Source organism: Acipenser ruthenus, chromosome 44 (genome assembly GCF_902713425.1).
Source record: "Acipenser ruthenus chromosome 44, fAciRut3.2 maternal haplotype, whole genome shotgun sequence".
In the NCBI taxonomy this organism is placed as follows: Eukaryota; Metazoa; Chordata; class Actinopteri; order Acipenseriformes; family Acipenseridae; genus Acipenser; species Acipenser ruthenus.
Window position 1 is genome coordinate 6,374,349 of NC_081232.1, and position 144,179 is coordinate 6,518,527.

The window sequence follows — 144,179 nt, forward strand, 5'->3', positions numbered from 1 at the left end:
AGGGCGGAGGTGGTGTTTCTGAGCTGTGTTGGCAGGGCGGAGGTGGTGTTTCTGAGCTGTGTTGGCAGGGCGGAGGTGGTGTGTCTGAGCTGTGTTGGCAGGGCGGAGGTGGTGTTTCTGAGCTGTGTTGGCAGGGCGGAGGTGGTGTGTCTGGGCTGTGTTGGCAGTGCGGAGGTGGTGTTTCTGAGCTGTGTTTGCGGGCGGAGGTGGTGTTTCTGAGCTGTGTTTGTAGGGCGGAGGTGGTGTTTCTGAGCTGTGTTGGCAGTGCGGAGGTGGTGTTTCTGAGCTGTGTTGGCAGTGCGGAGGTGGTGTTTCTGAGCTGTGTTTGCAGTGCGGAGGTGGTGTTTCTGGGCTGTGTTGGCAGGGCGGAGGTGGTGTTTCTGAGCTGTGTTGGCAGGGCGGAGGTGGTGTTTCTGAGCTGTGTTGGCAGGGCGGAGGTGGTGTGTCTGGGCTGTGTTGGCAGTGCGGAGGTGGTGTTTCTGAGCTGTGTTGGCAGGGCGGAGGTGGTGTTTCTGAGCTGTGTTTGCAGTGCGGAGGTGGTGTTCCTGAGCTGTGTTTGTAGGGCGGAGGTGGTGTTCCTGAGCTGTGTTTGCAGTGCGGAGGTGGTGTTCCTGAGCTGTGTTTGCAGTGCGGAGGTGGTGTGTCTGAGCTGTGTTGGCAGGGCGGAGGTGGTGTTTCTGAGCTGTGTTGGCAGGGCGGAGGTGGTGTTTCTGAGCTGTGTTGGCAGGGCGGAGGTGGTGTGTCTGAGCTGTGTTGGCAGGGCGGAGGTGGTGTTTCTGAGCTGTGTTTGTAGGGCGGAGGTGGTGTTTCTGAGCTGTGTTTGTAGGGCGGAGGTGGTGTTTCTGAGCTGTGTTGGCAGTGCGGAGGTGGTGTTTCTGAGCTGTGTTTGCAGTGCGGAGGTGGTGTTTCTGAGCTGTGTTGGCAGGGCGGAGGTGGTGTTTCTGAGCTGTGTTGGCAGGGCGGAGGTGGTGTTTCTGAGCTGTGTTGGCAGTGCGGAGGTGGTGTTTCTGAGCTGTGTTTGTAGGGCGGAGGTGGTGTTTCTGAGCTGTGTTTGTAGGGCGGAGGTGGTGTTTCTGAGCTGTGTTGGCAGTGCGGAGGTGGTGTTTCTGAGCTGTGTTGGCAGTGCGGAGGTGGTGTTTCTGAGCTGTGTTTGTAGGGCGGAGGTGGTGTTTCTGAGCTGTGTTGGCAGTGCGGAGGTGGTGTTTCTGAGCTGTGTTTGCAGTGTGGAGGTGGTGTTTCTGAGCTGTGTTGGCAGTGCGGAGGTGGTGTTTCTGAGCTGTGTTGGCAGGGCGGAGGTGGTGTTTCTGAGCTGTGTTTGTAGGGCGGAGGTGGTGTTTCTGAGCTGTGTTGGCAGTGCGGAGGTGGTGTTTCTGAGCTGTGTTTGCAGTGTGGAGGTGGTGTTTCTGAGCTGTGTTGGCAGTGCGGAGGTGGTGTTTCTGAGCTGTGTTTGCAGTGTGGAGGTGGTGTTTCTGAGCTGTGTTGGCAGTGCGGAGGTGGTGTTTCTGAGCTGTGTTTGCAGTGCGGAGGTGGTGTTCCTGAGCTGTGTTTGCAGTGTGGAGGTCGGGTGTCTCTCACCTGCCCACAGGTATGGCGAAGTAGAAGACAGACAGCATCCTGGATCTGCGGTCAGCGATGTAGAGATCAGCGATGATTGTGGGGGCGATGGTGGAATAGCTTGCCTCCCCCACGCCGACCAAACCACGGGTCAGCAGCAGCAGCCAGAAGTGCTGGGGAGAGAGGGGAATGAGAAATAGGAAGCTATTCAATTTAAAAAGTAAATAATTACAATTAAGTTATTCCAAAAATGCTGGGAAAGAAAAAAAAAACAAAAAACTTAAATTACCGTATTCCTTCACATTTATCACTAGCACCGCCATAGCTGCTTTTTGAACAGCTTTTGCAATTCAAATTTAAATATCTCTGCGTATGTGAATATCTCGTGCATGTCCGTTCTTAAGTGTTACTAAATATTTGAATTAAATACCCATACTGTGTTTCAGCTGCAGAATTGTAAAAATGAATAAGTTATAAGCACTTGCTTCTTCAACTGCCAGACCCGCAATTTATACGGCATATTGTGGAGTAGTGGTTCGGGCGCTGGACTCTTGACCGGAAGATTGTGGGTTCAATCCCAGTACCCTTGAGCAAGGTACTATACCGAGATTGCTCCAGTTAATAAAACCCAACTGTATAAATGGTTAATTGTATGTAAAAAAAATAATAATAATAATAATGTGATATCTTGTACAATTGTAAGTCGCCCTGGATAAGGATGTCTGCTAAGAAGTAAATAATAATAATAATAATAATAATAATAATAATAATAATAATAATAATAATAATAATAATAATACTGAAATCAATACAATATAGCCAACAATTTAGTCTGGGCTTTGTAATAAAATCAAAGTAATTGTGAAATCACGTATTATAATCCTGTTGAGTGCTTGAAATACTGATGAAAGTCATTTTACACATATGTACTGTGACACTTGAAATGTATTTGTCTGCTAAGAAATAAATAAATAAATAAATAAATAATAATAATAATAATAATAATAATAATAATAATAATAATAATAATAATAATAATAATAATAATATATTATTATTATTTCCACTACATTTCTCAGGCAGAACGACTGTGCCACCCTGTGTGTGACGGTGCAAAAAAAAAAAAAAAATGGTGCGTATTCTAAGCTCTGGACAAATCAGTGACCATCGGGACTGATGCGAAACGAAAGCCAGAGACTGTTGCATTTTACAACACAATGAATTACGGTGTGGATATACTGGATCAATTGGCACGGCTGTATTCTGTCAAAGGTGGTACTCGCAGGTGGTCTGTGGCTGTTTTTTATAATGTTTTGAACCTGGAAGCCACCAACGCTTTGGTTTTGTACAAGGAGTGCACCGGCAATCTTCAGCCAGCGCTGCGTCCCCTGGCACACGGAATAAAAGACAATGCCAGGTTGCTAAATGCAATAAAAACAGAACTTTTGATGACTGCGCCCGTTGTGAAAAGGCAGTCTGTGACAAATGCACTGGTACAGTTGAAAAGTGTGTTTTCTACGTAGATTGTACTTAGAAAGCTGTAATAGAACTCTGAACAGACAGACAGAGCCTCTGTTTCACTCAAAGCGCTTTCACATTGCGTAAGTTATGTTATAGTTTTGTTTTATGCTATTTTTATAACTAGGTTATTTATATTTTATAATTTAATATGTGCATACAGCTTTCTACACCTGTTTACTGCGTAAAGTTTATGTTATTACAGTTTTTCATGTTTATGTATTTGTGCTCTTTTTGAAAAAAATAAGAAAAAAAGTTTAATTTTCAATGTAAATACGGTGTTTCTGCTCAGAAAATGTTATGTATGATGTTCATAAATAAAAATATTAAGTTGCATCTGATTGTTTTTCATTGACATATTGAAGGCGTTTAAAATGGAGCCGCACATTTTGCAGGTGCGGCGGTTGTATGTAGTCCGAAATCTGGTTCAGTGTTAGAAGCACTTTTTACAATTATGTGGGGGGGGGGGGGGGTGGAGGGCATGTTCAATGCGACGCTGCACTCGGGGAAAGTGTTTAAATGCAATGCAGCGCCTGGGGGGGGGTGGAGGGCGTGTTCAATACGACGCCGCACTCGGGGAAAGTGTTTAAATGCAATGCAGCGCCTGGGGGGGTGGAGGGCGTGTTCAATGCGACGCCGCACTCGGGGAAAGTGTTTAAATGCAATGCAGCGCCTGGGGTGGTGGAGGGCGTGTTCAATGCGACGCTGCACTCGGGGAAAGTGTTTAAATGCAATGCAGCGCCTGGGGGGGGGTGGAGGGCGTGTTCAATACGACGCCGCACTCGGGGAAAGTGTTTAAATGCAATGCAGCGCCTGGGGGGGGTGGAGGGCGTGTTCAATACGACGCCGCACTCGGGGAAAGTGTTTAAATGCAATGCAGCGCCTGGGGGGGGTGGAGGGAGTGTTCAATACGATGCCGCGCTTGGGGGAAGTGGTTCTATGCGACACCACTTGCTCACTCACCTCTTTGGGGATGAAGGAGCTGCACAGGGTCACTACAGACCAGAAAAAGATTCCAACGCTCATGATTAATTTCCTGTTGTAGCGGTCGCCAAGGTAACCGAAGATGGGCGCCAAAACCATGTAGCTGCAAATAAACACTGAGAGAGAGAGAGAGAGAGGGAGAGGGAGAGGGAGAGGGAGGGAGAGAGAGAGAGAGAGAGGGAGAGGGAGAGGGAGAGGGAGAGGGAGAGGGAGGGAGGGAGAGAGGGAGGGAGAGAGAGAGAGAGAGAGAGAGAGAGAGAGAGAGAGGGAGAGAGAGAGAGGAGAGGGAGAGGGAGAGGGAGAGGGAGAGGGAGAGGGAGAGGGAGAGGGAGAGGGAGAGGGAGAGGGAGAGGAGAGAGAGAGAGAGAGAGAGGGAGAGGGAGAGGGAGAGGAGAGGGAGAGGGAGAGGGAGAGGGAGAGGGAGAGAGAGAGAGAGAGGGAGAGAGGGAGAGGGGAGAGGGAGAGGGAGAGGGGAGAGGGAGAGGAGAGGGAGAGGGAGAGGGAGAGGGAGAGGAGAGAGAGAGAGAGAGAGAGAGGGAGAGGGAGAGGGAGAGGGAGAGGGAGAGGGAGAGGGAGAGAGAGAGAGAGAGAGGAGAGAGAGAGAGGGAGAGGGAGAGAGGGAGAGGGAGAGGGAGAGGGAGAGGGAGAGGGAGAGGGAGAGGGAGAGGAGAGAGAGAGAGAGAGAGAGGGAGAGGGAGAGGGAGAGGGAGAGGGAGAGGGAGAGGGAGAGGGAGAGAGAGAGAGAGAGAGGGAGAGAGGGAGAGGGAGAGGGAGAGGGAGAGAGAGAGAGAGAGAGAGAGAGAGAGAGAGAGAGAGGGAGGGAGGGAGAGAGAGTTGTGGGGAAACATTTGTCACTGAATTTACACCGAAGACACAGAGAAAGACTTCTAGTGGAAACTGTCATTAATTTATTGTGTATTTTAGTGTTTCTAAATAACACTATCTAGTAGCTATCTAGTGCATCCCCCAGGACTCCTCCCAGCACATCCCCTCACAGTATACCTGTCTGCAGCAGCCCAGAATTGCTGTCTCCGATGTCGAAAAAATTCTCAATCTCTGGGAGCACTCCTAAGATACAGACAGAGGGATGGAAAGAGGGGGAAGAGAGGGAGGGAGAGGGGGAGGGAGGTTAATAACAGTGATAAGACTGCAAGTGGAAAGAAATGGGTTTTAAAGAAGCCCAAGTTACCACTGCTGTAACAGACAAACACACTCACACAGACGCAGACTCACACACACACTCTCACTCAGACACAGACACACACTTAGACAGACTCACAGGTGTGTTTACCTGCTACAGTGAATCGGTCCATGTAGTTGAGCAGGTTGATGTAACACAGAACTGCAACTGTCAGCGCCGCTCTGCGATTGGACACCCCGCTGGCCGGCTCCTCCACGTGCCCCTCCTCCTCCCCTTGAGGCTCCTCCCTCACAGCTGTCTCCTCCGGGAGGCTTAGGAAAGGGGCGGAGTCACCCATGGGGTCAGGCTGAGTGCGGGAAAAACTCATTTCCAAGGAGCCTGGGAGAAAATATACAGGGATGGAAATAAGACTCCTATTGCAGAGCAGTTTCACCCATTCCAGGTTTTACTACCAGCTTGATTAGCCCCAGTGTGCATAGGTAACAAGCCCAGATGTGTCTTATTATTAAACTTGTAGTGAAACCAGGAATGGATCAAACTGCTATGCAGTGGGAGTCAGGGGGCAGACTCCCCAATACTTGGGGTTAGGACAAAAAATGGAAAATAATCTCTTTAAAAGCCTTGTTCTTAAACAACTAAATGTAACATTTTCAGTAAACCCAATATCTATTGGATAAAACGCCTACCTTATGTAAAATGATCGTCGCTGTGTGCTTACGATATCTTATTTCTGGGAGTATATATTGCTATTCTAGGGCACATTGTTTATACTATAAAACTGTGTAAATAGAGGATAAACGACAAAGCCCCATTGAATAGAAAGTGGATGAATCCATAATCCATGAAAGCAAAGCCTAACTGGATTATTTGATCTTTCTGCACTTTGTTGTGTATTTTCCGTATTCAATGTGGATTCGTCGTTCATTCTATATATATATATATATACCACAAGACATTTAATAATAATGACGAGATAGAGTAAATTTCATTGTATTCTATTTTCATACAATTTAGAATATGTAAACGAGCCGGCACTCACAGTCGTTCGTTGACCCTTTAAAGATGACCCAGCACACAGATTTGACTGACGTGCTATTTTTAAATAGAAAAAAAACACAACGAAAACAAAAACCTAGCTCTACTCGAGCAATAACTAAAACACAGGAACCTAAACTACCTTGCAGGGCGGCTAAGCCGTTTACCTGACAAATAAACAAAACAAACCACACAGGTTTAACACAGGGCAAAAAGGTTTTACACTGCCTTTTTTTCTTTACACTTGAACACACTATCAAGCAGGCTTCTATACACACCAGCAGCCCTGAACATACCCTGCACCTGGCTCGAATTTACAATGATCACCAGGTGCAGGGGATAATTACTAATAAAACAATTAACAAAGAGAACTAAACAATTAAACCAAACGTGCATACGCATATGTTTCATGCAGGGAGGATATTAACCCCCTCCCTGCTGTGCTACAAATATTAAAACAAAAACACGCTCTGCTTCTTCTGCGAGGCTGTGAACAGTTTCCAGGTACTCTATGAAAGTGCTCTATGTTGCTGCTCTGGCACTGGCTGTGAACACACAAACACGGAGCGTTTAAATTGAACTGGCTTTCATTTGTGAAACAGCCTGGAGATTCAAGCCACTCACAGCCTGACTGAGTAGAAACAATAACTCAGAGAGTCATTTATAAAGTAGCAGCACAGATAGAATTACTCAAATACAAGAAAAAGCTACACAGTAAAGCATCTCAATCACTGTGAATCAAATAAAAAATAATGAAAATGTGCAGAAATTACATCATTATGGTGGACTGCACATAGACAACTGTAGTAAAACTTTCAGGTCGTGTTTTGTAACTTGGACTATAAATGAAATAGTTTCCCAAACTATAAAGGATATTTGAAAAACTATTTAATAACCACGACCATCCTTTTTCTGTGGATGTTTTCTCTATTTTACTCCAATCTACTTCTGTTAGTCTCTGTTTCATACCTTCGTAGTTTGCTTTTCTAAAATTGTAAACCTTAGCTTTAGTCATTACTTTTGGGGATTTAAAAAACACTCCAAATGAGACCATGTTGTGGTCTGAGTTTGCCAATGGCTCTCTGACCTCTGTTTTAGTTATTCTGTCTTTGTTATTTGAAAAGACTAAGTCAAGGCGTGCCTCCCCTCTAGTCGGAGCCTTGACAAATTGCGACATGATTGGTGCAGTCATTATGTACCTTGATTTATGAAACTCCTTTGCTATATACGTTTTCAATGTTTTATTTTAGTGAAAATCCATTGCATATACTTTTAAAATATGCTGTTGCCGTTGGGTTTTGGACGTTACAATACCAGGATCAAAAACGTCCGTACAGCAGTTTGTGTTGAAAATGTCTACACTTTTTATAATTACTGTAATCCAGTGTTTTATACCAAACAGTTTTTTTTGAATTTTTAAATTACGTCGTCACTCTTTGCTCAAAGCGGGAATCTGTTAAACCAGCTCAGCATTTTTCATACTGGTTTCCAATGTAGTTACGGCGGTAGGTCTGAAACACCAGGTTCACAAAAACAAAGATGGGGGGAAAAAAGGAAAACGGGTATCTCTGAAATGGAATAATAATAGTATTTTAGAAATGTATCGTCTTTTGATTTACTATACGAAAGATAAAAAAGGATACCTTTGACACCAACTGGTACTGCGGCTTTTGTAACGTCAGTAATCAGGGTTCTCAGTTTAGTTGATACACATCAAATGTGGTTTTTCTTTGACTATTGCATTACTGTTAACACTACAATATTGATGTATTGTATTACTGTTAACACTGCAATATATGTATTTTGTTACTCTTAACACTACAATATTGTTTATATTTATTTTGTTCAGAAGCAGCTTCAGCTACTTGCTTGCTTTAAAATAAAAGTATCATGTAAAATACACAATAATAATAATAAATAAAATAAAATAAAAAGCTTTTTTGTTTCGTATCATTTTTTGTGGTTCATCTTCAGATAACTCACCTTAATTCATCATGTGTTGAATATATCCAACATTATAAATAATATATTCTATTTACAACTTAAGGCAGTGTTTTTCAACCTTTATTAATACTGTACCCCATCTGTCTGAAGCGTTTCAGCTGAAGTTCCCCTTTACAATTTTAATTCCGCTGAATGGTAGGGTATCACAGTTGCAAAAATAGGCAGAATAAGTTCATTTCTGGTTCTGATTTTCGTGTAAAAGATTTTTTCAAATTTGGGTGATTTTATTATTATTTTTTTAAATCAGGTATCATTTATTATTATTATTATTATTATTATTAGTTTATTTAGCAGTTGCCTTTATCCAAGGCGACAGAGACTAGGGTGTGTGAACTATGCATCTGCTGCAGAGTCACTTACAATTACTCACTCACTGAGTGAGTCAGTGAGTGAGCCGGGATTTGAACTGGGAACCTCCTGGTTACAAGCCCTTTTCTTAAACACCGGACCACACATCCTCCTATATTCATTTTTAATGAATACATCGTTTGAAAAATTGGGTATATTTTTCTAAATATAATCAAGAAAACAAACAAACAAACATTTGGGTAGAAATCAGGTTTTGTTCAGGCAGGAGATTAAAAAATCCTTAACCCCAACAAAGTATCACAGCTGACTATTCAACACAAAAAACAGTTCATTAGGCTACAGATGGCCATTAAAGTAAATAACCATTTGATGCTGTAGTTTGCAGACATTTTACGTTCTGGTCTTTGAACGTAGCGTCATTTACTGAAGGGACGCTGTACTACTGTGTTTTCTGCCCATTATGGAATGGAGTTAATATCAATTTAAGCTACATTAGCTGCTGTTTTCTAGCAATTTCCAGACACGACATTGATTTTTCCTGTGTAGCAGGTGCAATTAAATACCTTTTATTAACTTCTTGTTCCAGCTATATCAAAATGAATAACAAAACCTTAAAACATGCAACATGGTTTCTCAAATTATCTACCTATATCTTTCCTTGTCTCTGTCTTTCAGTTGCCCCTGTGCTATGCGCTCTCACTGTGGATTGTGCTCTCCAAGTCACAACATAGCATTTTAAGCCCCATTTAGTAGGGGAATTTAAAAAAATGACATTTCGCCGGACGGGGGTAGAAATCGAGGATCTATTGACAAAATAAATCTATCTATGACACTCACAAGTGTGGTATGCATGCATATATTTTTTGTGATAGATATTGCACACAAAACCGTGTACAAACATTTGGGAACAAATTGCATTTGGGAGCTATAAACATACGGGAATATAAGCAAAGTCTACATTCTAAAGAAAGTGTGTGATTCAAAACAGTAGAAGTATATTTAAGTAATCATTTTTATTTGCAGGTGAAATTTAAACTGAGAATGCAAGAACGCAAGATTGCTGTGAAAAAGGACTAATAGGTTTAACAACGCCAGTGTTTTACAAGGGTTTTGACATTGCATTTGGTAGTTGAAGTTAATACAGCTTTATAAGGTAATGAAATAATTGAGAAAGTTGGTCTGTCTGCACTTGTGTTCTCTTTTGTAGTTCTCACATGTGCAGTCTTGAAAGAAACAGAAGTTGTGGCAAGCATGTTTTTCATGAAAAAAAAATCTACCTGGTACCAGAAACCTCTAAGTTTGTGTGCACTTCCTAGGTCATTTTACCTGGAGACTGAAATTCGCTCTTCTTCCTTGACATTACCAAGTAGCTGCTTCCCCTAATGACTGACATGCTTTGCCACCAGTGTCTCCAGGTGGTGAGCTGGGAAGTGCACAGCATCACAGATACCCGAGTAATGCATGCAAACAGCTTTCTGGTATCAGATTTAAAAAAAAAAAAAGAAAATACATGCTTGCTATAATGTCTGCTTCTTTCAAGACTGTACACAAGACCTGCACAGAGAATGAGGGCATGATATGTAAGGATTTAAATGTACATGTTTTTAACTTCCATTTAAATTTAAATTATTTTTCTGCATGTTTGTTGTTAAAAAGCTACCGTACAGCCTGAGAATTTCTGGTTGTTTCTGGATGTCACAATAAATAACTGCAAATATATCAAAAAAACTGCAAAAAAACATCCCTTTCAAGGCAGGTAAATATTAGGACAATAAAATGACATTTAGAAAATGGTAGAATCATTACATGATGTCTTGGAACCACAAATGAGTACCAGGTGTACTTCTGTATAATAACACAATGTGGAATAAGGTCAATATTGAGACAGTTCCATGCATTGCATGTTTGAGGATGTGTGATCAAGTGGCTTGCAGTGGTGACGTCACGGACCAGAATCACAGACTCAGGAAGTAGGGGGTAAGGCTGAAACTCTATGGTGTTCAGCCTTTTATTAAATAATAACAAAAACAAACAGAGATTTAAACAAACAAACACCACAAAACAAAAAGGCGCGTTGGCCAAACAAACAGAAACTAACAATTATCGTGCTGGTTTTTAGCCAGCACGTATACAGCAATTGTTAACTCTCGTTGTTCGAGTAAACAGGCTTACGTCTCTCCTCTGACACCCTCCGCTTTAGCGCAGACAGCTGGAGGCTTTTATACTCTGGCCGAGGGGTTAACTAGCTGTTAATTATCTTATTACCCCTCGGCCACAGTCTGCACGAGTTTAGTAAGGATGCGTGACTGTCAGCTAGCTAAATAAATCAGTAGCTGATCAGCCACGCATCCTCACGAGGTTTTTAAATTATAAAAACAATAACAAATACGCAGCGGGCCAGGACACTCCGCCACAGGATGTAAAACATAATTTACATTATATTGAGAAATGTAAGTAAGCAATCCATAAAACTCTTCTAAAGGACATATTGTGCAGTGTTTTATAATTCTAAGTGCCATGCTAAATATAAAAAGCACCCACTTTTTGGTGTCAATGTTATATATGAATAGTAGGGTGGTCACTGAATAAAACAATGACAATTGAAAGTGTTTTTTTTTTTATCTTAAGGACTTACTTGTTATATAAATTCATACTTTGCACAGTTGATAACTAAAGAAATAAATGCAAGTCATTTATAAATTTTGACCTTGTTCCCACTTTTGGTACCAAGTATTGGAGACTGACCCATATATTACTTTGCTGCTTCTGAGATCCCAGAATCATCACTTCTGTTTTGTCTGAGTTTAGCATTAAAAAGTTTTCACGCATCCATCCTCTTCTTAATTAAAGGTTTCTCAATCGACAATGGGTTTTTTAAACCTTGTTTTTAGGTTTTTTTTATTTTCGTACAGTGGGGTAATTTTGAATAACTACTTTTAGTTTGTTTATATTATAATTGCATTATGAACTTTACTACTGTTACATGCAACAACCGATAGCCCAGCAGACAGTGAAACTCTCATAACTGTACATCTATGAGCAGATCACATACAGAATATGACTATTCTAATACATATTACCAATTCTGTATATATTTTCACTAAGGTGTCAAACTGTTAAATGAAAAACACTGACTAATCTGCAGACTAATCTGGTGGGTTCTGTGCTTTGCTACCTTCCAAAGAGAACTTGTCGGCATATCTTTTTAAACTTCTTTGTTGATTTTTGCAACAATTATTAAGGCATTTACCCTCAGTTAAAAATGTAAAGTACTGATTCAAAATGAAAGGTGACAGTTTTTTGGCAAAGATGGATGAAAAAATATTCTAAGCATGCGCAGATGAATTCGCTCGACTGCGCATGTGTTCTTACTACAAATTAGACGCTGTTCTTCCGATTACACTATTTGGCACAACACCGGGTCTTTTGTACCCCCCTCCACATGAAAGCTTCCTGCAGACGGCTGGAGATCACAGTTCTTGTTACAGCAGGCGGCGCTAGTGAGCATAGTAAACTGTGACAGACATTCCACTAGACATCACCGAGGATGAACCAATGGAGAGGCTGCTGCATGACCATGTGACCAAGCAAGGAATTGACGTGGCCGCTGTGAAGCGACAGGAAGAGGAAGTGATGTCACGGGACACGCAGCTGTGGCTGCTGGGACGGGTCTCCCCGAATGTTTGCCCGAGACCAACACAGAAGAGCCAGGGAGCGTCAGCTTGAAGAACCAGTGTTTAAAGCCTGGTTAATGAGGTTTTGTGTCTTCTACTACAGCTATGGCCAAAAGTTTGGCATCACTACTTTTGCTTCATAAAGTCGAATGCAACCTGCTGAATAATGTTACGTTAACTTATTGAATTACACAACACTCTGTACTTTTCCATATACTTTACAAAAAACTGACAAATTGAAAAATGTGACATTTCCACATCTAACATGAAATACTGTACTGCTATTACGGCTTCCAGTAGACTTTTGTGATACAATTATGTAGTTTGTTTGACTACATGATGTTAAATAAGATATATATTTCTGAATTCTCAATCCTAAAGTTCTAGATGCTGTTGAGGTTCCAGCTCAGTGTCTAAATCGGGGAGTTTTGACGCTCTCTAACTTTACTTTTTTTCTCTTTCCTGAGTTACTTCCTTTATTATTATGATCTATAAAACATCAAGCGTTCTAGTAAAACGGGGTACAATAATACAGGCCTATGAACAGCACACTGTGATGCAGATCGTCAGCGTTTCCCATTTGCTCAACACCTGATCAGGAGTACCCCGTGCTCTGTGTTAAAGAATGCCCGTCATAAATTACGAGACCGAACGTTGAGTAATTTATAAACTGTCACAGAAACCCTAGATGAAACTGTTTTCCTGTAACTCACTCAAGAGGCCCATCTGTTATTTTGTATAATACCTGTATACCCTTGTGATGCTAATATTTAAGAACATAAGAAAGTTTTTCAACGAGAGGAGGCCAATCGGCCCATCTTGCTCGTTTGGTTGTTAGTAGCTTATTGATCCCAGAATCTCATCAAGCAGCTTCTTGAAGGATCCCAGGGTGTCAGCTTCAACAACATTCCTGGGGAGTTGGTTCCAGGCTCCCACAATTCTCTGTGTAAAAAAGTGCCTCCTATTTTCTGTTCTGAATGCCCCTTTATCTAATCTCCATTTGTGACCCCTGGTCCTCGTTTCTTTTTTCAGATTGAAAACGTCCCCAGGGTCGACATTGTCTATAACTTTTAGAATTTTGAATGCTTCAATCACATCGCCTAGTAGTCAGTCTTCTTTGTTCAAGACTGAATAGATTCAATTCTTTTAGCCTGTCTGCATACAACATGCCTTTTAAACCCGGGATAATTCTGATTGCTCTTCTTTGCACTCTTTCTAGAGCAGCAATATCCTTTTTGTAATGAGGTGACCTGAATTGAACACAATATTCTACGTGAGGTCTTACAAATGCATTGTAAAGTTTTAACATTACTTCCCTTGATTTAAATTCAACACTTTTCACAATATATCCGAGCATCTTGTTGGCCTTTTTTATAGCTTCCCCACATTGTCTAGATGAAGACATTTCTGAGTCAACATAAACTCCTAGGTCTTTTTCATAGATTCCTTCTTCAATTTCAGTATATATATATATATATATATATATATATATATATATATATATTATTGTATGAACTGTATAAATGGGTAATTGTATGTAAAATAATGTGATATCTGTAAAATGTGAAATAATGTATAATGTGATAGATATCTTGTAACAATTGATAAGGGCGTCTGCTAAGAAATAAAATTATATATATATATATATATATATATATATATATATATATATATATATATATAAAGTGAGTGTGGTTACAACGGCATCAAAAGCCTATAAGTACCTCCCCTGTTTGTTTTTAAAACACATTTTGCCTTGATAAGGGCAGTTGAATAACTTTGGGAAGTTGGATCTTTTGAAAAAAAACGTGTGTCCCTCTCCCTATCTATCTATCTATCTATAAACTAAACACTGAACTGAGAAAGGAAATTGGAATTGAGAATTGGTTTTAAAAAGGAACTGGGATTGATATTTTAGAGACATTCATAATTGTGATTATTTAACTGCTTTCATTTGAAGCCAGTTTAACTGACTAACAAACAGCGATTTCAATTGAAGTCATTTGTTCCCACTGTTAGAACCTCCATCAGAATCCTGCTAACTATCATTTTTTGGAACTGATTTTTAAAAAGTTATTTCATCATTTTTAATGTACGGCTCTAAGCTTCGGAAACCCGACGAACCTCTGTTAACCCGCTACTGATGGTGATGATTGATAATAACAATAATAATATGAATTATTATTATTTGATTAATAATAATAATAATAATAATAATAATAATAAGAGCTGTACCATGATGTAAACTGTACTTACTCGCTTCGGGTCTCGGTACGCAGTACAAAATAAAATGCCCTCGCTCGAACTTCGCGTCTGCTTATCTTTAGTTTCCTCAGTCGCTCCTTCTTTCCATACTTTTTTCCATTTTTTAAATTTCAATTTGCTGTTTTATTCTCTTCTCTTTATTCTTTGCTTGTTTTCATCCGCTCACTTCACCGCCATCTTGGAAGCGTCTAGTTCAGCGTCACGTGAATAACTACCGCGTGATCCGCGCGTGACACCCTTCCCCCTCCCCCACCGCGCCATCTTGGTGAAGATTTCAGTTCTGAGCTGGCGTGTTGAGTGAGGCTTTCGGTGTCCATTTTAATAAAGAACTAATCGCAGTCCACAGACAGACAGACAGACAGACACACACACACAGACAGACAGACAGACACACACACACACACACACACAGACAGACATACAGACAGACAGACCCACAATCCTGTTCAGTTTGACACTACAAAATAAACCCTTCTTCTTTGTGTCTGTGTTAGTTTACTACATTCTTCCAAAGTTTAGTGTCATTGCAAGGCTTTGCATAGTCAAGGGCCCAGTTACATTGTGAACTTTCTCAGCCCTTACATCCCTGGAAGACAGCTGAGATCGTCAAACTCTGGATCTAAGGCCTTTGGTTCCAAGATGAGTTACTTTTGGTGGGTGTAGTTTTAGCTGTGTTGCCCCTTCTCTCTGGAACTCTCTGTGGCTGCATTCAGGCTCCACATCAGTGTTGAATTGTTAAATCCACTCTTAAGACACATTTGTTCTCGGCAGCCTTTTTTTTGACAGTGATCCTGTGGGTTTGTTATTAAAACTTTTCACGTTTTTGTAATTATTGTTTACATGGCTTAGGAATTGTTTTTTATTTGTATTTTACATGTTTTGAATGTATTTTTAAGTTGACTGTTTGTTTTACTATTACTGTTATTACTATGTGCCTGGTTGTTTTTTCATATTGTGCAGCACCCTGAGACACCCTGTTATGAAGGGTGCTATATCAAATTAAAGTTGTTATTATTATTATTAGTAGTAGTAGTCGTAGTAGTCCTATTTAAGGAACAGTATGTGGACTGCACCGACTGCCCAATGGCAGCCAGTGCACCGGATGCCCAAAGGCGGCCGGAGAAAAATTCAAATTAGCACCCCTAAACAAATAGGGGTGCCAACAAGGACTGAGCCTTAACTAATTAACGAAAAAACCAGTCAAAAAGGACTGTAAATTAAATAAGCAAATCCAAAGGGGAGGTGATACAGAGCACACCCCCTAGAGCCCACCGGTCGACAAAGGTGGCCATGTCGCCAGCGGACTCCGCGTGGGCGTGCTCCAACTTAACATGGGATTGGACAAGGGCCGAACATGGCCCCACAGTCAAAGAGACCCTCCCCAATCATCTTACGCTTCCTGGTCTTGTATTATTATTATTATTTATTTCTTAGCAGACGCCCTTATCCAGGGCGACTTACAATTGTTACAAGATATCACATTATACATTATTTCACATTATACAGATATCACATTATTTTACATACAATTACCCATTTAACAGTTGGGTTTTTACTGGAGCAATCTAGGTAAAGTACCTTGCTCAAGGGTACAACAGCAGTGTCCCCCACTGGGGATTGAACCCACAACCCTCCGGTCAAGAGTCCAGAGCCCTAACCACTACTCCACACTGCTGCCCTTGTAGATGGCGAGTCTAGCAAGAGCCACGAGCAGATTCACGAGGAGGTCTCTCCTTTTGGTGGAGCCACGGACAGGGTGCCCGAACTGCAGCAAAAGGTTTTTCAATAAAAGAAAAAACGGCTGCAGCCTGGCGCACAGAAAATAAATATGAACTACCGACTCGGACAGTCCGCAGAAAGGGCATGCGGCGTCCGAGTCGGTAAAGTGATGCAGGATCTCTCCTGACGCGAGCGCTCCATGCAGGACCCTCCATCCCAAGTCCCCAGCTCCCCTGGAGACCAGCGGGGAGTACAGGGCCTCGCCCTCCGGTGGTCGGAGGGTCTCCCGCCAAGCGGTGTCTCGGCGGGAGACGAGGGCGAGGAAGTGGAGGGTGTGGATCGTCATCGTGTACAGGAACTGCGAGATCCTGCTCAGGTTGTTCTCGAGGAGAGGCCGAGGGGGGGCTCGGGCCTTGGGTTTTGATCAGCAGGACCGGAGAGCCGGGGGTAGGGGGGGGATGGAAGATGGCTCCCCGGTCCTGAGAACTCCCTCGAGATACCTGACAGAGTCTGGGTGCAACGCAGCTTTGCACTCCCGGATCGCTCGGCTTGGCGACCAGCGACTCGGGCGTCAGCCACTCTGACCGCACGCGATCCAGGAGATCCCAGACTCTGGTCACCTTGGCTGAGATCAGCGCGCGCCGCACCGAGGGGGACTCCAACGCCTGCACACCCAGGTGGGGGTTGTGCAGCAGGGGCTCCAGCAGGAGTCCTTCGCCCTTGGTCGGAATGGCTTCTCGGCCGACGTTAAACATGCTCCGGGTCCTGAGCAGGTCCTGGTAAAAGACCGGCAGCTCGGGGAGACGGATTCCCCGGAGGTCGATCTAGAACAGCTGCCGGTCGTAGCCCAGGTCGTGCAGCTGGCGCAAGAGGAGGGACGCCAGCGTGCACCACTGCGGGGCCGGGTCTGCGTACAGGAATCTCTGCAGGGTCTGGAGGCGGAAGGTGTGCACCTGGCTCTTGATGCACACCAACCCTTGCCCTCCCTCGGCCAGAGGGAGGCTCAGAACCGCCGTAGAGACCCAGTGCTTTCCGGCCCAGAAGAAGTCCGTCAGCTTCCTCTGGACCCTGGACACAAACTCAGGGGGCGGGCTCAGGACGGTGAGTTGATGCCAGAGCATCGACGCCACCAGCTGGTTAATCACTAAAGCCCGTCCCCTGAAGGAAAGCAGTTTCAGCAGACCCGCCCACGACCTCAGCCTAGCAGCCACCTTGTCCTCCAACTCCACCCAGTTGGCTGCGACCGAGGTCTCCGCGGGGCTCAGGTGGACTCCCAGATATTTAAAACTGTCCGCGCTCCACTTGAACTGCTGGAGCATGACAGGGAGGGAGTCCACCCGCCAGGGACCCACCAGTAACCCAGGGCACTTGTCCCAGTTGATCCTGGCAGAGGAAGCGGCAGAGTAGATGATCTGGCAGCTCCGCATCCTCTCCAGGTCAGCCGGGTCGGAGGCCACCAGGAGCACGTCGTCGGCGTATGCCGACAGGGCCACCCTCGTGTCCGGCGCGCCGAGCGCCAACCCCGTGAGCCTCCTGCGAAGGAGGCAGAGGAAGGGCTCGATGCACAGCGCATACAGTTGTCCGGACAGAGGGCAGCCCTGATGTACTCCTCTCCTGAACACGAGGGGCGCGGTCAGGGACCAGTTGACCTTCAACAGGCACTCGGCAGAGGCGTAGAGCATCCGGAACAGGCCGACAAAGCGCGGCCCGAATCCGAATGCTCGCAGGGTTCCGAAGAGATATTCGTGATCCACCCGGTCGAACGCCTTCTCCTGATCCAGCGACAGGCGACCGAGCGACCGGTCCTCCTGCAGTAGTGCAGGAGGTCCCGAACCAGAAAGATGTTATCAAAAATCGTCCGGTTCGGGACCGTGTAGGACTGGTCGGGGTGGATCACGTCTGCCAGCACGGACTTGAGCCTCAGGGAGGTGGCCTTGGCCACGATTTTATAGTCCGTGCATAGCAGCGAGACCGGGCGCCAGTTCTTCAGGCAGCAGAGATCCCCTTTCTTGGGCAGAAGCGTGATCACCGCTCGCCTCATCGAAAGGGGCATCTCCCCGGTCTCGTAGGCTTCCGCCAGGACCCGCGCAAAGGCGGGCCCCAGCAAGTCCCAAAACGTTTTGAAGAACTCCACGGTCAGCCAGTCGATGCCCGGAGATTTGTTATAGGGCATCTGACTGAGGGCATCGGAGAGCGCGGCCAGGGTCAGCTGGCCCTCGAACTCGTCCCGCACGCCCTCGCCAACTGTGGGAAGCCCGTCCCACAGAACCCTGCAGTCGACGGGATCCGGAGAGAAGAGGGCAGAGTAGAAGGCCCTGGCCCTCTCGTTCACGCTCTCCGGATCCGTCAGAAGGGAGCCGTCGTCCGCCAGGAGGCAGGTGATGTTCTTGCGGTCTCCCTTCTTTTTCTCCAACGCTTAGAAGAAGTGTGTGCCACGGTCCATCTCCCGGAGGAACTGGACCCGCGAGTGCACAAACGCCCCCGGGACCGCTGGAGCTGCGGGTCCCGCAAGGTGCTCTTCTTCTCCTCGTACGCGCTCTGCTCGAGTAGGTCCCCGCAAGCCAGGCGGCTCTCCAGATCGAGCAGCTCCCTTTCCAGCCGCTCGATCCGCGAGTCCCTCCGCCTGCTCGCGCCCCTCGTGTACTCCTGACAGAGGATCTTGATCTGCGCTTTCCCCACGTCCCACCACTGACGCCAAGTGGGGAAGCGAGATCGCCTGCTGTGCCAGACCGTCCAAAAGTCCCGGAAAGACTGCCCCCCTCGCGATGGAGAAGCACAACGCACTCACGTTGGTGGGTGAGCGCGTTGCGTCTGATCTTTATTTTCACCGACTCTCCCAGCGCCCCACCCCCAGGGGACGTGGCGGGAGAGATCGGCGGAGGGACTCTGGCGGGGACCATCTGCACCCTTGATTTTGGGGGCACAGACGGACGCTCGAGGTACGAGCCAGATGGTCTCGTCCCCGCTCTGGGTCCCTCTTTTGAGGTCCGAGGCACGGTCTCAGGCCCGTCCTCTTTCCTCGAAGGAAGGGGATCCACCCTTTCGGGTCCTTCCCCTCCCTCCGCATCAGTCACCGGGACCGCCTCGGGCGATGTTTCCCCCCGACGGCCGCGCAAGGGCCGGAGCCCTGGTCGCCGCCGGAAAGGGAAGCCCGAGGCGGTTGTTCTTTCAGGGGCTCCTCCCGCGCCCCCTCGGTGACTGGAACCGGCCCCTCGATGCTGGGTCGGGGACCGGGTTCTTGGCCCCGTTGCACTTCGGGGAGGGGATCTACCTCGAAGGCACCACCTTTTGCCCTCTCTGGTTCTTCCCCTCCCTTCTGCGCTCCGGAGGCCATTATAGGCGCGGGCTCCGCAGAGCCCACGTCTGCCTCAGGGGGTGTTTTCTTATCCCCTTCCGCGGCAGCACGAAGGCCGGAACCCCTGTCGCCGCAAGAGAGGGACGCCTGAGGCAGCTCTTTTTCTGGGTGGGGGGGCTCTTCTCCCCCCTCCGGCCCCTCAGCCGGGGTCGCCTGCATGGGCTCCGTATTGTCCGCGGAGCCCACGCCTGCCTCGGGGACCGAGTCCGCCTCCTCCCCAGAGACGGGAGCCAGAGGCAGCTCTTGTTCTGGGAGGGGTGGTTCTTTCTCCCCCTCCCGCCCCTCAGCGGGGGTCGCCTGCATGGGCTCCACGTTGTATGCGGAGCCCACGCCTGCCTCAGGAGCCCGAGGCAGCTCTTTTTCTGGGAGGGGTGGTTCATCACCCCCCTCCGGCCCCTCGGTGGGGGTCGTCTGCATGGGCTCCGCTTTATCCGCGGAGCCCGCTTCTGCCTTGGGAGCTGGTTCCGCCGCCCCCTCCTCGGCAACACAGGGTTCCGGACCTGTGTCGCTGTCGGAGGAAGACGGTGCCCGAGGCAGCTGCTCTGTCGGGGGCCCCTCCTGCGCCCCCTCGGCGACCTCCTCTGTGGCCGGCCCCTCGATGGTAGAGCCGGGGCCGGTTTCCGAGGTCTGTTGTGTGACGGGGAGGGGATCTACCCGAAGGGCTCCATCTGCCCTCTCGGGTTCCTCCCTCCCCTTTGGCCTCTCGGCGGGGGCCTCTTCCATGGGCTCCGCTGCTTCTTCCGCGGTGCCCACGACCGCCTCGTGAGATGGATCCTTCTCCCCCTCCGTGGCAGTGCCGGTAGAGGGGGGGCACCGAGGCTTTCGTTTTTAGGGGCCCTCTTTCGCCCCCCCGGGGACCCTCACCAAGAGGCCAAGACGTGTGCCCCCTGCTTGGCCGCCCCGGTGGACCTGGCCGCCGCATTCTTCTTGCGGCGGGCGACCACGGTCCACTCGGCGGCCTTCTCCCCCCGCGCGCTTTCGGGAGGCGCGGTGGGTCCGGCCGCCTCGGGGGCCTTCTCTCCCTTACACCCCCCGGATGTTACTGGGAGGGGGGCCGGTACCTTTTTGCCCTCCTCTGCGGGCCTCTTGGAGGGCCCTGGGGGCGAGGTGGACTCGGAGGGGTGCGGTGCGGGCACGGGTGGCTTTGCGCCCTGCTGGAGCTTGGGGCACCTCTTTTTCTGGTGCCCCAGCTCCTTGCAGTGGTAGCACCGCACCTCCTCCAAGGAGAAAAAGATTACATAATTGGTCCCCTCAAAGGGGACCCCAAAGCTGTCCTCCACCGTCTCCCGGCCCGCCAGGTGGATGGTCACCTGGCGGCGGAAGGACAGGATATGGCGGAGGGCCTGGTCTCTGCAGCCCAAGGGGATGGGGTGGATGGCCGTCTTGATCTCCCCCAGGGCTTGCAGATGGGGCATTAGCAGGGCATCCTGAATAAAAGGTGGCACATTAGACAGGATGACCCTGCTGCCCAGCCCCGCGAGGGGCTCAATGGGGTCGAACATGCCCCCCACGCTGAGACCCCTCTCGATCGCGGTGTTCGCTGGTCCCACCGCCTTCACCATGGCCTTGACGAAGCCCATGTGCCTCCTGGTGATGTTCTTGAATGGGGGGGGTGCCTTGCTCGCAGCCGCCTTTGTCCATTTTATTTATTTTATTTATTTTGATTTATTTTAAGTGTTTGTTTTATCTATTTTTATTTTCTAAATAGAAAAACAAAAAACACACACACAGACAAGACAGACACACCCCTGCACTGCAAACAGTTACCAGCGCAGGGGTACACAAAAAGACAAACAAAAATTATTTATTTATTTTTTAACAAAAAAATAAAAATTCACACACACCCCCCTGCACTCCAATAGTGCAGGGGTAAAAGAAAAATTCAAAAATAAATCAAAGTTTAAAACCAAAAAATCGTTTTAAACTTGAAGAAAAAATCAAAAATCAAACTGAGGGCAAACAAAGGAGCACACGGCCTGTGCTCCCTGCCTGCCCTCCCCCCACTCTGCACACAGCAGAGAAGGGGGATTTTTAAAACAAAACGATTTTTAAATGAAAAACTAAAACAGTTTTATAAATGAAAGTAATATGAATAAAAAAGACAAAAATAAAACCTTTAAGGTAAAATTAATGAATTAATAAAATAAGTGTTTTAAAAAGAAAGAAAAGTTAAAGAACGAAGAATCTCTCCTGCACTTGCTTATGCGCGCAAGTGCAGGGAGAGAAAGGAAAAACTAAAAAAGTGTTTTCTATAAAAATAAAAACACTAAACCAAAATATTTTTTAAACCAAAATGGGCAGCAGTGTGGAGTAGTGGTTAGGGCTCTGGACTCTTGACCAGAGGGTTGTGGATTCAATCCCCAGTGGGGGACATTGCTGTTGTACCCTTGAGCAAGGTACTTTACCTAGATTGCTCCAGTAAAAACCCAACTGTATAAATGGGTAATTGTATGTAAAAATAATGTGATATCTGTATAATGTGAAATAATGTATAATGTGTTATCTTGTAACAATTGTAAGTCGCCCTGGATAAGGGCGTCTGCTAAGAAATAAATAATAATACTTTAGAAAACATAAATTATAGAAAGATTTTGAAAATAAAAAGTTTTAACAACTGTTTTAATTGCTTTTTAAGCACAACTGCAGGAGCTCCACAAATGTGTGACCTGCCATTAGTAGTCGTAGTAGTAGTATTATTAAAGCTGCAGACAGACAGCCAAGACAGACAGACACAATCACTGACACACAGAGAGAATACAGGAGGGTGGAGTTACTATTGAATTTACATTGCTATCAATAACAGTAAATCAGTACTTTAAAAAAGTGGTCCTGATAGTGGGGGGTCTAAACCCAGGATTGCACTGCAGTGTTTATTTTGGTAACCTTGGAAACGCCAGCTGCGTATCTGTATCATGTTGCCCTATTGAACCTGAGTTATTTTGTGGAGCTCTGTTGTCTGCTACTGTGTGTTCATAAGCTGTGTAAATATATTATATTGCCACTGTCTGTGTGAGATAGTATTGATGTCTATGGGCACTATTGTACTGGTTTCATTTATCTGAAGCACAGAGAGAGAGAGAGAGAGAGAGAGAGAGAGAGAGAGAGAGAGAGAGAGAGGGCAGGTGATAGACACTGAGATACAGAGGCAGTCACGCACACACTGAGGGAGAGAGGGAGGGGGGAGAGGAGTGGGGAGGAGGGGAGACAGGGAGGCAGGGGGAGGGGGGAGATAGGGGAGAGGAGTGGGGAGGAGGAGGGAGGGACAGGAGGGAGGGGGGAGAGGAGTGGGGAGGAGGGTGAGGGAGAGGAGAGAGGGGAGAGGAGTGGGGAGGAGGAGGGAGGGCCAGGAGGGAGGGGGGAGAGGAGCGGGGAGGAGGGCAAGTGATGGACACTGAGATACAGAGGCAGTCTTGCACACACTGAGGGAGAGGGAGATACACACAGACACATGCTCTTCTGAAACATCCTTAACTTCGATTTTAATCTTTTCAGCTTTGATAGATAGATAGACACATAGCAAGAGAGATAGATAGACAGGTAGATAGATAGATATGCAGCGAGGAAGGCTCCGTGGAGGGAGAGAGACAGACTACAGTAGTGATTCAAACCCGAGATCAAAGAAGATGAGGATCAAACAACAAACTACATACTGGAGCAAATATGAGGTGAGCCTCTGCGTGTGTCTGTCTGGAGTCGAACTGAACAACATTGTGGGGCTCTGTCTGTCTGTGTGTAGCTTTAATGAAACTAAATGCATAATTGTATTGTATTATTAAACTAAGCCTGTTCTCTCCCCTCTCTCTCTCCCAGATACTAGCAGTACTCCTTTCTCTCCTCTCTCTCCTCTACATCTGTCTTCACTCTCACAGTTTTCACCTGCATGTCACCAGACTGTACGCTGGACTGGGTCACCCCACTGCCCAGCACTTACTGGGACAGAGATACCTGACTGGTGAGTGAGCGAAGCTCCTAACATTAATGAGAAGAATAATGAGAGTGGTAATAATTATAACACTAGTGTTAATAGAAGAAGGAGACAAAGAAGAGTAATAATAATAATAATAATAATAATAATAATAATAATGATGCCAGTGTCTATCTGTCTGTCTTATTCTCAGGGGAGGGGGTGGAGCAGGACGGACAGACAGCCATGGAGTGGTTCAGGTGCGAAATACTGTCAGTGTGTGTGTTTGTGTTTGTGTGTGTGTGTGTGTGTAAACCTTACAAATATAGCAGTGTCTGTCTGTGAGTTTGAGTCTATGTGTGTCTGTCTGTATTAATCTCTCTCTCTCTCTTTCTCTATCAGACTGGCTGCTGATCAGGGACACCCACACTCCTCCTATAACCTGGCCGTGGGGATGATGAGGAACATCAGCGCAGCCAGAGAGAGAGGGTGAGACACACACAGCACTGCTACATTAACACTGAACAGAGAGAGAGAGAGAGAGAGAGAGAGAGAGAGAGAGAGAGAGAGAGAGAGAGAGAGAGAGAGAGAGAGAGAGAGAGAGGGTGAGACACACACAGCACTGCTACATTAACACTGAACACAGAGAGAGAGAGAGAGAGAGAGAGAGAGAGAGAGAGAGAGAGAGGGTGAGACACACAGCACTGCTACATTAACACTGAACACAGAGAGAGAGAGAGAGAGAGAGAGAGAGAGAGAGAGAGGGTGAGACACACAGCACTGCTACATTAACACTGAACACAGAGAGAGAGAGAGAGAGAGAGAGAGACACACACACAGCACTGCTACATTAACACTGAACACAGAGAGAGAGAGAGAGAGAGAGAGAGAGAGAGAGAGAGAGAGAGAGCGAGAGAGAGAGGGTGAGACACACACAGCACTGCTACATTAACACTGAACACAGAGAGAGAGAGAGAGGGTGAGACACACTGCACTGCTACATTAACACTGAACACACAGAGAGAGAGAGGGTGAGAGAGAGAGAGAGAGTGAGAGAGAGGGTGAGACACACTGCACTGCTACATTAACACTGAACACAGAGAGAGAGAGAGAGACACACACAGCACTGCTACATTAACACTGAACACAGAGAGAGAGGGTGAGACACACACAGCACTGCTACATTAACACTGAACACAGACAGAGAGAGAGAGAGTGAGACAAAACGTTTTAATTATGTTAATGTATAATTGTATGAATTTCCTTTAACCATATGAAATGCTCCGTTGAAATCGCAAGTCATTTTCCAAGTGTTACGTTTGAAATGTGTAATACTATAATTAACTAATTGTTGAAATGATTGTTGTGTAATAAAATTCTATTCACTTATCTGTTGAAATCAACAGTTTTGTGTGGATTTGTGGCACAAACTGATAATCAACAATATATCTGCCCCGCACTCCCCTGCTCTTCAAAGCCACGCAGCCACTTTGTTAGAAGATTCGTAAAATTAATCAATCAAAAGATCAAAGGGTGACGTCACAGATATGTTTTAACATGGTTTCCTGTCTGTGTGTCTCTGTCTGTCTGTATGTGTGTGTCCGTCTGTGTGTGTCTGTCTGTGTGTGTGTCTGTCTGTATGTCTGTCTGTGTGTGTGTGTGTCTGTCTATCTGTGTCTGTCTGTCTGTATGTGTGTGTGTGTGTGTCTGTCTGTATGTGTGTGTGTCTGTCTGTATGTGTGTCTGTCTGTGTGTGTGTCTCTGTGTGTCTGTCTGTATGTGTGTGTGTCTGTCTGTGTGTATGTGTGTATCTGTCTGTATATGTGTGTGTGTCTGTGTGTGTGTGTGTCTGTGTGTATGTGTGTGTGTCTATATGTGTGTGTCTGTGTGCATGTCTCTCTGTCTGCCTGTCTGTCTTTCTGCAGGGAGGTGGAAAGATTCCTGTCAAAAGCAGCATCTCAAGGGATTCTAGAAGCACAGACCCTTCTAGAGCATCTTAGAACCACAGACTGGGATCTAGAACCCGGAACCCAAGAGGAGTGAGAACCGAGAATAAAACTGAAACAGAATCAAAATCTGTAAAGCATTTTGCTGAGACTCTTCTAGCTGTACTGCAGCGCAGCAAATTAATACCATAAATAAAACCACCTTGAAAACAAATTACTGGTATGTGTTTCTTTATAATTGTTTATTATTCTTATCAGAAACTTGGTTGTCTGAGAGTGATGGAGACGAACATAATATTAGTGGGTATACACTGTATAGGAAAGACAGGCAGGACAGAAGAGGCGGAGGGGTAGCGCTATAGGGTCCTGCGTTTTACACGAGCTGTTTTTTTTTCAATTGTAATTCAACTGCTATCCCCTAGATGTCCCTGCAGCCACTCCCGTTATAGTAATCAAATTCACAATTAAGAAATCAACACATTACGCTTTGACTAACTAGAAAAATAAAAGCTAATTATGATGAGTATATATGGTAATTGAATAAACTGATGCGTTAAAAGAAAAATCGAGAGACCTAAACATGAAGTCAAAGACATCGCAATCAAAAAGCATTGGATTGAGCGAACGCACGCAGCAATATCCACCAGGTGTTCTGCACACCGATGGGTAGAATTTATTTTGCACAACTTGCAATTTATCTTTGGACCACCTCGAAAATCAACAATAGACATTTATCATCAGAAAAACACAGAAAACGAAAGGCTGAGATTGACAGCTATGAGACGGCGTCCTCCAGTAAAAAACGTAAGGGGAACGAACATTCTGAACGCCGACGAGATGTTATTTTGGATTTGACAGAGGCATCTGTTTGTGCTAATATTCCCCTGGAAAAAACTGATAATCCCAAACTACGTGCATTTCTGAACAAACATGTAATAAATGCGGGAGCAACTCCTACAGCAGGTCAACTGAGAAGGGAATATCTACCCCAAATTGCTGAGTTGCACAAGATGAACATTGTACAACTGGGAAAGATGTCTGACAGTGTACCTATAGTTACGGACGAGTCTACAAATGCAAAAGATCAGTATGTTTTGCACATTTTGTTTGTTCTCCAAGGACTATCGAATACCTTCGAACTGAAAGTAATATTAGCCGATACAGTTAATCTGCACTCTGTGAATTACTCATCGGTGGCACAGGGCGTTGTGAAATGTTTAAACGCATTTGAAGTTCATTTGAATAATGCGACTGGATTTGTCTCTGATAATGCCAGTTACATGATCAAGGCATACAATGACATTCTTCGAGGGTTACTGCCAAATTCAGTACATTTGACTCGTAATGCCCATATAATAGCCCTTGCCAGCAATATCTGCCCAAGCAGAAAACTACCTGACAGAAGCAATCCTCCAAGAAGGCTGTATTACCCACAAAGCTGCCACCAGAGCCATGCATAACACGATGGGGCACTTGGTATTCTGCTGCTGAATATCATTCCAAATACATCCCTTTTTACGCAGGTTTCGTGGAGAAGGAAATGCACACCAAACACTGTCAACTCTCCCTAATTGCGACACATGCCAGGGGATTGGTGGATCTGATTCAGTGGTTTGAAAACCGTGAAGTGAGAGTCCATCAAACATATAATAAAGTTGCAGAATTAATAAATACATACCGAGCAATGGCACAAGAGGTACGCAGCACAGACGCTGCAATAAACAAACTATGTGTAAAAACCTTCCATGACGTTTCTGAAAAACTGACTAATTACTACAACCCGGATCAATGCAAAAGAAACCACGTTTTTTCAACCAGCTCATAACTTTCTGATGGCAGTAAGGATATTCGACCCACAACAAGTGTGTTGTTTGGATCTGGAAGCCCTCCCATTATATTCTATTCCAGGATTGGATGCTGACTGTAAATCAGAAATGGACAAATACCTACCATATGCAAAAGAATATGGCAATAGAATGACTTTGAATGAATTTTGGATTAAAGCTGAAGAATTATTTCCCAATTTAAAACGAAAGGCTAAAATATATTTGTCAGTTGTTACCAATTCTGTAGATGCTGAAATAAGTGTTTCTTCTTATGGCCAAGTTTTTACAGAACAACGTCAATCTATGAAAGAAGACAGGGTTAACCAACTGTGATGCTTAAGTTTAATAGCAACATTTAATGCGTGGGACATTTTCTTTCATGAAACTGTGACACGTAATGTACCTGCATCACCCTTACACCTGCGCACTGCAAACCACACTTTCACAGGGAGATACTGAAATTGAAGAAGGAATCTATGAAAAAGACCTAGGAGTTTATGTTGACTCAGAAATGTCTTCATCTAGACAATGTGGGGAAGCTATAAAAAAAAAGGTCAACAAAATGCTCAGATATATAATGAAACGTGTTGAATTTAAATCAAGGGAAGTAATGTTAAAACTTTACAATGCATTAGTAAGACCTCACCTAGAATATTGTGTTCAGTTCTGGTCACCTCGTTACAAAAATGATATTGCTGCTCTAGAAAGAGTGCAAAGAAGAGCGACCAGAATTATTCCAGGTTTAAAAGGAATGTCTACACTGGCTTCCTGTCCAATTTAGGATAGATTTTAAGGTGTTGTTATTAACCTGTAAGGCTCTAACGGCTCCACCTTGCCTTAAAGACGGCTGAGTGGAAACAGGTGCAGGAGTGATGCAGCATTAATTGTAATCCGGTTTGGAAATGTTATTTTATTTTATTTTCCAGGTCTGGCGACCAAACAATAATCCCCCGGCAATACACACCAATGTGTAAAGCACAGGGCAAATAACAACTAGGATTGCAGTCCCAGATAATACACACCAATGTGTACTGCACAGGGTAAATAACAACTAGGATTGCAGTCCCAGATAATACACACCAATGTGTAGAGCACAGGGTAAATAACAACTAGGATTGCAGTCCCAGATAATACACACCAATGTGTAAAGCACAGGGCAAATAACAACTAGGATTGCAGTCCCAGATAATACACACCAATGTGTACTGCACAGGGTAAATAACAACTAGGATTGCAGACCCAGATAATACACACCAATGTGTACTGCACAGGGTAAATAACAACTAGGATTGCAGTCCCAGATAATACACACCAATGTGTACTGCACAGGGTAAATAACAACTAGGATTGCAGTCCCAGATAATACACACCAATATGTACTGCACAGGGTAAATAACAACTAGGATTGCAGTCCCAGATAATACACACCAATGTGTAAAGCACAGGGCAAATAACAACTAGGATTGCAGTCCCAGATAATACACACCAATGTGTAAAGCACAGGGTAAATAACAACTAGGATTGCAGTCCCAGATAATACACACCAATGTGTACTGCACAGGGTAAATAACAACTAGGATTGCAGTCCCAGATAATACACACCAATGTGTAGAGCACAGGGTAAATAACAACTAGGATTGCAGTCCCAGATAATACACACCAATGTGTAAAGCACAGGGTAAATAACAACTAGGATTGCAGTCCCAGATAATACACACCAATGTGTAAAGCACAGGGTAAATAACAACTAGGATTGCAGTCCCAGATAATACACACCAATGTGTAAAGCACAGGGTAAATAACAACTAGGATTGCAGTCCCAGATAATACACACCAATGTGTACTGCACAGGGTAAATAACAACTAGGATTGCAGTCCCAGATAATACACACCAATGTGTAAAGCACAGGGTAAATAACAACTAGGATTGCAGTCCCAGATAATACACACCAATGTGTACTGCACAGGGTAAATAACACCTAGGATTGCAGTCCCAGATAATACACACCAATGTGTAAAGCACAGGGTAAATAACAACTAGGATTGCAGTCCCTGATAATACACACCAATGTGTAAAGCACAGGGTAAATAACAACTAGGATTGCAGTCCCAGATAATACACACCAATGTGTAAAGCACAGGGTAAATAACAACTAGGATTGCAGTCCCAGATAATACACACCAATGTGTACTGCACAGGGTAAATAACAACTAGGATTGCAGTCCCAGATAATACACACCAATGTGTACTGCACAGGGTAAATAACAACTAGGATTGCAGTCCCAGATAATACACACCAATGTGTACTGCACAGGGTAAATAACAACTAGGATTGCAGTCCCAGATAATACACACCAATGTGTACTGCACAGGGTAAATAACAACTAGGACTGCAGTCCCAGATAATACACACCAATGTGTAAAGCACAGGGTAAATAACAACTAGGATTGCAGTCCCAGATAATACACACCAATGTGTACTGCACAGGGTAAATAACAACTAGGATTGCAGTCCCAGATAATACACACCAATGTGTACTGCACAGGGTAAATAACAACTAGGATTGCAGACCCAGATAATACACACCAATGTGTACTGCACAGGGTAAATAACAACTAGGATTGCAGTGCCAGATAATACACACCAATGTGTACTGCACAGGGTAAATAACAACTAGGATTGCAGTCCCAGATAATACACACCAATGTGTAAAGCACAGGGTAAATAACAACTAGGATTGCAGTCCCAGATAATACACACCAATGTGTAGAGCACAGGGTAAATAACAACTAGGATTGCAGTCCCAGATAATACACACCAATGTGTAAAGCACAGGGTAAATAACAACTAGGATTGCAGACCCAGATAATACACACCAATGTGTAAAGCACAGGGTAAATAACAACTAGGATTGCAGTCCCAGATAATACACACCAATGTGTAGAGCACAGGGTAAATAACAACTAGGATTGCAGTCCCAGATAATACACACCAATGTGTACTGCACAGGGTAAATAACAACTAGGATTGCAGTCCCAGATAATACAAACCAATGTGTACTGCACAGGGCAAATAACAACTAGGATTGCAGTCCCAGATAATACACACCAATGTGTAAAGCACAGGGTAAATAACAACTAGGATTGCAGTCCCAGATAATACACACCAATGTGTAGAGCACAGGGTAAATAACAACTAGGATTGCAGTCCCAGATAATACACACCAATGTGTACTGCACAGGGTAAATAACAACTAGGATTGCAGTCCCAGATAATACACACCAATGTGTAAAGCACAGGGTAAATAACAACTAGGATTGCAGTCCCAGATAATACACACCAATGTGTACTGCACAGGGTAAATAACAACTAGGATTGCAGTCCCAGATAATACACACCAATGTGTAAAGCACAGGGTAAATAACAACTAGGATTGCAGTCCCAGATAATACACACCAATGTGTACTGCACAGGGCAAATAACAACTAGGATTGCAGTCCCAGATAATACACACCAATGTGTAAAGCACAGGGTAAATAACAACTAGGATTGCAGTCCCAGATAATACACACCAATGTGTAGAGCACAGGGTAAATAACAACTAGGATTGCAGTCCCAGATAATACACACCAATGTGTACTGCACAGGGTAAATAACAACTAGGATTGCAGTCCCAGATAATACACACCAATGTGTAAAGCACAGGGTAAATAACAACTAGGATTGCAGTCCCAGATAATACACACCAATGTGTACTGCACAGGGTAAATAACAACTAGGATTGCAGTCCCAGATAATACACACCAATGTGTACTGCACAGGGTAAATAACAACTAGGATTGCAGTCCCAGATAATACACACCAATGTGTACTGCACAGGGTAAATAACAACTAGGATTGCAGTCCCAGATAATACACACCAATGTGTAAAGCACAGGGCAAATAACAACTAGGATTGCAGTCCCAGATAATACACACCAATGTGTACTGCACAGGGTAAATAACAACTAGGATTGCAGTCCCAGATAATACACACCAATGTGTACTGCACAGGGCAAATAACAACTAGGATTGCAGTGCCAGATAATACACACCAATGTGTAGAGCACAGGGTAAATAACAACTAGGATTGCAGTCCCAGATAATACACACCAATGTGTAGAGCACAGGGTAAATAACAACTAGGATTGCAGTCCCAGATAATACACACCAATGTGTAAAGCACAGGGTAAATAACAACTAGGATTGCAGTCCCAGATAATACACACCAATGTGTACTGCACAGGGCAAATAACAACTAGGATTCCAGTCCCAAATAATAAACAATACCCGCCCCACAATAATACAGACACGGTCACCAGTCCTGGGTGCGAGCAGTAGTGGGATCATCTCTCAGTCCTTCTCTGTTTATTTACACAAACTAATGCGAAGGAACAGATTACGATTATCTGTCCCTTTTTATGCCGTCAACACATGACCCCTTGGTAAATGAGTGCAACCACCTCTCCAATCTGCAGCTGCCACATTGTTTCCCTTCCGGGTCAATGCGTTATTGGAACAGTCTCGCCCCCTTCCTAGCTGGCTGACTTATTTTTAACCCTGGGAAAGAACCGTCAGGCCAGCCCATCCAAGGAACTCTATTCTCGCTGCTTAGCACGCTCACAGGTCTGGAGGGAGACTTACAACCAAGAATCATTGTATTTCACAGATCCCAACCATTCGCTCCGATCTGAGGATGCCAGGTTACTTTCTATAGCTATTATTCAGAAAAACACTCAGGTGGTATTGCACTGAAATTCTGGAATGAGCTGCCCAGTGCTGTAAGGGAAGCTCCCTCAAATGAGCTGCCCAGTGCTGTAAGGGAAGCTCCCTCAAATGAACTGCCCAGTGCTGTAAGGGAAGCTCCCTCGGTTGATTATTTTAAATCTCGATTAAAAACACATTTTTAAAGTCTGTCGCATCGTTATCTAAAATGATTTTCTCTTGTCTCTATATGGCATACTTTCTAGCATTATTTGACTGTTTTATTTATTTTATGGGTATTCTTGTTTTTATTACTTATTACTTTATTAGTTTTTTTTCATGCAAAGAGCTTTGTGGTGGCCCTCGTTAAAGGCGCTATACAAAAATAAAGATTGAATGATTGATTGATTGAGTGCTTGATTGATTGATTGAACCTAGTGTCGCTGTCTGTCTGCATTGCTATTGTACTACCACTGGATAACCTGAATATACATTAAAAAAAACAAAACAAAACATATTTTAAATAACTTTATTACTATTATTATTAATCATTCTGTACAATTTCAAAAGTGCTATATTATTAAAAATAAAAATATATAGTTATTTGAACAAGCAAAAAACACTGAAAAAGCCCAGTCCAACACTCCACCCAGCCATTCAAACTCTGCTGTCATTTACTAGTATTTGAAACAGGAAGGATGCATTTGTTAAGCACACAAGCATCTGGGCTCTAATGCCATCATCAGTGTAATGTGTGTGTGTGCGTATGTCTGTGTTTGTGTTTGTGTGTGTCTGTGTCTGTGCCTGTGAACACACACACTACACCGATAAAGGCACTAGAGCCCAAATGCTTGTCTGCTGTTTGACTCGCTCAGTTTCTGGTTTTGGGGTGCAGGGGTTCACAGCCACACCTCGATGACATCACCATCCTCCATGTCAAGGCTGGTAGGTGAGGCCCCCTCCAGAACCTTCTCTCCGTCAAACAGGAAGCGCACGTTGTGCTGGGGATCCAAACCGGCGCGTGTGCGATACTGCAGAAGGACTGAGCGCAGGGGGGCGTCCTGAGAGAGAGAGAGGGGGGGGTTAATACACACACAGACACACAGAGTTGGACAGACACATAGAGAGTTGGACAGACACACAGCGACAGTGCGCACCCTCTTGGCTGAGATGAGTTGAACAGACTCCTTTTCCTTTCCCTGCAGTCTCAGCGTGATGGTGTTCTCGTCCTCCTGTCCCTGTGCGCTGTCCCCCTGTCTGTCCCCCTCCGAGATCACAACACAGTCTGCAAAAGGATATATGTTAGAATTATTATTGTTTTATTTGTCATTATTTTTAGCTATATTATCGCAGGGTTAGAAACTCTGCAGGAAAGTCAATTTTCTAACGGGGTGTAGCAGTGGTGAATAAGCATTCATAATTGTATCTTTTGTAGGTTTTAAGATATTATCGTTTTTGTAAAGGAAATGCTGTTTGGCTTTTAGCATAAGTGTCGAGACGGGCCAAGACATTCTCACTGAAACAGGGATACCTTGTGTTTTACCCCGTAGCTCCACAACCCCTGGGGCAACGAACTCGAGGGGGTCTCGTTAGATGTCCAAGGGTCTCAGCTAAAAAAAGCGAGCCCCCTGGGGTTTGTATGCCCCCCGTCCGCCAAATGGCGGGCATTTTCCCCAATGGTGTTTTTGGCAAAGTTGTATAATAGGATTTTACATAGATGGCATAAAGCAGCATTTATTTAAAGTGACATACACCCCCAAACACTTTTTTTAAAGGATTGCTCTGACATTTGGTTTGCACACTGATGATTACTTTAATTAAACATTAAATAAACCTAGAAAGATAATATTTCAGAGCACTATAAAAGCCTAAAAACAGTGGTACTTGCACGTTCTGCATCCACTGAATTGGTGTAAGGAAACTCTTTGCCAAGTTTTACAGATGTAGAAATCGATTAGAAACAGTACCAAAACTCAGCTAAAGGGCATCTGGCATTCTTTAATAAAGCACATTCGTTGTCATGTTGTTTGTCTAAAACCCTTGCACAGCAGTGTACAACACTGATAACTATAATCACATTATTATTATTTTTTTTTACTTTGTAATTTTTTTTCTCACCAATGATGTCAGCGATGCCCAGTCCCAGATCGGTTGCTGTGGCGACCACTGGAAGCTCCGCCTCCTTCCGCAGCAGCAGTATCCTGGAGGCCGGGACCTTGAGTATGATTGACAGCTGTTCCACTGCGCTGCTCAGAGGGTCTGTCTGAGAGGGAGAGGGAGGAGTTAACAACTACAACACACCCCTCCCTGAATTCTAACCTCTCCCACCCATTCTAACCCCCTCCTGCTCATTCTAAATCCCTGCCACCCATTAACCCTTTGCGGTCCTATGTCGGACCAGGTCCAACATTACAATTTTCCCTTTCAGGTCCGACCCTGTCCAACATCATCAAAAAGACATAAAACACAGGTCTCTAGTCGCTTTTTCTCTGGAAAAAGCCGAGAAAACGAGTGAGACCGATAGGGGCCGAGAGAAGCCGAAAAAAAAGGTGCGGATCTGAGCAATACACATAGCCCCGGCACCACAGAGATAACACGGACATAAACAAACAAGATAGCTGCATCCGCATCCAGCGCTCAAAGAACATCACAGACATTTGCAGAGCTTTTTGAGATGTTATAGTAATAAAATAATGACTTGGAGCCAGGGTTTCCCCTGGGTTCTAGATTTTTGTAGTCACTAGTGACTAATACTTTCTAAAAACATTAGTCACTCCAGATATTCAGTAGTCACTACTGGCGCACAGCTCAAGTTTTCAAGGGTGTTATGAATCCTGTTTTTATTTTATACCTTAAATCACTGTATTGACCAAAACAATTATTGAATTAAACCATTTTAATAATGCTCTACAGTTTAAATAAATTGGTAATTTACAGCTGTAAAGTTTTAGAACATTAAAACTCAAGAACCAGATTTATTTGCCCTGAAAAGCTACACAGACACAGAATGCATTATGAATTACTTATACCATGTATGACTTTTTACAATAAAAAGAAAAAAAACAGTGTTAGAATATTATATACACCCCATGGAAACAGAGTTTTGCAATAAGGCTGAAACTTTGCTGCTTGTTTTCTTTTTCTTTTATCTGACGCTTGTGAGCGTTGTTTGTTCTTTTTTGTCTGGTGTTCCGAATCCAAGTCTTTATTTTCTACAACTTGTTGTTCTGTTTGTTCTATTTCATTCTTGCTGAAAAAATGAGTGGATTTTCTTCTGCGACATTTTACAGTATTGGCTAACAGTTTTGTTTTTTAATTCACGCGCAGGTTTTACCGCAATCATGTATTTATATTGATGATAAAGTTATAGAAAAGAAGGCAAAGAAAAGTTCACTATCCACGGATCTCTACAGCTGACCTCAATACGAAAACATATTACTGGCATTTTAAAATTACTGGTGACTAAAATGTACAGTACTGATGCTAATTAAAAAATAATAATAAAACGCTTACCTAGTATCAGTGTGAGGGATGTCCCTGCTTGTTATCACACAACTCACTGATGATGGCAGGGAAATTGGAGAGAGCTTCAGTCGCAAGACATTTTTGGCGTTTTTAATCTTTGACGGTATTTCGTCTTGATCGCCCTTTGCTAGTAATGTACTAGTATTGAGCAAACAATCCACATTTTTTCACTGAATTGAAAGCTAAAAACTCTTACTACTCTCACACCAGACGTAACGGCTTGTCAAACTAGACCGCATGACAATAGTACTGCGGTTTCTGACTGGCCATACATTCTGTATTTTGAAATGAACCAATAGTACTTAAGTTACAATAAACTTTAATCGGGTCATTGAAAAAAACAAATAAATATCGACTTGCAGGCATGAACGCACACAGGAAATAAAATGAGTTAAAGACTAGGCTTTTAGTTTTTTAAAATGTCTTTTTTTGTATCCCAGACAGACTGCAGTAACCGCCCAACTGTTTATATTAAATTTAAACAACAGGGCTTATTTAAAATGTACATATTTAATATGTAAATTAGTCGTGTGTGCGCTGAACGCTCTGTCACAGCACATCAGTCTGGTGTTCGCGATTAAACGCTGATTACATGACAAAAGTTTGCAAGATTGGCAAGTGGGACTAAATAAAATGTGTTGTCTGCCATTTCAGAATTTTTCTCGAGTACCCCCAGGGGTATGTGTACCCCAGTTTGAAAACTGCTAGAAGAAACCACATTACCAACAGATACAGTTTAATAGTAGTAGTATTTAAATGCCGTTGTCCTGACTGGTAAATTCTTCCAGCTTCCCCTTTTATTTTGACAATTTCCATATAAAAAACGGCATTTTTATCTTACATTTTTCATTCTTAGCCACCAAGTAAATATTTTGGACAGTTTTCAAAACTATTGTTTCTTTATTTTTTCAACACACGTTGGTGTTGTTGATAATATGATAAACTCGTATATCTGCTTCAGGTTAAACGATAGGCCTGTGTTACACAGAACACTACAAATAAAATGTCAGATATACAATAAGTATTTCGTTGGTTTTGTGGATTTGCTATGTTTTTAACTTATTTTAATACTGCACATAATGATATGGTTTTGAAAATGCTACTTACCAAAACCATGCTGCACGTGAACTGTATTACATAATAATTTCCTTTATTCCGATTCCAGTGGTGTTTTCTCAGTGCAAGATGTATTGTAGGCATATACAGTGCCGTATAAAACCACACACACTGTATATATATATATAATTTTATCATGCTCATTATAGGCCTACTGGCAAAATGGTCAAGAGACAGTTGGTGCTTAACACATGCGGAATAATTTTGGCCCTGAATTTTAGCATTTTTGGTCATAGAAAAGACACATTTCACATATTTTATAACGTTACCATAGGCTAATTTCTTTTTTCTTAGTTAATGATGCGTTTTTGTTTCACAAATCTTCCGCACACAGTATTTTTAAGCACAACTGTAATAACCTATATTTCAACAGTCACTGCCGAAGCTGTACTTATTCTTCCAGAAGTAATGGTCGGGTGTAACAGGGATACGAGGTTATATTTGCGCAATATGAAACTGAGGTGCTGATTGGCTGACTGCATTTACGTTGCCTACCACGGGATGAGAACGTTGCAGAGTCAATGCATCGATGAGGCCGAGGCGCTGATCTGATCAGCAGCAGTGACTCTGGTTTAGCGATCCCTTCTTTTGAAGAAAGAGACGTTGTGTGTGACTTTAACAAAAGGGATTTTTTTTTATAGTACAAACAGAACGATCGTCACTAGTGACGATTCCACATTTTTTTTTTGTCGTCCCTTTCAAAAAACATTCGCAAATTACGAGAGTGACAAGCGACAGCGAAACCCCTGCTTGGATCGCATTATGAGGAGTTTGGTGATAAAACGAGTGATCAGAAGATGATTTATCAGTATGCACGACTATGAAGAGGTATGTGAAAAATACAGCGAACGAGGGGTGGGGCGGGGCTGGAGATGCAGTACTGAGTGTCCTGTTGATATGCAGTGCCTTTAAACCTGTTTTACTGTGAAAAAAAATACTTTTAAACAGCACGTCTAACATAAACTGTACGTGTGAAAAAAAATGGGACCCGACGCGCTGAATAAATGGACCGCAAAGGGTTAAAAGCTTCTCCCACAATTCTAAACCCCTCTCCTCCCCTCGTCCTCTCTCACTGTTTTCACTGGTATCCTGTACAGATCAGCTCTGCAGCGTATTTTCAGCACCAGCTCTCTTGGCGAATCAGATTGCAGCCTTTCAGAAGGGGGCGTGGTCAACAGGATGACATCGTCGTCATCGCCGTCCCCGCCGACCGCAGTTTTCCGCACCCGGGAATTCTGGGAGACAGGAGAGAGCGTGGCCCCCACCTCATTCAGTTTTCTGTCCACCTCCCTGAGAATCATAGAACACAGCCGTGTACCAAGTGTGAAAACACCGTCTCAAACGAGTGTGAAAACACCATCTGAAACAAGTGTGAAAACACCATCTGAAACAAGTGTGAAAATACCATCTCAAAGCGTGTGGTCTCTAGAGGATCTTGGGGGGAACTCACCTGATTTTTTTAAAGGCGCGCCCCTTCTTTCTCTTGAGGCTGTGCGGAGTGGGGGGAGGGGAGGGTGAGCGAGTCCACGGCCTGAAACAGAGAGAGGGGCCACAAAGAGGGGCGGTGACATGAGACAGACAATATAATACAGAAAGAGCAGGGAGTGAAATAAGACTCCTATTGCACAGCAGTTTCACACATTCCAGGTTTTACTACGAGCTTGATTAGCAACAATCTCAGGTTTTGCAGTGGAGATAAGAGAGAGTGGGTGTGGTCAGACTCACGGCTCTTTGCTAGGCTCCTCCTCTGAGTCTGAGATCTCCAAAGTGGTTGTCTGGCTCTTGTTCTTTAGGGGTGTGGCCGGGAAGCCCTTCTGTGATTGGGCCCAGGAGAAATGTCCCTCCCCCTCCACATCTATTAGAAAACAATAAAATAGTGGATAAGAAAACTGATTTTTAAAAATAAATAATGTTTAATAATAAATAATGATTTATTATTATTATTATTATTATTATTATTATTATTATTATAGTCAGCACTCGGATATCCGTTACCCAGATACACGTCAGTCACGTTTTACCGCCCTTGTATTAAGAATAAAATCATATATATATATATATATATATATATATATATATATATATATATATATATATATATATATATATATAATAATGTAACAAATGAATGCACTTACCCGTCACACATGATTTCCGACTCCAGTTTTCTGATACGAAGCCCATCTCTCAATGTTACAATTTATTTGACTATTCCGCCCACAGCCCACATTTTATTTTAGTTACACAGCACTTCCTCCACTTTCACCTGACGAAAATGCAGCCAAAACAAAGCGAACGAGACAAGCGAAGGTAACGAACAGTTAATCATTAAACAGTTTTAGATACTGTTATGTATTTTTTAAAATACATAACAGTGATCTTTAGTCGTTTTTGTGCATTTTCATTTGCAAGTGAACTGTGACATTAGGGCCTTATCGAGCACTATATTGTGCAATTTTGAACACAGATTTTTTTTATTTATTTATTTTTTTTTAATCTTTTGCTAAATCGCATTGCCTTTTTGAGTTTTATGCAGTTATGCATGGGTAAAGTGATTTGGATTTAATTTTGCTGCTGGGTCGTTAACAGGGAATTTTACATACTGCTACAATACATACCGGATTTAAAAATATGTACTGTATTACAGTCCATGTGTCACCTCTTTTGGCAAGTGACATTTTCATAATCATATCGTTCTAAATTAAAATACTTTTTCTGTTGAAAATCTGGTACTGTGCCAACAAAACCAATACAGTACATCTAAATGGAAGCCTGCTTATTTTAAAACACAGTCATTTCAGATATTTTTAACATTGTATCATTTTTGTGTTCCCTGAAAAACGGAAATGGGTTAGAACGGGCCAAAATAATCAGATATGCGTTTAACCGTCACTGAAGTCACAATTTTATTTACAGGGTCGGATATGCGAGTGCTGACTGCATTATTATCATTAAGCGTATTTCAAATCTGATACCTGAGTCGTGTCTGATTGCTGCAGGGTTGAGAAGAAGACTCCTACTCACCTGCACAGAATAAACACACAGTCAGAGAGAGACTCACAGAGGCACAGACACACACACACACACAGGGATATAGAGACAGACACAGAGACACACACAGATATATAGACAGACACAGAGAGAGAGACAGACACACACATACAAAGAGACACAGACACAGACAGATAAGAACATAAGAAAGTTTACAAACGAGAGGAGGCCATTCAGCCCATCTTGCTCGTTTGGTTGTTAGTAGCTTATTGATCCCAGAATCTCATCAAGCAGCTTCTTGAAGGTTCCAGACCCTCACAATTCTCTGTGTAAAAAAAGTGCCTCCTATTTTCTGTTCTGAATGCCCCTTTATCTAATCCCCATTTGTGACCCCTGGTCCTTGTTTCTTTTTTCAGGTCAAAAAAGTCCCCTGGGTCGACATTGTCTATACTTTTTAGGATTTTTAATACTTGAATCGTAGTTTTCTTTGTTCAAGACTGAATAGATTCAATTCTTTGAGCCTGTCTGCATACGACATGTCTTTTAAACCCGTGATAATTCTGGTTGCTCTTCTTTGCACTCTTTCTAGAGCAGCAATATCCTTTTTGTAACAAGGTGACCAGAACTGAACACAATATTCTAGGTGAGGTCTTACTAATGCATTGTAAAGTTTTAACATTACTTCCCTTAATTTAAATTCAACATTTTTTACAATATATCCGATCATCTTGTTGGCCTTTTTTATAGCTTCCCCACATTGTCTAGATGAAGACATTTCTGAGTCAACATAAACTCCTAGGTCTTTTTCATAGATTCCTTCAATTTCAGTATCTCCCATATTATATTTATAATGCACATTTGTATTACCTGTGTGCAGTACTTTACATTTTTCTCTATTAAATGTCATTTGCCATGTGTCTGCCCAGTTCTGAATGCTGTCCTAGATCATTTTGAATGACCTTTGCTGCTGCAGCAGTGTTTGCCACTCCTCCTGTTTTTGGAGGGGTGGCAAACACTGTTAACGAGTTTGCTTACTATATCAGAATCTAAATCATTAATGTAAATCAGGAATAGCAGAGGACCTAATACTGATCCCTGTGGTACACCACTGGTTACCTCGCTCCATTTTGAGGTTTCTCCTCTAATCAGTACTTTCTGTTTTCTACATGTTAACCACTCCCTAATCCATGTGCATGCATTTCCTTTGTTTATTTTAAGAGCTCCTAGTCCCTTTAACACTTCTGCCTCTGTTATGCTAAAGTTATTTAAAATTGGATAGGAACAGGTCGACATGTGGGGCATGTTGTCCGTGTCCTCCTTTGTAAAAACCTGTGTAAAGTAATCATTTAATATATTTGCTATTTTTTTTCTTTGTCTATGATTTTGCCATTTGTGTCTCTTAGACATTTAACCTCCTCTTTGAATGTTCTCTTGCTGTTATAATATTGGAAAAACATTTTGGAATTGGTTTTAGCCCCCTTAGCAATATTGATTTCTATCTCTCTCTTGGCCTTTCTAACTTCCTTACTTGTGTTTGCAGTTCTAAGTACTCTTTCTGTGTACTTTGTTTTTGGTCCCTTTTAAACACTCTGTAAAGTGCCTTTTTTCGCTGATTTTTTTTTTTTAAATTGATCTATTAAACCAGATACAGACACACACAGTGACACACAGAAACAGACACCTTCTCTCTCACACACACTGACCTGGTCAGAGTACACGGGTACTGTGCACACGGTGCTCGGGTCGATGATTCTGCGGCGCTTGGGAACAGGAGCCCGGACCTCGGTGATCTCCACGTCACTGTCACTGCTCTCTGAACACTGACACACACACACAAATTCTCATATGCACAGATATATATACACACATATATATATATATACACACCGCTGTGGCCACGCAATAGAATTAACTCATTTTGCTTCATAAAGTTGAATGAAACCTGCTGAATGTTACGTTAACATATTAAATTACATACTGCTTTTAGTTTTCCATATACTTAACGAAGAACTGACAAAAAAGGAAAAATGTGACATTTCGAAATCTAACATGAAATACTCTAAAATTGTTATGGCTTCTGGTTTACTTTGTTCTAGATTATTCGATTGCATCATGATTTTAAATAAAAGACCTAAATTATGTCATAGCTGTTTTTTTTTTTTAATTGTGTCTCAATCCTAAAATTCTAGGTGATGCAAAACTTTTGGCCAGGGCTGTGTGTGTATATCTATCTATCTATCTATCTATCTATCTATCTATCTATCTATATATAACACAACAGGTGTAAATGATTTTTTTTAAATGTTATATTCTTTGGACGTTTCGGACAAAAGTCCGTCTTCAGCTGTGCAGAAAGTAAACTTGTTATTTTTTTTTTTTTTTTTTAAGAATTCCACGTCATGATTGCTCCACAGCTGAAGGGTTTTTGTCCGAAACGTCCTGAAATAAATTATAGGGTTACCATGTGGCTCCAGATTAACCGGACGCTGTGAGACAGAACGGGATTTCAAACTTGCCCCTAAATTGAAATAAATGAAGGTGTAAATGAACCATCCTTAGCTACAATTAATAATGGTGCTTAAATACCCGCATGCGCGTCAAATAATTGTATTAAACTAAGAATGAATTGCAGCCAGTCGCTATTTTTTTCTGTTTGTTAAAATTCAATCGGCCATATTATTCTGCAAATACAATCGCATCGTCATCTCGTTGCTCTATCGATAAATTAGCTATTCGTTCATTAAGATCTGATCAGAAGCAGCTGATCAGTGTGAATTGTTTGCTGCGCCCCAGCAATTCCACCACAGCAGGATTAATCTCAGCAAAGGTGGAGCTCATTTATACGTGAATTACTTTCAATTTAGGGGGGATTTTGAAATCCCGGTCTGTCTCAAAGCGTCCGGTTAATCTGGAGCCATATGGTAACCCTATTTAATAAATAAATACAAAATGATCATAAACCCTTTGTGTACATCCAACAAAAAAACATACATATATATAAAATGAATTAGAAAAGTAACTGATAAACTGAAAACTCGGTAATAATTTTAATAAATATCTTTAACGTTTTCTGATTCCCTAATCTTCTTCAAACAGCACGGTAGAAATAATTGTGCAGACTGATGCTGTTGTTTCAGTTTGAAAGTTATTAATTATAGTATCAATGATATAGAGTTTTCAGTTTATCAATTACTTTCCTTCATTATGTATTTCTCCTTAGATAGAGAGGTGAGCGCTGTTTTTTGATTTCTCATTCTCTCTCGCTCTCTTCAAATTAGCAGGACAGGAGTGATCCAGTGTTGCCAAAGCATTTCAACACACGTTACATAAAATAAAATGTTTATATCTATCTATCTATCTATCTATATATATATATATATATATAGACAGATTTATTATATACAATTATAATATAGATAAAATACAAAACGTTTGTCGTTTTATTTAGTTTCGTTTTCAAAAATGTTTTTATATTATTACCAGTGCTGTAAAGCGATGGTGGTTTATTATTCAAATAAATGACCAATTACTAAGTTTTAGAAATACTTCTACGTTAACGCTATCAGTTGTTTGGTGTTTTTAAATTCTCTCTGTTTACTCTACATATATATATATTCACTTTGATAACCCACATTTCAGTTACCTTTTCCGCCATGACGATTTGAGGAGGCACGGGGGCGGGACTTCTCACACTCTCTTCGCCCTTCGCCCTTCGCCTTTCACTATTGGCTCAAAACCCGTCAATCAATGCATCCACGCCTTGGTATCCTGCTATTGGTTAGACAAAGTCCACACGCGCGTATTATTGGCTGCTGTTCTCAGTGAAGTTTTACCCCTTTAGAGAGCGGATGTTCACCCATTGGCTAAACTGCGTATCCGCCTCAGTAGAGTCTCGAATATGATTGGAGAACGGCGTTGACGTCATAGCTGCGTGATGAAATTAAATTCTAAAAAAGATTTTAATTTAAAATACAAAAGATGCAGGGCTTTTTAAAACAGCGTATAAAACCGGGGTTAACCTGACTACTGAGAGGAACTGCACTTTTATTCAGAGAAACATCGTCCCGCCTCCGGAAAAAGGCTTTTCCCAGAACCCGCAGTGTATTCTGGGAGTTGTAGTTTTAGTGTACATTTCATTAAAACTCGAGAGGCAGTATGTAAACAAAATGAGCGAACCAGACGCACTAACTAATTTAACATACTGAGAAACGATGTATCAATTGCAACGAACTTGTAGATTTAGTACGGAGCTGCGTACTAAGTTGCAGACTAGCTAATACGGTGTTGTAACCAATTTCGTATCCCATGGCACAATGCGCATGCGTAAAATGAGATGGCGCACAGGCATCTTCTGCTCGTGTGTGTCTGAGGTGAGTAACGCGGGATGTGCGCGCTTCAGTTGTCGGCTGCATGTTGTAACCATTTCCAAACATCCTGAATACGCGTTCGACAGGACGACCTGATTCATTTGTGATGCATAATCAGCTGTGGTTTGTTTTCATTAAAAACGTCTTTGTCGTGTTCTTTGATGCACTTCAGTGCTGTGTGCGTTATAGTTCGGGTACTTTAAGGATATTATTATCTGCTAGCAGCGTACCATATGCTTAATAAACTATTTTCTAATTTGTATTTTTTATTGCACAAATACTACAGTGAATTTAAAAAATTAAGATCTGTGGAATAAAATGATGATCTTCCTTAAGCAACCTGTGGAGTTTTGTCGATTAAAAACGAGTCATGTTTTATATATATATTTATATTATGCAGCTTAAACAATCTACGTATTAGTAGCCAACTAATATAGTGTATTAACTGTAGGAACAATTGTATTGTATTAATAACTATTTTTGATATAAGATGGACTAATCTCTTGGATTCATTTTTCAGCACAGCAACAGGACAGCGTGTTGAACTTTTACTGGAGGAACTTGTGAGCACACAGCACAAAGGGGTAGTGAGCTCTTTGACAAGCGGACTTTATCTGAACCCGGCACAAAGGGCCCCTGCAGGATCGTAAATAGAGTCTAACTTCACTATAACAAACCCTTCTTATAACGAACACTCTTCTTTAACAATCCAAGCAGCAAGAACCATTTTTTCAATTGCCCTATAGAACGATCACTTTTTACAAAATCTGCCCGGATAAAATGATCTCAGTAGTGACTGACACTGAACTTTCTCCAGTGTGAATGTGTTATTCTCTCAGTGAAAACAAAAGACCTTGGTAGGCCAATTCGAAGATAAGGCTGATTCATAGATAACCTATTGTAGTGTGAATCATGAGTGACACATGCAACTGTTGCCATCTTCACACAAACTGCAACCATGGCAACAAGCGTGAAATATTTTCTTGAAGTCGTGCAATTGTAATCCTATGTGGTTTTGCATTGAAGCTGACACCCTGGGATCCTTCAGGAAGCTGCTTGATGAGATTCTGGGATCAATAAGATACTAACAACCAAACAAGCAAGATGGGCTGAATGACCTCCTCTCGTTTGTAAACTTTCTTATGTTCTTCTTATGTTCTTATGCTCGTTAAGATATTAACCAAGGGGCCCTTTTTCTTAAGACACAGCAGTTTGCTCTTTTTCCTAAGACACAGCAGTTTCATTAATTAGTTATATCATTAATACTCGTTAATATATTATCATATTCAGGGAATATGTCCCACATGACATTAGTAGATTCACACGACAAATACGTAAGGGAGGCAGCACCTGTGTTGAAAACTGGAAGAAAGTGGGCGGCAAAAAAAGCCGTGGAAGATGCAAAGGCTGCCCTTCGAATCGGTGATATCATGGGGCAAGTTCAGCATGGAAGAGGGGGTGATGGTCTCAGTGCAGCTCCCCCCTACTTGGCACAAGGCAACCCCAGCTCAATGGAGGAAGCTGGTAGTCAACGAGGTGCAAAAGCAGGAGGAGAGGATGAGGTGTATAAAGGCCATTTCCCAGGCCAAGCAGGGAGAATGGATGAGATGGGAGAGTGTGGAACAATGCAAGATTGGCTGGCAAGACCTATGGTCAATGGAACAGAGCAGGATCAGTTTCCTCAACAGATCATCATATGATGTTCTCCCATCACCACAGAACCTAAACCTCTGGGTAGGAGAGGATCCCTCATGTCCTTTGTGTTCATCACCTGCAACATTAAGGTACATTTTGACAGGATGTAAGGTGGCTCTTAGCCAAGGACGGTTTACTTGGTGCCATGACCAGGTGCTGCGATGTTTGGCCTTAGCATTGGAAGACAAGCGTAACATGACCAATAAGTTGCCACCAGTTCCTTCAAAGCATTACACACAACAGACAACATTCCTCTGTCCAGGAGAGTTAACAGTGCCATGGGAGGATGCTGTGGAAGAGGCGGATGAGAGGAAGAAACTTCGTTATGCTCAACTAGCTGCTGAAGTGGAACAGCGAGGATGGAGAGTCCGGGTTTACCCAGTGGAGGTGGGTTATTGAGGATTTGTGGCACACTCTACAACCCGGTTTCTCAGAGACGTCGGATTCAGTGGTCAAGAGTTGCGTCGCACAGTGAAGAACTTATCTGAAGCAGCAGAGAGGAGCAGCAACTGGCTGTGGTTGAGACGGAAAGATTCTGGGTGGGGATCTCAAGGACAATAGAAGAACATAAGAACATAAGAAAGTTTAAAAACGAGAGGAGGCCATTCAGCCCATCTTGCTCGTTTGGTTGTTAGTAGCTTATTGATCCCAGAATCTCATCAAGCAGCTTCTTGAAGGATCCCAGGGTGTCAGCTTCAACAACATTACTGGGGAGTTGGTTCCAGACCCTCACAATTCTCTGTGTAAAAAAGTGCCTCCTATTTTCTGTTCTGAATGCCCCTTTATCTAATCTCCATTTATGACCCCTGGTCCTTTTTTCTTTTTTCAAGTCAAAGAAGTCCCCCGGGTTGACATTGTCTATACCTTTTAGGATTTTGAATGTTTGAATCAGATCACTGCGTAGTCTTCTTTGTTCAAGACTGAATAGATTCAATTCTTTTAGCCTGTCTGCATACGACATGCCTTTTATACCCGGGATAATTCTGGTTGCTCTTCTTTGCACTCTTTCTAGAGCAGCAATATCCTTTTTGTAATGAGGTGACCAGAACTGAACACAATATTCTAGGTGAGGTCTTACTAATGCATTGTAAAGTTTTAACATTGCTTCCCTTGATTTAAATTCAACACTTCTCACAATATATCCGAGCATTTTGTTGGCCTTTTTTATAGCTTCCCCACATTGTCTAGATGAAGACATTTCTGAGTCAACATAAACTCCTGTCTTTTTCATAGTTCCCATCTTCAAATTCAGTATCTCCCATATGATATTTATAGTGCACATTTGTATTGCCTGCATGCAATACTTTACACTTTTCTCTATTAAATGTCATTTGCCACGTGTCTGCCCAGTTCTGAATGCTGTCTAGATCATTTTGAATGACCTTTGCTGCTGCAACAGTGTTTGCCACTCCTTCTATTGTATACCTTCCATGTATGCTGCCAAGGCTGTCTGGATTGGGAGAGTGGACATTTTCATGTCAAATGCAGGTTTCCATGTGAAAATGGGCATGGATTTCTCGTATTCTACGTCATGCTCACGAGTAAATGAGATTTACCCTATCCCTCTCTGTGTCCGAGCAGTTCTCCTAGACGTGCATACGCATCGCCACTTCACGTGTAAATAACCACACATGGAAACTCCCCCATTGATACAGAAGAGTTAGTGCATTGTGTTAGAATGAAATGTTAGGGGCTCCTGAGTGGCGCATCCAGTAAAGGCGCTCCGGGTGGAACACAAGATGCGCCCTATAGCCTGGAGATTGCCAGTTTCAGTCCAGGCTATTCCACAGCCGGCAAGAGCTCCCAAGGGGGCGGTGCACAATTGGCTCATCTTCGCAGCTCCCGAGTCAGCAAAGGGGTGGTAGTGGTGAGCTGAGCCTAAAAATAATTGACTATTTCAAATTGGGAGAAAAACGGGGTAAAAATCAATTGGCGACTTCTAAATAATAAAAAAAAGAATGAAATGTTGAATATATATCTATACTTGATTCTAGTGAAGCAATAGTATTTCAGCTGTACTGTATTTAAATGCTTTTTTGGGGGCTCAAAATGTTTCATTATTATTAGTTTATTTAGCTGACGCCTTTATCCAAGGCGACTTACAGAGACTAGGGTGTGTGAACTATGCATCAGCTGCAGAGTCACTTACAATTATGTCTCACCCGAAAGACGGAGCACAAGGAGGTTAAGTGACTTGCTCAGGGTCACACAATGAGTCAGTGGCTGAGGTGGGATTTGAACCGGGGACCTCCTGGTTACAAGCCCTTTTCTTTAACCACTGGATCACACAGCCTCCTCATAGGTCGTGTACCTTGAATCAAGTGCATTTTTAAAACCATCAACTGTAAATATCTTGAAAAATATTAAATATGTCAAATTGTACAAATAAATAAATAAATAAATAAATAAATAAATAAATAAATAAATTGACAGCTTAAGTTGGAATGAAAACCAGAAGACCCTGCAGCCCTCGAGGACTGGAGTTTGACACCCCTGTTCTAGACAGCTTATTTACTGTTCCTGTAATATTTCGTATCCCCTAAGAATTGAGGCAGTGAAGCTCTCAGAAGCATGACATTCATGCAGTATCTTTGTTTTAACCCCAGAAGCACATAAACATACTTTGAATGAAGTTAAGATAATTCATTGTAAAAACAGGGGATACATAATTGGATAACACATTCTAAGCCTGTATTATGTCATATGGCCTAAGAAATGAGGCAGTGAGGCTCTCTCACCAGTATGACATTCACAGTGCCTTTACCCCAGAAACACATACAAGTGTTTTGAATGATGATACATTTATTTACAAAAATAAAAAAGAGTCCTGTCTGTATCTCAGAAAGCCAATCTCACACCAACAGGAAAGAGGATCGGAGTCCTGTCTGTATCTCAGAAAGCCAATCTCACACCAACAGGAAAGAGGATCGGAGTCCTGTCTGTATCTCAGAAAGCCAATCTCACACCAACAGGAAAGAGGATCAGAGTGCTGTCTGTATCTCAGAAAGCCAATCTCACACCAACAGGAAAGAGGATCGGAGTCCTGTCTGTATCTCAGAAAGCCAATCTCACACCAACAGGAAAGAGGATCGGAGTCCTGTCTGTATCTCAGAAAGCCAATCTCACACCAACAGGAAAGAGGATCAGAGTGCTGTCTGTATCTCAGAAAGCCAATCTCACACCAACAGGAAAGAGGATCGGAGTCCTGTCTGTATCTCAGAAAGCCAATCTCACACCAACAGGAAAGAGGATCAGAGTGCTGTCTGTATCTCAGAAAGCCAATCTCACACCAACAGGAAAGAGGATCGGAGTCCTGTCTGTATCTCAGAAAGCCAATCTCACACCAACAGGAAAGAGGATCGGAGTCCTGTCTGTATCTCAGAAAGCCAATCTCACACCAACAGGAAAGAGGATCGGAGTCTGTCTGTATCTCAGAAAGCCAATCTCACACCAACAGGAAAGAGGATCAGAGTGCTGTCTGTATCTCAGAAAGCCAATCTCACACCAACAGGAAAGAGGATCAGAGTGCTGTCTGTATCTCAGAAAGCCAATCTCACACCAACAGGAAAGAGGATCAGAGTGCTGTCTGTATCTCAGAAAGCCAATCTCACACCAACAGGAAAGAGGATTGGAAAAGCTGAATTGGATAGCTGAAATGGATATCTGAATTGGATGGCTGCTCTCCAAATTAACTGACCCATACCGAGTTTTAAAAAAAAATACTCTGTGTGAACAGGCCCTTAGTCAGTGTCATACACATACTTTATTAAAATCAACCTCCATGTTACCAACAGGCACATTTACAGTTCCAAACAAAGCATATCTGCTCTTATTTACCAACTGCTGACATCTGGAAATTCAGGGGACCTTTTTTGAGGTACCTCAGTTAATAACTGTATGACTTACTGTGACAGAGAGCGAATGATTCTTGGTGTTAGATCTCCCTCTCGACCTGTGAGGGCACTGTGTAAAAAGAACAGAGTACCCTTAACTAAATGGCACGACAATTTATTCCGTAGGGTAGGTGGAGGTCGGTCATTTAGGAAAGGGGCGAAGCTACGGAATCCAAACTCAGTGATCCAGACGGTAAACGGTGTGGCATCTGAGGATTGGAGGAGCGGATGCGCTCGTTAACCTAGGGGCCATGAGAGAGGATATAAATAGGGGTGCCTGATTGGTGAAGCATAGGCAGCGTACCAGGGGATGGCTGATGACAACGCCGCTCAATACGACCTGGTAAAGCTGGCCATTCTCCGCCGTCTCAACATTACAGAGGAAACTCACTGGGTGAGGCTCAGGGAGTACAAGAGGTCCCCGAATACACGCCCCAGGGTGGTCGTGAAAAAACTCTGTGACCACATGGTACACTGGCTCAACCCTGCTCAGAAACAAGCGCCCAGATGGGCGAGGCCATAGTGATCAAGCAGTTTTGTCATGTGGTCGGCGCCAAGACCCAAGCATGGATACGGCGCCACAACCCCGAAACCCTGGAGCATGCAGTGAAACTCGCTGAGGACTTCGAGGACTCCCTGGCATCAGCCCAGACCGGGCTACTCACCGCTCCAACACGGCGGAGCATCCGAGCACCACCCCCTCTCTCTGCACCTCCACCCCCACCAGCGGGACCGGCTCAACGACCTTCTAGACCGCCGGCCCCAATGAGCAACCATGCCTCTCCTCCATGGAGACCAAGGTTGGCCCCCAGCTGGGGTAGAGGTTCTACCTCCGCCCCGCTGCCATACCAGAAGTGGGACAGATACCTGATCACTGTACCCTGCTTTCCCCCTACCTGTTTTAGGTGCCACCAGCCAGGTCATCAGGCCAGGTTGTGCCCATCTGGGATGGAGTGTGACGTGGTGATTTTGGGAAATGTGAAAACCCATACATTAATGGACACAGGGTGTGGTCAGACTTTAATTAGAGCATCTCTCTTGGGCGGTGTGTTGTGGCAGCCACAAGGTCAGATGGATATCTTCTGTATCCATGGAGACACGGCAACATACCCCACAGTCAAAGTATACTTATCAGTCGGTCCGATAAAACGTCACCTGATAGTGGGGGTGGTGGAAAGGTTACCATACCCAATTATTCTGGGTCGAGACTGGCCAAACTGTAGAGAATTGGTGAAATGAATGGCAGTCCTGACCGCACACTTAAACGTGGCAGAGAAAGACGAAAGGGAAATGATTGGTAATGTGTTTCCCTTTCAAACTGAAATGTTTTCTCCTCTGTTCCGCCCAAGAAAAACAAATAAAGAGAGAAGGATGCAGAAATGGGAGGGAGCATTAATGAGACAAGGCTGGGGGCTGGTGGGAGCCTGCTACAATGGTAACAAACGCTAGTCAAAGAGAGTCGGAACGCAGTGTGACCAAGAGGGCGAGGTTACTGGGCCATCCAGGGCAGATGCTACTCCGGCCCCTCTCAATATACTGGACATGTGGTACTCAAGCGCGGACATAGTGTGGGGCCAACATAATGACCTGTCACTAGTGCACGCTTGGGGGCAGGTCCGGTCTATTTAAGGTAAGGATGTTGATGGCGCTGGGGCACTAGTATATCCACACTTCAGTATCAAGGGGCAATTACTATATAGGGTAAATCTAGCCACGGGCACAGGACAGCCTGTAACACAATTATTGGTTCCCCCGTCTTGTCGGACCGAGGTCATGAGGCTGGTGCATGATATCCCTTTTGCAGGGCACCTCGGAGCTGACAAGACAAGGGATCGGATACTGGCTCGATTCTACTGGGTAGGTCTTCATACTGATGTGTTGAAATATGTAGCCACATGCCCAGACTGCCAGCGAGTAGCGCCGGGTCGAGTGCGCCCCGCCCCTTTGGTTCCACTGACGATTCTTTCCACTCCTTTTGAACGCATTGCAATGGACATAGTGGGCCCTCTGCTGCCTTCTAACTCTGGGTATACGTATATATTAGTAGTGGTAGATTATGCAACGCGATATCTAGAGGCAGTTCCATTGAGGTCCACTAGTGCTGCTGCAATAGCCACCGAGTTAGTGCAGGAGATTTTGACTGATCATGGAACCAACTTTTGTCTAACATGTTACAGCAGGTATATAAAATATTAAAAATACGTCCCATGAATTATGAAATTAGACAGCCCGTTCACCGTAATGAATGTGAAATTTATCATATAAATTTATTAAAGCCCTGGCAGGCAAGGGAGATCTTGTTTATAGCCCCAGGCAATGTAGAGGATGATTTAGGCCCCTGTCCAGACAGTCCTAGCACAAAAATCATTCCGATGGGGGAACAATTGGTTCCAGATCAGCAACGGGAGCTGCATAAGCTTACTGAGGAGTTCAGCGATGTTTTTCCTGACTTGCCCGGCAGAACTAACTTGGTTGAATCTGACATTATCTCTCCATCAGGTGGATTTCAGGAAGGTAAATGCTATTGCCAAGTTCGATGCGTTCCCTATGCCTCGGGTCAACAAACTTTTAGACTGGGTAAGGCGAGGTTTATCTCCACTTTGGACCTGACAAAGGGATACTGACAGATCCCTTTCAGAGACTGATGGACCAGGTTTTACGCCCACATCATGAATATGCAGCAGCGTATATTGATGACGTGGTCATTTACAGCTCCCCCTGGCGAGAGCTTTTGGCTAGGATCACGGCCGTCCTTCAGTCTCTAAGGGTAGCCCGGCTGACAGCCAACTTGAGAAAATGTACATTTGCAAAACAGAGACTCAATATTTAGGATTTTTAATGGGGAATGGAAGGGTGAGACCTGTAGTCACTAAAATCCAGGCTTTGGTTGATGCAGCGATCCCCAAAACCAAGACTCAGCTGAGGTCTCTACTGGGATTAGCCGGTTATTACTGCCGCTTTATCCCCGAGTATGCCACAGTGGTTAACCCTTTAGTTGACCTCACCAAAATGAGTGCTCCAAATTTAATTAAGTGGTCAGCTGAGTGTCAGGGGGCGTTTGATACTATTAAGCGTAGACTTTGCCAGGCCCCCACTCTTATCACCCCAGATTTCACCAAAAGATTCATCCTCCACAGCGACGCTTTGGATGTGGGTTTGGGTGCTGTCTTGTCTCAAAAGGTAGATGGAGTAGAACACCCGATACTGTACATCAGTGAATAAAATGCTACCTCGGGAGCGCAACTACTCTGGGGTCGAAAAAGAGTGTTTGGCCATTAAATGGGCTACTCACTCTTTACGATACTACCTGCTGAGGCACTGATCTTGTCACAGACCACGTCCCACACAAGCGGTTAAGCCCAATGAAGGACAGCAATGCCTGGATAACTCGGTGGTATCTGGCGTTGCAGCCCTTCATGTACCACATGGTACACCGTGCTGGGAAAGACCATCAAAATGCAGATTTTTTTCCCGGAGGATTATTGTTTGGTCATCAAACCAGGATTTGTGTAAAAATAAAAATAACATTTCCAAATTGAATTACAGTTTTCACTGATTGTTTCTGCACTGCATCACCTCTGCATCCGGTCTCAATCAGCAGCCACTTTGCCACACTCATTATTAAAAAAATCTGTGAAAGAGGCTGGAAGTAGACACACTGGAAAGTCATACTGGAATTAATTATTATTATTATTATTATTATTATTATTATTATTATTATTATTATTATTAATAATAATAAAAAAACAGGCTATGTTAAGTTGAATAAGTTGATAAAGATGAAACTGATTTGTTGCAAACATTTTGAGACGTGTTTTTTCCCCTGAGATTCCAAATAATTTTATATAATTTTTGGTTATGAATAATTTCATAAACATTGGCAGCACATTTTGTTTTTTTTAGTATTGTGTTTCAGTATCCTCAGCGGTCCCCATTCCTGGTCCTGGGGACCCCCTGTGCCTGTTTTCAGCTCTTAACAGTTATATTTCAAGTAACTAGAACTCTGCAACTGTTTAAAAGGTCTAATTAAGCAAATGGTCAGTTCAATTAAGGATCTAGTTAAGTAATTGAGAGCTCAGTTGGAATGAAACCAGCAGCCAGAGGGGGTCCCCAGGACCAGGGATGGGAAGCAGTGCTCTAGAGCAAGGATTCCCAACCCTGGTCCCGGAGAGCCACAATCCAACAGGATTTATAGGTAACCCCTAATCATCCATTTCTAAAGAATGTAAGTTGTTGATCAATTTAACAAGTTAATGTGTTCAGCTGCAGGGTGTTAAGGTTTGTGTTACAAATTATCTCTAAATTACTTAAATTCAAAAAATGACTTAACTAGTCAAAATTAAATTGTTCCAAGTCTTTAGAAGTTGATGATTGGGGCTCTCCAGGACCAGGGTTGGAGACCCCTGATCTAGAGGGCAACAGCAGTTACTTTGGGTTCGTTGTATTGAGAACATTTTTAATACTCAGCTGGAGCTGTTTAGTTCTTTGCAATTTATATTAACCACGGGATCATCCCCAGTTAGTACTCTTCTCCATGACCACGGGATCATCCCCAGTTAGTACTCTTCTCCATGACCACGGGATCATCCCCAGTTAGTACTCTCCTCCATGACCACGGGATCATCCCCAGTTAGTACCGTCTTCCTTAACCACGGGATCATCTCCAGTTAGTACCGTCCTCCTTAACCACGGGATCATCTCCAGTTAGTACCGTCCTCCTTAACCATGGGATCATCTCCAGTTAGTACCGTCCTCCTTAAACAGGGGATCATCCCCAGTTAGTACTGTCCTCCTTAACCAGGGGATCATCCCCAGTTAGTACCGTCCTCCTTAACCAGGGGATCATCCCCAGTTAGTACTGTCCTCCGTGACCACGGGATCATCCCCAGTTAGTACCGTCTTCCTTAACCACAGGATCATCCCCAGTTAGTACCGTCCTCCTTAACCACGGGATCATCCCCAGTTAGTACTGTCCCCCTTAACCACAGGATCATCCCCAGTTAGTACTGTCCCCGTTAACCACGGGATCATCCCCAGTTAGTACTGTCCCCCTTAACCACGGGATCATCCCCAGTTAGTACTGTCCCCCTTAACCACGGGATCATCCCGTTAGTACCATCCTCCTTAACCACGGGATCATCCCCAGTTAGTACCGTCCCCCTTAACCACGGGATCATCCTGTTAGTACCGTCCTCCTTAACCACGGGATCATCCCCAGTTAGTACCGTCCTCCTTAACCATGGGATCATCCCCAGTTAGTACCGTCTTCCTTAACCACGGGATCATTCCGTTAGTACCGTCCTCCTTAACCATGGGATCATCCCCAGTTAGTACTGTCCCCCTTAACCACAGGATCATCCCCAGTTAGTACTGTCCCCGTTAACCACGGGATCATCCCCAGTTAGTACTGTCCCCCTTAACCACGGGATCATCCCCAGTTAGTACTGTCCCCCTTAACCATGGGATCATTCCCAGTTAGTACTGTCCTCCGTAACCACGGGATCATCCCCAGTTAGTACTGTCCCCCTTAACCATGGGATCATCCTCAGTTAGTACGCTCCTTTTAGTTTGTTGCAATTGACCTGGTGTGATTAGCTGTACATTTTGAAAACTAAACTGACTGCTAAATAGGATTCAAACACACAAACAAAGAACACATTTTAATTGTTTTATATGAATATTTATTTATTTGAGGTGTGATAAAATGTTTTATTGTACAGTGCAGAAGAGTGAACATAAAAGTGAATAAACTGCATGACACAGATTTGAACTACCTCCAGAGTAAACAGGTACGCTTTCTTTACAAAAAAAACCAAGCAAAATAATAAAATCAACAAGCACATAGGGAGATTTTTTTCTTCATTTTGAGGTTAATTGAACAATTCTATCGTTCTTTCTTTCTGTGTATCTCAGTGTGTGCATGTCTGTATCTCAGTGTGTATCTGTGTGTGTCAGAGCTGCCAACTGTCTGTTAATTTCAATATGTCTGTTAACCCGTAATATATAATATAATAGTATATTTTTATTGCTTTGTGGCTTTCTTGGCCATATACCTGCACCTTATGTGATGGCAGTGAAAAGTATCAAAAGAAGAATGCCAATTAACAACACTGTGCTGAAAGATTACACGCGTTCTTCAACCAAGTAGCCAAAGCACAGCGAGATTACAGATTGAAATATGCTGGATAGCCTAGAAATTGAATTTATGCAGTACCAAGTACTGACTTGACGGATTTTAGACGGATCTGGCGGCTGATAAAAACTGGCACAGAATTGCGCTCTTGTCCACCTAGCGAAGAGCCGCGCTTTCCTACACTTGCCAAGTTTGCCTTGAATATGTTGCCAAACAGTACTGCAGAATTAGAACGAGTTTTTTCTCATACGAACCTTGTCATCAACTCTCTGCAGACATTCTGAGTTGAATTCTGACTATCGAAACTTCTATTAAAAACACACCCGCTTCAGACCAGGGAAGCAAATGATCCAGCCTGCAGATGTGTCCCTGTGTGACCATAAGAAATAAGACCTAAAGAAATATAAGTGTATAAAAATTGACTATTTAATAATGTATTTTATTGTTTCAGATTTTTTGTTTTAATTGTCACTGTGTGACACTGTATGTGTGTGTCTGTCAGTGTCTGTCTCAGTGTGTGTCTGTGTCTCAGTGTGTCAGTGTCTGTGAGTCAGTGGCTCCAGTTTTTTCCGTGTGAAATTCTCGTAGCGCACGCTCCCACTCTCTGATTTCTGAAAAACACTTTTATCTGAAAAAAGGAAATATATATTAAAAGAAAATCTAATAAGAGTTAACAATGAGAACACACACCCCTCCACCCACTGAATTCTAACCCCACCCACTGAATTCTAACCCCACCCACTGAATTCTAACCCCACCCACTCATTCTAACCCAGGGGTGTCAATAGTTGTTTCTTCTAAACCATTTTCTGATGGAGAGCTTTTGAAGAAATGCTGCTGAAATAGTATCTTGAGAAGTGGCAAGCTTTTGCAAATATCAGCCTCACAAGAAACAAAATCGCTGAAAGAATCAGCGATTTAGCTTAGAATTTGAGCAGCCAACTCCAAGACAATGAAAAGTCCTTTGCTGCTTTTTCATTTGCAATTGATGAAAGCACAGATGGGATTGAAATGTCTCAGCTAGCAGTTCATTTGTGGAGTTGATGAGAACATGGATGGAACAGAGCAGCTTGAAGAATTAGTGCAGATGAAAGACACAACAATGGCAACTGACATCTTCAACAACTTGGTGTGAGCCCTGGACACATTAGATGTGGACTAGACAAGAGCCGTGAGTGTGGCTACTGACAGGGCACCCTCAATGGTGGGCAAGAAAGCTGGAGCTGTGACAAAGTACAATCTATCAACCCAAACCAGCATTTTAGTGGTTTCCACTGTATTCTACATCATGAAGCTCTTTGTAGTAAGACTTTAAAAATGAATCATGTGATGGATGGGGTTATTAAAATTGTAAATGCTATCCTCACCGGCAGTTTAGCCAGCTGTTGTGAAGAATGTGACGAGCATCGTGGACTGCTGTTTTACACTGAAGAATGTGACGAGCATCGTGGACTGCTGTTTTACACTGAAGAATGTGACGAGCATCGTGGACTGCTGTTTTGGTAGCTGTTTTGAAGCTTTTTTGAATTGCGAGGTGAGATTTCAATGTTTATGGATCAGAAAGGAAAAAATGTGCCTGAATTACAGGACAAGGGGTGGCCATTTCCCCACCTTGAAATTACTACGTGACACAGGAACCATGTGTTTGCAGTTTTCAACGGACCATTGCCCTGTTTGGAAGCGCGAATGTGTGCAACACATATTCTCCATCCTGAATTCCGTTCTCAACTAACTGACACACACCTTACCCCGATACTCAAGCCCAGTCATCTGCTCCAGATGTTGATGCGCTGGTTCAAGCAAAGGCATCCCAGGTATCAGGAAGCAATAGCAGCAGTCACTCATATTCTTTGGTGAGTGTTAAATAAAACATTGATCTGTACTATTTATATTTTGTGATTTATTATTTTTTTTGTAACATTTATTACCTGTGTTCTACTGAATAAAAAAATGAAATTCTGTGATATTCTGTGGACTGCATGACATCGCTGCATGGGCCGTGTGTTTGACACCCCTGTTCTAACCCCTCCCACTCATTCTAACCCCTCCCACTCATTCTAACCCCTCCCACTCACTGTATACTGCACTACAGTAACAGCATTATTGCAGTATGATGTTGGCAGTAGTGCAGGATAGCCGAGTTTCATACAAAGCAGTATAGTGCAGTAAGAAACGGACTTACCGACTTGGGGGGAGGGCGCCATGTTCTCATAAGAATCTTCGTCTGAAAAATAGAAAAAACTTAAGTGTATCAGGATTCTTTATCATCTCCCCTCCTTCTCCCCTCCTCTCCCTCTCTCTCACCTTCTTCTCCTGCTCCCTCTGGTTCAGTTTCCCTGTTTGTCCAGAGTGTGGCGCTGTCTCCCTCCATATTCTCATAGGACTCCCCGTCTGAAGGAACAAAGCATCACAACATCAGTGCAGTGCAATGTATGGTTCCAGGCAACAGTTGCCGAATAATGTTACCTTATTATTATTAGTTTATTTGGTAGACGCCTTTATCCACAACAACGTCTCACCCGTACACCACTGGTTACCTCGCTCCATTTTGAGGTTTCTCCTCTAATGAGTACTTTCTGTCTTCTACATATTAACAACTCCCTAACCCATGTGCATGCATTTCCTTGAATCCCTACTGCGTTCAGTTTGAGAATTAATCTTTTATGCAGGATTTTGTCAAAAGCTTTCTGGAAATCTAAATAAACCATGTTGTATGCTTTGCAATTATCCATTGTCAATGTTGCATCCTCAAAAAAATCAAGCCATAGTCTGCATGAGTTTAATAAGGATGCGTGACTGTCAGCTACTTAAATAGTCACGCATCCTCACAAGGTTTAATACAAAACAATTAAAATACGCGGCACTTCGGCGTAATATAAACATATAAAAATCATAATATAAATAAATAATAAACAAAGGGGCGGGACACTCCACCACACCTCCTTTGTAAAAACTTGTTTAAAGTAATCATTTAATATATTTGCTATTTTTTTCTCTTCATCTATTATGTTGCTATTTTACTCCTCCTTGAATGTTCTTTTGCTGTTGTGATATTGGAAATACATTTTGGAATTGGTTTTAACCCCCTTAGCAATGCTCATTTCTATCTCTCTCTTGGCCTTTCTATCTAACTTCCTTTTTGACTTGTGTTTGCAGTTCCAAGTACTCTTTCTGTGTACTTTGTTTTTGGTCCCTTTTAAACGCTCTGTAAAGTGCCTTTTTTCACGGAATATTTTTTTTAATTGATCTATTAAACCATTTTGGCCATTTTGTTTTAGATTTTGATTTGTCTACTTTTGGGATGTACAGACGTGCTCAAATTTGTTGGTACCCCTCCACAAAAAACGAAGAATGCACAATTTTCTCTGAAATAACTTGAAACTGACAAAAGTAATTGGCATCCACCATTGTTTATTCCATATTTAATAGAAATCAGACTTTGCTTTTGATTTTTTATTCAACATAATATTGTAAATAATAAAACAACTGAAAATGGCATGGACAAAAATGATGGGACCACTAACCTAATATTTTGTTGCACAATCTTTAGAGGCAATCACTGCAATCAAACGTTTTCTGGAGCTCTCAATGAGACTTCTGCACCTGTTAACAGGTAGTTTGGCCCACTCTTCCTGAGCAAACTGCTCCAGCTGTCTCAGGTTTGATGGGTGCCTTCTCCAGACTGCAAGTTTCAGCTCTTTCCATAGATGTTCATAGGATTCAGATCAGGACTCATAGAAGGCCACTTCAGAATAGTCCAATGTTTTGTTCTTATCCATTCTTGGGTGCTTTTAGCTGTGTGTTTTGGGTCATTATCCTGTTGGAGGACCCATGACCTGCGACTGAGACAGAGCTTTCTGACACTGGGCAGTACGTTTCGCTCCAGAATGCCTTGATAGTCTTGAGATTTCACTGTGCCCTGCACAGATTCAAGGCACCCTGTGCCAGGCACAGCAAAGCAGACCCAAAACATAACCGAGCCTCCTCCATGTTTCACTGTAGGTATTGACAGTTTTGACTCATCTGTCCAAAGGACATTCTCCCAGAAGGATTTTGGCTTGTCAATATGTATTTTAGCAAATTCCAGTCTGGCTTTTTTTATGTTTTTCTTTCAAAAGTGGAGTCCTCCTGGGTCTTCTTCCATGGAGCCCACTTTCGCTCAAAAAGCGACGGATGGTGCGATCAGAAACTGACGTACCTTCAACTTGGAATTCAGCTTGTATCTCTTTGGCAGTTATCCTTGGTTCTTTTTCTACCATTCGCACTATCCTTCTGTTCAATCTAGGGTCGATTTTCCTCTTGCGGCCACGCCCAGGGAGGCTGGCTACAGTTCCATGGACCTTAAACTTCTTAATAATATTTGCAACTGTTGTCACAGGAACATCAAGCTGCTTGGAGATGGTCTTGTAGCCTTTACCATGCTTGTCTATTATTTTCTTTCTAATCTCCTCAGACAACTCTCTCCTTTGCTTTCTCTGGTCCATGTTCAGTGTGGTGCACACAATGATACCAAACAGCACAGTGACTACTTTTCTCCATTTAAATAGGCTGAATGACTGATTACAAGATTGGAGACATGTGTGATACTAATTAAAGAAACTAATTAGTTTGAAATATCACTATAATCCAATTATTTATTATCTTTTCTAAGGGGTACCAACAAATGTGTCCAGGCCATTTTAGAATATCTTTGTACAATAAGCAATAATTCATCTCTTTTCACAGCTCCTTTGCTTTATTCTATGACATACCAAAGGCATGCAAGTATACATGATAAAATAGCTTTTAATTTCATCACTTTTCAGGAGGAATTAAGCATTATTTCAATGAGCTGTAAGGGTACCAACAAATTTGAGCATGTCTGTATTTGTTTTGCGCCTCTAGTACTACATTTCTGAAAAATAGCCATGCTTTCTTTGTGGATGTTTTCTCTACTTTACTCCATTACATGATGTTAAAATAAAAGATCTAAATTATGTTCATATGCATTTTTTTAAAATTATATTGAAATCCTAAAATTCTAGGTGATGCAAAACAGCTGTAGATACAATATAGCACAATAGTATAGCTCAGTATAGCAATGCTGTGAAATATACCTTCCTCCTCCTCCTGTTCAGTTACCCGGTCTGTACTGTGGGGGGCGCCACAACTGAATGGGACTGCATACACAGAACTCTCCATATTCTCATAGGACTCTCCATCTGAGACAGAGGAGAGAGGAGAGAGAGAAGAGTTTAGGTATTATAGTTTCACAGACACTGACACACAGTCTCACTTGATACAGTGATACAGTCACACACACACACACACACACACGCACACAGTCTCACTTCTTGTACCTCTTTCCTTCTGGCTCTCTGGGTAGCTCAGTTCTTGCTCCCGAAGCAATGCATTCCTCTCTTCCCCTCCCGCCATCTCTCGCTCCCCCTCTCCCTCAGCCTCAGTCTCATTGTCGTCGGGAATGACGTAATCTATAGGTGTAGCCAGGGATGGAAATAAGACTCACAGCAGTTTTTCCATTCCAGGTTTCGCTACCAGCTTGATTAGCCACAGTGTGTATAAGTAACAAGTTCAGGTGTGTCTTATTAAACTCCTAGTGAAACCAGGAATGAATTAGTAAAACCAGACCTGAATACAGCAGTCTTATACCATTATTTATCTGCCACCCACCTGCAACACTCTGCCCCCTAGTGGATGTAAAGGAATGTTGTGTTATATGTGTAATTTCTTACTGCTGTATTTCTTCCATCCACTAGGGGGGCAGAGTGTTTCAGGGAGAGGGAGGGCAGGTTAATAATAATAATAATAATAATAATAATAATAATAATAATAATAATAATAATAATAATTATAATAATAATAATGGCTCCACTCTGATGTACCTGCTGTAGAGTTTAGATTTTGACATGATTCTGAGAGCTCTATTGAGGCCAAAGGGTTTGCTTTAAACTTTAAAAAAAGTCCCCAGGATGTGACAGACTGAGACAGAAAATGATAAAGAGTGAATTTGAAACAATTAGAGATTGAAACGCCTGTTCTAAGAATGATTGAAACGCCTGTTCTAAGAATGATTGAAACGCCTGTTCTAAGAATGATTGAAACGCCTGTTCTAAGAATGATTGAAACGCCTGTTCTAAGAATGATTGAAACGCCTGTTCTAAGAATGATTGAAACGCCTGATCTAAGAATGATTGAAACGCCTGTTCTAAGAATGATTGAAACGCCTGTTCTAAGAATGATTGAAACGCCTGTTCTAAGAATGATTGAAACGCCTGTTTAAGAATGATTGAAACGCCTGTTCTAAGAATGATTGAAACACCTGTTCTAAGAATGATTGAAATGCCTGTTGCATTTTCGTATGAAGCTGCTGTTTTAACCTACCCTCCTCTTCCTCCTTCATGTAGACATTGCAGTCTTCCTGCAGGGCTGGAATCAGATTTGAGTCGCCATTATCCACATTTTCATAAGAGACAGCATCATCCTGATCTCTGTGTACAGCATCTACCAAGCAGAATGAACCACATGTGACAAACCAGCCAATCGCTGACAACAAGGTTTAGGGCTGTACCAATTCACTGTGTCGATGAATCGTGATGCTTTCTTTACATGATGTATCGTATAGTAACAGAGGTCTGTATCGTTGTGCTGAGTGTCGCTCATTGGAGTTAAAGAACTACAGCTCCCAGCATCCCTCATCATTGCTGCAGGTGAGAAAGCATGCTAGGAGGTTTAGTTTTAGCCAGGGCTGTACAGAAACACTATTATGTTGATCACTCACTGTGCTGGAAGCTGTGTGAATCTAAGCCATTCCCATTGGTCTTCTCTGCAAAGAAACTGAGGAGGAAAAGCAGCCAAATAGAAAATAATTATTCTCCTAAAATTAAACAGTGAACAGCTTCAAATATATATATATTATATTATATATATATTATATATATACACACACACACACACACACACACAGTACATAGATATAGATAGATAGATACTTTTTTTTTTTACTTTGATATACTTTATTTTAACCAATACCAAAACAAAAACAGAAATAATAAAAACACATTCCTATTACTATTACCAAAAATCAGATATAAAATGCAATTAAATTATCTTATCATCTTAAAATGTAACATTGCACATTACAATCACAAAAACAATTTGAGTGTGTCCTCCTCCATTATACACACAACCCCACCCACGCACGAGGGGTAGGGTTACTTGTGTTGCGCCTGCCGCAATAGTCACAAACCAGTTGCAAACGAGTCGGAAGACTTGGGTAAAGTGTACTAAAGAGGCGCGATGCTATTTGCAACTTTTTAGGGAATGCTTTGCAGCAGCATTTTAGCAGAGAGAGAGAGAGAGAGAGAGAGAGAGAGAGAGAGAGAGAGAGAGAGAGAGAGAGAGAAAGAGAGAGAGAGAAAGAGAGAGAGAGAGAGGTAGAGAGAGTGCAAATGAGTGTTCTCAAACATTATAATGAGATGTATGAAAGCTGCAGACAATTGCGACTTAGAGTTGCATCAATTTGTTCAGAACTTTTGAAAGCATTGTTTTAAACAGTCTTGTTGCTGCCATTTCCCAGTCCGTCTTTTCTTGTGCATTGCTAGTTATGCTCAATGCATCTTGAGGCGAACACCCAAAATGCGCCTGCTCACAGATGCCTAAACAATTTCTAAACAACTTCCACTAAGAAAGCACGGAAGTGCCCATTCAAATCTGGTACGTTACGCTGTTTTCAGTCTTTTTCATATTTTTTAACTGAATTTATCATATTTTTCCAACATTAAGAAAACTGTATGCAGATATTTATCATATGCGATACATTGGGTCTTGTACATTCTTTTACTTCTGCAACTTTGCGATGGACTCTCATTTTGTCTTGTTTGTCGTGAATTGTTCTTTCTTTTTAGAAAAATTGATTGTCTGTTTCCAGTTTAAGTTTGCAAAAAAATAATGTATAATTAATGGTAATTGCCCCTCTGTTTGACAATAGGAAAACAGCCATCAACAACGCAATTAATTGCACCTGTACCAAAATCTCACAGCGTACCACTTTTTAACATTACACAGGTCCAGTTTTGGTACGCGTACCGCATTGTGACGATGTACCACTTTACAACACTACACCGGTAGCCTACAGCCTACAGGCTAAAGCATTGTATAATGTATAGGCGTGCTGTATAGAGTTATATTTTTACATAATGTAATGTGTAGTCTACCCAAAACACATTAGTGTTACTTCATCGCAATGATTTATACATTTAAATTGCATTGAGCACTGTAAATGTGGGTGGGTGACCTCCTAATGTCAGACAAACATATCCGGTTTAGTGAGGGGCTACTCCTGTATGATTATGAAAAGATTTTTGAAAGAAACACATTTTTTATTTGGGGTGAAGGTGGGGGCCCCACTATAGATTCAGATGAGATCAAACTGCCTGTCATTTATATCTATCTATCTATATATATACAGTGCCTTGCGAAAGTATTCGGCCCCCTTGAACTTTGTGACCTTTTGCCACATTTCAGGCTTCAAACATAAAGATATGAAACTGTAATTTTTTGTGAAGAATCAACAACAAGTGGGACACAATCATGAAGTGGAACGAAATTTATTGGATATTTCAAACTTTTTTAACAAATAAAAAACTGAAAAATTGGGCGTGCAAAATTATTCAGCCCCTTTACTTTCAGTGCAGCAAACTCTCTCCAGAAGTTCAGTGAGGATCTCTGAATGATCCAATGTTGACCTAAATGACTAATGATGATAAATAGAATCCACCTGTGTGTAATCAAGTCTCCGTATAAATGCACCTGCACTGTGATAGTCTCAGAGGTCCGTTTAAAGCGCAGAGAGCATCATGAAGAACAAGGAACACACCAGGCAGGTCCGAGATACTGTTGTGGAGAAGTTTAAAGCCGGATTTGGATACAAAAAGATTTCCCAAGCTTTAAACATCCCAAGGAGCACTGTGCAAGCGATAATATTGAAATGGAAGGAGTATCAGACCACTGCAAATCTACCAAGACCTGGCCGTCCCTCTAAACTTTCAGCTCATACAAGGAGAAGACTGATCAGAGATGCAGCCAAGAGGCCCATGATCACTCTGGATGAACTGCAGAGATCTACAGCTGAGGTGGGAGACTCTGTCCACAGGACAACAATCAGTCGTATACTGCACAAATCTGGCCTTTATGGAAGAGTGGCAAGAAGAAAGCCATTTCTTAAAGATATCCATAAAAAGTGTCGTTTACAGTTTGCCACAAGCCACCTGGGAGACACACCAAACATGTGGAAGAAGGTGCTCTGGTCAGATGAAACCAAAATCGAACTTTTTGGCAACAATGCAAAACGTTATGTTTGGCGTAAAAGCAACACAGCTCATCACCCTGAACACACCATCCCCACTGTCAAACATGGTGGTGGCAGCATCATGGTTTGGGCCTGCTTTTCTTCAGCAGGGACAGGGAAGATGGTTAAAATTGATGGGAAGATGGATGGAGCCAAATACAGGACCATTCTGGAAGAAAACCTGATGGAGTCTGCAAAAGACCTGAGACTGGGACGGAGATTTGTCTTCCAACAAGACAATGATCCAAAACATAAAGCAAAATCTACAATGGAATGGTTCACAAATAAACATATCCAGGTGTTAGAATGGCCAAGTCAAAGTCCAGACCTGAATCCAATCGAGAATCTGTGGAAAGAACTGAAAACTGCTGTTCACAAATGCTCTCCATCCAACCTCACAGCTCGAGCTGTTTTGCAAGGAGGAATGGGCAAAAATTTCAGTCTCTCGATGTGCAAAACTGATAGAGACATACCCCAAGCGACTTACAGCTGTAATCGCAGCAAAAGGTGGCGCTACAAAGTATTAACTTAAGGGGGCTGAATAATTTTGCACGCCCAATTTTTCAGTTTTTTATTTGTTAAAAAAGTTTGAAATATCCAATAAATTTCGTTCCACTTCATGATTGTGTCCCACTTGTTGTTGATTCTTCACAAAAAATTACAGTTTCATATCTTTATGTTTGAAGCCTGAAATGTGGCAAAAGGTCACAAAGTTCAAGGGGGCCGAATACTTTCGCAAGGCACTGTATATACATAACCCCAAGATTAAATGAGAAAGAGTGCGGGTGAGGGCGGAATTCTCTATAACGACGGAATTGCACTATTTTGATACATATTGTTTTTCCATATAACATTTCAAACAATATGATTTTAATATATGTTATGATGGTCTCTGGATAGAATTGCCACTGCAATTAAACAACTGAACACGTTTATTGAAGCTGCTCACGCAATTCACACTCACGTTGCATGTTCAATAAAATCAATTAATTTGCGGTTAGAGAGGCGAGTTAAAAACCTGACCTGGCTTAAAGTGTCCGTAAATTCTGGAGGGAGTTGGCAACCCTGAGTCCCATCCACCTTGTGTTTCCTGCTTTTTAAAATTGCTAATTTAGCTTGTCACAAAATCAAGTTTGCTAGTTGGCATCGATTTCTCTTCGTTTTAATGTATGGTACTAACCCCTTGAAAAAAGGACTGTATTCGTGCAAACAGTGGGGACAGTCTCTGGCAAGACATGTAACAGTGGAACGCAGTCTCTCTCTCTCTCTCTCTCTCTCTCTCTCTCTCTCTCTCTCTCTCTCTCTCTCTCTCTCTCTCTCTCTCTGCAAAAGGGGCATTTATCAGTGACTCTTGGATCTATTATGCAGAGATAAGAGTGGTGTGCAGGAGTCTCCTTTTAGGTAGAGGGGGTTTGTACAGTGCCCTCCAGGCTGGCCTGATTTCCTCCCCCCACTCCTAGCCAGTCTCTCAGTGTGTCGGGGAGGTTCTGGAGCTGTGTTTAAGCACATCTAGTATATGAGCTTCCCCTCCACGCTGCGCAGAGGGAGGTCAATGAAGTGTTTTAGATGGAGCAGCGCCCTTCCAGCTCCCTGTCCGGGGAGTCAGCTGGGGAAACAAGTAGGGATGGGAAGGGGTGTCGCAGGGGGCAACCTCCACACCTACCCTCTCACACCACTGTGTGTCAGGAAGGTCTTTAAGACTGTCAAAGTGTTTGATCGTGACACACAATATTCACAATATGTACAAGTCTAACTGTAGCAGCCTTCCTGGGATATCCTTGCTCCGTTCCATTGCTGGCCTGATCTGCATGTCCAGCACCAAGGCCTCTGTCTCTAGAGTAGTGGCACCAGTGAAAAAGTCCCCCAACAGAGCCAAGCCTCTGCTGAGAGAGCAGCTCGCAGCAGACACAGCCAAGCCTCTGCTGAGAGAGCAGCTCGCAGCAATGCAGTCAAGCCTCTGCTGAGAGAGCAGCTCACAGCAATGCAGCCAAGCCTCTGCTGAGAGAGAATCTCGCAGCAACAACGCCAAGCCTCTGCTGAGAGAGCAGCTCGCAGCAAACACAGCCAAGCCTCTGCTGAGAGAGCAGCTCACAGCAATGCAGCCAAGCCTCTGCTGAGAGAGCAGCTCGCAGCAAACACAGCCAAGCCTCTGCTGAGAGAGAAGCTCGCAGCAATGCAGCCAAGCCTCTGCTGAGAGAGAAGCTCGCAGCAACAACGCCAAGCCTCTGCTGAGAGAGAAGCTCGCAGCAACAACGCCAAGCCTCTGCTGAGAGAGAAGCTCGCAGCAACAACGCCAAGCCTCTGCTGAGAGAGAAGCTCGCAGCAACAACGCCAAGCCTCTGCTGAGAGAGCAGCTCGCAGCAAACACAGCCAAGCCTCTGCTGAGAGAGAAGCTTGCAGCAATGCAGCCAAGCCTCTGCTGAGAGAGAAGCTCGCAGCAACACAGCCAAGCCTCTGCTGAGAGAGAAGCTCGCAGCAACACAGCCAAGCCTCTGCTGAGAGAGAAGCTCGCAGCAACAACGCCAAGCCTCTGCTGAGAGAGAAGCTCGCAGCAACAACGCCAAGCCTCTGCTGAGAGAGAAGCTCGCAGCAACACAGCCAAGCCTCTGCTGAGAGAGCAGCTCGCAGCAAACACAGCCAAGCCTCTGCTGAGAGAGCAGTTTGCAGCAAACACAGCCAAGCCTCTGCTGACAGAGAAGCTCGCAGCAACAACGCCAAGCCTCTGCTGAGAGAGCAGCTCGCAGCAAACACAGCCAAGCCTCTGCTGAGAGAGAAGCTCGCAGCAACAATGCCAAGCCTCTGCTGAGAGAGAAGCTCGCAGCAACAACGCCAAGCCTCTGCTGAGAGAGCAGCTCTCAGCAAACACAGCCAAGCCTCTGCTGAGAGAGAAGCTCGCAGCAACAACGCCAAGCCTCTGCTGAGAGAGAAGCTCGCAGCAACAACGCCAAGCCTCTGCTGAGAGAGCAGTTTGCAGCAAACACAGCCAAGCCTCTGCTGAGAGAGCAGCTCACAGCAATGCAGCCACGCCTCTGCTGAGAGAGCAGCTCACAGCAATGCAGCCACGCCTCTGCTGAGAGAGCAGCTCGCAGCAACGCAGCAAAGCCTCTGCTCAGAGTTAAAACACACTCTGCTTGATCCAGTGCAGGTCATCCCAGAAAAAAACAAGAAGCACTTTCTGAATTTCTTTCAGCAGAGTCACTGGAGGATCTGGACACCTCCGTCTGTGCCATAACATTGATGTAACCAAGTTATTAATTACAAGCACTCTAAATGACAACTTAGTAAGGAGCCAGTGCCAGCTCTGCAATCTGCCCTTCACTTGCTCCAGCACTCCCTCCCAGTTATGTTTATTAGCTCCATCTCTTCCCAAAAATACTCCCAGGTACCTAAACACTTGTTTGGTCCACTGAAATCCTGCTGGGAGATATGGCGGCCTGCTGCCCTCCCAGTCTCCATTAAAAAACCCCCAGTTCATTTTTGCAGATGAAACTATATTAAACAGTTTTTGTCAATTATTTAGAACTTGCATGTCATGAGTGTAGTTACAACTACTGTAAATAGACATATTAGGTACACAGTATGTTTGTTCAGACTTTACAATAGAACCTATTACAGTATATAAGCAGTTTGCTAAAGCTTTTGCCAAAATCTTATAGTCCGAGCAGAGGAGACTTATTGGACGCCAGTTCTTAATGTTGCACAGGTCTCCTTTTTTGGCAACAGAGTCAGTACTGCTTGCCTGCAGCTTAAAGGCACTGAGTTCTTGTATGCTTTCAGAAAAAAACACTGAAACAGTCTTTCCTGTGTTCAGACCATCCAGAGCTTCAGAAAGCTCTTGCACTGTCAGCTGTCCCTCGAGCCTCTCTTTCCCCTTTTCAGGTACCTGGGTCAGACCCTCAAAGAAACCCTGGGCTCCCTCCGACTCGTCCACAGCCTCCACCATGAACAAGTCCTTGTAGAAGTCCACAGCATAACTCCGGATCTCCCTAGGCTCAATCAACAATTGTTCAGCTGCTGTACAAAGACAGTGGATCACTTTGCTCTGAGCTGTCTTTTTTCCCAAAGCAATTAAAAAAAATTGGTGCACCCATCTGTGACAGGCTCTGAAACCTTTATCGTACCAGTGTGCCTTGTACCTCTTCTTAGTCTTTGGTCCTCAAACCGCCCATTATCATAGCTAGACTCCAGAGTTCTGTGGAGATAAGTAATGTCTGCCTCCAGCTCTTTCATTACTTCACTAGTACTTTTTGTAATGTTTTTAGTGTACTGCTGACGAAGCATTTTTATTTGTACCTTGGTTACATCTCAGGGAAGAAAAGGCACTTTTTGCCTTCTCCATCTTTCCCAAAAAATCTTAAAACATTTCAGAAATTGAGCATTTGCAGTAATCTTGTATTAAAATGCCAATAAGAAGAATAAAACCTTGGAAAGGGAATTACCATACCTAAAATCACGCTACCGTGATCTGAAAAAACAGTAGGGCAGATCACTGATTTAATAAATACATTTAAATGATGCTTATAAACATCATCATCTTATTTAATTTCCATCCTATATCAAATCTTCCTCTTCTCTCCAAAACTCTTGAAAGGGCTGTAGGCAGCCAGCTGACGAAACATCTCACAGATAACAATCTGCTTTAATCTCTGCAATCTGGCTTCCGGCAGCATCACAGTTCTGAAACTGCTCTGCTCTGGATTGTAAATGATCTTCTGCTTAATGCGGATGCTGCTGCTCCCTCTGTCCTTGTCCTCCTTTACCTAACTGCTGCTTTTGATACCATAGAGCATAGCATTCTACTTGACCTCCTTCACAAGTATGCTGAGATCTCTGGAACCTGTCACTCCTGGCTGTCCTCTTACCTATCTGGATGCATGCAGTCTGTTTTATATGATGGAAGCAGTGCTGACGCAAACCCGATCACTTGCGGTGTCCCCCAAGGGTCTGCTCTTGGTCCTCTACTCTTCAATGTCTACATACTTCCCTTGGGTCACCTCATCCGCCAACATAGCCTCATGTTTCACTTCTATGCAGATGACACCCAGCTCTACCTAAAACTAGACCCTGGATGTCCCTCTGCCATGGTCCGGCTCTCAGCTTGCATCCAAGACATAGAGGCTGGATGTCTGCCAATTTTCTCCAGCTCAACACTAACAAATCTGAACAACTTCTAGTAGGATTGAAAATTCAACTCAAGAATCTCAATATTGCTGCCTTGAACCTCGGAAACTGTCTGCTGCTGCCTTCCCCCACTGTACGAAGCCTTGGTGTACTTCTGGATAGTAACCTCTCCTTTGGTGCCCAAATCTCCTCTGTAGTCAAATCCTCCTTCTACCACCTCCAAAACACCTCAAAGGTCCATCCCTACATTTCCCTCTGGGATGCAGAGATACTCTGTCATGCATTCATCTCCCCTCGACTTGACTACTGCAACTCTCTCTATGGTAGTCTTCCGTCACCCGCCATAAATCGATTGCAGCTGGTTCAAAATGCTGCTGCTAGGATCCTTACCACATGGAAAAAAACATGATCACATTACCCCTTGTCTTGCCCAGCTGCACTGACTACCTGTAAAGTTCAGGATTACTTTCAAAATTCTTCTGCTTGCCTACAAGGCCCCTCATCACACAGGTCCAGAGTATCTGTCCAACCTGATGACTCAGGCCTGCTTGTTTACCCAAGCAAAAGCGCCCCACACTCGGAGAGCGCTCTTTTAGCTTGGGCAGCAGTCTAGAGTAGTGGTTAGGGCTCTGGACTAGGGACACTGCTGCTGTACCCTTGAGCAAGGTACTTTACCTAGATTGCTCCAGTGAAAACCCAACTGTATGAATGGGTAATTGTATGTAAAAATAATGTAATAACTTGTAACAATTGTAAGTCGCCCTGGATAAGGACGTCTGCTAAGAAATAAATAATAATAATAATAATAATAATAATAATAATAATAATAATAATGGCCCAACTCTCTGGAACTCTCTCCCAGCTTTAGTGCGTGCAGCTCGCACCGTCGCTCGCTTCAAATCAATTCTCAAGACCCACTTGTTCTCTCTTGCTTTCAATGCTCTCTAAGCCTGATATCTGTTATTAGCTGCTGTCTAAATTGCTATTTCAGGTTTTTCACTCCATCTTATTTGTATGATTGTATGACACAAGCATCCACAATTTTTAGAATTCACATCCTAGCCTTGTATTTAATGTGTTATGCTTGTATTTAATGTATTTGCATTGTTTTTTACTGTTTGTATTTAATGTACTATGCCCTGTATTTCACTGTATTTAATGTATTATGCATTGTTTTTCACTACCTTGTAAAGCGCTTTGTGATGGTGGTCCACTATGAAAGGCGCTATATAAATAAATAAATATTGTTTGATTGATTGATAACATTTATCCAACCTTTCTAAGGAAAAGTGTACTGTCTATCTGTGCTGTGTGTTGATCTCCACACATCACCAAGGTCATGAGCAGCTAACACTGAAACCAGCTTCCTGACTTATCCGGGATGAAGCTCTGAACTATTCCTGTCAATCAGTTTATTTTCTGTACAGTTAAAATCCCCACCTAATAAAACCACTTCCTCTAGCTTGCACTCTTCTAAATCATCATTCAGGATCTGAAACAAATCTTCTTGTTCTCGCCCATTTTGGGAGCATAACAATAATACAATTAAACATTTTATTTTTCAAACAAGCCTGAATGTGCAATACTCTCCCTTGGATTAAAAAAAAAAAGGTTTAAAATGATGAGTAATATCATTCTGTGTATGAAATTAACAGAATTGAAATATACAAATGGCAGGGGGGGGGGGGGGGGGGGTCCTAAGCCATTCTCTGTGTCTACTTGGCTTCTGGTCACAAACTCCCCCACTGACAAAGAATGCTTTTAAAAAGAGTCATAAACTAACAGCTGGACAAGTGTTTGATCTTCCTCCATCGCTGAATAAATCATTTGGCGCCAGTATTATCTTGCACAAAGCAAGCCAGACAGTTTTGGATGCTTTGACACCTCAGACAGAAAACAGTCCATCTCAGGGGGCGAAACAGCTAACCAATTGAGAACAAGGGGCCGTCTCTGGATGAGACAACCAATGAGAAACACCACACCTGGACTCGGGCACAGCCCAAAATAAACAAACTGACCAATCACAGGGTGGAAGTGAGAATCACAAAAGCAGCCGCATGACTTTCAAAGGGTGTGATTCCCATACGGTGCGCTTCCCACACTAAGAAAGCTCCACACACTAGAAACAGGGCTCCAGGCAAGAAGCGAGCTCCACACACTAGAAACAGCACTCCAGGCAAGAAGCGAGCTCCACACACTAGAAACAGCACTCCAGGCAAGAAGCGAGCTCCACACACTAGAAACAGCACTCCAGGCAAGAAGCGAGCTCCACACACTAGAAACAGCACTCCAGGCAAGAAGCGAGCTCCACACACTAGAAACAGCGCTCCAGGCAAGAAGCGAGCTCCACACACTAGAAACAGCGCTCCAGGCAAGAAGCAAGCTCCACACACTAGAAACAGCACTCCAGGCAAGAAGCGAGCTCCACACACTAGAAACAGCACTCCAGGCAAGAAGCGAGCTCCACACACTAGAAACAGCGCTCCAGGCAAGAAGCGAGCTCCACACACTAGAAACAGGGCTCCAGGCAAGAAGCGAGCTCCACACACTAGAAACAGCGCTCCAGGCAAGAAGCGAGCTCCACACACTAGAAACAGCACTCCAGGCAAGAAGCGAGCTACACACTAGAAACAGCGCTCCAGGCAAGAAGCAAGCTCCACACACTAGAAACAGGGCTCCAGGCAAGAAGCGAGCTCCACACACTAGAAACAGCACTCCAGGCAAGAAGCGAGCTGCACACACTAGAAACAGCGCTCCAGGCAAGAAGCGAGCTCCACACACTAGAAACAGCACTCCAGGCAAGAAGCGAGCTCCACACACTAGAAACAGCGCTCCAGGCAAGAAGCGAGCTCCACACACTAGAAACAGGGCTCCAGGCAAGAAGCGAGCTCCACACACTAGAAACAGGGCTCCAGGCAAGAAGCGAGCTCCACACACTAGAAACAGCGCTCCAGGCAAGAAGCGAGCTCCACACACTAGAAACAGCACTCCAGGCAAGAAGCGAGCTCCACACACTAGAAACAGCGCTCCAGGAAAGAAGCGAGCTCCACACACTAGAAACAGCACTCCAGGAAAGAAGCGAGCTCCACACACTAGAAACAGGGCTCCAGGCAAGAAGCGAGCTCCACACACTAGAAACAGCGCTCCAGGAAAGAAGCGAGCTACACACTAGAAACAGCGCTCCAGGCAAGAAGCGAGCTCCACATACTTGTACAGAGCATTGGTGTTGATACGCCACGCAGTCGCACAGATTTCATTTTAACACAGAGCTGACACTAGGGTACCAGCAATGGTACAGTCAATAAAGAAATAAAAACAAAAACAAAAGCTAAAAATAAAAGTTTGCCACACAAAATGACAAGCGCTAGTCCCACTAAAAGGAACGTCCCGCTCCAGGAACCTTACTATTCTATGGTTAACCCTATCTATGCTGTTTTGGGATCCACATCCCCTAAGCTGAGCTACTTCTGTTGTGTTATTTCTGAAGTCCTGGCCTCCCAGCGACTCCGGGCTGTTCTGACGGTCCTGGCTTCGCAATCGCCTTCTCAGGCCCTGTCTTGCAGTTAAAGGGCTCCGTAGTAGTCGTTCCCGCAGAGCGGACGCTTCCCTCCTGGATGTAAACAAACTCTCACTCAGCGCCCGTCTGTACAGCAATGGCCTTGCAGCAGCCCCGAGCTGTAGCACAGCCGCTTTTTGAGCTCTGCGCAGCATCCCCAGGCCCCCCAGCCAATCCAGACCTCCCGATCATCTTAGCTCAGGGCGAGCCTGCCACTCCACTCGTTGCTTAGCAACGCTTCTCTGGCTGCGCGTCGCAGCTGATTTCTCACAGGCACACACTTGCGCAGGAACCAGCTCCGTCACATATCCGCCCCCTCAGAACAGCACCACTGGTCCGTTCGATAACTCCGGCTGGTTTCTCTTCGGTTTGGGGGGTCAGCGGGTGGATTGCTTTCGTCCCCGGTGCCACCTCCAAAGGGAACGAGACATGGCGACAGGAGACCCGACTTGTGTGGACAGGGCGACTGGAGTGAAGGCTGGTGACCGGGCGGCTGCAGCTGCCGGCAGAGGTGAGAGCCTCGCCGACAGTGTAGCAACGTCTGCTTCACCAGGGAGAGCGAAACAGGAGTCTGGGCGAACAGCCATGCCTGCTGATGCTGCGACCTGGGACCCAGGCCCAGCGATGGGAGGTCCAGACACCAAGGTCAGGTGTCTGGGAGCATGGGTCAAGGGAAAAAAAATGTCTGTCTGGCGACCTGGGAGACTGTACAAGGATCAGATTTAAACATATTTCTTCTTTATCCTATAAATGCATAACTCTGAATCTGTATTGGTGATAAGGGACATGTCTACAGCTTATTCTTTAAAACTTCAATCATCAATCTTTAGCATTGAGAGGGGAGGGGAGGGGGAAGGATTTTATAGAAAGGTTGTTTTAATTTAAGTATTTTTTGCTAAGGGTTAAAGTTGCCTTTTTTTCTCTTCTCTCTCTCCTCTGCCTTCTCAATACATCCAGGAGTAAACATTTGAAACTTATTTTAGGCAGGTTTCGTGCAGGTTGTTAATAACACTGTACTTGTTGTGTAAAGCTACTGTGACAGAGGGGTTTGTGGAATGTATGGTAAAGTATGTAACAATGCATACATAAGGACAATCCTGTTTCCACAATAAATCGCTGTCTGTGTACTGGGTACTGTGTGTAGTGGGGTAAAATGGCTTCCGACTAAAAGACTACGTTTCCCAGAAGGCCATAGTCAAAATGGCCAGAGTTAATTGTGTAACAGGACGCAGCTGTGTCTTGTTAGGGCGGGGTCCTGGCTGTATAAAGCCAGCCTTGAATCCAGTGTAAGAGAGAGACTACCAGGGAGGAGGTTGTAGAGTGAGATGTAGTGTTTCTGAAAAGATTTATGTAAGTATGCAAGAACACAGAGAATTGTGAGGGTATGGAACCAACTCCCCAGTAATGTTGTTGAAGCTGACACCCTGGGATCCTTCAAGAAGCTGCTTGATGAGATTCTGTGATCAATAAGCTACTAACAACCAAACGAGCAAGATGGGCTGAATGGCCTCCTCTCGTTTGTAAACTTTCTTATGTTCTTAGATACAAGTCAGGAAGGCGGGACATTGCCCAGCAGCACAGGGAAATGTATTTATGATTATTTTGTAGTAGGTTTTATTTTTTTTAATAAGAACATAAGAACATAAGAACATAAGAAAGTTTACAAACGAGAGGAGGCCATTCAGCCCATCTTGCTCGTTTGGTTGTTAGTAGCTTATTGATCCCAGAATCTCATCAAGCAGCTTCTTGAAGGATCCCAGGGTGTCAGCTTCAACAACATTACTGGGGAGTTGGTTCCAGACCCTCACAATTCTCTGTGTAAAAAAGTGCCTCCTATTTTCTGTTCTGAATGCCCCTTTATCTAATCTCCATTTATGACCCCTGGTCCTTTTTTCTTTTTTCAAGTCAAAGAAGTCCCCCGGGTCGACATTGTCTATACCTTTTAGGATTTTGAATGTTTGAATCAGATCGCCGCGTAGTCTTCTTTGTTCAAGACTGAATAGATTCAATTCTTTTAGCCTGTCTGCATACGACATGCCTTTTAAACCCGGGATAATTCTGGTTGCTCTTCTTTGCACTCTTTCTAGAGCAGCAATATCCTTTTTGTAACGAGGTGACCAGAACTGAACACAATATTCTAGGTGGGGTCTTACTAATGCATTGTAGAGTTTTAACATTACTTCCCTTGATTTAAATTCAACACTTCTCACAATATATCCAAGCATCTTGTTAGCCTTTTTTATAGCTTCCCCACATTGTCTAGATGAAGACATTTCTGAGTCAACATAAACTCCTAGGTCTTTTTCATAGTTCCCTTCTTCAATTTCAGTATCTCCCATACGATATTTATAATGCACATTTTTATTGCCCGCATGCAATACTTTACACTTTTCTCTATTAAATTTCATTTGCCATGTGTCTGCCCAATTTTGAATGCTGTCTAGATCATTTTGAATGACCTTTGCTGCTTCAACAGTGTCTGCCACTCCTCCTATTTTTGTGTCGTCTGCAAATTTAACGAGTTTGCTTAATATATCAGAGTCTAAATCATTAATGTAGATTAGGAATAGCAGAGGACCTAATACTGATCCCTGTGGTACACCACTGGTTACCTCACTCCATTTTGAGGTTTCTCCTCTAATCAGTACTTTCTGTTTTCTACCTGTTAACCACTCCCTAATCCATGTGCATGCATTTCCTTGAATCCCTACTGCGTTCAGTTTGAGAATTAATCTTTTATGCGGGACTTTGTCAAAAGCTTTCTGGAAATCTAAATAAACCATGTCGTATGCTTTGCAGTTATCCATTTTCAATGTTGCATCCTCAAAAAAGTCAAGTAGGTTAGTTAGACATGATCTCCCTTTCCTAAAACCATGCTGGCTGTCTCCCAGGATATTGTTACCATATAAGTAATTTTCCATTTTGGATCTTATTATAGTTTCAATAAGTTTACATATAATAGAAGTCAGGCTTATTGGTCTGTAGTGAAAAGGGTAAAGTCTACGTGAATAGATTAACCATTTCCACAGTTTTTCTGGTGTTTTCCGGTGTTTATTGGCTATCCACTGATTTAATTTTTTTGTATCGGGGGTGTTTTATCGGGTTTTATCAGTTATAACTGAAAATCAGAAGCCCTAATTATGTTTAACAGTATAAAACAGATCCAGTCTGGCCATCAAAACATCAGTGCCATGTGTTTTGACCAAAGTATATTGCCTATCCTTTGCATTAAGGTTTCTCCACACATCAACTAGTTCAATATAGTTTACAATCCTAACCAGTTCCCTGGCAGACTGGGGATGTGGCTCAATGTGATTCCAATCGAATCTGTTATTAGCTGTGCAATTAAAATCCCCATCTAAAACCAACACCTCTTCCATTTTACATTCTGGCAAAATGTCTTCAAGCCTCTGGAGAAAGCTTAATGTCTCCCTGCCGTCAGTAGGTGCATAGACATTAATAAAAACAAACACTCTGCCTTCAATAACCACCTGGACTCTGAATAGACTTCCTTGTATGACATCACAGACAATTAAAGAGCTCGGTTTAAACCCCTCAGAAAACGAAATGCCAACCCCAGCACTCACATTGGTTCTATTACTGAAAAAAAAATCCTTTCCAATCCTTTTCCCAATCAACCTGATTTCCCCCATCTATGTGAGTCTCCTGCAAAAACGTAACATGCAGACTTTTCTGCGAGATATATTCAAACAATGTGGCTCTTTTAATAGCATTTCTACAGCCATTAATAATAAGGCACCCAATATTAAAACTAGTCATTGTAGAGTTTGAAAAGGAAACACACTGATATTCAGAAAAGAAAAACAAGCACAGTAAAGTGAAAGAGAATTTGGAGTGCACTGGCCATCATGACTGACTGTGTTTAACATTGCCACTGAGTTTGCTCGATATGTATTTCAGGCGCACTAGTTCCTGAGCATCAAACGTTTCCTGAGCAGAAAAGTTTTGTTTTAAACCTTACACTGAGCTCAGAAACAAATCAATATCGGCAAAACAATCCTCAACATCAATTCCCCTTCGCCCTGCTCCAGGAAATCTTTAATACTTTGAACACTATACCCTCCCCGGGGTTTATACATGCCCAGGAATCTATAATACTGCCTTCATCATCACTGTCTACAGCGGAAAGAAACGCTGTGTTTTTAGTGACAGCACTGTCCTCTGTTTTATTAGCCCTTTTTTCCCTGGCAATCTAAAAACCTCACTGTCCTCCGCAGACTGTACCCCTCCTACCTGTATCTGCACGTCTCCCCACACACTAGCAACCGTCTCTGTTTCTATTGCTCCTTCTCTCCCTCTGTTCCGTGACTGTCTGGGCACTCACTGTCAGTAGTTTTATTGTTTATACCATTCTTTTCTTCCCCCATGCCCGCACCACTTTCAGAATGAATTTGTTTTGCTTTCGCTGTATCTTCGCTATTTTGGTTTGGTTTTCCGGCCCCCAGCACTGCGTCACTGCCTTCCTCCTGTGTCCGCGGTGTCTGGTGCTCAGCTGCCCTGCTGCCACTAGCCTGCTCTCCCTCCCTGTTGCCCGCAGGTACTGATCCGAAAGCACCGGCCGGTCCTGGCTTCTGTTTATCAGCAGTCTCGTCTCCCAGCCTGCTTCCTACTCTCTTTCTCGGGACAGTTTTTCACAATGTGACCTTCAGTCCCACATCTGAAACACTTCATCGAGTCAGAGGTTGCATAAATGAGATAATCACTGCCATCCACCTTAAACTTAAGCATAATGTTAAGATCTTCATCGATGTTTTTTAAAATCATAAACAACTGCCGTCTGAATGAAATGACATGTTTAAGATGTGGTGACTTGCAGCCTAAAGGGATTCTCTTCAGCCCGGACATGAGCTGCTCATATCTAGCAAGCTCCCTCTCTATCACCTCATTTTTCAGGAAAGGGGAAACATTAGAGAGGGTGATTTTCCTAGCGGGGACAGCTAAAGGAATTACTGGGAGAAAAGTGTTATTCACTGACCTAAAAAAACTACAATCGACCCGCTCATGCGAGAAGCTGATTTTACACTGTCACAGCCGACTACATCCCCAATAGCGAGGACACATTCCTCCAAAAGTATGAAACCCTCGGAGGAAAGTTTGGAGGCGGCCTCCCTCCTGTCCCGGCCATCCTACACTCTAGGATGGCACTTTAAACAATACGTGCAAATCAGTATAAAGACAAAAAAAGAGGAAAAGACCGACAAACCTGCCAGCAGAGCTCACACTCACAACCACTCCACTCTGCACTCACTCCGCCAGGCAAAATACGTCGATAGATAGATAGATAGATAGATAGATAGATAGATAGAAAGAGAAGTAAAGTTTCAGATGTAGGTGGAGCTGGCAAAGGATTTAAATGGCATGAGGAAGGCATTTTTAGCACCCGACAGTTAGATTCTCCAGACAAGCTTCTGAAAGCCAGGTGAAGTCAGATATTAAAATGATAAAAACTGGACATTGGAGGAGAAACAGAACCCAGAACCACTCACAACGATTGAAGCAGAACACCAGCAAACAGGACAGGAGGGGGATTGGAAAAAATTACATAGTTACATATATATATAAAATGATTTCCATTACATGAGAGTAGATGTTAAAACTTCATGCTGATTTGAACTTGGCTCTTGCCAAGATAAGCCCCAACCCCAACCCTAACCCTAACCCTGAAGATCGTATATATCTTAAATATATATATATATATAGATTTATTTATTTTTTACCTGCGAAAGATTTTCATTCTCTCCTGTTTCTTCTGCTCCTGTAGTCGATATTTAAGCTCTGTATGAGACACACACACACACACACACACAGACAGACACGCAGACAGACACAGAGACAGACAGACAGACAGACAACACACACAGACAGATGGTAATAAGGTACTATGAGTTTAATAATAAGACACACCTAAGTGTGTTACCTAGACACACTGTGGCTAATCAAGCTGGTAGTAAAACCTGGAATGGGTAAAACTGCTGTGTGACAGGAGTCTTATTACCATTCATAAAGTCTAATTCTAGAACAGTCTAACTGCAGTTACAATATAATTACAGTCATCTAGTGTTATTAAATTGCAGTTACAGGGATGGAAATAAGACTCCTGTTGCATAGCAATTTGATCCATTCCTGATTTTACTGTGAGTTTAATAAGACACACCTGATCTTTACCAATGGCTATCAAGGGCTACCATAGTCTGCACTCTGTCCTCATGTTCTAGTCTGTACTCTACCCTCCTGTTCTAGTCTGTACTCTCTCCTCATGTTCTAGTCTGTACTCTCTCCTCATGTTCTAGTCTGTACTCTCTCCTCATGTTCTAGTCTGTACTCTCTCCTCCTGTTCTAGTCTGTACTCTCCTCCTGTTCTAGTCTGTACTCTCCTCATGTTCTAGTCTGCACTCTCCTCATGTTCTAGTCTGTACTCTCTCCTCATGTTCTAGTCTGTACTCTCTCCTCATGTTCTAGTCTGCACTCTCTCCTCATGTTCTAGTCTGTACTCTCTCCTCCTGTTCTAGTCTGTACTCTCCTCATGTTCTAGTCTGTACTCTCCTCATGTTCTAGTCTGTACTCTCTCCTCATGTTCTAGTCTGTACTCTCTCCTCATGTTCTAGTCTGCACTCTCTCCTCATGTTCTAGTCTCCCCTCATGTTCTAGTCTGTACTCTCTCCTCATGTTCTAGTCTGCACTCTCTCCTCATGTTCTAGTCTCTCCTCATGTTCTAGTCTGCACTCTCTCCTCATGTTCTAGTCTCCCCTCATGTTCTAGTCTGTACTCTCTCCTCATGTTCTAGTCTGCACTCTCTCCTCATGTTCTAGTCTCCCCTCATGTTCTAGTCTGTACTCTCTCCTCATGTTCTAGTCTCCCCTCATGTTCTAGTCTGTACTCTCTCCTCATGTTCTAGTCTGCACTCTGTCCTCATGTTCTAGTCTGCACTCTGTCCTCATGTTCTAGTCTGCACTCTGTCCTCATGTTCTAGTCTGCACTCTCTCCTCATGTTCTAGTCTGCACTCTGTCCTCATGTTCTAGTCTGTACTCTCTCCTCATGTTCTAGTCTGCACTCTGTCCTCATGTTCTAGTCTGCACTCTCTCCTCATGTTCTAGTCTACACTCTCCTCATGTTCTAGTCTGTACTCTCTCATCATGTTCTAGTCTGTACTCTCTCCTCATGTTCTAGTCTGCACTCTCTCCTCATGTTCTAGTCTCCCCTCATGTTCTAGTCTGTACTCTCTCCTCATGTTCTAGTCTGCACTCTCTCCTCATGTTCTAGTCTCTCCTCATGTTCTAGTCTGCACTCTCTCCTCATGTTCTAGTCTCCCCTCATGTTCTAGTCTGTACTCTCTCCTCATGTTCTAGTCTTCACTCTCTCCTCATGTTCTAGTCTCCCCTCATGTTCTAGTCTGTACTCTCTCCTCATGTTCTAGTCTGCACTCTCTCCTCATGTTCTAGTCTGTACTCTCTCCTCATGTTCTAGTCTCCCCTCATGTTCTAGTCTGTACTCTCTCCTCATGTTCTAGTCTGCACTCTGTCCTCATGTTCTAGTCTGCACTCTGTCCTCATGTTCTAGTCTGCACTCTCTCCTCATGTTCTAGTCTGCACTCTGTCCTCATGTTCTAGTCTGTACTCTCTCCTCATGTTCTAGTCTGCACTCTGTCCTCATGTTCTAGTCTGCACTCTCTCCTCATGTTCTAGTCTGCACTCTGTCCTCATGTTCTAGTCTGTACTCTCTCCTCATGTTCTAGTCTGCACTCTCTCCTCATGTTCTAGTCTGCACTCTGTCCTCATGTTCTAGTCTGCACTCTCTCCTCATGTTCTAGTCTGCACTCTGTCCTCATGTTCTAGTCTGTACTCTCTCCTCATGTTCTAGTCTGTACTCTCTCCTCATGTTCTAGTCTGCACTCTGTCCTCATGTTCTAGTCTGCACTCTGTCCTCATGTTCTAGTCTGCATTCTGTCCTCATGTTCTAGTCTGCACTCTCTCCTCATGTTCTAGTCTGCACTCTGTCCTCATGTTCTAGTCTGCACTCTGTCCTCATGTTCTAGTCTGCACTCTCTCCTCATGTTCTAGTCTGCACTCTGTCATCATGTTCTAGTCTGTACTCTCTCCTCATGTTCTAGTCTGCACTCTGTCATCATGTTCTAGTCTGCACTCTCTCCTCATGTTCTAGTCTGCACTCTGTCCTCATGTTCTAGTCTGTACTCTCTCCTCATGTTCTAGTCTGCACTCTGTCCTCATGTTCTAGTCTGTACTCTCTCCTCATGTTCTAGTCTGCACTCTGTCCTCATGTTCTAGTCTGTACTCTCTCCTCATGTCCTAGTCTGCCCTCTGTCCTCATGTTCTAGTCTGTACTCTCTCCTCATGTTCTAGTCTGCACTCTGTCCTCATGTTCTAGTCTGCACTCTGTCATCATGTTCTAGTCTGTACTCTCCCCTCGTGTTCTAGTCTGTACTCTCCCCTCGTGTTCTAGTCTGTACTCTCCCCTCGTGTTCTAGTCTGTACTCTCTTTAAGTGTTCTAGTCTGCACTCTCTCCGCGTGTTCTAGTCTGTACTCTCCCCTCCTGTTCTAGTCTGTACTCTCCTCATGTTCTAGTCTGCACTCTCTCCTCATGTTCTAGTCTGCACTCTGTCCTCATGTTCTAGTCTGTACTCTCCCCTCGTGTTCTAGTCTGTACTCTCCCCTCGTGTTCTAGTCTGCACTCTCTCCTCATGTTCTAGTCTGTACTCTCCCCTCATGTTCTAGTCTGTACTCTCCCCTCGTGTTCTAGTCTGTACTCTCCCCTCGTGTTCTAGTCTGTACTCTCCCCTCGTGTTCTAGTCTGTACTCTCCCCTCATGTTCTAGTCTGTACTCTCTTTAAGTGTTCTAGTCTGCACTCTCTCCGCGTGTTCTAGTCTGTACTCACCTCTCCTGTGTTGCAGGTGCAGAGTGAGGGTGAATAGCAGTGCCCCGATAATCACAGCGCAGAACGGGGTCACAAGCAGAATCCAATACCGCTTCATTAACAGCAGGGTGTGAGGCTGTGCCTTCTGAGTGACTGGAGAGAGAGAGGGGGAGATGGAGCGAAAGAGAGAGGGAGAGGAGAGGAGAGAGAGGGAGAGAGAAGGGGGTGAGAAAGACAAAATGCTTTAAAAGACACATACAAATATACAGTTGTGCTGCCATTGCCTCTCAGTGTAATACAGAACCATTATTGCATTGACATTGTAGTGCCACTGTCTGTTTGTCTGTCTGTGTATTTGTCTGCCTACCTGTCTGTCTGCCTGTCTGTCTGTGTGTGTGTCCGTCTGTCTGTCTGTCTCTCTGTCTGCCTGCCTGTTTGTGTGTGTGTTTGTGATTCTCTCACCGTTGTATGGTTGCTCTCTTATCAGAGTTGTGGAATCCTCTTCTGAAATCGTTGACATTTCTGAAAGAAAAACAGGAAAAACAGGCAGGTACACAGGGGGTTAAATTCAACCCTGACTGCAATCAGAAACTGCACAGGGTGAAAAACAGAAGAAACACAGACACCAAGAAAAAGGAATCATGTTGTAGTGAACTGAACAGGATTGTGGGGCTCTGTCTGTCTGTCTGTCTGTCTGTCTGTCCGTCTGTCTGTCTGTAGCTTTAATGAAACCAAACTCTTTTCAGAATGTAGTAAACTAACACAGACACCAAGAAGAAGGGATTATATTGTAGCGTCAAACTGAACAGGATTGTGGGGCTCGCTCTGTCTGTCTGTCTGTCTGTCTGTCTGTCTGCAGCTTTAATGAAACTAAACTCTTCAGAATGTAGTAAACTAACACAGACACCAAGAAGAAGGGATTATATTGTAGCGTCAAACTGAACAGGATTGTGGGGCTCTGTCTGTTTGTCTGTCTGTTTGTCTGTCTGTAGCTTTAATGAAACTAAACTCTGGAAGAATGTAGTAAATGAGCACAGACACTAAGAAGAAGGAATTATATTGTAGTGACAAATTGTGAATGTCTCTATGTGTGTGCGTGGGTCCATTTGTGAGTTTGTGTGTGTGTGTGTGCGTGTCAGGCATGATTTTCAAAACATAGTAAATGATAACTCCAGTGTTAATCAAGAAATCGGTATGTAGCATTGATTTTGGCATTTTCAAGCAGTCGCTATGCCTATTTCGTTTTGCCCTAATGTGATTTCTGAAATTATGTTGATTTACGAAATAATGTTAATATCTTAACGAGCAGGGCTTCTTGAGACTATTTCTTTTGTTTGCGTAGGCATTTAAAAGCAAATCTGTGTTAATTGCCATAATTTATTAGGAGTAAATTTGCACTGAGGAAAAGGAGGGTTTTAATTAACCAAAGACTACAACTCACCTCGAAACAGAAATTTAAAAGACAGCGGCTGTGACTCAGACGATACAGAGACTACCTAGATCATTCAATATTTGTATGTTCTGAAAATATTTTAGACTTTTATATACTTGTGGTTATGAATGAGATTTGTTCACTTGTTTTAACAATTTGTAACCTTAAGCCTGGAACACACTGCCCGATAATTGCAGGAAGGTTGAAGTACAGTGGCAATGGAGAGAATCAATAGGCGAAAAGATAAATATCTACAAATAAATAATAAATATCTACAATTTTGGCTTGAACTTAATGCAAAGTGATCGTGAAAACCACGTAAGACTGGAGACATGCATGTATTCTCTCTCTATTAAACACACACACACACACACACATACACACACACACACACACACAGACACACACATACATACACACACAAACAGTATTCCATTGATTTGTATATAATGTCAGTGCCGATATTTTTTGAAAACAAGACCTGACAGACCCACATCGTACTGTTTAATTATTAGATGAAATATTTACAGAATATTTAAAAACTACTGCTATAATCATGATTCATGTATTAGTAATATGATTATCATTAAATTATACCAAATCACGTTTTTTTACTTACAATTGTAATATTTGGGTTCACATGTGGTGAAGAAATAACTCTAATATCAACAACTCAGTGGGATGCACACAGATTACAATCTGACAGTTTTATTAAAACAGTTCACAAATTGTCAACAACTGCTCCACCCCACACAGTGGTTTTGTCAATTAATTATTATTATTATTATTTGTTTATTTAGCAGACACCTTTATCCAAGGCGACTTACAGAGACTAGGGTGTGTGAACTATGCATCAGCTGCAGAGTCACTTACAATTATGTCTCACCCAAAAGACGGAGCACAAGGAGGTTAAGTGACTTGCTCAGGGTCACACAATGAGTCAGTGGCTGAGGTGGGATTTGAACCGGGGACCTCGTGGTTACAAACCCGTTTCTTTAACCACTGGACCACACAGCCTCCTATAATTACGCTTACGAATACAAAACCTTTAAATAACTTTATACAAACAATTAGAAGGCAAACACGCATACACTATTAAGCAATACTATACAGCAAGCTTAATGCTACTAGGAGAGTTTAATCAACATACTTGCTAGCCTTTTAACAGTAAGTATTTTCATTTATTATTAATTATATTTTATTAATGTTGTTTTACATGAATTATTCATTTTGTAAATATAAATGTTAATGTTAAGTTGAAGACATTACAAAATCTTGACAGCGTTTTGGGGGTTTGATTTGTCTCTCATGATGGACTACAGGACTTGGAGAAATTGCAGTTGGAGCTGTAGGCCCTCTGCCTGTTACTGGGAAACGGTGCAAGTTAGTCCCTGGTGGTGAGTGAGTGGTCTGCTCTACTGAAACAGATGGGCGGGGGTCCCTCACTGATGGGTTTGACTGGCTCCTAGGTTGTTCAGGGACAGTGCTCACAGACAGTTGTCTGGCCATCTAAAGGTCAAGGCTCCCAACAAAGCTGTTAACTGTGGCGTCTCTTTAGGAATAGACTGGTGTTCTGCCAATCTCATCCTCACATGCTGGGGTACATGGGAGGTGTATTTCCGAAGGTGATTATAATGTACCACCTGAGGTTCCAGCAAGTATTGAATCCTGTAGTTCACACCTGGGTCATCTTCAGTGGATCCAAGACAGTCCAGAATCTCATAAGGCCCCTTTCAGTGACGGGAAAGCTTCATTCGGGCCATAGTAGGGTCATGTTACCACACCAGATAACCTTTCTGATAGGGGTTATGCCTGACATGTTGGTCATATGCACGCTTTTGCTGCAGCCTAGCATGGTGGTTATTTTCGGCAGCAGACTTGAAAGCAACTTGAAACGTCTTTAAGTAAGCTGGCATATGCAATGACTGACTCACAGTGGTTTTGGACAGCAAGTACAGCTCCAATGACAGAGCAAGACACATCTGTGTAAAGTCGGAAAGGCTTTGTGAAGTCTGGAGAAACAATTACAGGTGGCTGTGACAAGAAATCCTTCAGGTAACAGAATGCATCATGGCATGCAGCGGTCCACTGAAAAGCAGTATTCTTTTCAGTCAGCTTGTGTAATGGGACTGCATGATGTGCAAAGTTCTTTGATAAACTTCCTATAGTAGGAACAAAGTCCTACAAAAGCTTGCACTTCTGTTGGTGTGCGTGGGACTGGCCACTCTGCAACACTTTTCACATTCTGGGGATCAGGTCTTATTCCCTGTCTGGAGACAATGTGCCCAAGGAAAACAACATGGTCCCGAGCAAGACAGCATTTGGATGGATTTAGCTTCAGGCCAGTAGGTTGGAAGCAAGAGAGGATTTCTTGAAGTGGTACAGTCTACTGCCTGTTGTGAACGCTGTCTTTTCTCTGTCTGCTGTTATTATTATTATTATTATTATTATTATTATTATTATTATTATTATTATTATTTATTTATTTCTTAGCAGACGCCATTATCCAGGGCGACTTACAATTGTTACAAGATATCATATTATTATTTACACATTATTTTTACATACAATTACCCATTTATACAGTTGTGTTTTTACTGGAGCAATCTAGGTAAAGTACCTTGCTCAAGGGTACAGTAGCAGTGTCCCCCGACTGGGATTGAACCCACAACCCTCTGGTCAGGAGTCCAGAGCCCTAACCACTCCACACTGCTGCCCTGCTGTTCCAATTCAACTTGCCAGTAGCCTTGCTGAAGATCCATTGTTGAGTACCATGCTGAACCTAAAGGAACGTAAAGGATGAGAGTATTTGACCATTACAGCATTCAGCTTGTGGTAGTCTAAGCAGAACCACCAGGACCCATCTTTTTTCCTCACCAGTACCACAGGTGCAGCCCATGGACTAAAACTCTCTTCGATGACATCAGCCTTTAGGAGTTTTTCTACCTGATGATGAATTTCCAACCATTTATCAGGTGTCACACAATAAGCTTGTACAAATATGGTGCTTAATTATGCCTGTATGTCCCTGGTCTTCCGATCCATTGCTGAAAACACTGCAGTATTTCCAATGACTGCTGCTTAGATGTAGTCAAGTTGTCAGAATTGATATTAACTGGAGGTAAAGCAACACCTTGCACTGGAAAGGTTGCACAGCATGCATCTTGCATCTTTGGTGCTTCAGGTTGTGATACTGTATGGAACTCACCCAGATGTTGACCTGACCTCAGCTGTATTTCTTGATCAGAGGTGTTCAGGATCTGCACAACTGTAAGTCTGTTTTGAACTTCACTCAATGTATATGCAACTACAAGGTCACTTGTGGTTTGAGGTAACAAAAGTCTTATATCCAATAGAGCGTGATGTTGTTGCAGAAAGTCCCATCCTAATATTACAGGCTGGTGTGTTCCTCGGACAACTTGGAAATTGTGATGTAACAGTTTTTTGCCTAAGCGAATGCTCACAGTCATTGCCCCAGTTGTGTCTGGACAATGTCCGGTAACTGAGCGAGCCAGAATGAAAGATTTCTGGATAGGTCGTTTCTTAAAGCAAGATGTGACATTCGCAAATGTTCACTCAAAATAGAGATAGTTGAACCGGTGTATACTAAGGCACATACATCAAGACCTTCTAAAATAGTTAAGACAATAGTTGTGAAGGTATCAGTGGAAACTGCCTGGTCAATACAAGTGCTGCTAAGTTTGTCATGCAGTGTGTGTTTGGGAGCTCTATTAGGAAGTGCTGACGTTTGCTCCATAACATAAGCTACTGGTAGTTTCCCGACTGAGTGTACCCAAGATGGATGCCTATTTGGAGACAGAAAATGAACACTTTGCTTCTGAGACTCAGGTGAGCTCATATTCCTGCTTTCCCAGCGTGCTGGACTTTGAGGTCTGTCAGCACCACTGTTCTGTCTAGTCCTGCATAATCAGAATCAGGAGATGGATAGCGAGGGTGCCCCCTGTTGGCGGATTCCCCATCCTGACCTGCATAGCGCTCTGGACAGGCTGGTCGATAGCGCTGTTGACTTTGAAAACAAGGCTGTGGTATATTTCAGGTAAATTGTAATAGCACTGTTGATGCTGAAACTGACGGTCAGTTGGAGAAGCACTGCGGCGATTGTAGCTGGCTCGTGTAGATCGGTCCATGTCTCTAGGCGTTGTGTTAGAGAATGTTTTTTCTCCTTCAGTTGATGCACATCACTTTGAAGATTGTCTACTTTGAGGGTAAGTATCTCAATTGCATTAAGCAGTTGTGGATCAGAGTTATCTCTAGCATGCACCATGGCTACCTGACTGTCCCCTGCTGACTGTGGTGTGCTGGCCTGTGGGGTGTTTCGAGTTGTATTCAGAGTCAGTGCTTCACAGGATCTCTCACAATGGCTAGCAATGGTCAGAGTTTCCTCAAGATTTCCAGCACCCATTTTGTGAATTTTTGATTGCAAAGTGGCATCAAGTCCCGCTACAAAGTGACAAAATGTTTCACCTTTCTGTGCATCCCCTTTAAAAGCTGGAGGGAGGTCAATCCTAAAAGACCTAGAGTAATGCTGCCCTGGTGTGTCCTCATCAGAAGAACTTTCTGAGTTTCTATTCACTGACATCTTGTACTGAAAATTATACAATGTCTCTAAGTCAGTAAACTGCAAAAACTGTAGTAATCCTTTGTCTGAGACCAGGTAGAAATAAATTATTTTCTTACCAGATGCCTCAAAGAGTCCCAGATTCATCCAGATCCTGACTTGGCTGTTTATCCTCCTTTGTGTGAATAAAAGTCAATTTTTCCCAATCATCACCAAATAAATAGCCACACCGCTGCCATCAGTGTAATATTTGGTTTTGGATGCAGTGAAGAATAAACTCTAATATCAACAACTCAGTTTGATGCAGACAGATTACAATCTGACAGTTTTATTAAAACAACTCACATGATGTCAACAACTGCTCAACCCCACACACTTCCTGGTTTTGTCAATAAAGCTTATGAATACAAATCTTTAAATAACTTTATACAAACAATTAGAAGGCAAACAATCATACACTATTAAAGCGATAGGGCAGCAGTGTGGAGTAGTGGTTAGGGTTCTGGACTCTTGACCGGTTTCAATCCCAGGTGGGGGACACTGCTGCTGTACCCTTGAGCAAGGTACTTTACCTAGATTGCTCCAGTAAAAACCCAACTGTATAAATGGGTAATTGTATGTAAAAATAATATGATATCTTGTAACAATTGTAAGTCGCCCTGGATAAGGGTGTCTGCTGAGAAATAAATAATAATAATAATAATAATAATAATAATAATAATAATAATAATAATAATAATAATAATAATAATACTGCACAGCAAGCTTAATGCTACCAGTTTAACCAACATACTTGCTAGCCTTTTAACAGTAAGTATTTGAATTTATTCTTATTAATATTTTATTAATTGTAATACTGATGTTTTGTTAATGTTGTTTTACATTATTTATTAATTTTGTAAATATAAATGTTAACCTAATTTTGAAATACTTATTGATCCTTGTAATGGGGGGAGATCTGTGCTGACTGTCTGGTGCATGCATGGTACTGCAGGAAGGGGGCAGCAGCCTCGTAGATCAGTCTGTCATGGCAGTGACACGGAGAGGTGGGGAAGAGGGTGTGTTGGCCCATAAGTACTGCGCTTGGTTATGCATTCAGGTAGCCGTGATTGGAAACACACAGAGACGCTGGCTGAGAAGGCCAGTGGTTGGAACGAGCGACCAAAACAGGCAAGCATGGCTCAGGAAGACAGACAGCCAGCAATAAATCAACAAATTATTAAATGATATTGTTACGTACCCAAGGGGACGTGTGTAGTGATAGGGGAACCTTGGCCAGCCCAGTGTTTAGTGCATAACAGCGTAGGACGGAGATCCCGAGCTGACTGGCTTAGCGGCAGTGGGGGCACTGCGTAAGCAGCACCTTTATTTTGTGGTTTTATTACTGTGCTTTATTTTCCCTTTTTATTACGCCTTTTGTTTTCATTATTATTTTGAGCACCTGTGAGTGCGCCAGTGTTTCACTGTTTACCAGTATTGGTATTCCTTTTGGTCCTGTGTACTGTTGTCGTTACTCAAGCCACGGGCAACAGCGCCCTCTGCGGGCAATAAGAAAAACACATCTGAAATAATAAAACTGGGCACCAGTGCGGTGTTTTCAAATAAAACTTCTGTCTCCCGTGTGTGTCAGTGAATTGCCCACCACCCTTCCACAATCCTAAACAATAACAAAAATAATCTTACACAATGAAGGTAACCTATACTGTGTCGCCCAAATGCTTAAAAGTCAACAAAAACACGTTTTCCCTTTGTTGTAAATAAAAATGTGATTTGGTATAGTTTAATTTTAATGCTATTTAATAATAAACAAATCACTTTTTAACACTTTTTATTTATTATTTTCTCTGTGGTCCAGATTTGAACTGCCAACCCTCTGCAGTAAAGGTGGACACAGTTTCTATTAACAAGAAAACAGCATACCTTAAATTGAAATTTAATTTACTCAAGGACAAAAATCACCACACCTTAAACTGAAATTCAATTTACCCTAGGTGCGGAAGTTCTTTATTTAAGCTGTGTACAAAAAACAGCTTCCTTTAAATTGAAATTCAATTTACGTTAGGGTGGGCAAGATCTTTATTTGAGCTGTGTACGTCTGCTCCACAGTTTATTTAAATACGTTTGATTTGAACTGTGCAAGCATGACGTGTCAATCATTCCCCTCAGCCCCACCCACTTCCATCGAGGAAATCGGGGCTTGCTCTTGCTAGCTGCTGACACGTTCATCCAATCACAGCTAACTTTAGTTGGAACCAAAAACTGACACTCAACAGTAGGGTTGCCACCTTTTCCATAGACCAAACCCGGACATATTTCTCAGTCAGCCTAGGTTTATCAAAACTGCAGTTTACTGTAATACAGTTTAGCACAATACCACCAGATCAATAATCGTGCTCTTGATATTTCTAGCAATCGAACTTGCAAGCAAGATAAACAGAAGCTATATCATGGTATGTTAGAGCTATCGATACCTGAGACAAGTAGCTGTGGTGATGAGTAACGCCGTGGTAAATCAATATAATTTCTGAAGCGACGATGCTGTCTGCTTATATTTTCAGAAATAATGTTTCCAGACAGTCACCATGAGCCCGTTTTTGACGGTCAGAATTATTTTACAGCCGTTTGTTAATAATAAATATTAACAAACTTTATTAATACATGTTACAAACTAAAACAAACAACCACACTGTCGCTTGTGTGTCGGTAAAAAGACAAAGTGAGTCCAAATGTACTTAAATTTGGCTCGGGTTTTTCAATGTTACAAATGGCTACAGCTAAATATTTAAACATACATACACAGGCATATATGTGGTTTAATTTTTTTTTTAAAAAGGTTTACTTACTGAAATCCGTCTCCTAAAACAGTAACTGGTTATAGCATCTATGTCACTGCAGTAACTTGGGAGAACAAAGCCTTCAAATGTAGCTGCAGTATACTGTTTATCGTTTTTATATGGCCCTTAATTTTAAGATACCAGTAACTGGAAAGGATTACTAAATACAGTACGATAGTAATTTGCTAACTCTCAGTTTTAAAACTTAGCTATGGTTCACTAACATGACGCATTGGAATGATCACAGTATCATGTAGTAATTGTAGGACAGTATTGTCACCTGTGAATACTTTAACCATTAATCAGAAACGAAAATGCTTTAAATTTAAAACTGGTTTATAGACCAGCAAGCACTGGCAAAATCAGATCAGTTTTATGAGGTGTAAAACATATTGTTTAAAGACTTTGCGATACCAGCACGGTGGGTGTCTTAATAGTAGTACATGCATCTGCAATGTATCGACAGTAACAATCCAATGCAAATTTGCAACATTCTTTTTACAGACTTTCTAAGTCTGGCATAAACAATTTTGGCTGCTTCTTAATTAACCCCATGTAACAAAAAAAAAAAAAAAAACTTAACCTTAAAAAGAACAGTCGTACAGGTACCACAGTAGCAGGCGCAGTTTATCACACTGCCTCGGTTTCTGATCGCATCATCAATTCCAGATTTTCTAAATCCATTGATGGAAATGTCCGATCTGCTTTTAGTTTTTTTCCAAGCAAATTGGCCTCATAACTCACTACAATGATCATATTCACTTTGACATCCGACACATTCTTTCTCTTGTCCAGCGTTTCATATCAGTCTGTCAGAGGGCGTGTTCTCGCACTGTATGACACGTTCTGATTGGTGGAAGCATTATTGGCGATCCAATCAAAACCGCCAATAAAACCAAAATAAATTAAATGCCAAACTTTCCTGTTATAGGGTATGTCAAAGAAAATATGAAAGGAATGTTGGTGTTTCTTATGCGTTTCATATAAAACCGGACATTAGGGCGTCCAGGCTTGTTAATTCCTGCCACCCGGACACATATGCCAATTCCCGGACTGTCCGGGTCAAACCCGGACAGGTGGCAACCCTACTCAACAGACAAGTTCTGGATGTGGGCTCTGAGCTTTAAAGAAGGACCGGGCTGAAGTTAGTTACTTATTCCCGATTCGAGGGCTGAAGTTAGTTACTTATTCGCACAGTTACTTATTGAATATTAGCTCACATTCTAAGGGGGAAATCACATAGATAGTCTGGATGTGCCACCTCAAGCAGGGTATCATTTTAAAGCTTGAGCATTTCTCTTCAACATAAAGTAGATTGCAGAGTGGCACAAGTAGGCATTCACAGGCTATGCTGTGAAATATACACACAGACCCTTCTTTTCCTGCATATTAGCGCACATAAGAACATAAGAACATAAGAAAGTTTACAAACGAGAGGAGGCCATTCAGCCCATCTTGCTCGTTTGGTTGTTAGTAGCTTATTGATCCCAGAATCTCATCAAGCAGCTTCTTGAAGGATCCCAGGGTGTCAGCTTCAACAACATTACTGGGGAGTTGGTTCCAGACCCTCACAATTCTCTTTGTAAAAAAGTGCCTCCTATTTTCTGTTCTGAATGCCCCTTTATCTAATCTCCATTTATGACCCCTGGTCCTTTTTTCTTTTTTCAAGTCAAAGAAGTCCCCCGGGTTGACATTGTCTATAACTTTTAGGATTTTGAATGTTTGAATCAGATCGCCGCGTAGTCTTCTTTGTTCAAGACTGAATAGATTCAATTCTTTTAGCCTGTCTGCATACGACATGCCTTTTAAACCCGGGATAATTCTGGTTGCTCTTCTTTGCACTCTTTCTAGAGCAGCAATATCCTTTTTGTAACGAGGTGACCAGAACTGAACACAATATTCTAGGTGAGGTCTTACTAATGCATTGTAGAGTTTTAACATTACTTCCCTTGATTTAAATTCAACACTTCTCACAATATATCCGAGCATCTTGTTAGCCTTTTTTATAGCTTCCCCACATTTCATTTGCCATGTGTCTGCCCAATTCTGAATGCTGTCTAGATCATTTTGAATGACCTTTGCTGCTTCAACAGTGTTTGCCACTCCTCCTATTTTTGTGTCGTCTGCAAATTTAACGAGTTTGCTTACTATACCAGAATCTAAATCATTAATGTAGATTAGGAATAGCAGAGGACCTAATACTGATCACTGTGGTACACCACTGGTTACCTCGCTCCATTTTGAGGTTTCTCCTCTAATCAGTACTTTCTGTTTTCTACATGTTAACCACTCCCTAATCCATGTGCATGCATTTCCTTGAATCCCTACTGCGTTCAGTTTGAGAATTAATCTTTTATGCGGGACTTTGTAAAAAGCTTTCTGGAAATCTAAATAGACCATGTCGTATGCTTTGCAGTTATCCATTTTCAATGTTGCATCCTCAAAAAAGTCAATTAGGTTAGTGAGGGCTTTGCCATCTCAAGCTGGGTATGACGTTGAAGGTTAAGCAATTGTCTTGTGAATGGTGAGTATGGTGCTTCACACATACCAGGCTTGATAACATATGTGTTGTTGCGTCATGTAAACTTTCATTCAAAGAAGAACACAAGACATATTTTCATAAGTTAAATGAACAGTACTATTAAGTGCTATTTAGAATGAAAATTAGAATATTTATTATGAATTGTAAGATAAAAAAAACCTTGTTTGATAGCAGATATTTAATTAAAAAGTCACATGTTTTGAACTAAGCAACACATACAGTATGTGAAATTTGTAATAAACATTTAAAGGTACAAAATCATTTAACTTATGAAAATATGTCTTGTGATCTTCTTTGAATGAAAGTTTACATGACGCAACAACACATATGTTTCCACTGTTGACTGTAGCTCCAGAAGTGTACCTAAAACAAAACACATTGTGTGTGTGTGTGTGCAGTACATTAGTAATATATATTTTGTTGTAGACATTAATCCACATTAATGGAGAGTAGAAGAAATGAAACAAACGTTTGTACAAAGATTAAAAAGAAAACTAGTGAAACAAAAAAATAAATACCAAAAATCATAAATCAAAGCTTCTTCAGTCTTTTTTTAATTTAATTTTGTTTCAAAGTATTACTGTTATTGATCCTAGCACAGAAAAAAATGCATAAATAAAACAGTATAAACAGTTTAGTCAAAAGTCCTTTTATAGTATGATGCAGTGAGATTCCAAAATTTTATTATTTTTGTATTTATTAAATATTTACTGCCCAAACAACCTCTGATATGAGCCTGAAAAGTCCACATTAGTATATACTGACCTTAATATATATATATATATATATATATATATATATATATATATATATATATATTTAGCTCAAAGAGCCAGCTGCCCAACGTTTCGATATGTTGTACATATCTTTCTCAAGGGAGCCTGTGTTTGAATCAAAACATTGGAGGTATTTATAGGTTTTTGACGGCATGACAACTACTTGTTATTGTTTACATTCAAATTTATGATTTATTCTTACATGATGTAATGGTGTTCTATATATTGTGACATCATTTTTACTTCTATCTTTGAATCTGTATTAATTCCAATTAACACTACTTTACATAAACTTATATTTTTATTATGTCATGCAATGCTGGCTCTGAGGATCAGTCTAGATTTGGCCTCCCCAGCGCATCAGCATGCACAACTTTTGAATGAATTTTGTTTATTTATTTAAATGTTATATATTTATTGAAGTTAATTAGTTCATTCTTTTCTGTTGAGTCCCGCTGGCATAATCGTGTTCAGTCTATTTATCCATTTACTTTCTTTTATTCTTCTATATGTCGCATTGTCTAATTTGAGCTGTTCTAATACTACAAACTTTACATCATTTATGTCATGTCCCTGACTGGTGAAGTGCTGTACTATTGGTTCATTCATTTTTTTATTTCTAATTAACGAAAGGTGGTTCTGAATTCTTTTATATAAAGTAGTTCCAGTCTCTCCAACATATTTGATTTCATCACATTTTTCACAGGCTATTCCATAAACAACATTGCTATTTTTACAGTAGGTATTAGTTTTTAGTGGATATGTGGTGTTCTTATGTTTAATTATATTTTTACGTTTGTCTATGTGTTTACACACTTTACATCTACTAGTGCATATGTTAGTAGAACTATATATATATATATATATATATATATATATATTGAAGAGAAAAATTATATTCTATATGATACGTGTGTACCTTGTATTTCTATATAAATTTAATTGAATGTGAGGTGCCTTTGAGACTGTAGCAAGCAGTGATTGCATCAGCTGCAGCTGGCCCTTCGGGCTTGTGAACAACAGTGTTCCCCCATCCCCAGGACACCAACTTTGATAACTCTGAGACTGTCTCTGTTCTGATTCTATCTTGTGCTGTGATAATGAAGGATTGCCTGAGACAGGAGAGAAGTTACACCACAGTCAACACCCCATCAGATCAAAGGATTTACACCCTGGCCCCAGGAAAGAACTGCCCAGGACAATTGGTTCTGGTAGGCTCCAGCACAGCTGGAACCACATGTAATGAACAAAAGGCCTCATCACAAACTTCTGTGACAGTCCAACTAGAGACACGTCCTATCTTGTAACACACTGTATCTTGTATAAAATCTAATATAACCCTTCTTTCTACAACAGTCTCTTTTAGACTGTTCCATTGTATACATTGATTAAAATATCTAGAGCAGACAATAAATCTAAATCCTGAGTCTCTTTGGATAGCGGAGAATAAATCCAATACACACACACAATATAAACATATGTGTGTGTGTCTGTGTTGCACTCAGAGTCAGGATTTGGTCAATCATCAACAAAAACTAACCATTTCGAGATTTGAGCATTTACAGAGTGATCCCTGACGCCAAGGAGCTGCCGCATTACTGCCAGCACTTTCACCTTGGACATCACACACCCTGCACGACTGAACTGGACACTTCAGCACCTGAGCACCTGCACTTTCACCTTGGACATCACACACCCTGCACGACTGGACTGGACACTCAGCACCTGAGCACCTGCACTTTCACCTTGGACATCACACACCCCGCACGACTGGACTGGACACTCAGCACCTGAGCACCTGCACTTTCACCTTGGACATCACACACCCCGCACGACTGGACTGGACACTCAGCACCTGAGCACCTGCACTTTCACCTTGGACATCACACACCCTGCACGACTGAACTGGACACTTCAGCACCTGAGCACCTGCACTTTCACCTTGGACATCACACACCCCGCACGACTGGACTGGACACTTCAGCACCTGAGCACCTGCACTTTCACCTTGGACATCACACACCCTGCACGACTGGACTGGACACTTCAGCACCTGAGCACCTGCACTTTCACCTTGGACATCACACACCCTGCACGACTGGACTGGACACTTCAGCACCTGAGCACCTGCACTTTCACCTTGGACATCACACACCCCGTACGACTGGACTGGACACTTCAGCACCTGAGCACCTGCACTTTCACCTTGGACATCACACACCCCGCACGACTGGACTGGACACTCAGCACCTGAGCACCTGCACTTTCACCTTGGACATCACACACCCTGCACGACTGAACTGGACACTTCAGCACCTGAGCACCTGCACTTTCACCTTGGACATCACACACCCTGCACGACTGGACTGGACACTCAGCACCTGAGCACCTGCACTTTCACCACCCCGAAAGTGCACCAAAGTGCTGAGAGGGACTCGCTCTATTGGGACCTATGATTTATATTTTTGTTGCTTTGGACTGTGTTCCCCTTTAATAAAGTACACCCTCTACCATTGTTGCTATTGGGGTTATTTGCACCTGTACCAGTGACTCTGTGATGTCTGTTCCACCACCACACCCACCGCATCGTCACACCTCTATACTCAGAAGTGTCGGTATTTCAGTGTTGTGGTAAACATTTTTCAATACAATTTTTTTTTGCTCTTTGACGGAAAATCAAAGCGATACTCAAACAAAATCCCCTAAAATAAGGGAATTCGGTGAGCACACATTCCTACTTTTATCCTTCGGTAGAATCAGTCAATTTAGGATTCAATCAGTAAAAACAAAATGTATATAAACAGGTAGATTGCCTTCCTCCCAGGAAAACAAGAAGAAAACAGATCAGCAAACGGGATGAACTACGATTCAACTGTTTCCAAAGGGTACTTATTACTGGGTGTGGCAAAGTGGCTGCTGATTGGAACAGGTGCAGAGGTGATGCAGGGCAGAAATAATCACAAATGGAAACTGTAATCCGATTTGGAAAAGGGATCTTTATTATATACAATGCTTATATGTGTAAAGCTCGGCAGGAAAATAATAATAATGATTTGTAAAACAAAACAAATAATAACACGTTATCCGCTCCCACAATAACACTAACACAAATCACCAGTCCGGGTGCGAGCAGCAGTGCTCAAGGTGGGTGATAACAAACAAACAGTGACTGTGGTGTTGTTGCCCAAGGCGACAGCTCCGGAGACGTGTTAGCTGTCTAGTGAATTCACAAAACAAAAGACAATTACTAACAGTGCTACAAACAAACAAAACACAACAAATTATTTTATAATTATTTGGGAACTCTCCTGGTCCTTCCAGTTCCTTGTTTCTCTGAACCAAGCAAAGGAAAAGATCTACGATTCTCCAGCCCCTTTATGCCATTCCGCATGACCCCTTGGTGAACGAGCTGCCTTTACTGTCTGCAGCTGCTGCCTCGTTTCCCTTTCGGGTCAATACGTTCCTGCAACAGAGTCTCGCCTTCTTCCAGACTGACCGACTTCCCATCCCAGGAAAAGAACTGTCAGGCCAGCCCGTCCAAAGCCTTTCCCTTTCGCTGCTTAGCGCCCTCACAGGTCGGGAGGGAGATTTACAACCAAAACTCATTATATTTCTGTCACACCAGGTTATTCCTTGTTTTTACAGGAACCGGCTGAAAACGAGATCTTCTTGGTTTGGGGTACCATTTATTTAAAAAACTAAATTGTAAAAGCTTCTAAACATTTGAATTGCTAATTCCTGTAATTCCATGTTAGTCATTGCACACCTCCCCCCCCCATCACCACCAGTGCAATGGTTTAAGCCAGCAGGTCCGTCCAGATAGGTTTTTTTATCTTAAGTTTAATAAGAGGCAAAAATAAAGTAAAAGATTTAAACAAAAAAACATTGTGCTCACAGAGCAAAATAAATATTTAAACAAAACAAAATCACGAACACAGAAATCGAACAGCCAATACAGGTCAGGCTGGGGAAATGCCTTCACTGAGCCTGTGCGTTTTGTTTTGATAATTTTCGCTCTCGCTCTAGTTCCGCCTCTTAACATCCAACCCCTCTGAGCCGAGAGTGGGTCTTTTATATTCGTGGCTGGAGCCTTAATTACCTATTAATAAATTACCTTATTAAGGCTCCAGCCACATTCCCATGAGAGTTCTATGGAAGGGGTTTTAACCCCATACCCACGACTACACATTACAAGACCGTCTCTCTCGCTGGTCTCAAACAGCAAATAATAAAAGAGGGACGGTGCTCGACCGCCCGCACATAAACACAATAACGATTAGGATGGACGGCTTCATCCGCCTGCCTACAAATACAATAACAATAACAATAATAACAATACAAAACATACATATATACAAATAATAATACAGGGGCGGGGTGTACCCCGTCTCAGCCCTTCATCACACAGGTCCCGAGTACCTCTCAACCTGCTGACCCGCTGTGCCCCTGCCCGCAAGCTGAGGTCCTCCGACTCTGGCCTGCTTGTTATCCCCAAGCAAAAGTGCACCACACTTGGAGAACGCTCGTTTAGCTTCATGGCTCCGACTCTTTGGAACTCTCTCCCAGCTTTGGTGCGTGATGCTCCCACCGTCGCTCGCTTTAAATTAACTGTCAAGACTCACCTGCTATTAGCGGCTGTGTTGCTGCTACTATTTCATGTATTATGCTACTATCATGTATTATGCATTTCTCTCTATTTAAAGTATTATGGATTTTCTTGTTGTTACTGCATCTTGTAAAGCGCTTTGTGATGGTGGTCCATTATGAAAGGTGCTTTATAAAATAAAGATTGATTGATTGATTGATTGATAGGCTATGTGCAATCCCAGCACTGATGGAAATTCACCAGTATTATAATGCATATTTCTTTTGACGCTGGTGTCAGTGCAGAGAATATTTATAGAACTGACTGCTTAATGAGGTAACACAACTGTTACTTGATACAGGACACGGGGAATGACAAAACATCTCTCCTTTGGCTATTTGAAAAGACCCTGCTGTTCCATAAAATCATTATTATTTTCATACATCAGTAATGCTTGGCTTTGCGAGTCATTCAAACAAGTGCAGTAAATAAGTACACATAAAATAGTAAGAATCATTTTCCAGACAGCAACTACTTTGCTTGGCTCTTCAATAACAGCAAAAGTGGTACCGATATACCTGCTACAGCACGAGCGCACAACGGCACAAATCCTTGTTTACGGGGACAAAATACCGGTTCCTATGGAGAACGCTAGGGTAATGTGCCTTTTAGGGCAGACCAAACCTGTTGGAGAATTGTTACAGAAAAAAAGTCTCCTTAAACATGACTAAAACTTTTGTGTATCACTTCAAACTCCTACATGACCAGTTAATAAGGAGATAACAAGCCAAACTGTTGGAATTTTGTCAATCGGCAGCATTGTGAAAAACAGCTGTATTTTTATTTCTTAGATAGTCGGTGTCATATCATGCGAAATGCAGTATTGATGAGCAGTGTCACTATTGGATGTGCATGTGCACGTGGTCTCTAGGAGGGTATAAAAAGGCACGTTCAGGATATAACTCTCTCTCTCGCCTCGTCTCAAGCTGAAGACAGCACTGCCATAGTGTTAAATACAAAGTGGAAATCAATGTGTAATAAAGTTAAACCTGATTAGCATTTACCTTGTCCTGAGTCCTGTGTTTCAGAGTAGTAGTTGTATTCCCCAGAACCTGCAATAGCAAAAAGGAGAGCCTACAGAGATCAGACGGAACAAGGAAGGCCTGAGCAGACTAAGTCGCGTCACGAGGTCATGAACACGACATGGTGTCAGAAGTAAAGCAGGTCAGTCCCCTTCAAACCCGGAGCACAAGACCTCAACTCGAAAGACTTTTCATTTGAAAATTGAACGTTTCCACAATGCAAACCCAAAGTCGAACAACAGACAAACCGGACACAGATGACAGCACGAGAAGCAGTAACAGCACCACAAGGGCGGACTGGACATAGACCACAGCAAGAGAAGCAGCAACAGCACCTCAAGAAGCAGCAACAGCACCACGAGGGCGGACCGGACACAGACGACAGAACGGGAAGCAGCTCCTGCAAAACAGCTTCGACTGGTCTACAATACACGAACGACGCACACAAGCTGCTGCAACAATTAGCACTTCCCCCTACTCTAGACATTAGGGGAAATCTAACTGAAAATCGGAAACGATGGCATCAGCGATTCGAAATATATTCAATTGCTTCAGGTCTCAACAAGAAACCTGACAAAATTCAAGTCGCCACCATTTTACACATGATAGGGCAAGATGGTCTTGACATTTACAACGGGCTGTGCATTGACTTTGCAGACCCAGCTAAACAGACAGCGGGTGAGGTGCTAAGTGCTCTGAAAGCTTACTGTGAACCTCAAAGCAATGACATATTTGAAAGATACCAATTCTGGTATCAGTGGTTCCCAACCTTTTCTCTGCTGCAGCACACCTTGATACATTTAATTTTTTTGAGGCACACCACTCTACTTTCTCCAACTAAACTCACCCTCTAATAAAAGCCTCTATGCTTAAACCTCCTAAAAACAATTCAACCACCCTCTAATAGAATTCAACCACCCTCTAATAGAATTCAACCACCCTCTAATAGAATTCAACCACCCTCTAATAGAATTCAACCACCCTCTAATAGAATTCAACCACCCTCTAATAGAATTCCTCATCAGTTTGAGCTGTTTACAGTGAAAGCTGTTCAATGTCACAGGCTCAGAGCAATAAGCAATATTGTCCATAGATACCTACGTATACAATTTTCAAATTGATCCCACATGTAAGATTTTAGTGTTTTGAATTCCAATGGCAGGTTTCAGCTATTCATATAACAGTTTTACATTTCTCAGTGTAATAGTCAGTATTATTATTGCACAAGAGAAGCTAGCATTTAAAGTTTGTTATTAATTATTTAAAAAAAAAGAATGATAAAAAATGCCGAAAAAGTTAAATATTCATAAAAAAACAAATTAGAATTGGTGAAAATAGTAAGATTAATTTTGATAATTCACTAAAAGCAGAGAAAGCAACAACACCATTATACAGAGGTAGATTCTTCATGGTCTCTTTCAGTGACGGACTGGGACTAAAAATGGCCCTGGCATTTTAAAGTGCACCGGCCCACGTTGAGGTTGTGACGATACTTAGTAAGAATAAAATGCGGGATTTGTGTTCTGACAGAGAATTACATAAGACGTTTAACAAATTTCAATTACTGAACTAAAAACAGACTATCTTGTGACAGAACTGTTTCAGTGTTTGCTGTAAATATACATAAACCACAGGAGACCTACAGACCGCGTACGATGGGTTTGCTTATTTATTTCAGTAGCCTAATATGTTATTATTGCAGACATTTAGGAGGTAATATCCAAGGTAATATTAACATGCTTTTATATGCAAGACAGAGATGCCAAGGGTTAGCTGTCCTAAAAAGTGAGATTCAAGGCCAAAGAGAGACTTTCAAGGTGGTGTGTTAGGTCATTGCTTAAGACAGGGACTCTGGTCTTTTGGTCCTTTGTGACATCAATTTAAAACAAACTTAATAGTTTGTTTTAAAATGCACACTGCTTAATATTGGATATGAAACACTTCAATCAGCTAAATTAATTAATATTTAACCCTCAGTAATACATTAATACGGTACATTTTGCAGGCACATGCTACGTAAAAACAGAATTTCATTTATATTTTCCCAGGACAACTGGCAGCTTTGACATAAATAATACACATAATAAGAAACTTGTGTACTTACTGTTCATAAGCCACTTCTCTCACATGATTTCAAAGAAGATATTCTGTGGTCGAAAGGTATAATCCTTATGCAGGTTTGTGACAGAAATATAATGAGTTTTGGTTGTAAATCTCCCTCCCGACCTGTGAGGGTGCTAAGCAGCAAAAGGGAAAGGCTTTGGACGGGCTGGCCTGACAGTTTTTTCCCTGGTACGTGAAGTCGGTCAGCCTGGAAGAAGGCGAGACTCTGTTGCAGGAACGTATTGACCCGGAAGGGAAACGAGGCAGCAGCTGCAGACAGTAAAGGCAGCTCGTTTACCAAGGGGTCATGCGGAATGGCATAAAGGGGCCAGAGAATCGTAAATTTTTTCCTTTTCATTGTTCAGAGAAGAACAGAACTGGAAGGACCGGGAGAGTTCCCAAATTAATTGAAAAATAATTTGTGAGTGTTTTGATTGTTTGTAGCACTGTTAGTAATTGTCTTTTGTTTGGAAATTCACTAGACGGCTAACACGTCTCCGGAGCTGTCGCCTTGGGCCAGCACTACCTGGAACAACAACACCACAGTCACTGTTATTTGGTATAAAATAAAAAACCTTTTCCAAATTGGATTACAGTTTCCATCTGTGATTATTTCTGCCCTGCATCACCTCTGCACCTGTTCTACTCATCAGCCACTTTGCCACAAGATGTATTTTCTTTATGATGCGGTAGCAATATTACGATCTTGGCAAAACCAAACATGCAACACAATTGTTTGGTTTAGCATTGGGACAAATATGCAGCTTCAATTAAAATGTATTTTCTATTCACGTCACAGAATTTATAAATTACAGTATAGAAACTACTATGCAAATGAAACCACTGCATTAATGAGGTGTGGAATACATAAAAACATGCATTACTATACTATAACGCCGAATCAATATGGGTCAGAATAATGGACAATAATTCAAAAGGCATAATAATAGGAGCATGCTATAGATCACCGAATTCAGACACCAAGGAAAATAATCTGTTATACAATGACATTCGAAATGCGTGTAGAACAGGAGAAGCCATACTAATGCGGGATTTCAACTTCCCTCATATAAAATGGGAAAACCCGATGGGGGCACGACAGACAAAATTGAAATGGTGGAAATGACAAATGACTGCTTCCTAATGCAATTTGACAAGGCACCAACTAGAGGGGGGGGGCATGTCTTGATTTAGTCTTTTCAAATAATGAAGACAGAATAACTAAAACAGAGGTCAGAGAGCCATTGGCAAACTCAGACCACAACATGGTCTCAGTCAAAGTGATTTTTAAAACCCCAAAAGTAATGACTAAAGCTAAGGTTTACAATTTTAGAAAAGCAAACTACGAAGGTATGAAACAGAGACTAACAGAAGTAGATTGGAGTGAAATAGAGAAAACATCCACAGAAAAAGGGTGGCTGTTTTTTAAAAATGTAGTACTAGAGGCGCAAAACAATTACATCCCAAAAAACAAAGTACTCAGAAAGAGCACTTGGAACTGCAAACACAAGTCAAAAAGGAAGTTAGAAAGGTCAAGAGAGAGATAGAAATAAATACTGCTAAGGTGGCTAAAACCAATTCCAAAATGTTTTTCCAATATTATGACAGCACGAGAACATTCAAAGAGGAGGTTAAATGTCTAAGAGACACAAATGGCAAAATCATAGATGAAGAAAAAAAAAATAGCAAATATATTAAATGATTACTTTTCACAGGTTTTTACAAAGGAGAACACAGACAACATGCCCCACATGTCGACCTGTTCCTATCCAGTTTTAAATAACTGTAGCATAATAGAGGCAGGAGTGTTAAAGGGACTAGGAGCTCTTAAAATAAACAAATCCCCTGGGCCGGATCCTCCCAATAGTACTCAAAGAAATGAAAGAAGTTATTTACAAACCGCTAACCAAGATCATGCAACAGTCTCTTGACACAGGGGTTGTACCGACTGACTGGAGAACTCCAAACTTAATACCGATCCACAAAAAGGGAGACAAAACCGAACCAGGTAACTACAGACCAATAAGCCTGACTTCTATTATATGCAAACTTAAGGAAACTATAATAAGATCCAAAATGGAAAATTACCTATATGATAACAATATCCTGGGAGACAGTCAACATGGTTTTAGGAAAGGGAGATCGTGTCTAACTAACCTGCTTGACTTTTTTGAGGATGCAACATCGACAATGGATAATTGCAAAGCATACAACATGGTTTATTTAGATTTCCAGAAAGCTTTTGAAAAAGTCCCGCATAAAAGATTAATTCTCAAACTGAACGCAGTAGGGATTCAAGGAAATGCATGCACATGGATTAGGGAGTGGTTAACATGTAGAAAACAGAAAGTACTGATTAGAGAAGAAACCTCAAAATGGAGCGAGGTAACCAGTGGTGTACCACAGTGATCAGTATTAGGTCCTCTGCTATTCCTAATCTACATTAATGATTTAGATTCTGGTATAGTAAGCAAACTTGTTAAATTTGTAGACGACACAAAAATAGGAGGAATGGCAAACACTGTTGCAGCAGCAAAGGTCATTCAAAACGATCTAGACAGCATTCAGAACTGGGCAGACACATGGCAAATGACATTTAATAGAGAAAAGTATAAAGTACTGCACGCAGGCAATTCAAATGTGCATTATAAATATCATATGGGTGATACTGAAATTGAAGAAGGAATCTATGAAAAAGACCATAGGAGTTTATGTTGACTCAGAAATGTCTTCATCTAGACAATGTGGGGAAGCTATAAAAAAGGCTAACAAGATGCTTGGATATATTGTGAGAAGTGTTGAATTTAAATCAAGGGAAGTAATGTTAAAACTCTACAATGCATTAGTAAGACCTCGCCTAGAATATTGTGTTCAGTTCTGGTCACCTCATTACAAAAAGGATATTGCTGCTCTAGAAAGAGTGCAAAAAAGAGCAACCAGAATTATCCCGGGTTTAAAAGGCATGTCGTATGCAGACAGGCTAAAAGAATTGAATCTATTCAGTCTTGAACAAAGAAGACTACGCGGCGATCTGATTCAAACATTCAAAATCCTAAAAGGTATAGACAATGTCAACCCGGGGGACTTCTTTGACTTGAAAAAAGAAAAAAGGACCAGGGGTCATAAATGGAGATTAGATAAAGGGGCATTCAGAACAGAAAATAGGAGGCACTTTTTTACACAGAGAATTGTGAGGGTCTGGAACCAACTCCCCAGTAATGTTGTTGAAGCTGACACCCTGGGATCCTTCAAGAAGCTGCTTGATGAAATTCTGGGATCAATAAGCTACTAACAACCAAACAAGCAAGATGGGCTGAATGGCCTCCTCTTGTTTGTAAACTTTCTCATGTTCTTATGTTCTTATGTTTTTCAAAATAGTTTTGGAACCAGAATCGAAATACCTGGTTCGGAGCTGATTCCAAAAATCTCCTCAAATGCACATCACTAGATAACAATAAGAATAAAATGTGATATTCAGACATGTAACGTAACATGGCAACAGGCATACATGGAACCGCAGCTTTTTCTGATTGGACCATATTATTACATTTGCATGGCAAACCGGATATCAGAAATGGCAGTGACGTTGCTGCGCAGCAACAAACATTTCTGACTTGATGTTTACACAATCTTATAGTGCACAAGTCAGTGAGTACATCACTGGCACATTGTGTGTAAGTAGTTAATCAACATTTTTAAATAAAAGTTTCCTTAATTTTAAATAAGAAAACACAACGCCCCCTTTTTTAGCTAAAACGCCCCCCTCCCGCCCTCGTGGATGTAAACGCCCCCGTTGAGAAACATTGATATTTGTGATTTCCCCCTTTGAATGTGAGCTAATATTCAATACATAACTGTGCAAATAAGTAACTAACTTCAGCCTCGAATCGGGAATAAGTAAAATACTTCAGCCCGATCCTTCTGTAAAGCTCGGAGCACCATCCAGAAGTAGTCTGTTGAGTGTCAGTATTGGGTTCCAACTAAAGTTAGCTGTGATTGGATGAACGTGTCAGCAGCTAGCAAGAGCAAGCCCCGATTTCCTCGATGGAAGTGGGTGGGGCTGAGGGGAATGATTGACACTTTGTGCTTGCACAGTTCAAATCAAACGTATTTAAATAACAAAAGTACACAGCTCAAATAAAGATCTTGCGCGCAGTGCTCACAAAGGTACCACAAAATGTTCCTGTCAGGACAATGCACTCTGATTGGCTATCATATTATTGTTAATAAAACAATGAATAATCCTCTCCCTACACAGAAACCCTAAACCTAAGGTCAGTATCCTATACTGCTGTCATTAAGGTATGCAGTTTTTTGTCCTTGAGTAAATTGAATTTCAGTTTAAGGTATGTAGTTTTTTGTCCTTGAGTAAATTGAATTTCAGTTTAAGGTATGCTGTTTTGTTGTTAATAGATGACTTTGCATTCTATTATTTCATTTTTGTTACTTTCACCTCTCATGGATATACTACAGATCTTCTCCAGAAATACTGAGCTGAATTAACTGCAGGCCGTATTATAGTCAAAATGTCAATGATTTAAAACATAAATCCATCTAGATGTTTTTTCACATTTGTTTCATGCAGTACATTTACCTCTGGCAGACCGGTGTGCAGAACAGGGAAAGAAACGCTGGACATGGGAAATAATGTGTTAGATGCCAAATGAGAATGGCAGTGATGAAACCAATTTTCTTGAAAACATAAAATTAGACCGGACATTTCCATCAAAGGATTTACAAAAACCTGGAACTGATGTGATGTGATCAGAAACTCAGAGGCCGTGTAAACTGCGCCTGTTACTGATGGCACTGTTCTTTTTTATGTTAAGCATTTTTGTGTGTGTGTGTGTGTGTGTGTGTGTGTGTGCCTCTGTGTATCTCTGTGTGTCTCAGTGTGTGTGTGCCTCTGTGTGTCTCAGTGTTTGTGTGTCTCAGTGTTTGTGTGTGTGCGTGTTGTCTGTGTGTGTCTGTGTGTGTGTGTGTCTCAGTGTGTGTGTGTGCGTGTATCTCTGTGTTTCACTGTGTGTTTGTGTCTCAGTGTGTCTCAGTGTGTGTATGTCTCTGTGTGTCTCAGTGTGTGTGTCTCTGTGTCTCAGTGTATGTGTGTGTGTTTCGATGTGTCTCAGTGTGTGTATGTGTGTCTCAGTGTGTGCGTGTGCATGTGTGTGTGCGTGTCTCAGTGTGTGTGTCTTTTTGTGTCTCAGTGTCTGTGTTTCTGTGTGTGTGTGTGTGTGTGTCTCAGTGTGTCTCAGTGTGTGTGTCTGAGTGTGTGTCAGTGTGTGTGTGTGTGCGTGTGTCTCAGGGTGTCCGTGTGTGTGTGTGCCTCAGTATGTCTCAGTGTGTGTGTGTCTGAGTGTGTCTCAGTGTGTGTGTGTGTGTGAGTGTGTCTCAGTGTGTGTGTGTGTCTCAGTGCGTCTCAGTGTGTGTGTGTGTGTGTGTGTGTGTGTGTGTGTGTGTGTGTGTGTGTGTCTCAGTGTGTGTGTGTGTGAGTGTGTCTCAGTGTGTGTGTGTGTCTCAGTGCGTCTCAGTGTGTGTGTGTGTGTGTGTGTGTGTGTGTGTGTTTCAGTGTGTGTGTGTGTGTCTCTGTTTGTTGCCGTGTGTTTTCTCTAGAGGTCTGGCGTCCTCTTTCACTATTACTGGCTCAGTCAGTCTGAGACACCTGGATTTTAAGCTCAGCTCACAACACTAACATTAACCCTGAATCACAAAACCCAAATCAATGAAAAACAACAACAAAAAAACAGCCCAAAATGATCGAGTGAGACCCCCTGCTAGAACACTGTGTAAGAAAGACTATAATAAAAAGACTATTTTAAGTAAGTGAATACATTTCCAATCATGTATTTTAAAAACTAATAAAATAGTAATAATGGATATCAATAATAGAAAGACTATAATAAAAAAGCCTGTGTATATAAATAGGTCTTCAATCTTGACTTAAACAGCAGGACCCCTCGCTTCTCTGACAAAAAAAGGCAGAGTGTTCCATAATGTAGGAGCCTTATAAGAAAAGGCCTTTCCTCCAATACTATTTGTATTTCTTGGAATAACCAAGAGTCCTGCATCCTGAGATCTAAGATTCTGCTTAGGAATGTATGGGATCAACACCTATTGTACATAACTGGGTGCTAATCCATTAAGGGCTTTATAAGTTAAAAATAAAATCTTAAAATCAATTTGAAACTGCACAGGAAGCCAGTGTAAGGAGGCCAAGACAGGAGCCATATGTTCACCTTTTATGGTTTTAGTTAGAATTCTTGCAGCAGCATTCTGAATAAGTTGCAAGCGAGATACCAAATACTTTGGAATCCCAGAAAAAAGTGCATTACAGTAGTCGATTCTCAATGAAATAAAGGCATGCATTAGCTTCTCAGCATCAGATACAGAAATAATAGATCTAAGTTCAAGCTATATTTTCAAATGATAAAAAGATGCTTTAGTAATTTTCTTAATATGGGACTCAAATGATAGAACAGGATCAAAAATGAGCCCAAATTTTTAACTTCAAGTTTTAGTTCTGAGGAAAGGCGGCTAAGATCTATTTTATATAAATCATCATTTTTTAATTGGTGCTGTGAACCCACAAGCATGACCTCCGTTTATACCCCCTGCTAGAACACTGCTCTGCTGTTATTATACCCCTGCTAGAACACTGCTCTGCTGTTATTATACCCCCTGCTAGAACACTGCTCCGCTGTTATTATACCCCTGCTAGAACACTGCGCTGCTGTTATTATACCCCTGCTAGAACACTGCTCTGCTGTTATTATACCCCATGCTAGAACACTGCTCAGCTGTTATTATACCCCTGCTAGAACACTGCTCTGCTGTTATTATACCCCTGCTAGAACACTGCTCTGCTGTTATTATACCCCCTGCTAGAACACTGCTCTGCTGTTATTATACCCCCTGTTAGAACACTGCTCTGCTGTTATTATACCCCCTGCTAGAACACTGCTCTGCTGTTATTATACCCCTGCTAGAACACTGCTCTGCTGTTATTATACCCCCTGCTAGAACACTGCTCTGCTGTTATTATACCCCCTGCTAGAACACTGCTCCGCTGTTATTACACCCCCTGCTAGAACACTGCTCTGCTGTTATTATACCCCCTGCTAGAACACTGCTCCGCTGTTATTATACCCCTGCTAGAACACTGCTCTGCTGTTATTATACCCCCTGCTAGAACACTGCTCTGCTGTTATTATACCCCTGCTAGAACACTGCTCTGCTGTTATTATACCCCCTGCTAGAACACTGCTCTGCTGTTATTATACCCCCTGCTAGAACACTGCTCTGCTGTTATTATACCCCCTGCTAGAACACTGCTCTGCTGTTATTATACCCCCTGCTAGAACACTGCTCTGCTGTTATTATACCCCCTGCTAGAACACCGCTCTGCTGTTATTATACCCCCTGCTAGAACACTGCTCTGCTGTTATTATACCCCTGCTAGAACACTGCTCTGCTGTTATTATACCCCCTGCTAGAACACTGCTCTGCTGTTATTATACCCCCTGCTAGAACACTGCTCTGCTGTTATTATACCCCTGCTAGAACACTGCTCTGCTGTTATTATACCCCTGCTAGAACACTGCTCTGCTGTTATTATACCCCCTGCTAGAACACTGCTCTGCTGTTATTATACCCCCTGCTAGAACACCGCTCTGCTGTTATTATACCCCCTGCTAGAACACTGCTCTGCTGTTATTATACCCCTGCTAGAACACTGCTCTGCTGTTATTATACCCCCTGCTAGAACACTGCTCTGCTGTTATTATATGAAACTTGGTATTAACATTATTTAGCAGAATCTATTGAGAATATCAGATTCTGGGGATGTAGTCTGTCTGTACATCCATCCGTCTGTATGTCACATTTCACACATTTCTCCATATATCTGGATGCTTATCTAGGGTGGCCATCTGTCCCTAATTGGGCGGGACAGTCCCGAAATGTAAAGATTAAGTCCCGGTCCTGGGTTTAATGCCTCCAGAATAGCATTTGTCCTGGATTCGTAGACACAATACAATTTTACAGTTCAGCGCCACAGTCAAACCATAGCATATCTGTTTATAACACATAATATCTCCGCCACGGCGCATTATTTTGCAATGCTTTACACTCAGTTGCTCGCCAGTTGAAACAATAAAAATATATATGTATATATCTTGATCCAGCCCCCTGCCACTCGCTCTTCAGAGGAAACATTAAAAGAAAGTTTTAAAAACATATTTAAATATACCCCAGCATAAGAAATGGCAGGTGTCCCATTTTTTGCATTTTTTAAAAGGTGGTCAACATACGCTTATCCCATTGTCATGAAACTTGGTATTAACATTATTCAGCACAAGTTATTGAGAAGATCAGATTCTAGGGATATAAGGGATGTCTGTCTGTCTGTCTGTGCATCCGTCCGCCCGTCTGTCTCTCTGTCACACTTACATATATCTTGAGAGCACAAGGTATTCCACACACTGTAAATCATTTTAATAGACTTTACCATGATTCAAATGTCCTTATTTTTCTGTGCTTTACCATGCTTTCTAATCAAAAAACAGTATCTATCGATCTATCCATCTATCTCTGTCTATCTATCTATCTCTGTCTATCTCTCTATCTATCTGTCTATCTGCCTGTCTTTCTATCACAATGTCTTTACTTTGTTTTTACTGTGGTTTTACCATGCTGTACTACACTTTTACTGCAGTGAACTCCAAGAAGGCACCATTTTGTCTTACCTGCGTCGAGCAAGGAATCCCGAGTTGTGAAGTTTCCTCCTGAGAACCCCAAAATCCCAACGAAAACCAGGAAGACAGGCAGACAGGAAAACATCTTCCAGTGACGAATGGAAAAAACAAACAACAAAAACAATAAAGTGAAAAATATCGAACCGGCCATCCGAAGAACAGATACTGAAAGAGAGAAAGACAGGCAGACCTCCCTTCCTCTCTCTCCACCCCTCTCTCTCCCCTCCTCTCTCTCCCCTCCTCTCCACTCCCCTCCTCTCCACTCCCCTCCTCTCTCTCCACTCCTCTCCACTCCCCTCCTCTCCACTCCCCTCCTCTCTCTCCACTCCCCTCCTCTCCACTCCCCTCCTCTCTCTCTCCTCCTTTTGTCTCTACATACCTCCCCTCTCTCTCCACTCTCTCATCTCTCTCCTCTCACTCTCTCACTCTCTTTTCTCCTCTCTCCTTTCTCCTGTCCTTTCCCCCCTCTCTCCTATCTTACCTCTCTCCTCTCTATGTGTACATCCCCCTCCACAGTGAAAGCATAGTAAAGTATAGGCAAACATTGTAAAGCACAAAGAGGTGTGGTATAGCATAGGGAAGCATTGTAAAGCACAGAGAGGTGTGGTAAAGCATAGGGAAACATTGTAAAGCACAGAGAGGTCTGGTAAAGCATAGGGAAGCATTGTAAAGCACAGAGAGGTCTGGTAAAGCATAGGGAAGCATTGTAAAGCACAGAGAGGTCTGGTAAAGCATAGGGAAGCATTGTAAAGCACAGAGAGGTGTGGTAAAGCATAGGGAAGCATTGTAAAGCACAGAGAGGTCTGGTAAAGCATAGGGAAGCATTGTAAAGCACAGAGAGGTATGGTATAGCATAGGGAAGCATTGTAAAGCATAGATAGGTGTGGTAAAGCATAGGGAAGCATTGTAAAGCACAGATAGGTATGGTAAAGAATAGGGAAGCATAGGGAAGCATTGTAAAGCGCAGAGAGGTCTGGCAAAGCATAGGGAAGCATTGTAAAGCACAGAGAGGTCTGGTAAAGCATAGGGAAGCATTGTAAAGCACAGAGAGGTGTGGTAAAGCATAGGGAAGCATTGTAAAGCACAGAGAGGTCTGGTAAAGCATAGGGAAGCATTGTAAAGCACAGAGAGGTCTGGTAAAGCATAGGGAAGCATTGTAAAGCACAGAGAGGTATGGTAAAGCATAGGGAAGCATTGTAAAGCAGAGAGGTATGGTAAAGCATAGGGAAGCATTGTAAAGCACAGAGAGGTCTGGTAAAGCATAGGGAAGCATTGTAAAGCACAGATAGGTCTGGTAAAGCATAGTGAAGCATTGTAAAGCACAGAGAGGTCTGGTAAAGCATAGGGAAGCATTGTAAAGCACGAGAGGTCTGGTAAAGCATAGGGAAGCATTGTAAAGCACAGAGAGGTATGGTAAAGGTTAATTTGTGGTGCTGTACAGAGTTTGTATAGTGTTAGTTCCCAGTTCTCTTGAATTCTGTGTAATTTGTAGAATCAGCAAACTGTGTCTTTGAAATGATAAAAGTACAAAAAATAGACTAAAAAAGCAGAACCGAGAACGTCGTTTCCGCTGTTTACCGGCAGACAGGAAGCGAGGAGGCAACGGCACGGCAGATTGGTTTAAACATGTGTGCGTTTCACGCTCCGTTTATTATAAACACAGGAAGTGCCGTCGTCCTCATTTGAGGTGACTCTGTAATTCTTTGCAGCATGTTAAATTGGTATTGTCTACTTAACTATATTGTTATGATAACTTTAATTTTGTTAACCGCAAAAGTTAAGCCTACATGTATGGAGCACCATTTGTGCCAAAACTGTCAATCAATTTGTCCTTTAATTAATCAATTCGTGCAGGAATTCACAAATTAATTTGGCAATTCATCCATACGAAAGGCTAGACGGCTCCTGGTGAATCAATTGATCCATGATTGACCTGCTAATTAATGAACTGAAAGATGAATTGGTAACTGTCAGTCTCGCACTGGTAAAATTGTAACCATAGAATCCAGCCTCAAGCAAAACTCCTTCATAGTCTATCATCTGAATTAAAAAAGAGCTTGAATTATCTCTACCGGGGGTTGATGTTCATCACCAAATTTGGTACTCAGATGAAAGTCTATAAGCCAATAAATAACCTTGCAGCATGAAAAGGCGTTTCAGTCACCTCAGCCACCCTCAAAAAAATAAAACAGTTTTACTTAATAATAGTGTGAAGCCCTGAACCGCAGATAAACAAACACACAAAATCCATCTCCGCACACAGACCAGCTGCAACGACTGCCTTAAACCACAGACACAAAACTGCGGCTCTAAACTGGTAACTGCACAGGGACAATAGATAAACACATTGGGTCGATTGCAGCGTACCAAAGTTAGTCCACTTGCTGTGTCTAGCTAGCGGATTAAGCAGGTTTAGTCCACTTGATTGGACTAAAGTTAGCACACCCGCTAATCCCGATTGCAGCGTACCAGAAGTTAATCATCACAGGTGGATCATCCGCTAAATCAAACTAAACAAGATTATGATTATAATGTAACAAATCGGATGTGAGATGATCCTGTTCAGGTGGACTAACTTAGTACTATGAAGTATAAGATTAGCTTACTTCTTAACTTAGTAAGCGTGCTCATCCTATGTTTGTACAGCACATTTTAACACGAAGACAGCGCCATTATTCTCTGAAATGACTTCTAAAAACTGTGAAGTGAAAAGTGAAGCCTTTTGAACCTCATTCTGAACCCTTTGAAGCATTTGGTTCAGTAAGGTTCGCTCGCCGAGTCACAGAACTATTCTTAATAAAATTGACAATTGCACTATGTAATGATATAATGTACCTTAATATATTGTTGATGCACTATATTAAGCAATTCATTTTCTTAGGTAGACAGCAAAACACTACTAGAGCAACGTGGCACCCTTTTCAGTTTTTTCTAATTTATTATGGTTGAGGAACCAAGTGTTCTTAAGAGATGGTTTCATTTTTTTCATTAAACTATTGTAAAAACGATAATAAAGTGCCACACAATAAGATACTGTGAATTTTGATAATAACAAAGCACGCACGCTTGATGTATTTAACCTGAAATGTCAATGTAATGTGTATTAAATATGCAGAAAACAACACATTTAGAACTTAACGTTCAGTGTGAAGCAGCAATAGGCTACCAAGTTAAAATGCAAGTATGATCTGTGTGTGGAATGTGCAAGACATGTAGTACCCTACAATTATATTATGAATACGGCTGTACTTTTACTTGAATGTGTTTGCCCGAATCATGCCTAATGTAATAAAAACGCTTTTATCATTTTATCATTAATATATGTATTATTTGCTTTTTTCATACCTTTTCATATTTCTGACTTTTTTGTCAGTTCAATATATTCACTGTAGTTTTTTTTTTAATGAAATGCTAGTAATGACAATGTAAACCTAAATGTCCAAGTTTGTCTTTACACTTTAAATTGTGAATTTCCATCCGCATTTTGGTCCACTTGATGCGGACTAAGTCACTGGTACACTGCAATCGACCCATTCATTTTTCAATAGTAACGTATAGTATTCTATTCACGATATTGATTATAATTAAGGAATACACATGGACGTCTATAGAACAGTGCAACATACACATTTTAAATTTGGATTCACGAATTACATTTTGGGTAGTTGTATCTGCGAGATCATATTGGTATATCTAATTTCTAGAGTCCCGGTTACATTGGTTTTGTTAGGGTTTTCTCTTAACGTATCGTTGCGTTAGTTATGGGTGACCCATGAATAGTGGGACCAATATTGAAGTATTTGCAAAATAACAGCTTTGTAGAAACGTTATCATAGTTTTTGGAGGTATGACACAGGCCCGGTTTTTGGGATGGAACCGTATAACAGTCTCAAGTTTTGATTGGTCCATGCCTGTCACATGAATATGACGTTAACATGCATGGAAAGCGTGCAGGCATTTTTAACATTGCGATCAGAGAGAGAGAGAGACAGATTGTTGGGTTACTTGCCGTACCCACCAAAAACATTATGTATGGGTTATGCCTGCCCATTATCCCTTTCTTGGGATGATGCACTCAGTCCATCGAGGGGTTAAAACCGTCATCCTGAGGAAGCAATTTCTCTTTTTCCATCGAACCCGTGAGGGTGACTGATGCAACCTCGCAGTTGGTGGTTCCTCTTTCAGGGAACCAGGGTTATGGTAAGTAACCTAACGTTCCCTTTCAATTTGAAGACGTGTATGTGTGACAGGGTTGGCTGAGTGGTGACGTGAGGCCAGAATTCAGGAAGAAAACAAACATGTAAGTACTGCAGGGCAAAAGATGCTGCAGCGCCGTTTATTTTCCTTAAACAACAAAAATAAAATAAACAGTTTTAACAAACAAAAACACTGCTCACAGAGCAAAATAAAAAAGATAAACAAAAACAAATCACAAGCACCAAAATACCGGTCAGGCTGGGCAGATTGCTTTCTCTGATCCTACGTGTATTTTAATCTCCGTTCTTTTAAACTCTGCTCACTCGCTCGCGTTCACTCCTCCGAACACCCACCCAGCGTGCAGAGAGCTGCAAGCTTTTATGCAGGTGACCATGGCCATCTTCTACACAAGGTTTTCAATTACTATTGGCAGAGGACGAGCTGCTGACCACGCCTCTGACAGAACACAAAATAAAAATAACAAAACAAACACACGGCTACGCCGTCATTTAAATACACAAATACAATGAATAAATCTTAATACAAAATAATAAACTGCACAGGGGCGGAGGGGTACCCCGTTCTAAAAATAAATGAATGCATTTGTTTTTTAAATAACAAAACAAAACTAAAATAAACAAATACATTTATGGCAGGGCTTTGCCCTGCCCCCTTTTCATGTGCAGGGCTCCTCGCCCTGCCACAGTATGGGATAATGTATACCAGAGCCATCGCAAAGGAGAAGGAACGGCAGCATACGAGGGACTTATCAGAACCACATAACCCAGGGGCTAGTGGTGTGAGCTTACACCCTCAAGGATCCTCGTCCCTAATGAAGGCAGGGGAGGATCTACCACATTAAGGCTGTAGAACCTGGAGAAGGTATGCGGCATAGCCCAGCTAGCCGCAGTACAAATATCGGACAGCAAGGCCCCTCTGAAGAGGGCCCAAGATGTAGCCAACCCTCTAGTGGAGTGTGCAGCTACCCTCCCAGGTGGGGGCAAGCCAGCACCATCATACACAGTCGAGACTGTGTCCACAATCCAATGGGACAGACGCTGCTTTGAGAGGGGCTGTCCTAGGGTCCACAGACTGACGCAGAGCTCTTGTCCTATGCACGTAGCATCTCAATGCCCACACTGGGCAGAGTAAATTCAATCTCTCATCCTCCGTTGAAGCAAACAGGGGTGGATGGGAGGACTCCAGTTCCACAGACAGGTCGGGAGCAGCGGTATAGGCAGGAAAACGTACAAAAACGCTTTGGGCCATTCGTGCGCTCAACGCCGAGTGGACCGCCTAAGCGGTGGAGGGAGTGGTTAACAGGTAGAAAACAGAAAGTACTGATTAGAGGAGAAACCTCAAAATGGAGCGAGGTAACCAGTGGTGTACCACAGGGATCAGTATTAGGTCCTCTGCTATTCCTAATCTACATTAATGATTTAGATTCTGGTATAGTAAGCAAACTCGTTAAATTTGCAGACGACACAAAAATAGGAGGAGTGGCAGACACTGTTGAAGCAGCAAAGGTCATTCAAAATTATCTAGACAGCATTCAGAATTGGGCAGACACATGGCAAATAAAATTTAATAGAGAAAAGTGTAAAGTATTGCATGCGGGCAATAAAAATGTGCATTATAAATATCATATGGGAGATAGTGAAATTGAAGAAGGGAACTATGAAAAAGACCTAGGAGTTCATGTTGACTCAGAAATGTCTTCATCTAGACAATGTGGGGAAGCTATAAAAAAGGCCAACAAGATGCTTGGATATATTGTGAGAAGTGTTGAATTTAAATCAAGGGAAGTAAAGTTAAAACTCTACAATGCATTAGTAAGACCTCACCTAGAATATTGTGTTCAGTTATTATTATTATTATTTATTTCTTAGCAGACGCCCTTATCCAGGGCGACTTACAATTGTTACAAGATATCACATTATACGTTCTGGTCACCTCGTTACAAAAAGGATATTGCTGCTCTAGAAAGAGTGCAAAGAAGAGCAACCAGAATTATCACGGGTTTAAAAGGCATGTCGTATGCAGACAGGCTAAAAGAATTGAATCTATTCAGTCTTGAACAAAGAAGACTACGCGGCGATCTGATTCAAACATTCAAAATCCTAAAAGGTATAGACAATGTCAACCCGGGGGACTTCTTTGACTTGAAAAAAGAAAAAAGGACCAGGGGTCACAAATGGAGATTAGATAAATGGGCATTCAGAACAGAAAAGAGGAGGCACTTTTTTACACAGAGAATTGTGAGGGTCTGGAACCAACTCCCCAGTAATGTTGTTGAAGCTGACACCCTGGGATCTTTCAAGAAGCTGCTTGATGAGATTCTGGGATCAATAAGCTACTAACAACCAAACGAGCAAGATGGGCTGAATGGCCTCCTCTCGTTTGTAAACTTTCTTATGTTCTTATGTTCTATTATTATTATTATTATTATTATTATTATTATTATTATTATTATTATTATTTATTTATTAGCAGACGCCCTTATCCAGGGCGACTTACAATCGTAAGCAAATACATTTCAAGTGTTACAATACAAGCAATACAATAAGAGCAAGAAATACAATAACTTTTGTTCAAGTGTGACAAACCACAATTCAATAATACAGCAGATAATAGTGATAGTTACATCAGGATATGATTAAATAGTGATAGTTACATCAGGATATGATTAAATACAAAATACTACAGGTTAAACAATTGGCAGATTACAGTATTCTGAAGTATAGGATTAAATGCTGTAAAATAGGGGGCAGATAAGAGCAAAATAAAGCACATTTAAATGAAGGGTGATAGTGTCCCAGGATACAAACAGAGGAGTTCTACAGGTGCTGTTTGAAGAGGTGAGTCTTAAGGAGGCACCGGAATGGGGTCAGGGACTGGGCAGTCCTGACATCTGTAGGAAGGTCATTCCACCACTGCGGAGCAAGGGTGGAGAAGGAGCGGGCTCGGGAGGCAGGGGAGCGTAGCGGAGGTAGAGTCAGTCTTCTAGTGCAGGCGGAGCGGAGAGGTCGAGTGTAGGGAGAGATGAGGGTCTGGAGGTAGCTGGGTGCAGTCTGGTCAAGGCATCTGTAGGCTAGTACAAGAGTCTTGAACTGGATGCGAGCGGTGATCGGGAGCCAGTGGAGCGAGCGGAGTAGTGGAGTAGCGTGGGCGAAGCGAGGCAGAGAGAACACCAGGCGGGCAGCAGAGTTCTGGATGAGCTGGAGCGGACGGGTGGCGGACGCAGGGAGGCCAGCCAGGAGGGAGTTGCAGTAGTCTAGGCGGGAGAGTACCAGTGCCTGGACCAGGAGCTGGGTAGCATAGTTGGTGAGGAAGGGTCGGATTCTTCGGATGTTGCTCAGGAAGAATCGGCAAGTGCGTGCCAGAGTGGAGATGTGCTGGGAATAAGAGAGGCAGGGGTCCAGGGTGACTCCAAGGTTCTTAGCGGAGGAAGAGGGAGAGAGTGTGGTAGATTCCAGAGGAACAGAGATAGAGAGATCAGAGGAGGGGTAGGAGGAGGGAAAGAAAAGGAGGTCAGATTTAGAGAGGTTGAGTTTGAGGTGATGTGAGTGCATCCAGGAAGAAATAGCAGACAGACAGGTAGAGATACGGGAGGAGATGGTGGAGTCAGAGGTGGGGAAGGAGAGGAAAATCTGAGCATCATCAGCATAGAAATGGTATGAGAAACCATAGGATGCGATGAGGGGGCCCAGGGAGTGGGTGTAGAGAGAGAACGAGAGGACCCAAGACTGACCCTTGGGGGACTCCAGTTAAGAGAGGGTGAGGTGTGGAGGTTGCTCTATGCCAGGTTACCTGGTAAGTGCGGTTGGAGAGGTAGGAGGAGAACCAGGCCAGAGCAGTGCCAGAGATCCCCAGGTCAGCAAGAGATGATAGTAGAATAGAGTGATCAACAGTGTCAAAGGCAGCAGAGAGGTCGAGGAGAATTCGGACAGAGGAGAGAGAGGCAGCTCGGGCAGACTTAAGTGAGTTGGTGACAGACAGGAGGGCGGTTTCAGTGGAGTGAGCAGAGCGGAAGCCAGATTGGAGAGGGTCGAGCAGAGAGTGGTTGGACAGGAAAGCAGAGAGCTGGCGGTGTACAGTCCGCTCGTTCTAGTACCACAGGGGGCAGTGTGTCGTCTCTGCCGAGGCGTGGAGTCACCACTCTGACGGAAGGGGACCCTCCCTCGAGCAGAGGTCCGCTGCCCAGTTCACTGCTCCGGGAATGTGCGTTGTGTCACGAATGAATCTAAAATCTGTCTTCCCTTGTACAAGGTGCGATCACCTTTTTTGAGTGAAAGGTGTATGCGGCAGAGATAGAAGTCTCTTTGATAGAAACAGTTTCATTTATTAGAAGTCTTCCCACTGATGATGGGAATGGGAATGTAGAGATGGAAGCCCTGCTAACAAGATTTAAGTTTTTGCAGGTATCAAGCTTTTAAAGACACACCTGTGGTGGCTTTGACAGACTCACTGAGAGCAGAAACTGACCCAAGACTGTGACAGCTACTGGAAGCAGGCTGATCTTTGGGATGCAAATTGAACATTTGTGAAACTGCATGTGTGTGAAAATGTTGTAATAACTGTACTGTGTTTTAAAGAATATAAAGCCAGCAGAATTACTAAACAAATTGTTAAAACACACTGTTCATACAAGAAGTTATAATATGCTCTGTATTAACCTATAGTTATGCTAGAGCATTCTACATTCCTGTTTATTCTGTTATAACATTGTGGCAAAGTGGTGAGTGAATACAGGTGAGTGCAGTGCAGAGTGGATACAAAACAGACAGACAATGATTTCCAGGTGCAAGGGTGTTTATTGATTTAATTGACAATGTCCAGAGCCGTATGTCGAACACCTGTAAATAATAATGCTGGAGTGATACAGCGGCGTGTATCACTCGGTATTTGTAAATCCCCGGGTTTGACCCACAACCAAAAGTCCAGTTTTTCACACCAACACTAAACACAAAACACAAACACAGTTCTCAGTGATAGTGAATAAGTGCAAGTGGTGTAATACAGTTCTCTGTGAAATGCAGGGGTGAAAGTGATGTCCGGGTTTATGCTGGCTTTCTCTACAGCTCCGGATCGTGCTACTGGTAGGCTATTAAAAAACAGACAACAGTTAACAAACACTAACAAACACAAAACTCACAGTTCACAATACTGCAACACAGACTCCTTGTAGGTTTAAAACACTAATCATTTACCAAGGAACCGATCACTTACACTACGACCCCTATTTATACCCTCGCTCATGACCCCTACGTTAACAAGCGCATCCACTCCTCCAATCCTCGGATGCCACGCCGTTTCCCGTCCAAGTCATTGAGTTTGGGTACCGTAGCTCCACCCCCTTCCTAAATGACTGACTTTCACCAGCCCTACGGAATAAATTGTCGTGCCATTTATTTAAGGGTACTCTGCTCTTCTTACACAGCGCCCTCACAGGTCGGGAGGGAGATCTAACACCAAGAATCATTCGATCTCTGACAATTATTATTGTATCTTTTTAAGTCTGAGTAAAAGGGAGCTAGGTTGGGGTCACGCTGACCAAAAAACACCTGTGAAATGAGCTAAGCTTGTCTTTGTCTGAGCTACTGGTGCCAAGACTTATAACCTTGAGCAGAAAGGCAGACATGAGCATCAAGTTTCTTATTTAGAGAAGTAAGCTAGATCTGAAAGTAGTGTTTAAGCTAAACACAGGTATTCTAGAATAATTTAAACAGTATATAATTCAAACAGAATATAAATATTTTAACAGAATAACTGTTAAGTTTGAAAATAAGAGAATATAGTGCAGAAATTAACTTAAAGTAAAAACTTCAGTTAAATCATATTAGTACCAGTCTATATCAAGCATATCGTAGTCTTGCCAAAGAGAAGGTGATTAATCTTGGTAACCTTTGCTTGTTTGCAGTACCAGTTTGGGGGGTAACTGAAGTTAATAACATTTTGGCAACTAATGCAAGTTTTAATGTTGGGGGGTTTGAAATCCAAGGTTTCTATAATGAGTGATCTTTTACATATAAGAAATATCTCCAGCAGGTAGTATCTTAAAGAGTGAGTAGCCTATTTGATGGCCAAACACTCTTTTTTGACAACGGAGTAGTTGCGCTCCCGAGGGAGCATTTTTTTTACTTATGTACAGAATGGGATGTTCTACTCCGTCTACCATTTAAGACAGAACTGCACCCAAACCGACATCCGAAGCATCGGTGTGGAGGATGAATCTCTTAGTGAAGTCTGGAGTGATGAGAGCGGGGGCCTGGCAAAGTCTCTGCTTAACAATATCAAATGCCCCCTGACATTCTTCTGACCACTTAATTGAATTTGGTGCGCGCTTTCTGGCGAGGTCAACTAAGGGATTAACCACTGTGGCATACTCGGGGATAAAGCAGCGGTAATAACCGGCTAACCCCAGTAGAGACCTCACCTGAGCCTTGGTTTTGGGGATTGCCGCGTCCACCAAGGCCTGGACCTTGGGGACAACGGGTTTAACCCTGCCATTCCCCATTATAAATCCCAAGTATTGTGTCTCCTTTTTTGCAAACACACATTTTCGCAAGTTAGCTGTCAGCCGGGCTACCCTTAGAGACTGAAGGATGGCTGTGATCCTAGCCAAATGCTCTCGCCAGGTTGAGCTGTAAATCACCACATTGATATACGCTGCCGCATATTCATGATGTGGATGTAAAACCAGATTTATCAGTCTCTGAAAGGCAATGGGCGCACCAGGTAGCCCAAACGGCATGGTTGTGAAATGAAACAGCCCCTCTGGTGTTGAAAATGCGGTTTTAATGGGATCTTCCAGTATCCCTTCGTCAGATCCAGAGTGGAAATAAACCTCGCTGTCCCCAGTCTATCTAGAAGCTTGTCGACCCAAGGCATGGGATATGCATCAAACTTGGCAATAGTGTTTACCTTACGGAAATCAATCAGAAGCTGTTGGTGCCATCCTTTTTGGCCACTATCACAATTGGACTGCACCACTCGCTCCTGGAAGGCTCAATCACCCCAAGTTCAAGCATGTCTTATACCTCTTTGCGAATGCCACTTTCTCGCACTGTGACACCTGGGGGATAGACAATGGCATATTCAATAAGGTTAGTTCTACCAGGCACGTCAGAAAAAACATTGTTGAATTAGAACATAAGAACATAAGAAAGTTTACAAACAAGAGGCGACCATTCAGCCCATCTTGCTCGTTTGGTTGTTAGTAGCTTATTGATCCCAGAATCTCATCAAGCAGCTTCTTGAAGGATCCCAGGGTGTCAGCTTCAACAACATTACTGGGAAGTTGGTTCCAGACCCTCACAATTCTCTGTGTAAAAAAGTGCCTCCTCTTTTCTGTTCTGAATGCCCATTTATCTAATCTCCATTTGTGACCCCTGGTCCTTGTTTCTTTTTTCAGGTCAAAAAAGTCCCCTGTGTCGACATTGTCTATACCTTTTAGGATTTTGAATGTTTGAATAAGATCGCCGCGTAGTCTTCTTTGTTCAAGACTGAGTAGATTCAATTATTTTAGCATACATAAGAACGAATTCCTCATGTTGCTGATCAGGAAATCTCTAGATCGGGGACCAAATCATCCTCTACATTGCCTGGGGCTATAAATAAGGTCTCCCTTGCCTGCCAGGGCTTTAATAAATTTACACGGGGTAAATGACTGACCAAATCTAGGCGATTTCTAAGTAGGAGCACATGCTGCACTACATTTTTGGACGTGCTCCTCCCACCCCTCTCTCAACAGATCAAGAATGCTGCAAGGCTGTCGGCCATACAAGAGCTTGAAGGGGGAGAACCCTTTTGAACTCTGTGGCACCTCTCTCACTGCAAAAAGGAGGCAGGTGAGAAGAGATGCCCAATGTTTTTGCTCTTGATTTACAAATCGTCTCAACATCGCCTTCAAGGACTGATTGAAACGTTCCACCAAACCGTCCGGTCTCCAGTTTGGACTAAAGCTCCAGGACCTGGGCCATCTGGGCTTTGAGGTCCATAATGTCCCTCGCCTGCTTTGAACGCTTCACTCTTCTCATCTGCGGAGATGGGGAGCGACAACGGTGGGCCTGCGAGTCGGGGATGTCCAGCACGACCTTGAAAACATGGCCGTGCGGTCTATCAAGAGACAGTGGACACACAGAGGCAGCCAAACAACTGCAGACGGCAGCTGGGTGAATCACTTGACAACGGGGATGCGGGAAGGCCTAGCCCAGTGGAGGAACTGTACTCTCCCAAGAAAGAAATAGACAATCAATCATGGGGTGATTGCACAGGCAGTTGCTCACACATGACAGACAGTAAAAAGCAGGGCAGCCTACAATGCAAGTGAGGAGGCTGCTGAAAGACACAAGAAGAAGAGACTCAAATTAGAGAGTTGGTGATTCCAGGAAAGCGGTAAGCTTTCCTGATGGGCGGGACTGAGTGCGTCACCCCATGAAGGGGCCTATCGGCAGCTCTGGTATAGAGAGCTCAGCAATACCTACCCAATAGGCAGGCATATCCCATACATAATGTCGTTGGTGGTCGTCTTCGAATTGAAAGGGAACTGATTTCCACAGCCTTTTCACTTAAACTATAATGTGGTATTTTGCTGTATTAATATAATAAACTGTGGGTTATTACTTTATATGAATTGTCATGTTATGCACGAAAGTAAGAACTGGCTTTCTGTGGTGGTGTACTTTTTTGTTTCAAATAACATGTATCTATAATTATTTGCATGATATATTTTAAAAGCAAATATATATCTTCCACACTATTACATTTTTTTTTACAGGATACATTAGTTTACAGTGGCTCTCAAAAGTATTCACCCCCTTGGACTTTTCCACATTTTATTGTGTTACAACATGGAATCAAAATTGATTTTGCCACTGATCAACACAAAAAAAGTCCATAATGTCAAAGTGTAAAATAAAATCTACAAATTGTTCTAAATTAATTACAAATACAAAACAGAAAATAATTGATTGCATAAGTATTCACCCCCTTTGCTATGACACACCTTAATAAGCTCTGGTGCAACCAATTGTCTTTAGAAGTCACATAATTAGTTGAATGGAGTCCACCTGTGTGCAATTAAGGTGTTTCACATGATTTCAGGTTAAATACACCTGTCTCTGGGAGGTCCCACAGTTGGTTAGTACATTTCCTAACAAAAACTACATCATGAAGACAAAGGAACATTCAAAGCAAATCCGGAATAAGGTTCTTCAAAAGCACCAATCAGGGGTAGGATATAAGAACATTTCCAAGGCATTGAATATCCCCCAGAGCACAGTAAAGTCCATTATTAAGAAATGGAGAGAATATGGCACAACTGTGACACTGTCTAGAACAGGCCATCCTCAAAAACTGAGTATCCGGGCGAGATGGGAACTAGTCAGGGAGGCCACCAAGAGGCCTATGGCAACTCTAAAGGAGTTACAGTCTTCCACGGCTGAGCTGGGAGACAATGTGCATATGGCAACAATAGCCTGGGTGCTTCACAAAACTGGCCTTTATGGGAGAGTGGCAAAAAGAAAGCCATTGTTGAAAAAAACTCACATCATATCTCGGCTAGAGTTTGCTAGAAGGCATGTGGGAGACTCTGAGACCAAGTGGAAGAAGAGTCTATGGTCTGATGAGCTTTTTGGCCTCAACGCTAAGCGTTATGTTTGGCGCAAGCCTAACACCGCACATCATCCTGAGAACACCATCCCTACCGTGAAGCATGGTGGTGGCAGCATCATGCTATGGGATGCTTCTCTGCGTCGGGCCTGGAAAGCTCGTGAAGATAGAGGGCAAAATGGATGTCCTGGAGAAATCCTGGAGGAAAACCTGCTGAAGTCTGCAAGAGACCTGGGACTTGGGAGAAGATTCATCTTCCAACAGGACAATGACCCCAAACATACAGCCAAAGCCACACTGGAGTGGCTTAAAAACAAAAAGGTCAATGTCCTGGAGTGGCCCAGTCAAAGCTCGGACCTCAATCCAATTGGGAATATGTGGAAAGAGTTGAAAATTGCTGTTCATCAAAGGTCCCCATCCAACTTGACGGAGCTTGAGCAATTTTGCAAAGAAGAATGGGCAAAAATTGTAGTGTCCAGATGTGCAAAGCTGGTAGAGACTTATCCAAATAGACTCATGGCTGTAATTGCTGCCAAAGGTGCCTCTACCAAATATTGACTCAAGGGGGTGAATACTTACGCAATCAATTATTTTCTGTTTTGTATTTGTAATTAATTTAGAACAATTTGTAGATTTTATTTTTCACTTTGACATTATGGACTTTTTTGTGTTGATCAGTGGCAAAAACTCCTAATTAAATCCATTTTGATTCCATGTTGTAACACAATAAAATGTGGAAAAGTCCAAGGGGGGTGAATAATTTTGAGAGCCACTGTATCTCTAATGTAATCACAGTTTTACATATAGACTGTCCCTGTTTCATTTACGTCCCAAATTCTGGGCCACTTTGTTTTCAGATAACGTCCCAAATTCTGGGCCACTTTGCATTTTCGAATTCAGGCCAGTTTTTGAGATATTCTGCTCAGTTGACAGCCGAGTTTTTAAGTCATGCATGCGCAGTTTACCATAAACTGGACCGTTAATTCATTTAAAAGAGTAACCCTTAGTACACAAATCAAAGTTAATGTCTTTTTTTATTCTCCCCAGAAAACATTATTATTTATGAAGAAACAGAAATAAAATGTAATGTTAAAAAAACATATTTTTTATTCAATGAAGAAACTACATTGCACTGAAATAGATACATGAAAATTAATTTAAGCAGTCATTTTCCTTTATTAAATGCTAATATTAAAACACATTTCGAGAAGGAACATGGTATTCCAAAAAAAGGACATCTCATTTGCTTATGTAATGTCCATAAATATATTGTAGCATTTCGGGTTCTTTTTGTGTTAGAAATGAGACTGCAACCGTGAGTAAATAAAGGCAGTTTATTTCTACAATAATTAAATAATCACAAAATAAAATCATAAAGTCCTCCCCGCCAATATGCACCCCACCCCCCATCTTTTGTGCCAAACCTGCACCCCAATTCAACTCCACGCACACACCACCATGCAACCCTTGCAAGCACACACCACCATGCAACCCTTGCAAGCACACACCACCATTCAACCACACACCACCATGCAACCCCTACATGCACACACCACCATGCAACCCCTGCACGCACACACCACCATGCAATCCCTGCACGCATACACCCACCATGCAACCCCTGCACACACACACCACCATGCAACCCTTACACACACACAACACCACCACCATGCAACCCCTGTACACACACTACCACCATGCAGCCCTTGCACGCACACACCACCATGCAACCCTTGCAAGCACACACCACCATGCAACCCTTGCAAGCACACACCACCATACAACCCTTGCACGCAGACACCACCATGCAACCCTTGCACACACACACCACCATTCAACCACACACCACCATGCAACCCCTATATGCACACACCACCATGCAACCCTTGCACGCACACACCACAATGCAACCCCTACACGCACACACCACAATGCAACCCCTGCACACACACACCACCATGCAATCCCTGCACGCATACACCCACCATGCAACCCCTGCACACACACACCACAATGCAATCCTTGCACACACACACACCACCATGCAACCCTTACACACACAACACCACCACCATGCAACCCCTGCACACACACCACCACCATGCAACCCCTGCACACACACTACCACCATGCAACCCCTGCACACACACACCCCCTCTACATTATCCTGACTCTCTCCCCCCCTCCAGGATTGCTACAATATTGTCATGCCTAGAGGTTTATCAGACCTCAAAATTAATAGAATGGCAGAGTTCAATATATTTTATTCACCTATCACACACACACACACAAAAAAATTAAACTCTAGGCTATAGGTAATGTTTAAACAGTGGGACTATGCAAATATAATGGCTAAATTCCAAATCAGGCACTTACAATCTGGCCTGCCTAAATTTCCTGCTGTAGTTCAATTGGCTAAGCAATTCCTCATTTCTCCCACTTTAACTGCTGCGTCAGTGTGCTGGCACAGAATAGCTGCCGCGTGTAAAGAGCTTTGGGATCCTATGGGATGAAAGGTGCTAAATAAATCCAATGTATTATCTTTCATTTAAATAAAGAGCTTTTTAAAACTAGGGGCACGGTAATTTTGGGAGTACAGAAAACAAACAAAAAGCAGCCAGTATTCACTGCAACAGCGTGGGAGAAGTACAAGTGGACAAGTACATCACAGTTAGAAGCAGTTGAAAGCAGGTTGACAGCTGCAGACGCTGAACTAAACTTCCAAAAAAAAGGTCTTCAACCCAGTAATCTGTGACAACTGCATGATGTGGGAAATCTGAGGAAACCCAACAGAGCTCAACCAAGTGTGTGTAAAGTGCCGCACGATCCAGGACTTGCTTAAACTAGTAAGTCTGTTAGAAATGGAGCTGGAGGAAATGAGACAGCAACAGGTGCTTGAGGAGCTGACACACCACAATTCATGGAAGTCTGCACCCCTAGCAGACTGAAAGCCACCAGGGAGATGGAAGAGAGTCGAAACAGCTGGGTTCAGATAGGCAGAAGCAGGGAAAAAAATAAACTTCGTCAAACACAATCACTAGAAATCCAAACATCCAACAAATTTGAGCAACTTCAACATTTAGATGACCAAAACCAACATCAAGAGAACGAAAGGAACAACATCCAGGACCTTATAAACAGTGCTGGCCAGGCAGCAAAAAGAAGGGAGGTCATGATTGTTGGGGACTTCATATTGAGAAACACAGCAAGTTCAATTCGCAGATTGGACTCACTACAACAGTGTGCTACATTCCAGGAGCCTCTGTCATGCACATCACTGAGAACGTGGACAGGCTCCTAGAACGAACAGGAGACAACCCAATAGTAGTCGTCCACATCGGTACAAACAATATTGGAAGAGACAGGCCAAGATCCCTGCAAAACAAATTCAGAGAGCTAGAAAGGAAATTAAAAGATAAGACCAAAACTGTGGTATTTTCTGGTATACTGCCGGCGCCTTGCAAAGGACCATATGGACAGCTGGAAATACAAAATCAAAATGCATGGCTGAAATCGTGGTGCACACAGGAAGGCTTCACCTTTCTTGAACATTGGAGCACATTCTACAACAAGGACTATCTATATAGGTGGGACGGACTGCACTTAAACAAAAAACGGAACCAATCTACTCGGAGAAAGAATCCTTGTGGAGGTCCAGAAGCATTTAAACTAGAAAGGAAGGGGGGAGAAAACAAAAAAACAGAAGGGAGACCACATCAAAACAAGGTAAACAACTCAGGTAAGACAACTATTAAATGTATTTATCTTAATGCTAGAAGTCTGAGAAACAAACTGTTAGAACTTGAAGCTACTGCACTAACAAGTAACTACGATGGGATAGGTGTTACAGAAACTTGGTTGTCTGAGAGTGATGGAGACGAATATAATATTAGTGGGTACACACTGTATAGGAAAGACAGGCAGGACAGAAGAGGCGGAGGGGTAGCGCTATAAATAAGAAATAGTCTTGACGCCCAGGTGTTAAATCTGGACAAAGAAAACAACGCTGAATCAATATGGGTCAGAATAACTGACAAAAATTCAAAGGGCATAATAATAGGAGCATGCTATAGACTGCAAAATTCAGAAATAATCTGTTATACAATGACATTAGAAATGTGAGTAGAAAAGGAGAAGCCATACTAATGCGGGATTTCAACTTCCCCCATATAAAATGGGAAAACCTGGTGGGGAGCACGACGGACGAAATTGAAATGGTGGAAATGACAAATGACTGCTTCCTAACGCAATTTGTCACTACTAGAGGGGAGGCATGCCTTGATTTAGTCTTTTCATATTACGAAGACAGAATAACTTTGCAGACGACACAAAAATAGGAGGAATGGCAAACACTGTTGCAGGTCATTCAAAATGATCTAGACAGCATTCAAAACTGGGCACACATGGCAAATGAAATGTAATAGAGAAAAGTGTAAAGTATTGCATGCAGGCAATAAAAATGTGCAGCAAGTGTGGAGTAGTGGTTAGGGCTCTGGACTCTGGACCGGAGGGTCATGGGTTCAATCCCAAGTGGGGACACTGCTGCTGTGCCCTTGAGCAAGGTACTTTACCTAGATTGCTCCAGTAAAAACTCAGCTGTATAAATGGGTAATTGTATGTAAAAATAATGTAATTGTATGTAAAAATAATGTCATATCTTGTAACAATTGTAAGTCACCCTGGATAAGGGCTTCTGCTAAGAAATAAATAATAATTATAAATATCATATGGATGCAACATCGACAATGGATAATTGCAAAGCATGCGACATGGTTTATTTAGATTTCCAGAAAGCTTTTAACAAAGTCCTGCATAAATGATTAATTCTCAAACTGAATGCAGTAGGGATTCAAAGAAATGCATGTACATGGATTAGGGAGTGGTTAACATGTAGTAAACAGAAAGTACTAATTATTATTATTATTATTTGTTTATTTAGCAGACGCCTTTATCCAAGGAGACTTACAGAGACTAGGGTGTGTGAACTATGCACCAGCTGCAGAGTCACTTACAATTACGTCTCACCCAAAAGACGGAGCACAAGGAGGTTAAGTGACTTTCTCAGGGTCACACAATGACTCAGAGGTTGAGGTGGGATTTGAACCGGGGACCTTCTGGTTACAAGCTGTTTTCTTTAACCACTGGACCACACAGCCTCCCAATAATTACAGGAGAAACCTCAAAATGGAGCGATGTAACCAGTGGTGTACCACAGGGATCAGTATTAGGTCCTCTGCTATTCCTTATCTACATTAATGATTTAGATTCTGGTATAGTAAGCAAACTTGTTAAATTTGCAGACGACACAAAAATAGGAGGAGTGGCAAACACTGTTGCAGCAGCAAAGGTCTCTCAAATTGATCTAGACAACATACAGAACTGGGCAGACACACAACAAATGACATTTAATAGAGAAAAGTGTAAAGTACTGCATACAGGCAATACAAATGTGCATTACAAATATCATATGGGCGATACTGAAATTGAAGAAGGGAACTATGAAAAAGACCTAGGAGTTTATGTTGACTCAGAAATGTCTTCATCTAGACAATGTGGGGAAGCTATAAAAAAGGCCAACAAGATGCTCGGATATATTGTGAGAAGTGTTGAATTTAAATCAAGGGAAGTAATGTTAAAACTTTACAATGCATTAGTAAGACCTCACCTAGAATATTGTGTTCAGTTCTGGTCACCTCACTAAAAAAAGGATATTGATGCTCTAGAAAGAGTGCAAAGAAGAGCGACCAGAATTATTTCGTTATTTTAAAAGGCATGTCGTATGCAGACAGGCTAAAATAATTGAATGTGTTCAGTCTTGAACAAAGAAGACTACGTGTTGATCTGATTCAAGCTTTCAAAATCATAAAAGGTATAGACAATGTCGACCCAGGGGACTTTTTTGACCTGAAAAAAGAAACAAGGACCAGGTGTCACAAATGGCAAGTACAGGTTTTTGGCTGTTTTTGGCTGGTTTAAAAAACACAATTTGGCTGTTTTTTGGCTCTTTACTTCCAAAAATTGGCAGGTTGTTGCAAAAAAAAAAAAAAAAAAAAACCTGCCAGTGCTGGATGATGCGTTGTGATGTATAAGCGACCTAGACTACAAACTCTGAAGTGGTACATTTGTTTATTAAGAAGCCACCACACATTCCATATTGTATTCATTTGTCCTGGTGATGTCTTTCCAGCTTGTAACACATCTTCATGTTACAAGTACTGCTTGTACCAAAATCTCCAATTCCATATTGGTATATTTCAGTTTTCGCTTCTGAGCATCCTCATCACCATGGCTAGTACCAGGCTGAGGTCTTTGTGTGTCATTCATTTTCTTTTGGAATGTGTAGCCTACACACGCAGGGTTGACCCAAACCCGCTATTTATTGTGAGAAGTGTGTAATTCTCCACCGCTAATTGCGGTGAGGGGTATTTAAATTTTTTTGAAGATTAGTGCTGACACACACCCACACACCCACACACACACACAGAAACACACACTCACAAACACCCAGGCACACAGAAACACAGACTCACGAACTCACAAACACACATACACAGAAACACACATACACACAGACCCAGAAACACACATACACACACACAGACACACACAGACACCCAGAAACACACATACACACACAGACACACACACATACACACAAATACACAGACACAAAATGACCGTAATAATCAGGTGTTGCTATTTCAATACAGTGGGTTGCAATACCTTTATCTGACCAGAGAGGGCGCTGTAGAGACGCCACACTCACAACCAGACAAAAGCCATACGAAGCGACGCGCATCACATTGTATACACCAGGCTGGCTATCAGCCCTACAGACAGACCTACATACAGCGTGGAAAATTACAACGAGAAAGAGAGACAGAAAATATAGATAGGCAGATAGATAGATTGATAGAGAAAGGGAGAGAGAGATAAAGAAAATATGAAGAAACGTTTATGTCTTTAATGCACGGTTTGGGTTACCTGATTCATTAGCAGTGTGTCTTTATCTATATATATAGATGTAGATAGATAGATAGATAGATAGATAGATAGATAGATAAATAACGCTACTGTAGAGAAATAACGCAACGATCGCAGCGTCTTGTAATATTAATAATGCAAAGCGCATATATAACTGGGTAGAGGGAGAGAGGAGAGACGGGTGAAAACTGAGCTGAGAAAAATTTAACCGTTTTGGAAAAACGTACTGCGACTGGAAGAAAAATTTCAACATCGTGTTTGTAATAGGCGCATCATAATTTGATAGTTCATTCGTGTGGAAATAGATAGATAGATAGATAGATAGATAGATAGATAGATAGATAGATAGATAGATAGATAGACAGATCTATATCCCTCTCTCTATATATATATATATTTATAGATCCATAAATATGTCGATTGCGTAAAGGGCGATTTATTGCAGAAATAGGGGAGAGAAATAGGGAGGAGGGAGAGGGGCAGACGAGTCAAAATATAAAATTAGAAAATATTTTTGCTGCTGAAAAAAATAGCCCTCCCTTTATTTATTTATTTATTTATTACGTAGGTTTGTTAACTTGTTTGAATTGTAGTCGTATTAAATCGAATTAATTGTATTTATTAATATAGCAGCTATACAGATATTAATATATTGAGTGATCAGAATGCGTTACCACGTTTCGACCTTCGTGTTGTCTTTATACCTGGGAGTGATACGGGCGGGAGGTAAGTGAATATTAATCAATTCATTCATTCATTCATCCATCTATCTATAAATAACTAGGTATAATCTGATACAAATATATTATATGAATTGTATGAGAGAGAGAGAGAGAGAGAGAGAGAGAGAGAGAGAGAGAGAGAGAGAGAGAGAGAGAGAGAGAGAGAGAGATATTGACATGTAGGTTTGAAAGGAGGTATTGCTGTACAAAAATGAAGATTACATTTTTTGGATGTAAACGAAAGGTTTAGATGATGTAAATATAAATATATTATATTATATATTATATTATATCTATATCTATATCCAGGGCCGCAGCCAGGGGTTTTGGTGCCGGGGACGAGTCCTGTGAGAAGCACCCCCCCCCCCCCCCCCCCCCTCCCACTCCCCCCTCCTCCCCCCTTCTCAATTCAGCTAGCGCACATTGGCAGAATTTACCTGTAAACAACCTTCTAATGTTATAATGTTTGTTATACACAGTAAAAAATCGAGACCGATTGAAGTGTTCTTACTGCGTATCAGTTAAAACACACTGTTTAAAAATAAAACTCGCTGTTCAGATTCTGAACACACGATGTGTTTTCGTAATGTCCGACTAGTTTATTGTAATATGTTGTAGATATATTACCTTGAGAAATAATAAAACGTTTAGTAATTTTAACATTTTGAAAGGAATATCATTAACATGCAACATCCAAGGTTAAATATATGCATGTTTCAATTATTTCCTTTCTGAAATTCTTTTCTTAGGTTTATTGAGTGTGTTTTTTTCTTCCTGAACAGCAATGCATTTAGATAATAAACGCTAAATGCCATTAAGAAGGTGTTCTGAAGGTGTTGCAGAAATGCGTTTAGATGTTTTTACAGTGTAGCCAATACCTCATTATTCTAACACAGAATACACAAACATTGATGTCTATAAAAATATTTTGTGCATTTTGTTAACATACCACAAAACACAAAAAATAGTCTTATGTCATAATAATAATAATAATAATAATAATAATAATAATAATAACTATTCCTACCTGTATTTTTGAGAACATGTTTGATGACACCGTGTAACATTTTTTTTTTTTGTTTCTGGGTAGTAAGTGTTATTTCCTAATTGCTTATGCCTCAAAAGTATAGAAAATGGCTATTATTCCCCACAAACTTTGCTTTTGTGACCAGGACAGTGATATTTTGAAATCTACCTATTTCCAATGAGAAAACGGGAGAATTTGTGTCTTTTCGTTCACATAAAGTCAGAAAAAACAACATATGAATCTAAATTAACATGTATTTATACTAAAGTAATACAAAAATGACTACAAAAGATTTAGAAGTGAGTAGTTTTTCGAGATTTACGATTATACTGTAAATCACTTTCACGAATCAGGCCCCAAATGTAGTCTCCCAAATGTAGTCTCTCTCGTTATACTGTCCTTAACTGACAGCTCATCCAGGAGCCTCAAAGCCGTGCTGCTCCATAATGGTAACAAGTACCCGTCTCTTCCCCTGGCTCACTCGGTGCACCTCAAAGAGGATTACAACAGCATCAAGACCTTGCTGGACGCCTTGAAGTATGATGAGTACGGCTGGGACCCCCTGAAGGTGCTGATGCCACCACTGCACATCAAATTGGGCCTTATGAAACAATTTGTCAGAGCTCTAGATAAGGAGTCGGCAGCCTTCAAGTACCTTCAAGACTTCTTCCCTAAGCTGTCTGAGGCAAAGGTCAAAGCCGGTGTCTTCGTCGGACCACAGATAAAGAAGATCCTGGAGTGCAATGAATTTCCCAAGAAGCTCACTAGTAAGGAGAAAGCGGCTTGGAACAGCTTTGTCGCAGTGGTTCGGGGCTTCCTGGGCAATCACAAGGCCAAAAACTATGTGGAGCTGGTTGAGACTCTGGTGAAGAACTACAGCACAATGGGCTGTAGGATGTCCCTCAAAGTCCATATCCTTGATGCTCATCTTGATAAATTCAAGGAGAACATTGGAGCGTACTCGGAGGAGCAAGGCGAGCGCTTCCACCAGGATATACTGGACTTTGAACACCGCTACCAAGGACAGTATAACGAGCTGATACGAATGATTTACAGTACAATCGTAAATCTCGAAAAACTACTCGCTTCTAAATCTTTTGTAGTCATTTTTGTATTACTTTAGTACAAATACATGTTAATTTGGATTCATATGTTGTTTTTTTCTGACTTTATGTGAACAAAAATTATTATTCTTATTATTATTATTCTTATTATTATTATTATTTATTTCTTAGCAGACGCCCTTATCCAGGGCAAATTACAATCGTAAGCAAATACATTTCAAGTGTTACAATACAAGTAATACAATAAGAGCAAGAAGTACAATAACTTTTGTTCAAGCAAAGTATAAGTGTGACAAACCACAATTCAATAATACAGCAGATAATAGTGATAGTTACATCAGGGTATGATTAAATAGTGATAGTTACAAAAAGACACAAATTTGCCCGTTTTCTCATTGGAAATAGGTAAATTTCAAAATATCACTGTCATGGTCACAAAAGCAAAGTTTGTGGGGAATAATAGCCATTTTCTATACTTCTGAGGCATAAGCAATTAGGAAATAACACTTACTACCCAGGAACAAAAATTGTGTTACATAGTGTGATCGAAAGTTTACTTTGAAAGCTCTTCCTCCCTCAGCAACAGTCACAGGCAGTGTGCAAAAGATCCTAATGGCGATGCATAGAGACCTGTCAACTCTCCTGTATCATACCTGTCAACATTGAGTTTTCAAAATATGGGAGCTTTTGTAAACTTTTGAAAATACAAAATCAAGGAGGGGGGGCGGGCGGGGGGGGGGGGGGGGGTAGGGGTGCAGGTGCGTGGCTAAGCATGTGAACTTGCCTCAGGCACTGAATGCATGCCTGCCACAGGACTCCCCGGCCATGAATTTTGTAGACATTAAAGGTTTGCTGACATAAGGGGGTTTAACAGTAGCATACGGGAGAAAATAATAACATAACATTATTCATAATTATACAATCATGACATCACAGAATTGTTGAAAAATAGCAAGTTTATTGAGCTGTGTTTCCTTGTCTTTCTGCACAGCTGAAGACAGGCTTTTGTCCGAAATGTCCTGAGATATAGATATAGCTATAGATATAGACAGAGACGCCATCAGGGGTGGACAACCCTGACAATTGTCCCGGGCCCGAGCTCTATTTACAGACCTGTTACAGACCTGTCAACTCTCCTGTATTCACCAGGAGTCTCCCGTATTCCGGACCTATCTATCTATCTATCTATCTATCTATCTATCTATCTATCTATCTATCTCTCTCTATCCAAGCTTCAAGCTTCAATTTCTCGCCCTCCCATCCCCGTCCCCCTTCCCTCTCCCCTCTTGTCTCTTCCTCCCATCCCCTCTCCCTCCCTCTCTCCCCCCCTCTCCTCTCTTCCTCCCTCCCCTTGTCTCTCTTGCCCTCCCATCCCCATCCCCCACTCCCTTCCCTCTCCCCTCTTGTCTCTTCCTCCCATCCCTTCTCCCTTCCCTCTCTCCTCCCCTCTCCTCTCTTCCTCCCTCCCTCCTCCTCTACCTTCTCTCCCCTCCTTTCTCTCTCCCTCTCATCTCTCCCTCTCCCTCTCCCTCTCCCTTCCCTCTCCCCTTTCCCCTCTCCTCTCTCTCCCCCCTCCACTTGTCTCTCTTGCCCTCCCATCCCCATCCCCTCTCCCTTCCCTCTCTCCTCCCCTCTCCTCTCTCGCTCCCTCCCTCCTCCTCTACCTTCTCTCTTCTCCTCTCTCTCTCCCTCTCATCTCTCTCCCTCTCCCTTCCCTCTCCCCTTTCCCCTCTCCTCTCTCTCCCCCCTCCCCTTGTCTCTCTTGCCCTCCCATCCCCATCCCCCTCTCCCTTCCCTCTCCCCTCTCCTCTTTCTCCCATCCCCTCTCCCTTCCCTCTCCCCTCTCCTCTTTCTCCCATCCCTTCTCCCTTCACTCTCCCATCTCCTCTCTCTCTCCCTCCCTCCTCCTCTCCCTTCTCTCTCCCCTCTCCTCTCTCTCTACCACCCATCCTCCTCTCCCCTCCTCCTCTCCCTTCTCCCTTCCCTTTCCTCTCTCATAGTGTATATTAACCCTCTCTCTCCCTCCCCCTCTGTCCCCCAGCTCTCCCCCTCTCTCCGGATGAAGAGGTAGGATTGGACAGAGTGGACACTACGGTGTCCCCTGAGGCTCAGTCCTCACAGGCTATCCCATCAGCCTCTGCTTCCATCAGCCAGCTGCTGCACTCTGCCCTGCTGAGGAAAGAGTATCTGGGGCAGGAGCCAGTCTACTCCGGTGAGGGAGACTCTGCGGTCACAGGGGGGCTTATAAGGTGTTTCTAAGTGCCAGGTGTCTCCCTCTAATCATGTTGAGAGTGTGTTTCATTCTCTTTGTATGACAGACCCTCCCTGACACAGCAAAGAGTGCAAGAGAATGAAACACACTCTCAACATTATTAGAGGGAGACACCCCACACTTAGAAACATATTATAAATTGTTAAATGTAAATTAAAAACCAGAAGCTGCTATTAACTTTTCAGGAAAGCTACACTGTATGAGAGTCAATGCAAAGTGTCGAGTCGCTGTCTGTCTGAACTCACAAATAAAGGTCTGACCTCTGACCCCCAGGCACCACGACTAACCCCACTCAGGCCGTGCCTCTCCTCAGCCAATCAGAACCCAGTGCCACGGTGATGTCACAAGGGGTGCTGACTACTGCGGTGATGTCCCCGGCTGCCTCCCTTCTGCGCGGCCAATCACAGGGCAGCAGCACCACCACCCCTCCAGGCCCCACCCCCGCGACACCATCAATTACATCATCACCCCAGGAGGGGGCCAGAGAGGAAGAGACTACGACCACTCTGATCACCACGACAACCATCACCACCGTACACACTCCAGGTAAAAACCAAGAAAATCCGTTCACTCACCTCTGATTAGCTTTATTAACATCATCACTGGTCCTCCCTCTAAAGGAGTGCTGACCATCTTTAAAATCCATTATCTTACATCTTATTAGCTTTATTAACATCATCACTGGTCCTCCCTTTAAAGCAGAGGTTTTCAAGCTAAGGACGTGACGAGTAAATATTTGTTTCTGATTTCTTGGCGATTGGAAAACAAGGTGCATCGTACCAAAGCTTCATTGAACAATATTCTGACGCACGTCATCGTCCCCTAACGCCCAAACTGACGTGTGAACGTAGAGACGTGAGCGTAGCTCCGATGTTCTTTGTTCTTGCTAGTGAGCAGTTGTGTTAACGTTAGAGAGCAAGCAATAGGAAGGAATGGAGCGGTTTTTCAAATGTAAAGTTGAGGATATTGATCCCGATGAGGAGCAGGTAAAGAACAGGAAATACCAACCCTCTTACTTGGACCTGGGATTTGCATGTGTCAGCGACCGCAATGTGTTGTTCTTAGATAGCAAGAAACAAACAAATTAAAACGCCATCTGGAGACCATCAAAGAACAGAGGCGGTTAATGAAAGGAAGCAACACTACACCTGCCAAAGCACGGGAAGCATCATACGCTGTCTCTTTAAAACCCATTTTCTTACCGCTTTCGCTCCCCCTCTCTTTCTTCCTCTCTCTCCTCCCTCCTCCTCCTCTCTCTCCTCTCCCTCGTCTCTCTCTCTCTCCTCCAGTTCTCTGCAATGTTAACCTTACGGTCCCAGAGGGTTTTGTTGAGTCTCCTGAATCCTCAGGATCTGGGTTCTACCATAGCCTGGACTGCACCTATACCATCACTGTGTACACCGGCTACGGAGTGGAGCTGCAGGTCAGTTTGTCGTGTGTCTGCCTGTCTGTCTGTCTGTGCGTGTGTGTGTTTGTGTGTCTGTGTGTCTGTGTGTCTGTCATGTGTCTCTCTGTCTTTCTGTACTGCCATAGAAAAAGGCAGATTTTCTCCCATCCACTAGAGGGCAGAGTGTTTCAGGGAGAGGGAGGGCAGGTTAATAATAATAATAGCTCCACTCTGATGTACCTGCTGTAGAGTTTAGATTTTGACATGATTCTGAGAGCTCTATTGAGGTCACAGGGTTTGCTTTAAATTTTTTAAAATGTCCCCAGGATGTGTCAGAGGAAATGATAAAGAGTGAATCTGAAACAACATCTTGTAACAATTGTAAGTCGCCATCTGCTAAGAAATAAATAAATAAATAAATAATAATAATAATAATAATAATAATAATAATAATAATAATAATAATAATAATAACAAAGAGATGATAAACCGATGTATTTAAAATTAAGTTTATTGATTTTATCAGATTTTATTTGTATTTATTTTTTACTTTTTTTCCTGCCAGGTGAAAAGTCTGAACCTGTCTAAAGACGAGACATTGTCAATCGAGAGCTACGGAGGGGAGGGGCCTGTGTTCCTGGCCAATGAGAGCCTGCTGAGCGAGGGTCAGGTGATCCGCAGCCTGACCAATCAGGTGCTGATCCGGTTCCAGAGCAACCAGCCGGCCAATCCAGGCGTCTTTAAACTACACTTCCAAGGTATCACAGCCAATCAGCTATCAGAGAGGAAGGGGGCGGGGAGAGAGGAGAGGAGAGAGGAGAGGGAGAGTCTCTAGAGAGACCAGTCCAGCATTTAAATCACATGTATTAGATATTGATAAAAAGTCTCGAATTAAAAACAAATTATTAAAAATGAAACGTCCCAGTATATAGTAGGTTTGGTCCATGTGAATTACAGCTCCTATACATATTTTTGGTCTATTGGTGTGGCAGGCTGGCTCGCAGTGGTGAGGTGTGGTGACGTCATGTACCAGGAAGTAATTGAATCAAAACAACAGATGGGCAGGTGAAACTGAACGCAACAGCTGAATGTTCAGCTGAATTTATTAACAAAGAAACCAAAACAAAAGATTTAAACAATAACAAAACAGAAACCAAAGGGCACGAGGGCCAAACGAATCAGACAGACAAACAAGTAAGTGTCGTGCTGGCTAATCCAGCATGTTTTAGCAATTGTTATTAGCAATTTAGCAATTGTCTCCTCTCTATCTCCCCGTACCTCCTCTCTGTACACCCCCAACCCTGCAGCACGGACAACTGCAGGTTCTTATACTCTGGCCGAGGGGTTAACTAGCTGTTAATTATCTTATTACCCCTCGGCCACAGTCTGCACGCGTTTGGTAAGGATGCATGACTGTCAGCTAGTTAAATAATCAGTAGCTGATCAGTCACGCATCCTCACAGGTTTTAAATTATAAATATAAAAAACAATACCAAAAGACTCGGCGCTTTTACCCGCGCTGCAAACAAAAATACAAATAATAATAAATAGGAGCGGGACACTCTGCCACAGTTGGCCAGACATTTTGAAATTATTTTAAAATCATAACATAAAAGCGAAACAGGTCTCCAGTTTTTGAGTAAACACATGTTTCCCTTCTTGGGCAGTAGTGTGATTACTGCCGTCCTGCAGCTGAGGGGCAGTTCTGTATCTCAGAGGCTCCATCCCAGCACCTGCAGAAAGTCCTCTCCAATCACAGTCACAGTCAATGCCTGGAGCTTTTCCATTCGAAAGCTGTGTAACATCAGCGGTCAGCACCTGATATGTTACGGCTTGTCTAATTGATGCTGTTCTTCTTTGCTCAGGCTGGGCAGACCCTAGAGCAGCAAGTCTGTGTCCTGCTGGTCACATGGCTCTTTGCTATATAATTCAGTGTAGAACTGTACTGCCAGCTTGCTGATCTCCTCCTGTATGTACAGCTCCCTGCCGCAAGGCATCCAGACGCAATGCATCTGCCGGCTGTCCGCTCTCCTCCTCTCCAAGCCAAAGAAGAAGCTGGAGGGGGAGTCCATGTCTTTGAGCTCCATGAAGTGAGAGCACACCAGCACCCCCTTCACTGTCTCCTTCAGCAGGCTGCCCAGCATGTGTCTCTGCTCCTTCAGGGTTTGCAGGGTCTGCTCCTGGTGGTCTATGTCCAGGATGCTCTCTAACTGGAGAATTTTAACCTCTCTCACTGCTGCATTCAGTGACCCGGTTGAGTTGAGTGTGTACTGCTGGCAAAAGATTTTAATCTGTGTGTGACAGGGTGCTCGTGTCACGTGTGGGGGTAGCCGCTGCTTAAGCAATAAAGAGAGACATGGGAGGTGGATGAAAAGCCAGCACAGGTGCTCAGGATTTATTAATACAAAACAAAATAAAATAAAGGGGTCATGTGACGTTACCAGCGATGGTAACACACAGAGGACACATACAGCAGGCTGTGCAAAAGGCAAAATAAAACTGACGGACACTTGGTCAAGACCCGCCCACCTGCTGATTGAGGACCAGCACAGCCAATCACTTGCTGCCCTTCCCCTCAACCAAGCCTAGCAGGCAGCAAGTCTCAATCGAGCGCCCGTCTGTAAACAATAATTTAATCACACAAATCAAATCCAAAAAGACACACAATAAACCCATTTCCACATACAAATTATACCAACACTAATTTCCACATGTTCCAAAATTGATGAAATTGCTTTACACAATGTGTGCCCTGTGATAACTTTGCATTAATATGCCAGTAGGAGGTGCTGTCAGAGTCAGAGGTAAGTATTACTGTAACTAACAGGCAGTGGTGATCAGAGAGGCTACTGGGGACGTGTGAGACGTGTGAGACGTGTAGATCTAACCTTGCTCTATATATTTGTTGTGAGAGACAATGAGACCAGGTGTATTGTCTTGCATTAGGGTGCGGACACCTCTAAACATCAACCAGGCCACTGAACAGAAAAACTGCAGCTAATTCACTCGAGGATTGGGGATTGGGCTCTTCATTTTTTCTATCCATGTTAAAATCTCCTCCCACTACTGGTAATTTGGTAAAAATTACAATTCGTTCCCTCCCCTTATTTGGTGCATAAATATTAATAAAAACAAATACAGTGCCACCCAACCTTGCTCTCATTTTTAATAACCTCCCCTTTTTAATTTCTTCAATATCTAAAATCGTTGCTCCTAGGCTGGGCTTAAATAATATTGCCAGTCCTGCACTGGTGCTTGAGCCGTGGCTCAGCGCACACGACCCCCTCCACTCTGCCAGCCTCGCCACCTCATTCTCCCTGTCTGAGTGCGTCTCCTGCAGCAGCGCGACCCCCGCCCGCTTCTGCTCTAAAAAACTCACACAGCTGCGCTCTTTTAAAAGACTGTCTGCAGCCATTCATGTTAAAAGAAATAAAAATGCACTTTTCCATTAAAATTAAAACTGACAGAGTAAAACAAGCAACAATAAAAAAATGCTTATAAGAGGTATCCATTTTTCAATTATTATTTGACATTAGCGATCTTTTTCTTAATCATTTGAACATATTTCTTCAGACGGTTCCTTTTCTGCTTGTCAAATTCCTCTAATGTTGCCTTTTGTGTGACAATGTGTGCTGAGTGGAGGAATAACTCAAATTTGGGAAGAAGTTTTCAATTTCAACCCCTCTTTTCCCTTGTGTATTCTCCATGAACTGTTTAATTTGTTCAAGAGAATAAACTTTTTTCCCCCTGTTAACGGGTTGGCTATCGGGGATGTCAAAGATAAGTCAGAGAGCTCCCCCTGTATTTCCTCTGCTCTGTCCTCGCTGTCTGCTCTGCCGTCCACGGCTGCCAGCTCCTCCGCGGCTCTCTCCACCTCCGCAGCACCCGCTCTCCTCTTCTCCTCCCAGCACAGCCATAGCCGTCACCGCTGCCTCTGTTTCTGCCTGCTGGGGTTCAGAGAGAGAAGAGACCTGCACAGCGCCGGGTTTGAAGCCTTTCGCCATGCCGCTCCCCTCTCCCTCCATGTCAAGAGGGGCAGACACCCCTGCCTGAGACTGCAGGCTCCCCTCCAGCACAGGCTCGTGGCTCTGCTCCGTTCCCCGCTCACTGTTAGGCAGATCTGCAGCTTCTTTATTTTTTTCCGCATTTTTTTTCTTTTTAGTTATCACCACAAATGACTCATCATTTTCAGTAGCTTCATTTTGTGACGGACCGTGGCTGAGTCTCTTCAGTCTCGGCTGTGGTGTGGGCGGCTTCATCCTGTTCGGCAGCTCCCTGGTCTCTGCAGACTCCGGCTGCTGCTACAACGGGGGAGCAGCCTCATCGTCCCGCTCACCCCCAACATCCCCAGCCTCCTGCCTGCCACCAGTACCCTGCTCCTGCCTCGTCTCATTCCTAATTTTTCTAGGGCAGGCTCTCCTTTGGTGTCCCTGTTCCCCACAGTTAAAGCACCACATTGTATCAGAGCTAACAAATACAATGCAGCCCGTCCCTTCCACACTGAAGCTCCAAGCGACATCAATCACCTGCCCCGGGTTATTCAGTAGTAAAAACGCCTGTCTCCGAAAAGACAGGAAGTGCTTTACATTTGCATTCTTACACTCTAACTGAATATTCTTAATTGGTCTACTGTATCAGACATGTTCATTCTCCAGGGTCTCATTTCTTAAAAACGGCGGCACGTTAGACATAATTACCTTGGAACAAGGTTTACTAAAGGGGGACACTTGAATAAATTCTCCTTTCACTGAAAACCTTCCTCCACTAGTTGGTTGACCAGCGATACCTCTTTTAAAGAGATAACAAATCTTTTATTCTTGCGGGATGCCAACATGATGTTCTCGTACCCAATTATCTCTTCCACTGCCAGCAGGCACTCCTCCACCGACATGCCATACCTCTCCCAATGCCAGCAGGCACTCCTCCACCGACATGCCGTACCTCTCCCACTGCCAGCAGGCACTCCTCCACCGACACGCCGTACCTCTCCCACTGCCAGCAGGCACTCCTCCACCGACACGCCATACCTCTCCCAATGCCAGCAGGCACTCCTCCACCGACACGCCATACCTCTCCCAATGCCAGCAGGCACTCCTCCACCGACATGCCGTACCTCTCCCAATGCCAGCAGGCACTCCTCCACCGACATGCCGTACCTCTCCCAATGCCAGCAGGCACTCCTCCACCGACACGCCATACCTCTCCCAATGCCAGCAGGCACTCCTCCACCGACATGCCGTACCTCTCCCAATGCCAGCAGGCACTCCTCCACCGACACGCCGTACCTCTCCCAATGCCAGCAGGCACTCCTCCACCGACACGCCGTACCTCTCCCAATGCCAGCAGGCACTCCTCCACCGACATGCCGTACCTCTCCCAATGCCAGCAGGCACTCCTCCACCGACACGCCGTACCTCTCCCAATGCCAGCAGGCACTCCTCCACCGACATGCCGTACCTCTCCCACTGCCAGCAGGCACTCCTCCACCGACATGCCGTACCTCTCCCAATGCCAGCAGGCACTCCTCCACCGACACGCCGTACCTCTCCCAATGCCAGCAGGCACTCCTCCACCGACATGCCGTACCTCTCCCAATGCCAGCAGGCACTCCTCC

The 144,179-nt window shown here is 42.8% G+C and overlaps 5 protein-coding genes across 11 annotated transcripts in view; 2 read left to right on the forward strand and 3 right to left on the reverse strand.

The window, feature by feature from the left end:
* spns1 (SPNS lysolipid transporter 1, lysophospholipid) overlaps positions 1 to 14,700 on the reverse strand; it is a 58,902-nt gene extending 44,202 nt beyond the window's left edge. The window contains exons 1-5 of one of the 2 annotated variants that reach the window (XM_059012245.1): positions 14,476 to 14,699; positions 5,348 to 5,575; positions 5,059 to 5,124; positions 4,036 to 4,172; positions 1,576 to 1,727 (exon numbers count right to left, since the gene is read on the reverse strand). In XM_059012245.1, coding sequence (XP_058868228.1) covers positions 1,576 to 1,727; positions 4,036 to 4,172; positions 5,059 to 5,124; positions 5,348 to 5,564 — 572 coding nt within the window. In that variant the 5' untranslated portion in view covers positions 5,565 to 5,575; positions 14,476 to 14,699. Of the gene's footprint in view, positions 1 to 1,575; positions 1,728 to 4,035; positions 4,173 to 5,058; positions 5,125 to 5,347; positions 5,576 to 14,475 lie in introns of both variants that reach the window. The other variant, XM_059012246.1, reaches the window with a different exon arrangement.
* Positions 14,701 to 22,930: 8,230 nt separating this feature from the next.
* Positions 22,931 to 25,616, forward strand: LOC117399066 (secretory immunoglobulin A-binding protein EsiB-like). Its single transcript, XM_033998220.2, has 5 exons — positions 22,931 to 23,223; positions 23,369 to 23,510; positions 23,677 to 23,722; positions 23,865 to 23,951; positions 25,388 to 25,616. Exons 1-5 carry the CDS (start codon positions 23,110 to 23,112, stop codon positions 25,503 to 25,505), a joined length of 507 nt encoding a protein of 168 aa, XP_033854111.1. The 5' UTR covers positions 22,931 to 23,109; the 3' UTR covers positions 25,506 to 25,616.
* Positions 25,617 to 32,494: 6,878 nt separating this feature from the next.
* nfatc2ip (nuclear factor of activated T cells 2 interacting protein) lies at positions 32,495 to 43,457 on the reverse strand. 2 transcript variants are annotated; one of them, XM_033998214.2, is made up of 9 exons: positions 43,255 to 43,457; positions 41,315 to 41,431; positions 39,596 to 39,644; positions 38,346 to 38,475; positions 38,071 to 38,151; positions 37,694 to 37,910; positions 34,098 to 34,242; positions 33,137 to 33,264; positions 32,495 to 33,040 (listed from the first exon to the last, which is right to left on the reverse strand). In XM_033998214.2, the coding sequence occupies exons 1-9, from the start codon at positions 43,264 to 43,266 to the stop codon at positions 32,879 to 32,881; spliced, it is 1,041 nt and encodes a 346-aa protein (XP_033854105.2). In that variant the 5' UTR covers positions 43,267 to 43,457; the 3' UTR covers positions 32,495 to 32,878. The 2 variants fall into 2 exon arrangements, with proteins under 2 accessions (XP_033854105.2, XP_058868437.1); XM_059012454.1 differs by lacking the exon at positions 43,255 to 43,457 and adding an exon at positions 42,073 to 42,575.
* An 11,779-nt stretch (positions 43,458 to 55,236) lies between these two features.
* On the reverse strand, positions 55,237 to 111,502 carry LOC117399058 (uncharacterized). 3 transcript variants are annotated; one of them, XM_033998210.3, is made up of 12 exons: positions 111,289 to 111,502; positions 100,427 to 100,474; positions 83,077 to 83,136; positions 82,636 to 82,767; positions 79,461 to 79,518; positions 62,478 to 62,533; positions 62,081 to 62,200; positions 61,039 to 61,170; positions 60,796 to 60,900; positions 58,004 to 58,090; positions 57,882 to 57,923; positions 55,237 to 56,327 (listed from the first exon to the last, which is right to left on the reverse strand). In XM_033998210.3, the coding sequence occupies exons 1-12, from the start codon at positions 111,446 to 111,448 to the stop codon at positions 56,236 to 56,238; spliced, it is 1,092 nt and encodes a 363-aa protein (XP_033854101.1). In that variant the 5' UTR covers positions 111,449 to 111,502; the 3' UTR covers positions 55,237 to 56,235. The 3 variants fall into 3 exon arrangements, with proteins under 3 accessions (XP_033854101.1, XP_033854102.1, XP_033854103.1); XM_033998211.3 differs by lacking the exon at positions 100,427 to 100,474; XM_033998212.3 differs by lacking the exons at positions 83,077 to 83,136; positions 100,427 to 100,474.
* Positions 111,503 to 131,896: 20,394 nt separating this feature from the next.
* sez6l2 (seizure related 6 homolog (mouse)-like 2) overlaps positions 131,897 to 144,179 on the forward strand; it is a 75,665-nt gene continuing 63,382 nt past the window's right edge. For all 3 annotated transcript variants that reach the window (XM_059012385.1, XM_059012386.1, XM_059012387.1), the window contains exons 1-5: positions 131,897 to 132,819; positions 136,948 to 137,118; positions 137,452 to 137,724; positions 138,468 to 138,601; positions 139,131 to 139,323. In XM_059012385.1, the coding sequence (XP_058868368.1) occupies positions 132,759 to 132,819; positions 136,948 to 137,118; positions 137,452 to 137,724; positions 138,468 to 138,601; positions 139,131 to 139,323 (832 nt within the window). In that variant the 5' untranslated portion in view covers positions 131,897 to 132,758. The remainder of the gene's footprint in view (positions 132,820 to 136,947; positions 137,119 to 137,451; positions 137,725 to 138,467; positions 138,602 to 139,130; positions 139,324 to 144,179) is intronic.

Excerpts from the sequence above, each read along its gene's own strand:
- LOC117399066 (XM_033998220.2), top strand. The coding sequence starts at position 23,110 with ATGCAGCGAGGAAGGCTCCGTGGAGGGAGAGAGACAGACTACAGTAGT. Across the intron at positions 23,511-23,676 it reads GGGACAGAGATACCTGACTG|GGGAGGGGGTGGAGCAGGAC; the intron begins GTGAGTGAGCGA and ends TCTTATTCTCAG. Across the intron at positions 23,723-23,864 it reads ACAGCCATGGAGTGGTTCAG|ACTGGCTGCTGATCAGGGAC; the intron begins GTGCGAAATACT and ends TTTCTCTATCAG.
- LOC117399058 (XM_033998210.3), bottom strand. The coding sequence starts at position 111,448 with ATGGCCGGTTCGATATTTTTCACTTTATTGTTTTTGTTGTTTGTTTTT. Across the intron at positions 61,171-62,080 it reads CATGAAGGAGGAAGAGGAGG|ATTACGTCATTCCCGACGAC; the intron begins GTAGGTTAAAAC and ends CTACACCTATAG. Across the intron at positions 58,091-60,795 it reads TGAACAGGAGGAGGAGGAAG|ACGGGGAGTCCTATGAGAAT; the intron begins GTATATTTCACA and ends TTGTTCCTTCAG.
- nfatc2ip (XM_033998214.2), bottom strand. Across the intron at positions 37,911-38,070 it reads CGCGCCTTTAAAAAAATCAG|GGAGGTGGACAGAAAACTGA; the intron begins GTGAGTTCCCCC and ends TATGATTCTCAG. Across the intron at positions 33,265-34,097 it reads GGGCATCGCTGACATCATTG|ACTGTGTTGTGATCTCGGAG; the intron begins GTGAGAAAAAAA and ends ATCCTTTTGCAG.